Consider the following 144,179-nt stretch of genomic DNA (forward strand, 5'->3'; position numbering starts at 1 on the left):
CTCTGATGCCCTCTCGCAACACTTACCGTCTTACTTGGGTTTCTCTTACCTTGGGCCTTGGGTAATTCCTCTTGCTGCCGCCACCGCCGCCGCCAGCCCCAGCCCCCGACCCCGACCCGGCCTAGTCCCTGTCGGCCGCCGCCCCCGGCCCCTGGCCCCCGGCCCGGCCTAGCCCCTCTTGGCCGCCACCCCCGGCCCCCGGGCCCCGGCCTGGCCTAGCCCCTGTCGGCCGCCGCCCCCAGCCCCCGGCCCGGCCTAGCCCCTCTCGGCCGCCGCCCCCGGCTCCCGGCCGCTGGCCCGGCCTAGCCCCTGTCGGCCGCCGCCCCCGGCCCCCAGCCCCCGGCCCGGCCTAGCCCCTCTTGGCCGCCGCCCCCGGCTCTCGGCCCCCGGCCCGGCCTAGCCCCTCTCGGCCGCCCCCCCCGCCTAGCCCCTCTCGGTTGTCGCCCCCGGCTCCCGGCCCCCGGCCCCCGGCCCGGCCTAGCTCCTCTCGGCCACGCTTCTGCGCCGGGCCGTCGCAGCCGCCTCGCTTCTGCGCCGGGCCGTCGCAGCCGCCTCGCTTCTGCGCCGGGCCGTCGCAGCCGCCTCGCTTCTGCGCCGGGCCGTCGCAGCCGCCTCGCTTCTGCGCCGGGCCGTCGCAGCCGCCTCGCTTCTGCGCCGGGCCGTCGCAGCCGCCTCGCTTCTGCGCCGGGCCGTCGCAGCCGCCTCGCTTCTGCGCCGGGCCGTCGCAGCCGCCTCGCTTCTGCGCCGGGCCGTCGCAGCCGCCTCGCTTCTGCGCCGGGCCGTCGCAGCCGCCTCGCTTCTGCGCCGGGCCGTCGCAGCCGCCTCGCTTCTGCGCCGGGCCGTCGCAGCCGCCTCGCTTCTGCGCCGGGCCGTCGCAGCCGCCTCGCTTCTGCGCCGGGCCGTCGCAGCCGCCTCGCTTCTGCGCCGGGCCGTCGCAGCCGCCTCGCTTCTGCGCCGGGCCGTCGCAGCCGCCTCGCTTCTGCGCCGGGCCGTCGCAGCCGCCTCGCTTCTGGAATGCAAAAGTAGGAAGTCAAGAAACACCTGGCGTAACAGGCAAGTTTGGCCTTGGAGTACAGAATGAAGCAGGGCAAAGGCTAATTGCCACGAGAACGCACTGGTAATAGCAAACACCTTATTCCAACAACATAAGAGAAGACTCTACACGTGGACATCACCAGATGGTCAACACAGAAATCAGATTGATTATATTCTTTGCAGCCAAAGATGGAGAAGCTCTATACAGTCAGCAAAAACAAGACCAGGAGCAGACTGTGGCTCAGATCATGAACTGCTTATTGCCAAATTCAGACTTAAATTGAAGAAAGTAGGGAAAACCACTAGACCATTCAGGTATGACCTAGATCAGATCCCTTATGAGTATACAGTGGAAGTGACAAATAGATTTAAGGGACTAGATCTGATAGACAGAGTGCCTGATGAACTATGGACAGAGGTTCGTGACATTGTACAGGAGACAGGGATCAAGAAAATCCCCATGGAAAAGAAATGCAAAAAAGCAAAATGGCTGACTGAGGAGGCCTTACAGATAGCTGGGAAGAGAAGAGAAGCGAAAAGCAAAGGAGAAAAGGAAAGATATTCTCATCTGAATGCAGAGTTCCAAAGAATAGCAAGGAGAGATAAGAAAGCCTTCCTCAGTGATCAGTGCAAACAAATAGAGGAAAACAACAGATTGGGAAAGACTAGAGACCTCTTCAAGAAAATTAGAGATACCAAAGGAACATTTCATGCAAAGATAGGCTCGATAAAGGACAGAAATGGTATGGACCTAACAGAAGCAGAAGATATTAAGAAGAGGTGGCAAGAATACACGGAAGAACTGTACAAAAAAGATCTTCATGACCCAGATAATCACGATGGTGTGATCACTCACCTAGAGCCAGACATGCTGGAATGTGAAGTCAAGTGGGCCTTAGAAAGCATCACTACGAACAAAGCTAGTGGAGGTGATGGAATTCCAGTTGAGCTATTTCAAATCCTCAAAGGTGATGCTGTGAGAGTGCTGCACTCAATATGCCAGCAAATTTGGACAACTCAGCAGTGGCCACAGGACTGGAAAAGGTCAGTTTTCGTTCCAATCCCAAAGAAAGGCAATGCCAAAGAATGCTCAAACTACTGCACAATTGCACTCATCTCACATGCTAGTAAAGTAATGCTCAAAATTATCCAAGCCAGGCTTCAGCAATACATGAACCGTGAACTTCCAGATGTTCAAGCTGGTTTTAAAAAAGGCAGAGGAACCAGAGATCAAATTGCCAATATCCGCTGGATCATCGAAAAAGCAAGAGAGTTCCAGAAAAACATCTCTTTCTGCTTTATTGACTATGCCAAAGCCTTTGACTGTGTGGATCACAATAAACTGGGGAAAATTCTGAAAGAGATGGGAATACCAGACCATCTGACCTGTCTCTTGAGAAACCTGTATGCAGGTCAGGAAGCAACAGTCAGAACTGGACATGGAACAACAGACTGGTTCCAAATAGGAAAAGGAGTACGTCAAGGCTGTATATTGTCACCCTGCTTATTTAACTTACATGCAGAGTACATCATGAGAAATGCTGGTCTGGAAGAAACACAAGCTGGAATCAAGATTGCCCGGAGAAATATCAATAACCTCAGATATGCGGATGACACCACCCTTATGGCAGAAAGTGAAGAAGAACTAAAGAGCCTCTTGATGAAGGTGAAGGAGGAGAGTGAAAAAGTTGGCTTAAAGCTCAACATTCAGAAAACTAAGCTCATGGCATCTGGTCCCATCACTCCATGGGAAATAGATGGGGAAACAGTGGAAACAGTGTCAGACTTTACTTTTTTGGGCTCCAGAATCACTGCTGATGGTGACTGCAGCCATGAAATTAAAAGACGCTTACTCCTTGGAAGGAAGGTTATGGCCAACCTAGATAGCATGTTTAAAAGCAGAGACATTACTTTGCCAACAAAAGTCCGTCTAGTCAAGGCTATGGTTTTTCCAGTGGTCATGTATGGATGTGAGAGTTGGACGGTGAAGAAAGCTGAGCGCCGCAGAATTGATGCTTTTGAACTGTGGTGTTGGAGAAGACTCTTGAGAGTCCCTTGGACTGCAAGGAGATCCAATCAATCCATCCTAAAGGAGATCAATCCTGGGTGTTCATTGGAAGGTCTGATGTTGAAGCTGAAACTCCAATACTTTGGCCACCTCATGCAAAGAGTTGACTCATTGGAAAAGACCCTAATGTTGGGTAGGATTGGGGGCGGGAGGAGAAGGGGACGACAGAGGATGAGATGGTTGGATGGCATCACTGACTTGATGAACATGGGTTTGGGTAGACTCCGGGAGTTGGTGATGGACAGAGAGGCCTGGCGTGGTGCAATTCATGGGGTCGCAGAGAGTCGGACACGACTGAGCGACTGAACTGAACTGAACTGAACTGAATCTCTTAAATTCTTGTATGCTTTGGGCCCTGTTCTTGCTCATTTGTTAGGTAAGATATATATGCAAAACACAAAATATGGCTATTCTTCATGAGACTCATTTGCTTCACTTTTTTTTTTTTAGTTGTCTTATAGCATTTTTTTTCTGTTTTAGATAAACTAGTAAGACTGGTCTCATAGAAACAGTCTTAGGAAGTAATTTCTCCTCAATGTTTTGAGTTAATGTGGACTTGCTACTATTTCTTCCTTGAACAGTCTGGTAGAATTCAACATTATAGCCATGAGTATCTGGAGCTTTCTTTGTGGAAGGTATTTAACTATGAATTCATACTATTTAATAGACATGGTCCACCTAGGTTGTCTCTTCCTAAGTGAGCACTGGTACTTCATGTCTTTCGAGCAACCTGACCATGTCATATAAGTTGTTTGAACTTAGTGGCACAAAGTTGGACATAATATTTACTTATCTTTATCTGTAAAATCTGTAGCGCTGTCCCTTGGTACTTAGTGTCTTTTCCTTTTTCTTGATCAGTCAGTCTTAAGAGCAGTCAATTACACTGAGCTCCTCAAAGAAAAAGAATCAGCTTTCATTTTCACTCATTTTCTCATTTCTATTTTATTTATGCTCTTGTGAATATTACTTCCTTTTATCTACTTTTTTAAATTTTCTCTTTCTCTTTAGTTTCTTAAATTGGAAGCTGATCTTTAATTCAAGTCTATTCTTTTTTAATATGAGCATTTTAGTGCTACAAATTTACTGCTTAACTGCAACCTACACATCTTGATAAGCCGCACTTTGATTCAGTTTGAAATACCTCATTTCCATTTATATTTCTTCTTTCACCTAGAAATTATTTAGAAAATACTTAGCATCAAATATTTGATGATTTCTAAGATATATTTTTGTTAATGCTTTTCAACTTAAGCCCATCATAAAGAAACAACTTTGTAAGATTTAAATTAGTTTGAACGTGCTAAGTCATGTTATATGTCACAATATGATATGTCTATTAAAAATATCTGGGTATAGTTGGCAAAAACATATTGTGTCATTTTAGGAAGAGTATTCAAAATGTCATTTAGGTCAAGTTGGTTGATAGTGTTGTTCAAGTGTTCTATTTACTTACTGATATTCTGTCTACTTGTTCTATCAATTCCTTAAGGAGAGAGGTTGAAAATTTCAACCACAATTGTAGATTGTCTAGTTCTTCTTGCACTTTAAGCAGTATTTACTTTCTGTGCTCTGAGGCCTTGTTATTTGAAATGTAGGTACTCGGGACATGACACTCTCTGAAATTTACTTCATTTCATGTAAAGACACTGACTCCAAATTTATGGTATATCCTTCTATACCTGTTCACTTTAAACTTGTGTCTTCATAATAAAAGTAGGTTTCTTATAGCAGCAAATAACTGAATCTCAATTTTTATCCATCTGAAAATCTCTTTTTTAACCAAATGTCCAGTCTATTTATAAGCAATAAGGCTGCATTGAAAACTTTCATCTTGCTCTTTGTTTTCTATTTGTCCCATCTGTTCTTTCCTTCTTTTTCTCTCTACTTTTGAACTGAGAATTTGTCATGATTTCATTTTATTTCCTTTCTTGATTTATCAGATAAAACACGTTGTTGCCTATTTTTAGTGGCTACTTTGGGGGTTATGGTATACATTTTTAATTTATCACTATTTATCAAGTCACATTACACCACTTCATACATAACACAAGAACCATGCAAAGCATATGTCCTTGTTGCCCTCCTGGGCTTTGTGATATTATCATAAGATTTACTTCCACCTCTCTTATAGATCACAGTATATTATATATATTTAAAAATAATCTTTAAAGAGACTTTTAAGATAACTTTTGTCATATATACTCATATACTTACCATTTCCTATGCAATACTCCCTTTGTGTACACGCACATTTCTATCTGGTGTCACTTTCCTTCCACACATAGGAATTCCTTTAGCATTTCTTTTGATGCAGGCATATTGGTGCTTACTTCTTTTAGCTTTTTATATCTGAAAACATCTCTTTTGCCTTTGTTTTTGAAAGATATTTTTGTTCAGTATAGAATATTAAGCCAGTATTTTTTTTTCAGTTCATTAAAAGATGTAGCTTCATTGCATTCTGAAGTGCATTGGTTTTGATGAAAAATCTACTGTTACTTTTCTGTTTGTCTGCCTGTGTGTTATGTTTATTTTCTCTCTGGCTGCCTTTGAAACTTCCTCTTTATCAACTGTATTATGATATGAATGAGTCTTTCCAAAGTCCATATCTTGAACCCTTAACCCTCCAAAGTGATGGTACTCAGAGGTGTGGCCTTTGTGAAGTGATTAGGTTTAGACAAAATCTAGAGAGTGGAGCCCCTGTAATGAGATTCAGTTAAATTCAGTTCAGTCACTCAGTCCTGTCTGACTCTTTGCAACCCTTTGGACTGCAACACATCAGGCTTCCCTGTCCATCACCAACTCCCAGAGCTTACTCTAACTCATGTCCATTGAATCAGTGATACCATTCAACCATTTCATCCTCTGTCATCCTCTTCTCCTCCCACCTTCAATCTTTCCAGCATCAGGGTCTTTTCAAATGAGTCAGTTCTTCACATCAGGTGGCCAAAGTATTGGAGTTTCAGCTTCAGCATCGGTCCTTCAATGAATATTCAGAACTGATTTCCTTTAGGGTGCACTGGTTGGATCTGCTTGCAGTCCAAGGGACTCTCAAGAGCCTCCTCCAACACCACAGTTCAAAAGCATCAATTCTTAGACATTCAGCTTTCTTTATAGTCCAACTCTCACATCCATACATAACTACTGCAAAAACCATAGACTTGACTAGACGGACCTTTGTTGGTAAAGGAATGTCTCTGCTTTTAAATATGCTGTCTAGGTTGGTCATAGCTTTTCTTCTAAGGAGTAAGCGTCTTTTAATTTCATGGCTGCAGTCACCATCTGCAGTGATTTTGGAGCTCAGAAAAACAGTCTATCACTGTTTCCACTGTTTCCCCATCTATTTGCCATGAAGTGATGGGACCAGAGCCATGATCTTAGTTTTCTGAATGTTGAGCTTTAAGCCAACTATTCACTCTTCTCTTTCACTTTCATCAAGAGGCTCTTTAGTTCTTCACTTTCTGCCATTAGGGTGGTGTCAATCTGATTTCGGTATTGACCATCTGGTGATGTTCATGTGTACTGTCTTCTCTTGTGTTGTTGGGAGAGGGTGTTTGCTATGACCAGTGTGTTCTCTTAGCAAAACTCTATTAGACTTTGCCCTGTTTCATTCTGTACTCCAAGGACAAATTTGCCTGTTACTCCAGGTATTTCTTGACTTCCTACTTTTACATTCCAGTCTCCTAATGAAAAGGACATCTTTTTTTGGTGTTAGTTCTAGAAGGTCTTGTAGGTCTTCATAAAACAGTTCAACCCTCAACTTCTTAAGCATTACTGGTCTGGAGATAGGCATGGATTACTGTGATACTGAATGGTTTGCCATTCAATGAATGGTTTGTAATGAGATTAGTGTCCTTATAAGAAGAAAAAGAGAGAGATGAGAGCTCTTTCTCTCCACCATCTGAAGACACAGTGAGCAGGTAGCCTCCCTGGGCAGTAATTTACAGCAGTCATTGGGCTCAAGGGCTTATCTTGGTTATTTCCCCTCTCTCAGAGATAACAATGTATAAACAATGTGTTATTTAATCAGGAATGAATTGAAAGGCAAATGCAATTATCTGTAAAATGTTTCTTCAGAAAGAATTATGAGTTCCAGTTGCTTCTTCTTTCAAATAATCTTTAGAACTTTAGGGACGTATTATCACCCTGAAGGGCTACACATTTTAAACTCCTCCATACTCTTCTAAGTGATGTTTTATTTAAGTTTCACTCCATCTAAAGGCAAGGATAGTATGAAAGTGAAAACTGAAAGTGTTAGCTACTCAGTTGTGTCTGACTCTTTGCAACCCCGTGGACTGTAGCCTGCCAGGCTCCTCTGTCCATGGAATTCTGCAGGCAAGAATACTGGAGTGGGTTGCCATGCTTTTCTATAACATACATAATTTAATTCAGCAAGTGTATATTTGAACAACTGTTTAGCTGTTAAGTGATAACACTACAGAGTTTAATAAATCCAATCCCTATTCAGTTCAGCTCAGTTGCTCAGTCGTGTCCGACTCTTCGGGACCCCATGAACTGCAGCACGCCAGGCCTCCCTGTCCATCACCAACTCCTGGAGTCCACCCAAACTCATGTCCATTCAGTCGGTGATGCCATCCAACCATCTCATCCTCTGTCGTCCCCTTCTCCTCCTGCCCTCAATCTTTCCCAGCATCAGGGTCTTTTCAAATGAGTCAGCTCTTCACATCAAGTGGTCAAAGTATTGGACTTTCAGCTTCAACGTCGGTCCTTTCAATGAACACCCAGGACTGATCTCCTTTAGGATGGACTGGTTGGATCTCCTTGCAGTCCAAGGGACTCTCAAGAGTCTTCTCCAACACCACAGTTCAGAAGCATCAATTCTTTGGTGCTCAGCCTTCTTTATAGTCTATCTCTCACATCCATACACGACCACCGGAAAAACCATAGCCTTGACTAGACGGACCTTTATTGACAAAGTAATGTCTCTGCTTTCTAATATGCTATCTAGGTTGGTCATAACTTCCCTTCCAAGGAGTAAGTGTCTTTTAATTTCATGGCTGCAATCACCATCTGCAGTGATTTTGGAGCCCAGAAAAATAAAGTCAGCCGCTGTTTCCCCATCTATTTGCCATGAAATGATGGGACCGGATGCCATGACCTTTGTTTTCTGAATATTGAGCTTTAAGAAACTTTTTCACTCTCCTCTTTCACTTTCATCAAGAGGCTCTTAAGTTCTTCTCCACTTTCTGCCATAAGGGTGGTGTCATTTGCATATCTGAGGTTATTGATATTTCTCCTGGCAATCTTGATTCCAGCTTGTGCTTCCTCCAGCCCAGCATTTCTCATGATGTACTCTGCATATAAGTTAAATAAGAAGGGTGACAATATACAGCCTTGACGTACTCCTTTTCCTATTTGGAACCAGTCTGTTGTTCCATGTCTAGTTCTAACTGTTGTGTCCTGACCTGCATACAGGTTTCTCAACAGGCAGGTCACGTGGTCTGGTATTCCCATCTCTTTCAGAATTTTCCCCAGTTTATTGTGATCCACACAGTCAAAGGCTTTGGCATAGTCAATAAAGCAGAAAGAGATGTTTTTCTGGAACTCTCTTGCTTTTTTGATGATCCAGCGGATGTTGGCGATTTGATGTCTGGTTCCTCTACCTTTTCTCAAACCAGCTTGAACATCTGGAAATTCATGGTTCACGTATCTGAAGCCTGGTTTGGAGAATTTTCAGCATTACTTTCAAGAAATAGAGATATTTACAGAAACAGATAATTTCAGTGTAATAGTTCCTCCTATTATATAGGTAAACAAATAGTGCTATAGGACCACAGAGGTTAGGCTGTATCAAAGTTATGTTCTAAGTGATAAGAAGGTACATGGTGCTGGAAACCAAACATCTTGATGAGAATAATACAGGATAATCTAAAACATTACCCCATAAAACAACATAATATTAGAGCAGGTAGGTAGTATCAGCCCTGGGTTGGGAAGATCCCCTAGAGAAGAACATGGCAACCCACTCCAGTATTCTTGCCTAGAGAATCCCCATGGACAGAGGAGCCTGGCAGGCTATAGTTCATGGGGTAGCAAAGAGTCGGACATGATTGAGCAATTAAGCACAGCACAGGTAGTATCAGAGTGTACAGGACAAGTTAAGAGGCAGCATTCAGTTTCCTGGAGAAATCAGCAAGAGCTTAGCAATTCTCCTAAACCGTGGAAGGAAAAAACTCTAAAATGTTAGCATATATGGTTAAGAAATTGACCCTTTGAGAAAATTTTCAAGTTCACTGCAATATGTAGATTGGCACTAGTTGAACAAAACTGTATGGTTACGATGATTATCTGGAATGCACGGAGTAAGTGCTATTGATCTTTGGTTTATGGATAAGCAAGAAATTGTTTTAACAGAGTCTCATTTTCAACAGGATGTGCTGATTAGCAAAATGGTTTTGTTATGAGACACTGGGGACTTTTATGTTTGTTGGTTATTTTTTTAAGTTAAAGGATAAACATAAGGAAAAAGTAAAAATCTAATGTATTTACAACTATGAAGTCACAGCTTTTATTCTTCAAACATTATACAGTATCAATATGCAGAAAAAGAAAACACAGACTTCTAAGTGGGAATAAAATACAGTCATATGCTATTGTCCTAATTTTGTCTCAAACTTAAAAATATAAAAGCATATATATTGCCACTAACTGGGTCAAATACAGTAAAATATGAGTTAGAAAGGTTAAAATCTGTGATTAATAAAAATTGGAAGTAGATAAGTCAGATAGAAAGCTTATAGAAAAATGCACCATTCTCAAAGATACAAAGGAAACATACTAGTGAGAATAATTTTAATGAGAAGCTCATAGTCTTTGGATTGGTGACCAGAAATATGCACTATTGATATTCTAGGCTTTTATTTGTTCAGATGTTTGTGACATCAGTCTTAATTTGCAAATATAAGGTATATTTGAAAAATAAATCTGTCTCACTAAGCGCTATATATTACAAATCAACACAGGTAAATTCTTTGCTTTACATATACTTGATATAATTAGAGATAAAAATATCAACTGTTTTCTCTGAATATTTCTGCTCTGAAAAATGTGGGAAATACAATAGATATATTCAAAATAGTATCATAAAGGAGCTTAATACTTTTGAAAAACAAGAAATCTATATTTTAAAGAAGTATAACAATACATGAATGTCACATGAGAAAATGAATTTATTGTGGAAAATCATCAGAAGGGAGCAGATAAGGGTTTTATTCAAATGACTAGGAAGTCTGACAGAACCAGAACAAAATAAAGACCTTAGGAAGATTAGAGAATAATATTCTGGCACTCACGTTTCTAGAGATAGCCTAGGGAGCTAAGGCTGCAGCTATTCGCATGTGTCAGGGCAAAGGGATTTTTCTTACTTTTTTTTTTCTTTATTGGCATGAATACAGTTCCTCCTATTCTCATTGGTTTCTGCACAGATGACTTGTATCAGTCCAGGAAGTGGGGTTGAGTCTGGTCATTATAGATGATGGGCTTCAGGAAAGAGATAACACTGCACATTCCACTCTACCCTGATAACATTCTATAAGCTAAATCATCTTTTAATATTCTGCATAATCAATATTTACTATTTAAAGTAATTCTGAAAAAAGTACAAGTTAACACTCTACATGGTGATTAATGCTAATGAACTTCTGTTTATCGAGTTGGTAGAAGGAAAACATATTGTCATTCACAAGTAATATTGTTTCTATTTATGTCTCTATTTGTGATTGATCTGGAAGATAATATTAAAAAAGTATAGTGAGCTGTCAGTTGCTCAGTGGTAGTTCAACTCTTTGTGACCCCATCTACTGTAGCCTGCCAGGCTCCTCCGTCCACGGAATTCTCCAGGCAATAATCCTGGAGTGGGTAGTCATTCCCTTCTCCAGGGGATCTTCCCAACCCAGGGATCGAACCTAGGTCTCTTGCATTGCAGGTGGATTCTTTACCAGCTGAGCCACCGGGGAAGCCATTGTGAGCTATGCTTTATTCTAATTCTTACCTAAAAAATTCTGTTTCTGTACTCTCCTTTGTTAACACAGAAAATAGAATATTTTAGAAAAGAAATTGGGAGATAAAGAACTGAGCAACTCTAGTGAGAGTTCAACCTTTGATGAGCAGTATTTGAAATGGAAGGAGATGATACAAGATGCATATTATTGAAGTATTTATGACTATCCTTAACATGAGATTGTACACATAGACAAAACAATGCCAGCAGTGCCTAAGATAAGCCTATCAATAAAGAGGCGCATGATGAACCAGAATTCTGTCTACATAGTACATGGCTGCAGGCCAGGGAATTTGAAAGATGTTTAAGATTCCTTTATATTGAGTAGCCATCATGTTTCTCTCCAAATTAAAAATGTCTGAAATGCATATGACTGTATGTCATGTAACATCTTACAAAATGCATAAAGAAAAACACCTGCCAAATAGGAAAATGATCAGTTTCTTTGTAATTGGTTATCTTCAGTCACTGATAATTTCTTGTACTGCTCGTTTTGAAGTGTTCTTCCATTTGTGGAATTCGATATTCCTATAAAGCTGATCCATAGTCACACATTAATGCTTAATCTATTTTCTACAGTACACCAACAGAGTCTACTCTGGGACCAGAACATCACTATGGTGTATAATAATGGAGCAGGTCATTCAAGTGTGGAACTGAGGGATACTGACAATGGCAAACACAATCGGGTTTAAAATGAAAATGCTCACTTTGTGCTTTTCAGAATTTAATTGCTGCCAAGATAATACTATCAACTGTATTTTTGGGTACTATCCTCTAGCACGGTACAAGATATATGAGTTTTAATATCAGTAATACCTTGAAGTTAGGTAATGACCATCTCCTTTGCCCTCGCCCAAGGTGTTCACGGAATTCTAAAGCACAGTTTTGCAGTTAGCCTCACAGTGACCCTATAAGGGAGAGAGCTATGGCCATCCAGAAAAAAATCCATAAAACAGAGGGAGATGCAGGTTATCAAGAGTTGGTATTATATTTCTTTACTTTCAGAAGGTTTTAGAGTGAAATTTGGCTCAGACTGATGGTTACTATTATAAAATTTGTCAGGATTGAAACAGGAGTATATCCCTGCATTGAATCTTTATTAAATATTTTTCTTTGATAAATGAACAAAAATAATTTTAAATTCAAAATGAATATGCTTAGAGCATTGTGGAAAATATGTAGCCATGTTTCAACTTTTCCTCTACTCTCAAAAGGGAGATAAAATTAACAAAATGAATTTCAAAATGTACTTTTAGAAATTCCGCTGGTTAGGATAATTTTCCCTTCACACTCTCCTTCATGCACAATCTGCTGTTGCTATTTAGTTGCTAAGTCATGTCCAACTCTTTGCCACCCCATGGACTGCAGCACACCCCACTTGCCTGTCTTTCACTATTTCCCAGAGTTTGCACAAATTCATGTCCATTGAGTTGGTGATGCTATCTAACCATCTCATCCTCTGGTGCCCTCTTTTCCTTTTGTTTTCAATCTTTTCCAGCATCAGGGTCTTTTCCAGTGAGTTGGCTCTTTGTATCAGGTGGCCAAAGTATTGGAGCTTCAGCATCAGCAACAATCTTATCCAATGAATATTTCCAATGAATATTTGATTTACTATAGGGTTGACTGGTTTGATCTCCTTGCAGTCCAAGGGGCTCTCAAGAGTCTTCTCCAGCACCACAATTCAAAAATAACAGTTCTTCAGTATTCAGCCTACTTTATGGTCCAACTCTCACACCTGTACATGACTACTGGAAAAACCATAGCTTTGACTATATGGTCACTCTAGGGTGAGGGAACATGTGGCCATTTACTTTAGACAGTGCCAGGATTACACGCAGAATCATCTGTAAACCAGGCCCATATTACTTCTTCCTCAGTCACCTGATCCTAAAAAACTTCCTTTGGGACATAAGGTGCAGATTGAGAGGAAGGAATGGAGCAGAAGTAGGGGCTCTGAGTATGTGAGCCACTTACTGATAAAATTCACGTATGCTTTTAATACCTGACTGCATACTTTCCTGGTGGCTCAGACGGTAAAAGCGGAAGATCCCCTGGAGAAGGAAATGGCAACCCACTCCAGTACTCTTGCCTTGAAAATCCCATGGACGAAGGAGCCTGGTAGGCTACAGTACATGGGGTCACAGAGTTGGACACGACTGAGCGACTTCACTTTCACTTTCATACATACTACTTCCGTTTGAGGATGGGGTGTCCAAACAAGCATGATGTACATAATCAAATTGATAGCGATGGCTTAGGTTGCTTATAGTAGGTTCTTTGTATGACTTGCCTTTGCTCTGTAAAGTTCTTTTTTTTTTACAGCTAGGTCTCTCAATTGTCTGATTTTTAGCTCTCTTTATATTAGAAGTCATGAACACTATATAATCTATTTTATTTTGTGTTGTTTAGTTGCTAAGTTGTGTCCAACTCTTTTGCAACCCCATGGATTGTAGGCCGCCAGGCTACTCTGTCCATGGGATTCTCCAGGCAAAAACACTGGAATGGGTTGCCATTTTCTTCTCCTGGGAATCTTCCTGATCCAGGGCTTGAATTCGCATCTCCTGCTTGGCAGGCAGATTCTTTATCATTGAGCCCCAAAGAAGTCCTTATTTTGTGTTAACACACAACAAATATTAAGACTTGTTGATCCTTTTCTCTCTGCCCCCAAGCACATAAAACCCCCACTGTAAAATTCAAGGAAGACCTTATTATGGAGTGCCAGCAAACCAAGTAAAATGTCCAGAAAGACAATTTGATTTTAGATTATAATCATTCAGTTTTAATCTGAAGGTAAACACTCTGGTTGCATGCTGAGGGATGGAGACAAAGGGTTGATGAGGTTGAACCATTCTGTCATTCATTTAGAGTGCACTGACTAATAACATTGATTTCCAACACGCTCCTTTTTCCTGATGCTTGTTTTTTATAGCCAAGAACTTCAGGTTCACAGCCTCCCTATGGTTCCATCTCTTAGGAGAATGCTTCCTGCTTCGACTATAGATTTTCCTGTGTCTGTTCTAAGTCATGGTTTCATTTCTACGGTGTCTATTTCTTTGTATTTTTTCATCACTGCAGTCTGATGTGCCTCTGTTTTCCAGAAAGTTTTCAGGATAGCTGTTTCTCTGATATCTTTTTCTTCTTTCTTATCCATCTTTTAACCGTATCCTCATATAGACACTGTCTCTGCTATGGGAGCAGAGTTGGTTACAATGAAAGGAAGGAAAACACAGGGAGTTCTTAGTCAAACTTCTTAAATCAGTTGTGTCCCATGGAGCTGAAAAGCAATATAACATCCTCCTGTACCACTTGTAAATTATGTCTTCAGAATTATCTTGACACGTAAGAACTGATGTACTTGAATGAGGTACCAACTCAAGAATTCTAAAGTCTCTTCACGTATAACAGAAGTATATGAAATCCAGAATCTAGCCTTTGACACTTCTTCAAGCATATTCTAATTCCTCATCTTTTCTGAAACTCCCCTTTCCAGACTCGTGTGCTACACTAAAGTACTGAATTGTTTCCTTTTACAGATGAATGTGTTTTATAAATATGCATACATTTATTTCCACATCCCTGTCAAATGTAATCTGCTTATTTTCAAACCTGATGCTATGAAATCCACTGGCTCTTACAGGACACATCACCCACACTCATACCATCTACAACTTCTGAAATTTCCTACATTCCTTTAAAAGCTCACATATTTTCCATTCTTTGAGAAAACTTTTGGAAATAGGAGATGTATAACCAAGTATAAAAAGTTATATACAATTTTAGGGTTGGGAGGAAAGAAAATGTCAGTTTTGAGTAAAAATTCAGTGATAGGGATTAAGAATGTACTTGACTTATAGTTCAATTACGCCATGGGACCTAAGAAACACAGGCTCTCGTAAAAGCCCAATTATTTGTGTAAAAACGAACATATATTCACAGTGTTTTAAAGAGAATTGGGTGTTTTTTATGCCATTATTGCCTGGATTCCCTTTCACTCAACTTCCTCATTTAATCTACACTCCCAGAATGAACAAAATTTTCTCAGAAGCATCAATGTAAAACTTGACCAAACTTTTTCAGTCAGCTCTACCACGCCGTGATTCACACCACACCCCTAAGTGCATTGTAACGCTTAACCACTGTTTGTTGCTGCAATATTTACATTCAGTCATTAAAACAGAAGGCATACTTCTTTGTGCATGACTTGACTTTACAGAATCGTTAAGAACTGTTACCCTTTCGTGTGGGGGTTGCAGAACTCTGAATTCTTTATGTCTGAACATCAGCTTTCACTGAGGCATTGGATATGAGATTGTAAAAGAGCAAACATGTTGCCAGGCGGTAAGTTAGTCTATCTGAATAAACAACTATCTCAAATTTATCCTTTCCTCAGATGCCAACTTTTGCCTGAATGATCCATGATGTAGGCATTGTCCGAGGTTCAGAATAAGGAAGGACTAATCTTTGAGTCCTTTTCTCTCCTTCGCTGAGTTCTAGTTGAGTCCAATTCTCCAAGCTCCTTATCAGATAAGTTTAAAATGTAAAGGGACTTGATGAGGGGCCTTGGAGGAGGTGGGGAACCTTATAGGACACAGGCCAAATGTGTTTTTAAATTCAGGGGAAAAATTTATTTATATAAATTTATGGGCCTGCAAAGGCATGATGATATTCTCCTTTTTGTTTTCCTATATTGTTTCTCTCAACTCAGTTGGGAACACTGCCCAAAGTCTCTCAAAGAAGCTTACGGGAATGTGGAAAGTCTGAAAGGAGTGGGGGTGAATAGAATAGGAGACGCTAATGAGAAGGGACAGTTCTTAATTGTGCTTTGACTTTTCTCCCAAGCAACGTGTCTTATCAGAGAGCTGCTATGGGGACTGTGGTGTTTAATTTCCTGACGTTTCTGAGAATCAAACCTAACCGGTACAGTTCGATTAACATAGGATGTTGTTTTTCTGGTCTCCTCTGACATGTAAGAGAGGCCAAACTAATATGAAACTCTAAGCAGGCCTTTTGTTAAAACAAATATTCTAAGCGGATCTTCCCGTCAAGAGAACAAATCCCCTTACAGATCACCGCTTAGACTTCTTCCTGATTTCTTCGGTTGGACATCTGGCCTTGCCTTGACTGGGGCCTAAGCCAGTCTGAGGGGTAGGATGATATATTTTTTACTTTTTGACTGTCATGTCCCTAGTCCCTAACAGTGTCTGGCACACAGTATGTAGTAGCAGTGTTAGTCACTTCATTGAGTCTGCCTCTTTGCAACCCTATGGGCGGTAGCCCACCAGGCTCCTCTGTCCATGGAATTCTCCAGGCAAGAATACGAGGGTGGGTTGCCATTCCCTTCTCTGGGGGATCTTCCCGTCCCAGGGATCAAACCCGGGTCGCTCACACTGCAGGCAGATTCTTTACCATCTGAGACATAGGGAAGGCCAGCACACGATACACATGGACTATATTTTTGTAAAAGAGTGAATGAATAAATAGGAGGATGGCCCAAAGCCCCTCTCAATCAGAGTACATGAGATTAATATTTTGAGATGGATGTTGAGGACATGGTCATCTTTACCACATCCCTCCTGTCTGGCTGTAAGTCTCTGGAGGACTCAGAGAAACCCCAGCAGGAGGCAGGTGGCAGTTCTAGATGAGGTACTAGAACTCAGTCCACAAACCGCCCACTGTTAATGAATGTCTCTAGTTTCTTACAATCATGTGGCAACTGTTGCAAATTGTTTTGAAGAAGATACTTATCCCTGCATGGGAATGTCTGCACATTTCTTGACTCTCTACAAGGGGTAGAAAGAGAGAGACCTGGCTTTTGAAATTTTTTGTGACATTTGTGAAGTCGTTCAGTCATGTCTGACTCTTTGCAACCCTATGGACTGTAGCCTACCAGGCTCCTCTGTCCATGGGATTTTCCAGGCAGGAGTACTGGAGTGGGTTGCCATTTCCTTCTCCAGGTGATCTTCCTGACCCAGGGATTGAACCCGGGTCTCCTGCATTGTAGGCAGATGCTTTACCATCTAAGCCATGAGGGAAGACAGGCTTTTGAAATGAATAGACCTAAATTCCAGTCCCTCTGGTCCTTCCCAACTCAATCCTCCCTTATCCTTAGTTTGACTCACCTATAAAATGGACCTGGTAAAATGTACAGTGTGGTTAAGAAGACAAGAGATAAGTGATTTAGAGTACTTAGGTCAGAATCTAGCCAATTTAGAATTGAAACATGCCATATACATCTTAATCTTTCAAGTAGTTAGTTTGGGATTTGGGCGCCAAATGTACTCCTTGAGTGTAAGGAGTAAACATATGGCACGCCATTAATGCTTTGTACTCTGAAGCTGAGAATGATCATGACCTGATGACTCTATTTGGGTACAGAGAAATATGTAGTGACTCTGGCCAGGGAAAATGAGAAGAGAGAAAGCAAGCACATTCTCTGTTCCCTCCGTAGACAATCAGCCTGTGACTGTAAGCCTAGGATCTGATTGCCCTTCTTAATAGTTTCAGCAAGTATAACTATGAAATGCAAGCAGCCATATAACTACTGAATTTTTTAAAGTGAAAGTGAAAGTTGTTCAGTCATGTCTGACTCTTTGCAACCCCATGGACTTTACATTGCATGGAATTCTCCAGGCCACAATCCTGGAGTGGGTAGCCTTTTCCTTCTCCAGGGGATCTTCCCAACCCAGGGATCGAACCTAGGCCTCCTGAGTTTTTAAAAGTCTTTTCAATTAAAGTGGTCTCAAGGGTTTTAAAACCTCTGTGACTCTTGAGGTGTTTCTTTTGCCAGTTTTTCTTGTTTTCCAAACATGTATCCAAGAGAAGAATGGATGAGTTCTTAAACGTACTTTCATCATGCTTATTCTATCTACACAACACATGTATGAGCAACATTTAAAATATTTTTTCAAAAGTAGCTAAACATAAAGAATATTTAATCTGACTATATTTTGTTACTTCTTTGGGATAAGAATTAACTTTCTTAAAAATTTTGGAATGTGTTTAATAATTTTAGAGGTATCCGATAGTTTTTGTACCTTTTTGGATAATGCAAAGAGGGAGAGCCAAGAGTATGAAAGATGACAGAACTGCCATCTGTTAAACAACTTTCTGTTGTCCTGAGTCAATGGAGTATATTCCAGAATGTCTTGTGCTGATAGTTCCATATGGTTTCAAGCCAGTTAATTTAAGTACATATCAGCTTCACAATATAGATGGTGATCTAGAAAAACTGTCCAACAGAACTTTCTGTGATGATGTGAAGAGTCTGTATCTATGTTCTCCAATATGGTACCCACCAGCCACATATGTTATAAGAGCTATGTGTGGCTTGTGGTTTAATATTAGCAGAGTACTAGTTTAACGTTTATTTCAATATTTATTTCAATCTGGTATGAAGCCAAACGAGTATCCCAAGAGAGTCTTCCACTGAGCTTTACTTTCACTCAAGCACATAAAACTGGAAGAGGGATAATCATTGAGATAGAAATGCAATTCCTTTTGATAATACTGAGAAAAGAAACCCATTATTAGTAAAAACATACATAGAATGAGCATTTATTCCTTACCTACTTTGTGTCCAATACTATGTAAGAAACTGTGGAAACAAACATAAATATAAGGCATAAGCCTTGCCTAAGAACCATATAAACAAGTGAAGAAACAGGTAAATAAGCAACTACAATGCAGTAATAAGTAATGTAGCAAAACCACATGCTTGTGACTATGGGAAGGTAGAAATGAAATTATAAATTTGCCTATATTTGGTATAAAATGGTACTAGGTAGGAAATGCTTATAAGAAGAATATTCAGGACAGCATAAAATGCCAGTGTTTTAACCCATAGCTGGCTATATTATGCTCTAAAGCATGAGCATGTTATTTTTGCATTTTTCATTGAGTTTTGGCCATTGAATAACTATAATTATATATATATATTTCAATATTTATTTCAATCTGGTATGAAGCCAAATGAGTACCCCAAAACATGTCTTCCACTGAGCTTTACTTTCACTCAAGCACAGAAAACTATATATATATATATATACACATCAGTTCAGTTCAGTTCAGTTCAGTCGCTCAGTCGTGTCCAACTCTCTGCGACCCCATGAATTGCAGCACGCCAGGCCTCTCTGTCCATCACCAACTCCCGGAGTCTACCCAAACCCATGTTCATTGAGTCGGTGATGCCATCCAACCATCTCATCCTCTGTCGTCCCCTTCTCCTCCCGCCCCCAATCCTACCCAGCATTAGGGTCTTTTCCAATGAGTCAACCCTTCGCATGAGTGGCCAAAGTATTGGAGTTTCAGCTTCAACATCAGACCTTCCAATGAACACCCAGGATTGATCTCTTTTAGGATGGATTGATTGGATCTCCTTGCAGCCCAAGAAACTCTCAAGAGTCTTCTCCAACACCACAGTTCAAAAGCATCAATTCTGCGGTGCTCAGCTTTCTTCACCGTCCAACTCTCACATCCATACATGACCACTGGAAAAACCATAGCCTTGACTAGACAGACTTTTGTTGGCAAAGTAATGTCTCTGCTTTTAAACATGCTATCTAGGTTGGCCATAACCTTCCTTCCAAGGAGTAAGCGTCTTTTAATTTCATGGCTGCAGTCACCATCAGCAGTGATTCTGGAGCCCAAAAAAGTAAAGTCTGACACTGTTTCCACTGTTTCCCCATCTATTTCCCATGGAGTGATGGGACCAGATGCCATGATCTTAGTTTTCTGAACGTTGAGCTTTAAGCCAACTTTTTCACTCTCCTCCTTCACCTTCATCAAGAGGCTCTTTAGTTCTTCTTCACTTTCTGCCATAAGGGTGGTGTCATCCGCATATCTGAGGTTATTGATATTTCTCCCGGCAATCTTGATTCCAGCTTGTGTTTCTTCCAGACCAGCGTTTCTCATGATGTACTCTGCATATAAGTTAAATAAGCAGGGTGACAATATACAGCCTTGACGGACTCCTTTTCCTATTTGGAACCAGTCTGTTGTTCCATGTCCAGTTCTGACTGTTGCTTCCTGACCTGCATACAGGTTTCTCAAGAGACAGGTCAGATGGTCTGGTATTCCCATCTCTTTCAGAATTTTCCCCAGTTTATTGTGATCCACACAGTCAAAGGCTTTGGCATAGTCAATAAAGCAGAAAGAGATGTTTTTCTGGAACTCTCTTGCTTTTTCGATGATCCAGCGGATATTGGCAATTTGATCTCTGGTTCCTCTGCCTTTTCTAAAACCAGCTTGAACATCTGGAAGTTCACGGTTCACGTATTGCTGAAGCCTGGCTTGGATAATTTTGAGCATTACTTTACTAGCATGTGAGATGAGTGCAATTGTGCAGTAGTTTGAGCATTCTTTGGCATTGCCTTTCTTTGGGATTGGAACAAAGACTGACCTCTTCCAGTCCTGTGGCCACTGCTGAGTTTTCCAAATTTACTGGCATATCGAGTGCATATATACACATACACATGTATATATATATATACTTTCTGAATGAAGGAGATTAATACTATTTGGGAAAATATTTTTCATTCTAGGTTTTATATTAGTGCTACTTTTACCCACCAGTAAGAAAATGTTTTATCATAGAAAACAAACTTATCGTTACCAAAGGGGTCACGGGATAGGGAAGGGATAAAATAGGTGTTTGGAATTAACATACACAAACTACTATATATTAAATAGATAAACAACAAGGTCCTACCTTAGGGCACAGGGAATAGAATATCTTCAATATCCTATAACAAACCATAATGAAAAAGTATATGAAAAATAATACACATTTTAAAAAAACTGAATCACTTTGCTATATACCAGAAACTAATACTAACATTGTAAATCAACTGTATTTCAATAAAAAATGAAAATATCTTATCAAATACATAAGAAATATTTTTAAACAATTTGAAATGGTAAGCATTTAAATATACACAATTTTAACAAACTGAAGGGATCAACAACCATGCAAACACATATATATATATATTTTACATATTGAGCTGCACTATACATACCATAAACTGCCATCATTGCCAGGGAACAATGAAGTGATTTTTAGTAAATGTACAGAATTGTGAAACTTTATCACACTCACATTTAGAAATTTTCAATGAGAACAAACATTTTCCTTGAACTGGTATGCAGTCTACCCCTACCCTCACTATCCCAGTCTAGACAATCACTGATCTGGCTCTATACATTTAGAGCATAGTTGGCCTCATTTGGGAGTATTTTATATAATGTAACTTTAGGACTGTTTTGGAACTATCCCTTCCTATCTCACTGGTAACTCTGCCTTAGTTGATTCAGAAAAACGTGAAATCACTAACACCCTTACAAGGGCATGGGAGAAATGCAGTGACTAGAGGAGAGAGTCTTGAACTGGACACAAGGTTGGAGCATCCTGCCTTTCCTGATTGGGGGAGAGCAGTAAACTCAGTTTTGGAGCTTGTCTTTTCTAACCATCAGTGTGATGACTAATTGCTGCAGAAGAAGACTCCTATTCAGTGCCTGCTACCTTAGCCTCAAGCAAATGTCTGTGTATTTGAGATGCCATCCTCTTCTCTATTGGAAGACTTAGCAATCTCCCAATGCTAGATCAATAAGTAGGAACCATGAGAAAGGTGGGAAACAACAGTTTCCAGGAGGTTGTGCAGTTTCCTCAGAATGTACTTACTTCAGCTAGAGAGCACTTTCTTTGACAGAGTCTTTTCAAAAGCATTGATTACTCACACTCCCATACATGCGCACACAGACAAAACGTCAAGTGCCACTTATGTAAGAATAGGGGCTTAAAGTTCACTTGGGATTAATTTTTCTTCTTTTCTTCCCTTCCCTGCTAAATAAAAGCATGGAAGTTGTGTTAAACCAGTGTGCTCTACTGTGAGTTTCTTTGCATTCTTTTTCAAAACTCTTTTTGGGAATGAGGAGAAAGCCATGATTAGTGATTTGTGATTTACTTCCATTCTGATTAACGTGGATTTAAGCTGCAATTTCTGCCATTATGAATTAAATGTCACAGTTCATTAGAGTGGAGCCAATTCAGTCCATTCCAAGTTTATATTCGTGTTTCCGATATTAAATCCTTTCCTCAGGATTTATTAACTTGGCATCAAGATGCCCCAAGTGTATCTTTTTTCAATTAGAGAAGAAAATATTGGAGCATAACTTTTTCAGTTACATTAATGTTCAGGAGACAGGTGTGAGTTAGAGAGCAAAATGATCTCTTGGTCTAACTCTAATGATGTTAGAAATAAGTTGAAATATAAGACATTAAGAATTTGCAGACTGAAGCCAGCTTTTGCTTGGGTTGATGAATATAAGACACGGAAACTAATCTTCTACCCCCTCCAAACTGTTGCTAATTTTATGAGGTTCTCATACATCCCCACACGACTGAGCGACTTCACTTTCACTTTTCACTTTCATGCATCGGAGAAGGAAATGGCAACCCACTCCAGTATTCTTGGCTGGAGAATCCCAGGGACGGGGGAGCCTGGTGGGCTGCCGTCTATGGGGTCACACAGAGTCAGACACGACTGAAGCGACTTAGCAGCAGCAGCAGCAGCAGCAGCAGCGTACATCCCCAAATTAAAATACAAATTAAGTCCTATAAAATCATTTAAAAATATTTGATAATATGGCTAGTTGATTACTTAAAATTGCATTTTTTCCATGTACTTTTAAAATTTTATGTGTAGGGAGAAAACTTTCAACATTTTAATCCAGCTGACTCATATGAGGTGCTTAATATAGATTAGCTGAATAAATTTGAAATTGTTAAGGATATAACAAGATTCAGACCTATAATCTGAAGCTACTTCTTAAAGTTATGTACAGTAATTATTCTTCACATATTACAATTTATTATACCAAATTATCATAGCAGATAATACATTACTAACTTGAAATGTATCTTTCAGACAAATAGGAATTTGGGTGAATATATAGGAACATAAAATATTTAATGACCTAGAATAAAAAATAAAAATGAAATCATCTGATTTGGAGACATAATTAGTAGTCATGTTGTTGTGTTATTGTCATGTAGTTGCTCAGTTGTGTCCACCTCTTTTCGACCCTGTGGACTGTAAGCCTGCCAGGCTCCTCTGTCCATGGGATTTCCCAGGCAAGAATACTGGAGTGCCATTTCCTACTCCAGGGGACCTTCTCGACCCAGGGATCAAACTCACATCTCCTGCGTTGGCAGGTGGATTATTTACCACTGAGCCAGCAGGGAAGCCTTATAGGGCCATAGAGGTATTATTTACAAAGAACTGATAATCGACTGATTCCTTTAACTGTGCTCATCTCTTAAAAAAAACTCATCCAAAGAACTTTTCTATATTTACTTCTTTCAGCATCTCATCTCCTTTTCTCTCCCAAACTCTTTTTAATCAGACTTTCACCTCAAATGCTTTTATCTAGTTCATCAAAGCCCCCATTCCTGGTAAATCCAACAGGCAATTCTAAATCCCCAACCTATTTGTTTGAAATTTCTTACAATTGATCACTCCCTTGTACTGGAAATGCTCTATTCAGTTGGTTTCTAGACCAACACTCTCCTTTGTTTTCCTTCTAATTTTGTGGTGGTTTCTTTTAAATGAATTTCATGCTGGTTTGTCTATCTATTTCTGATTCCCCCACCTGAACTACATATCATGGTCCACCCAATGGCTTCATTCTCAAACCCATCTCTGCCATATTTTATACCATTATCTGGATAACTTATCAAGTTCCATTGCCTCAATGTAATCCACATTAGTGTCCTATATCGTTATGCGTTGAATTTTATCCCCCTAGATTTACATTTTGAAATATGTCATTTCAAGTCAAATCTATATTTTTCTCCTAGGTCTGCCACATACTGGCTGGGTTAGACCACAGAAATATACTGTCTTATAGTTCTGGAGGCCAGAATGTGACTTTATCTGGATATAATTTTTGCACCCCTCCCCCTACAAATGAGTTCATAATTTTATGGAGATACAAATTACTTTTAAATGTTACTTAACTTTGCAGGGTCATTACAGGTGTAATTAAGTTGCAATGGGATCATACCGCTGTAGGCTGAGCCCTTAATCCAAACACTGGTGTCCTTATAATGAGGGGAAATTTAGACACAGATATAAACACAAAGAGAAAATCAGGTGAAGGTGAAAGCAGAAATTTGGCAGTCGTTTCTACAAGTCAAGAGAGGGCAAAGATTGCCAGCAAAGCACCAGAAGTGAGTGAGGAAGCATAAATCAGGTTCTTTCCCACAACTCTCAGAAGGAATCAACCCTGCCTATAACATGCCGATTCTGGACTTCTATCTTCCAACTAGAAGACAACAAACTTCTGCTGTTCAAACCACTCAGTCCGTAGTACAGCTGACCCTTGAAAAACGTGGGGGTTGGGGCGACAACCCTCTCAGCTGAAAATTCATGTACTGCTATCTCTGCCTCAAAAATACAGGAACTGATAAATGACTCACCCAAGGTTCAGAGGCACATATAGTGATCTCTAAGCAAACGCAAACTTTTCCCTACACTTAAAGATCTGCAAAAATGAAAATACAGGTACTTTATTTATTGGGAAAAATCCACATATAAGTGGACTCATGCAGTTCAAACTCACATCGTTCAAGGATCAGCTGTATCCTGGCTGACCTAGAAAACAAACATAGATTTGATCTGAAAAGATCTACCAATGTTTCATATCTCCAGCTCCATTACTTCCTGGAAATATATATGCAGTTATATTCTGAGGTTTCTCACCAGCATCTTAAATTGATCTCTTGATTTCTCCTACCCCAACCTTGCCCCTCCCCAGTTATTTACATCTTGGAAAATGAGACTCAGCTCTTAAAGTTAAAAACCTCAGAGGCATGATGTCTGTCAGTACTCACATGCAAAGACGTCAGAAGCCTTGTTGGTCAGAACTTCAAAAGACCTGCTCACTTCAGTCGTTTCATTTCTCAAGGTTGCCCCCCTACCATCACCTCAGTGCCACTCAATACCATGCTGGTCCATGGGCCATTTCATCCATCTGGATTAGCAAAGCAAAAAGCAAAAAAACCCCAAAAAAACTCTCTTAAATGTTATACTTATTTCCACTGCTTACCTGTATGATTCATTTCCCACACAGCACTAGAGTTATCTTTTTAAAATGTACATCAGATTTTTTCTTTCTCTGTACAAAACCCATCAATGGTTTCCCATTAAACTCTATGGCATAGTTTATAACGCACTAAAGCATGGGTTCTCACCTTGAGAGGGTAGGCAATTTTGATCTCCCCACTTCCTTCCTAGGGGTATTTTACAATGTCTGGAGATACTGTCAGTTGGCACAACTAGAGGATAGAATGCTACTAGCATCTAGTGGCTAAACATCCTACAATGCACAGGACAGCTCCCAACGTCCACATGCTGAAATTGGGACATTCTGAACTACAGAACTTGACTCCTCTCTGACTCAGAGCCCATTACGGTGTCCATCCAGTGTCACCCACCCTAGCCACTTATCATTCATTTCATAGTCATGTTTTCAAACATGCAGCATATTCCTACATTTTGCACTATTCCTTCTGCTACAATGATCTTATCCTAGATTTCATATTGCAGTTTCTATTACAAAGTCACCTCTCCAGAAAGGCCTTCTCTCACGCTTTGTCTAAAATAGCACCTCCCTGATAGTCTATTACTTATCTTCTTTTAGTTTAATGCTTAGCCTTCTTTATCTGATATTTTCTTTTTATTTGAGTGTTTATCTTCACTATTATTAATACCATCACCACTATCCAGGCTAAAATGTAAATTTCTTAATTAATACCAGGAAATTTTTTAATTTGTTTACCACTCTACCCTTAGTGCACAAAAAAACAAGAAAAACAAAACAAAAACAACAATTTTTGTGAAATAAGTAAATGGATTTGTTAGTCTGGTTGATATTCCATGGATAGAAGTCAACAGGGAACCTGTGTTGGATTATGAGAGTTAGATTCCCTGGTGGCTCAGTGATAAAGAACCCGCCTGTCAATACAGAAGACTTAAGAGACATGGGTTTGCTCCCTGGGCTTGGAAGATCCCCCGGAGGAGGACATGACAATCCACTCTAGTATTCTTGCCTGGGAAATCCCATGGACAGAGGAGCCTGGTGGGCTACAGTCCATGGGGTCACAGAGAGTTGGACATGCATTATCAATATGGAAAACCCAGCAGAAGTCAGATGGGAGGGCCACAGCAGTGTGTGCAACTGACAAGACCTCCCACCTCCCATCCCTTTAAAACACACAGCCTCAGACAGTTATACACTAAGAGGGCATTCAAACTAATCTCAGTACAGTCACTCCAAGAAGCCACTGTCTACCAGAGCATTTCTCATCATTCTATGTTCAAAACTTACATTCAAGCTCCGTTGAGAATTCTGGTCTGTTATAGCAGGCAGATAGAACTTGCCCCCCCAGGAACAGCTTCAAACCTTTGCTGACATCATCCTCCAGAGCTTCTGATACTCCTCCACTGCACCCTCTGAACCTCATGGCCAGTGATTAGCAAAATGCAAACTACCCTAGCCTCTTCTCTGAAATCCCTTCACATTCTGAGGTAATTCACTTGCCTTAAGCACTTTCTCGCAGCCTTGCTGTGAGTATTTTCTCTTTAGGACACCCCTCCCACCTCAGACCTGAAGGGGACTGGATGTCCCCCCTCCATCATTTTGCCTCAGATCTCCCATCTTCCTTTCAATGATCCAGCTTTTAATTTTGTGTCTTCTTATTACATTACACATTGTGCCACCTTGTTGCAGTGGTCTTTGAGGCTTTAGGGAATTTCCTCTGCTTTAAAGAATTTAGCTCCTAGTGAACGGCCACTCTAACATTCAGTTCAGTTCAGTTCAGTCGCTCAATTATGTCTGACTCTTTGCGACCCCATGAATCACAGCATGCCAAGCCTCCTTGTCCATCACCAACTCCCGGAGTTTACCTAAACTCATGTCCATCGAGTCGGTGATACCATCCAGCCACTCATCCTCTGTCGTCCCCTTCTCCTCCTGCCCCCAATCCTTCCCAGCATTAGGGTCTTTTCCAATGAGTCAACTCTTCGCATGAGGTAGCCAAAGTATTGGAGTTTCAGCTTCAACATCAGTTCTTCCAATGAACACCCAGGGCTGATCTTCTTTAGGATGGACTGGTTGGATCTTCTTGCAGTCCAAGGGACTCTCAAGAGTCTTCTCCAACACCACAGTTCAAAAGCATCAATTCTGCGGCGCTCAGCTTTCTTCATCGTCCAACTCTCACATCCATACATGACCACTGGAAAAACCATAGTCTTGACTAGACAGACTTTTGTTGGCAAAGTAATGTCTCTGCTTTTAAACATGCTATCTAGGTTGGCCATAACCTTCCTTCCAAGGAGTAAGCGTCTTTTAATTTCATGGCTGCAATCACCATCTGCAGTGATTTTGGAGCCCCCCAAAATAAAGTCTGACACTGTTTCCACTGTTTCCCCATCTATTTCCCATGAAGTGATGGGACCAGATGCCATGATCTTAGTTTTCTGAATGTTGAGCTTTAAGCCAACTTTTTCACTCTCCTCTTTCACTTTCATCAAGAGGCTCTTTAGTTCTTCTTTGCTTTCTGTCATAAGGGTGGTGTCATCTGTATATCTGAGGTTATTGATATTTCTCCCGGCAATCTTGATTCCAGCTTGTGTTTCTTCCAGACCAGCGTTTCCCATGATATACTCTGCATAAAAGTTAAATAAGCAGGGTGACAATATACAGCCTTGACGGACTCCTTTTCCTATTTGGAACCAGTCTGTTGTTCCATGTCCAGTTCTAACTGTTGCTTCCTGACCTGTATACAGGTTTCTCAAGAGACAGGTCAGATGGTCTGGTGTTTCCATCTCTTTCAGAATTTTCCACAGTTTATTGTGATCCACACAGTCAAAGGCTTTGGCATAGTCAATAAAGCAGAAAGAGATGTTTTTCTGGAACTCTCTTGTTTTTTCAATGATCCAGCGAATGTTGACAATTTGATCTCTGGTTCCTCTGCTTTTTCTAAAACCAGCTTGAACATCTGGAAGTTCCCAGTTCACGTATTGCTGAAGCCTGGCTTGGAGAATTTTGAGCATTACTTTACTAGCGTGTGAGATGAGTGCAATTGTGCGGTAGTTTGAGCATTCTTTGGCATTGCCTTTCTTTGGGATTGGAATGAAAGCTGACGTTTTCCAGTACTAGTTTGTCATATTTTTCAGATTCTACATATATGCGATATCATACAGTGTGCCCTCCAAATCAATCCATGTTGCTGTAAGAGGCAAAATTTCATTCTTATTTATGGCTGAGTAATATTCCATGTGTATATATGTGTGTCTATACACTTCATCTTCTTTATCTATTCATCTGTTGATGGATAGTTAGGTTGCTTCCATATCTCAGCTGTGGTAAATAACCTTTCCTAATTCTTGACACTTTCAATCTTAATGTACATTTTCCTTCCAACAACCAATTCTTTAGCTCCTTAGCCTACTTTCCTTCAATAACATTGTTCACTATCCCAACTAGAAATTCCCAACTAGGAATAGAGAAATCATATGTAAACCCTATAAATGTTTTGTTGCTGTTATTGTCCAGTCCCTTAGTTGTGTCCAACTCTTTGGGACCCCATAGACTGCAGCATGCCAGGCTCCTCTGTCCTTCATTATCTCATGGAGTCTCCTCAAACTCATGTCCATTGAGTTGGCAATGCTATCTAACCATCTCCTCTGCTGACCTCTTCTCCTGTTACCTTCAATGTTTCTTAGCTTAAGGGTCTTTTCCAATGAGTCAGCTTTTTGCATTAAGTGACCAAAGTATTGGAGCTTCAGCATCAATCCTTCAAATAAGTATTTATGGTTGATTTCCTTTAGAATTGACTGGTTTGATCTCTTTGCAGTCCAAGGGTCTCTCAAGAGTCTTCTCCAAAACCACAGTTCAAAACATCAATTCTTCAGTGCTCAGCCCTTTTTATTGTCTAGCTCTCACATATGTACATGACTATTGGAAAAACCATAGCTTTGACTAGATGGACCTTTGTCAGCAAAGTAATGCCTCTGCTTTTAATGCACTATCTAGGTTTGTCATAGCTTTCCTTCTAAGGAGCAAGTGTTGTTGTTGTTGTTGATTTTTTTAATTTCATGCATTCACCATCCAAAGTGATTTTTGGAACCCAAGCAAATAAAATCTGTCACTGCTTCTACTCTTTCCCCTTCTATTTGCCATGAAATAATCGGACTGGATGTCATGAGCCTTGATTTTTTTAAATTGTGAAACTATACAATTTTTTGTAACCTCGATTTTCACGCATTCTACTCTCCAAACATCTATTTTTGTCTTCATTCCAACATAATACTTCTAATAATTGGCCAACAAACTTGGAGTTAATCTTGATTTTTTTTTTTAAAGTCAGTTATACTCAGGATTCAATCAAACCACTGTCCACCACCCTCTACTGTAATCAGCTAGTCATGTTTAAAATAGCTTTTATGAATATTATTAAAGATAAGATCATCATTTAATATGCAATGGGTAATCCAATTTTTAATATTAATGAGGGGAAATACTTTTCACAAGAATAATGTATATGTCCTTTTATATGATGCATACATAAAAGATACAGTAATAGGAACACATAGGGTGAATCTGTGGAGTAGGTCCATGAGTCCATTTTGAAACAAGTCTTATTTGATAAACAGAATATGCTGTTTAGTGTCACAAGCTCAAAAGAGAGATATTTGTTGTGTTCAGAGCTTGGGTTAGCTTTGAATGTAAGGGAAAGTGACAGGACTCATTTCTGAGCAGGGGGTTATCTATGAAGATGACTTTCATTCTGTAACAAAGCCTGACAAAGGTGTTATCAGAGTTTGTTCATTTTATTTTAGTGTACTGAAAAACATTTCTTTACAGTTAAATTAACAGAAACATGCTGACAATCCTACATGACAAAGTTTTTCATTAACTAATGGATATAAATGATCACATGATACAAATAATCTTCTGAGTTTTGCTGGGGGAAAACTGGTTGTTTGCAAAAAAATAATGCACATTATCGATTTCCTCTAGTCAACAGAGTAAAACAAATGGTGACCTTTTCTTCATTTAATAGCTCAAAATTATTGGTTGTAAACTAAAAGAAACTGACTGGGAGTGTGGCTCTGTATTAATCTTACTTATAGTCTCTATTTCAGAGTTTCAAAGCAATCATTAAAGGGTCAAAATATTTGAAAATCACTGATAATTTTAAAATCAGATGAGATGCTTGGCATCTCTTTCTTTCTGTATCTATAAATTAATGCTTGTGATTAACCTATATCTTTGGTCTTCTTTGTGTCAACAGGACTTATTACAATGATGAGGTATTAAAATATAGGAATCTAACATAATAACTTTACCTTCTGTGTCTATATAATCACTTTATCAAATTACTTTTAAATGCATTGCTTGACAAATCATCACTAAATAAAAACACTTAATACCAAGATTTACATCAAGAAATAGAATCCCAGAAATCACTTGCACACTTCTTCCCAGTTACTTAAGGTTCCCTGCCATTTAAAAATAACCACCAGGTGAAACACTTGTTAAATCTTCTTTATAGTCTTAACTATGTTGACATACAGGCAAAAACACTAAACTTTAGCTTTGTATATTTAAAACTTCACAAAAATTGAATTTTATAGAATATAATCTATAATATGGCTTGATATTATGCTTATGGAAATAATTTTCTTATCATTTCATGTCACTGTGTAGTATTCCAGTCTATAAAGATAACCCGATTCAGTTGTCTTTTTTATGTGTTTCAGGAATGCTTTGATCTCCTTCCTGGAGAAGGAAATGGCAACCCACTCCAGTATTCTTGCCTAGAGAATCCTGTGGACAGAGGAGCCTGGTGGGCTGCTGTCCGTAGGGTCGCACAGAGTTGGACACGACTGAAGCGACTTAGTATGCAGGCATGCATTGGAGAAGGAAATGGTAACCCACTTCAGTGTTCTTGCCTGGAGAATCCCAGGGACAGAGGAGTCTGGTGGGCTGCCATCTATGGGGTCACACAGAGTCGGACACGACTGAAGCGACTTAGCAGCAGCAGCAGCAGTTGTCATTTTTATCAATGACATACCTTTGGATTTGTGGCAAACAAGACTGACTGGATTATGCCAAGTAACAAAATTTCCCAAATCTCAGTTGGCTCAATGAACAAAGGATTATTTCTCACTCATTGCTTCATGTCCACTGTAGACTGGCTGGTGACTTAACAATCTGAGTTCTCATTCTTACTCCAAGATCCACTCTGACAGAGTAGCTACTAACTAGAGTGCGGCCTGGTGCAGCAGTGGTGAGGAGTGAAGAGGAAATTGGTAAAGCTCACATCAGCTCTAAAAGCTTCTATGCGGAAATGACATGCATCACCCTAATGTCATTTCACTGATCAAAAAATGGTACAAAGCCTTGTCTGACTTTCAAGAGTAAGGAAGATGAAATCTTCCAGAAAACAGTTGAACTGGATACTGGAGAAGAGTAACACAGTCTACCAGATGCTGTCCTTGATTTCTGCAAATACTCGTTTAATTCCAACCTTACATAATCAGAACACATTAATACTCACTGTGATGGAGACAGTTCAAAGGTTCCAAACAGTTCCTACTTTGAATTCAAAGGTCAGGATCTCTGTATATAATGTTAGCTAATTCCTATGTCAGGTCTGGATGTGGTGCTGCTTGATGCAGAGAACTAAAAGGAAGTGAGTCCATCAAACAGCAGCAAAATTCACATTTTTCCCCCAAGGGCATGAGGAAAATACTTCAGGACAGATCATGTAATAGGTCACAAAGTAAGTCTTAACAGATTTAAGGAGACTGAAATCATACCAAGTATCTTTCCCAATCACAGCGGTATAAAGTAGAAATGAGTAACAGGAAGAAACTGGAAAATTCATGAATAGGTGGAAATTAAGCAACACACTTCTGAACAACCAGTAAGTCAAAGAAGAAATCAAAAGGGAAATCAAAAAAGACTGAAACAAATGAAAAAGGAGACACAACATACAAAAAAGCTATGGGATGCAGCAAAAGCAATTCTAAGAGGGAAGTGGATAGCAAAAATGCCTACATTATAAGGTCTCAAACAACAACCTAACTTTGTATGGAAACTGTAAGAATAAATCAAGTCCAGAGTTAGTAGATGGAGGAAAAATAACAAAAGATGGGAGCAGAAATAAATTAAATGGAGATGAGGAAAATAATAGAAAAGATTTTTTTTTTTAAAAAAAGCTTTTTTTAAAAAGAAAATGAAACTGACATTTAAGTAGACTGAAGGAAAAAAAAGACACAAATAAAATGAGAAATGAAGGAGATATTACATCTGATACCACAGAAATATAAAGGATCATAAGACACTACTATGAACAAACTTATAAATTATTTATATATTATATTACTTATATTTATAAGTAATTTGCTTTATGTCTATTATTATGCCTTTCATTATCTTTGCTGGGAAGTCAACTGTTATAAGAAATTGTTACTCATTTTGAAAGCAATATATCCTTTTCTGGCTGCTTTTAATGTTTTTTCCTTGTCTTCATATTTGGACAATTTTGCTTAGTTGAAAAGTTTGATCTTTCTTCTTCCCTTTCTTCCTCCTTCTTTCCTACTTCCTTCCTTTTATAAACTTGGTGACCAAAGGAGATCTTAAATTTGCATTGTGGTGTCTCTCATCAGTTTTGGAAAGTTGATAGTCTTTATTCTCAGTTGTTATTTAATCACTAAATCATGTCCAACTCTGCGATCCCATGGTCTGCGGCATGCCAGGCTTTCCTGTCCTTCATAATCTCCCAGAATTTGTTCAAACTCATGTCCATTGAGTCAGTGATGCCATCCAACCAGCTCATTCTCTGTTGCCCCCTTCTCCACCTGATCAGGGTCTTTTCCAATGAGTTGAATCTTTGCATCAGGTGGCTAAAGTATTGGAGCTTCAGCTTCAGCATCAGTCTTTCCATGAATATTCAGGGTTAATTTCCTTTAGAGTTGAGTGCTTTGATTTCCTTGTTGTCTAAGGGACTCTCAAAAGCCTTCTACAGCACCCTAGTTCAAAAACATCAATTCTTCGGTGCTCAGCCTTCTTTATAGTTCAACTCTCACATGCATACGTAAGTACAGGAAAAACCAAACTATGACTATACGGACCTTTGTTGGCAAAATTATGTCTCTGCTGTTTAATATGCTCTATGTTTATGCCAATTTTCCTTATCTTTTTCTAGTTATTTTTAAGCATTTTTACTTTTCCTGTGAAAAAAACCTGTCATGTCTTTTAACATTTTAAACATTATAACAATTTTAAGCCTAAGACTATAATTTCATTATCTAGAACCCAGAAAGTTCTATTTTGTATTGTTTTTGCTATTTTCTTTTGTTCACATTGTCTTCTTGGATGCTTGGTTATATTATAAAAGTATCACATGTTATATTTTAAAACTGTACTTAGCAATAACTTGAAAATTGGGATGATTTTTATCTTACCCCAGAATGAATAAATTGGGAAATTCCTAGTTGTTGGGAGCTAAAGAAATATTAGGTAACTTCAGTTGCAGTTTAAAGCCTGAAATGATTCACAGCAGAACTGCACTATCTCCAATGTGTTGCCTTTTTAAATGTAAACTGTAATCAGTGGTGCAGGTATTCTTAAACCCTCCTGAGGGAGTGAGTGGTAGAGACTATCTGATAATTCACCTTCATCCCCAATAGAAGCAGGATTAATGACTGCGCATCCTAGTTCTTCACTCTGGTTCTAGTTTCCATTTCTCTTAAAAATATGGTTCTTTAAACAAAACATAACAAAGCAACACATAACAAAAGCATAAGAAAATTCACTGTGGGAGTCCAGCAAGGATGCTTTGTGAGATTGCATTCTCCCTGCCAGAAAGATATTTGCTGTACCATTGGTTCCCTGTGAGGTTCATTTAACACTGTGTAGCAAATCTCTTTATATCCAGAAAAAAATATGCACAGCCCTAGGCATAGTCCTTCAATAGAAAGATTTATAACAGTTTAAGATTTGCAACTTAATGGAGTAAGACTTCTCCCACAATACCCTTAACTGAGAACCAAGTCTACACCAAAACGGTTTTCTTAAGGGGTTCTTCATATGTTAACAAGCTTCATTACTTCTGAGATTTGATTTAGGAAATTCAGAGAAGAAAACAAAAGACCACAAGCTACACTTGGCACTCCACTACTCAGAAAAATAAGGAGCATTGTCTGACTGAGGAATGTCCTTAGGACCAAATACCAATTCATTACTGAGTATCCATTTCAGAGCACCATAAGCATTTCAGGACCTAGGACAGCAACCGTCATTTCTTTTTTTTTCCATTTGGTGTCTCCAAGAGCTGGCACATAGCAGATTCTCCACAAATTTCACTGACTGGCAAGAATGCCTCATCACTATCTTCTACCCATCAGGCAGAAGGGTAGCCTTCTCAACGCAGACAGAAGGGTATCCATCTGATTCATAAAGGTCTTTAGGAAAGGCATGCCACCGCCACCCTCAGAACACTTTTCCATATCTCCCAGTAAACCTGGGCCCCTGAATGTGATCTGTTCACCAGCTGCTACTGCTTCCCACTGATCTGGCCAGAAATGCATTGGCTATTTTCCATTTCAGCAAACTCACTCCTTAATCAACTTCTACAATGGCAAAGGAGGTGTTAGAAATAATCATAGCTCTGTGGCAATATTTAAATATATCTAATTCTGAAGCACTGAAAAGGTTAAAAAAGAAAAAATCCATCCATAAAATGAGCCTTAAATAAATTTCATCTCATGTATTTGGATAAATCTTTTCACAATGAATATAAGGAGGTGAAAACATGATTCTCATTTAATGTTAACCAGGACATCAGGTTTCACATGAAGATGAGCTTATTTCTGGCTTCAGATTTACTTAGCATGATTATGTTCCTCAACATTTTCTTTCTTCTACTAAGGCAAAAGAAGTTTGGGGCTTGTATTATAAGGCTGAAATACAACAATATTTATTACTTTAAGTTGATATAGGTTCTTAAAACTACTATTTTGCTGTGGAAAATATGAGATCTTCCATCCATAAAATTCTTGAAGAACAACTCCACGGAATTCCAGGGAAATAAATAATGCATGTCAGATCTCAAAAGGAGAATGAATGTTAAAACTCTAGGTTACAGATTTCACATCTATGAAATTTTAGTTTTTACTAGTAATATAACTTCATTTTTTACCCAAAAGAGGGTGAGAGATGAGGTTCTACTAGGGAACAAAATGATTCACTTTAACAACATCCTTTTAAATTCATTTTCCATTTATTACATTATAGGCTCTATGATATAGGGTTTTATTTTGTTCAGTGATGTATCTCAACTCCTAAGACAATTCTGAGGACACAGGCAGCACTTCATAATACAGAATTCTGATTGTGTTTATCCATGTGTTTCTCACAAAAGTGGTTAACTGGTAGTAGACCTTCAGAAGACAGTTATCATGCTCAGGAAGCTATTTCCCTCAAATAAGGATCTGAGACATATACCTAAGTTTTGCTGTTGTTGTTCAGTTGCTAAATCATGTCTGACTTTTTGTGACCCCCATGGACTGCAGCCAGGCTCCCCTGTCCTTCACTATCTCCTGGAGTTTGCTCAGATTCACATCTATTGAATCGGTGATGCTATGTAACCATCTCATTCTCTGCTACCCTCTTCTCCTTTTGCTTTCAGGCTTTCCCAGCATCAGGGTCTAGATCATAAATCTTGAAATATTCTTAAACATTATTCTGCCAGTTGCATAAGGATGTTTTGGGCGTGGGAACGCTGCTAAGCCCCATAAAGCACTGTGCTTTCAATGCAATGAGCCTTTGAATTGGTGATTCATCCATCAGTAAATGCCCTCTTGTCTTAGATAATAAACTCTTAATGGGAAAACACTATGTCTTTATAACTGGTATGTTGAGTATATAACATGTGGAATATAATGAACCACCATTTTAATACCTATTCCTCCCACTACTCCTTTTACATTTAGACTTTGGCAACAACTTCTTTTACCTTGGAATGCAAAAGAGGGCAAAATCCTTAGTTTTTCTGTTTACTATTAAATAGATATCATATGGAAATTCTATGTCACAAAATATAACTTGATCTATTAACTAGAATAAGATCAATCAAGCCATGAACAAACACTTCAACCTTCATTCAAAGTTAGGACTTCTTTCCTAGCACTATCTTTAGATCCAGGCCCCTGAGAGGTCTGGGACCCCTGCCCAGTATCCCATGCTTTACTTATCACAAAAAATACTAACTAAAACATTCATTAAAGAAATTACAAGTGCCTCTGTCACTTTGGAGCCTGATGTTCAGGGCTGGCAAAGCAGGATCCATAACTCTCAACATCCACTCTGGTATATCATCCAGGATACAATAAAACACGTATCCAAATCTCTTGTCCCATGTTCTTGAAACAAAAGAACACTGTCTCTCAATGCCAGAAAGATGCAAGAGCTGTGTCACTGCTGATGTCAGAGGCAAATAGTGGGTGAGATTCCTGGAATATTTAAACAGTAGAAATGCTTGAATAAATGAACTAACCACAGATTAGGATCATCCTGCTGAAAGCATTTCATAGATAAGGGATCCCCTACTAGAAAATACTAGTAGTATTAGTTTGTTTGCCAGAATGCTGTTATTATCATGTTGATTGGAGGTTTTATTTGGGTCACTTGCCTTCTCTACCTCTCAGTCCACTGCAACGCTGAAAATGGGAGAGAAATAAACTGGTTAACCACCTAACCCTTTCCTCATCAGTAAGAGGAAAACAAAAATCAATTTGTCAAATCCTTCTGAAGAAATCATTAACACAACAGACTTTTACATAATGAGGTCTTACTTTCTAGTAATGATAAATGTCCATTTTCTTGCCTTATATCCCAACTGATGGTTCCAGAAGTATTCATAGATCAAAGTTGCATTTGCAATAGTTGGTTATATATGGTGACTGAGAACTATTTTGCAATTATAAGCAGTTCAGAAATAATCTAAAATAGAAACATGGATACAGATACCTAAATAAATGATGATTTGATGTTTTTGAACTGTAGTGCTGAAGACTCTAGAGAGTCCCTTAGACAGCAAGGAGATCAAACTAGTCAATCCTAAAGAATATCAATCTTGAATATTCATTGGAAGGACTGATGATGAAGCTCCAATATTTTGGCCACGTGAAACAAAGAGCCGACACACTGAAAAAGACCCTGATGCTGGGAAAGACTGAAGGCAAAAGGAGAGGGGGTGATAGAGGATGAGATGGTCAGATAGCATCAACAACTCAGGGACATGAATTTGTGCAAACTCTGGGAGATAGTGGAGGACAGAGAAGCCTGGCAGGCTGCAGTCCATAGGATCGCAAAGAGCCAGACACAACTGAATGACTGAAAAACAACAACAAATAAATGATAAACACAGATGCAACACCTTTCACAGTATTATACACATCTAGATATTACTTTGAAAGAAAACTGATCGTTTATAGGCCATTTTATATTATTTAAATATTTTGTAATATTTCCCATAATAAGCAGCCAAGACATGGAAGCAACATCAATGTCCATAAGAGCAGAATGGATAAGGAAGATGTGGTATGTATACACAATGGAATGTCAACTATAAAAAAAGAATGAAATAATGCCATTTGCAGCAACATGAATGGACCTAGAGATTATCATACTAAGTGAATTCAGACAGAGAAAAATAAATAACGTATGTGATCACTTATATGCGGAATTTAAGATATGATACAAATTAACTTATTTATAAAACAGAAAAAGAATCACAGACATAGAAAACAAACTTAACATTGCCCTGGTGAAACAAGTAGAGGGATAAATTAGGAGTTTGGGATTAACAGATACACACTTCTATATTAAAAAAAAAAACAACAACAAAAAAAAGGTCCGTACTGCACAGCACAGGAAATTGTATTCAATATCTTGTAATAACCTGTCAGTTCAGTTCAGTCACCCAGTCATGCCCAACTCTTTGCGACCCAAAGGACTGCAGCACTTCAGGCTTCCCTGTCCATCATCAACTCCTGAAGCTTGCTCAAACTCATTTCCCATTGAGTCGGTGATGCCATCCAACCATTTCATCCTCTGTTGTCTCCTTCTCCTCCTGCCTTTGATCTTTCCCAGCATCAAGGTCTTTTGCAATGAGTCAGTTCTTCGCATCAGGTGGCCAAAGGATTAGAGTTTCAGCATCAGTCCTTCCAGTGAATATTCAGGATGGATTTCCTTTAGGATGGACTGGTTTGATCTCCTTGCTGTCCAAGGGATTCTCAAGAGTCTTCTCCAACACCACAATTCAAATGCATCAGTTTTTCAGGGCTCAGCTTTACGGCCCAACACTCATATCCATACATGACTACTGGAAAAACCATAGCTTTGACTAGATGGACCTATATAGGTAAAGTAATGTCTCTGCTTTTTAATATGCTGTCTAGGTTGGTCAGAGCTTTTCTTCTAAGGAGCAAGCATCTTTTAATTTAATGGCTGCAGTCACCATCTGCAGTGATTTTGGAACCCAAGAAAATAAATTCTGTCACTGTTTCCATTGTTTCCCCATCTATTCGCCATGAAGTGATAGGACTGGATGCCATGATCTTAGTTTTATGAATACTGCGCTTAACCTAGTAATAGCTTATAATGGAAAATTATATTTATATATATACATATATATAAAGGAACATAATATATATAATGGGAAATATATATTTATATGTATAAATATATATAATGGAAAATATATATATATAAACTGAGTCACTTTACTGTACACCAGAATCTAACAACATTTTAAATCAGCTACACTTCAATGAAAAAGAAGTCTGCACAATTTTTCTCCCCTTTCCACACTTCAATTCCCTTTTGTATTTTTCACCTGGCTGAAGGATCTATGCTACATTTGTTCTGGTAACTGATATTTATTGTATTGCTGAAAACATATTATTGAGACACAACTAGCTTTTAAAATCCTGGTACATCTGTTATAGCTCATTGTTATAGTCACTGGACACCTTCTTTATTATTCTAATGCTAATGTGCAATATATAGGATCATAAAATATTAATGGTGGAAAAATCCTTTGAAAATAATAAGATTTCTTAGCTACCAGCATATATTGGCAAAAAATTGACACTTTATAAAATAAAATGACTGGCTCCCACCACTTAAGAATCTGACCCTAAAGCTGAGGCTTCCTACTCATCCAGTTTCTGAAAGCTGCACAGCTGATTTTGATGCTATCTCAGTTTAAAATGGAAAATTTAGTTTCATTTCACTTTACATGTGAACAAACAGAAACCTAAAGAGACAAAGAAAGTGAACCAATTCAATAAAGAGGAAAAGTTGGGGCTAGAAATAGGCTCCAACTCCTCATCTCATGGTCTTTCCACTTTACCAAATGTTGATCTGTTATTATCTAAGTCTTTTTGATGGTAGTTTTTCTGTTCACCAGTGTCATTATTCCCTATCAGGAAATGGTTCCACAAGCAGGAAATTACTCCCCAAAGGGTTTTAGAGGAAATCATGGGAGCAGGATAGAAATTTACTGCGCTGTTTGAAGGTAGAAAACCAGGCATGTCCCAAAGATATATAGGTAATTCTTCAGTCTACAATGAAGTCATTTAGTTCTACTGGCTGTCAACATTTGCAGTATCACCAGATGAGGAATGCTCCTAGCTCATGGCTCACAAAACAAATCAATTGTTACACTCTACTAGTGAAGTAGTACCTGAATGCTACTCTGGAGGATTTGACTTACAACTAGGTCTCATAATAATAACATTACAGGTGCAAGCAAAGTTTTCAGACTGATGAATTTGCACAAGACTGTTTTATTGGAAGGACTTAAAATGTAATCACTAACATCCTTCAAATAAATAGATTCTTAAAGTTGAAGTATGCTCTTTCTGTTCCCATCACATTCCCTCAATAAACTCACCAGTTTGCTTTTTTCTTTCCCCCCAGAGAATTATCAGAACTATTCTTAATGTCTTATAGGGCAATCAAAATATTTGAGAACATTTCTAGAAGGGCTAATAGCTGTCGGTCAGCCTAAAATCATAGAGGTGAGTCTAGATTGTTTGGTAGCTTTTTGTTCTTTGTTTTTTTAAGGAAGCTGACACATTCTTTCATAAATGGGCTCAATAATAAAATTTATCAAGTTTCAAATTAGTTTATGCTTAAATATTAAAATTAACTTTCAGTTATTAGGAAATGAAAAACAATTAAGATCAATCATTCTGATTTCTTCGATCTTCATGACTTCATTGTTATTCAATCTGGTTAGGTGGGCACCTCTTCAATCATGGAACCACCAAATTCAAGAGAACTCTAGGGTCCATCTCTTCAACCTCCTTCCAAATGCTACAACTGATAGATGTGTTCCTCGAAGAAACCTGATGTTCTGCAAAAGCATGCTTTAAAATAGTGTTAGGGGAAAATGGGTTAGAGGCAGTCTGCTCCAACCCTAAGGAAGGCTGAGTCTGCTGCGTTATGGAAACCAGGGGAAAATGTACAAAGTGCTGTGCAGTGATCTCTTCAAAGGCCAAATTCAAAACCAAAGGTTGCAGAGAAGGAAATGAGCAACTTTTCAACGTTGTATTCTTCCGTGCTCTATGTGTTTACTGCCTCAGTTTACTTTGTTTTACTTGGTTAACAGTAGAAACTATTAACATCCTTAGGACAATCAAACTAATGCAACTTTCATGTTACAATGACACCATTCCCCTCCCAGGTGAAGGGGAATTTTGCACTTACCATCCTATTTTGCATTACAGAAATGAGTTATACTGAAAGAGACTGCATAGACTCTTCTGGCCATTCAAAGTAATAGTCAGGCTCTGTTTAAACATGCCATAACTGATGATTAGCTCTAGTTATTAGAATATTCTTTCTTTTTTGAGAAAAGTGTTCCACCTATCTGCTGGTTTGAAACATATCCTCTTTAGCAGGATAAGCGGCTTTTTGCTAGAGGAGGACTTTGAGTTATTTGAGGAGAGCTTTTTTCCTTCACATATCTGAACTTCTCCATGCATGTGTGAGCATGCGTAGTTTTTAAATGTGTTTAATAGCTTTAGTTCAGTCACGCAGTCATGTCTGACTCTTTGCGACCCCATGGACTGCAGCATGCAAAGCTTCCCTGTCCATCACCAACTCCTGGAGCTTGCTCAAACTCATGTCCATCAAGTCGGTGATGCCATCCAACCATCTCATCCTCTGTTGTCCCCTTCTCCTCATGCCTTCAATTTTTCCAAGCATCAAGGTCTTTTCCAATGAGTCAGTTCTTCACATCAGGTAGCCAAAGTGTTAGAGCTTCAGCTTTAGCATCAGTCCTTCAACTGAATCTTCAGGATTGATTTCCTTTAGGATTGACTGGTTTGATCTCCTTGCAGTCCAAGGGACTCTCAAGAGTCTTCTACAACACCACAGTTCAAAAGCATCAATTCTTCAGCACTCAGCTTTCTTTATAGTCCAACTCTCACATCCATACATGACTACTGGAAAAACCATAGCTTTGACTAGACAGACCTTTGTCGGCAAAGTAACGTCTCTGCTTTTTAATGTGCTGTCTAGGTTGGCCATAGCTTTTCTTCCAAGGAGCAAGTGTCTTTTAATTTCATGGCTGCAGCCACCATCTGCAGTGATTTTGGAGCCCAAGAAGTCTAGGTCCAAAGAAGAATTTGGAGACCAAAATCTGTCACTGTTTCCATTTTTTCCCCATCTATTTGCCATGAAGTGATAGGACCAGATGCCATGATCTTAGTTTTCTGAATGTTGAGTTTTAAGCCAACTTTTTCACTTTCATCTTTCACTTTCACCAAGAAGTGCTTTAGTTCTTTGCTTTCTGCCATAAGGGTGGTGTCATCTGCGTATCTGAGGTTATTGATATTTCTCCTGGCAATCTTGATTCTAGCTTGTGCTTCATTCAGCCCAGCATTTCACATGATGTACTGTGCACATATGTTAAATAATCAGAGTGACAATATACAGCCTTGACATACTCCTTTCCCAATTTGGAACCAGTCTGTTGTTCCATATCCAGTTCTAACTGTTGCTTCTTGACCTGCATACAGATTTCTCAGGAGGCAGGCAATAACTTAATAGCTTTAGCTTGGGTATAAAGCAGCATTAAATGAAATTACTATCTATCTGGTTATAATTTCTACAAATCTGCAATTAGGATAACTTCTTTTAAATCTTGGCTAAAATGTGTCCCATACGTGTCTCTTGAACAAGGCAAAAACCATCCAGAAACTGTTGTTTAGGGTTTCTAATAGGAATGCTAAATGACTGAGGTATGTTATATTTTAATACCATCCTCCTGAGCTGGGTACCCACCCCTTCATGTTACTTTCCTGAGAAGTCTTCCCCTCCTGCTTTCCCTTCAGACCTTCCCTACAGAGGCACCTCTTCAGTCTTCCTCATTCCAGAACTCTCCAAAGCTACCAGCATCTAGTTTTTTCCATTTTCATACATATGTCTTATCTTCCTTCAAAAATACCCACTTTATCAGTTTCAACTAGTGGCAATTGTCTCAGTCATTTATTTATTCAAAAGATAGTTACTGATCACCTACGATGTCCCAGATACTGTTCAAGAATAAACAGAAGGCTTATCATACAGTTTAGTCCTCCAGAAGAAAGTGCTTTGTTATTTCTGGTTAAATTTTAAGGTTGTCAGGGGGTGACAGTCTACCCATCTATGAATAATATGCTAACATGCACTCTACGTATTAGTAAGTGATTATGCTTGAATGCTAAGAATGAAACTCCCAAATAATAGTACCATGAACAAATCAGAGTTGTGTGCATTGTTACAGACTAAACTGTGCCACTCTCAATATATACCTGTTCAAGCCCTAACGCTTACTATTTCAGAATGTGACTGAATTTGGAAACATGGCCTTTAAAGAGGTGATTAAGTTAATTGAAGCTGTTAGGATGGGCCCTAGTTCAATGTGACCCGTGTCCTTACAAGAAGAGATGAGGAAATACAGAGAGACACCAAGAATGCATGGAGACAGAGGAAAGACTCCATGAAGAGAGAGCAAGAAGATGGTCATCTGCAAGCCAGGAAGAGAGGCTTCAGGAGGAGAAAAATCTGCTGACACCATGACCACAGTCATCCAGCCTCCAAAACCATTAGAAAATAAATGTCCGTTGTTTAAGCCCCCCACTCTGTGGTATTTTTATGGTAGCTATCTTAGTTTCTACTACCAATATACAAATACCCATAGGCAGAATGAATTAAGTAACAGACATTCATTTCTCACAGTTATGGAGACTGAAAGTCCAAGATCAAACTTGGCACTGATTCAGCCCCTGGTGAGGAGCCTCTCCCTGATTTGAAGAACATCTTGTTGTAGCCTCACATGGTGGGCAGAGGGGGAGAAATCAAGTTCTCTGCAAGCTTTCTCAGGTCTCTTCTTATAAGGGTACTAATCTCACCATAAGGGCACCTGCCTCACGGTTTAATCACCTCCCCAAGGACCCACCTCCTAATGCCATCACACTGGGGGTTAGGATTCCACATATGAATTTTAGTGGGACACAAACATTCAGTCCCTAGTAGGAATCCTAGAAAACTAATACACACACACACACACACACACATTCTCCCCTACCCCCCTGCCAAACTTGAGGTCTAGAAGGTGACAGGGTAGTTTGGGGCTGGTATGGCTTTTCTGAGACCAGGTTCTTTCAACTTTCCTGCTCCACCTTCATACTCAAGGTGGCTACTTGAACTGCAACCAGCAAGCCACATCCCAGGCAAGAAAAAATAAAAGAAGAAGAAGAAAGCTTAATGACGCGAAAGTTTACGAAACAGTTTGGAAAGAGGAACAGTTTAGTATAGGCTTCCCTGGTGGCTCAGATGGTAAAGAATCTGCCTTCAATGCAGGAGACTCGGGTTCAATCCCTGGGTAGGGAAGATCCTCTGGAGAAGGGAATGGCAACCCACTCCAGTATTCTTGCCTGGGAAATCCCATGGACAGAGGAGCTTGACTGGCTACAGTCCATGGGGTTGCAAAAGACTTGGCACAACTTAGCAACTAAACAACAGTAACAATACTCAGGACCTTTTGCAAGACTCTTTAATTAGACATTTCTTTTTTTTCAGACCTACCAAAGTTCCTGCACTGCCCCAGTTCAATTTTTCTTCTTCTCTATGGGATTCATTTTTCACCAGGTCATCCAAGAGCTATTCTGGTGCAAATATTTCAAAAAACTTGGACTATTTCTAATCTTATTCATGAATTACAAAGTCTGGTTGGCCCACGTTACTATGTAAATCTCTAAGCTATACAGTTGCCTCTTTTCATAATATCTGAAATGTTATAAGGATAATAGAGAAATGAATGGATAAAGAGAAAAAAAGTCAAATATTTCCTGCAAAAAGATATAAAATAGTACCTGTGTCTGATTTACTATGCACCACATGGGGAAGACTATTAAAACATATATTCCCTTAGCTTTCAGAAAATAGGTTTAAATATTCCATATCACAATAGAATTGCAAAATAACATTAAAAAATAAATATCTCACTAAAAGTATTACTATACCATGTCTCAATATTTTCTCCAAATGGCACTATATGTTATTTAAATTCTAAGACAAACTCTTAGAAATACTAATTTTTTTTATTTCCAAGTAGTTTTAAGCCATAGTGAGGTTGTCTGAGATTTTTTACTATTTAATGCTTACCAATCTGAAAAATATATTTTTGTCCCTCTCTCTCTCACACTTTAAAGATTGAAAGGGGACTATAAATAGGCATGTTTTGAAACTTGCCTGTAGGGCATAAAACTAATGATCCAGTATCTTTTTAATTCTTTGTGAATTCTGTGTATGTGATATTTCATGAAAAATAATATTACTAACAGCTTTGTTTCTTGCCTCTTTTTATCTATGAGATGCATTTGGTCTTTTCTGCTACTAAAAAAGAAAGTATTTCTAACACTGTAGATCATCATTAAAATATAAGACAAATTCAATTATTCACTAAATTTGAATTCAAACTTCAAGATACTGGCCAACAGGATAGCATGTATTATATTTGTATATGCTCATAAATATATATATATAGATATAAACTTCATGACAGTTCAGATAATGAAAATAAGAAAAAGAAAATGATGAAATACAATTTGTATTCAAATATTTGCTTCCAATATGAAAAAATTCTGGACTATCTTTGAAACTGTATCTCCCTTATTAACTCAGAGATACATTCTTGACTTTTTAATCTAATAGACATTAATATTTCACCCAGAAGACAAATAAACAGATGTGGCTTAATAACCATGGTGGGATTTTAGAATGATGGGACATTTGGTCTCATTTTCCCATCTGTAAATGACATGTCAAGATGTAAGCAAGATGTTCAGGTACAGAGGTAGTTGTGTAATACATTTCTTATTAACTAGACATCGAGTTTTTACATCCACATTTTTCTCATAGAATCTCTAAACAATTGACCATCTACTCTAATTTTACAAATAAAAATATATATATACTAACAGTATACTATCTGAAAATAAACCACTCATTAAAAATATTACTTATTAGAATCTCAAAGAGAAAAACTGATTTTCAAATTAGAAAATGCATCCACAAAAATAAAATAAACAAGGTCAACTTGGACCATGATAGGGATCAACAATATCTGCTTCTTGCCTCAAATGTGCAAATTTCCATCTGTGAGGTATATCTGCTTTCACAGTATACATATTCATAAATTCACATATTCTTTTATTTAAGAAATATTACTATCTGATATAAACCTATCACTTTGCAGCCACGGTGCCTGGTGCTGTTAGTGTAATGATTATCAGTGCTGTGTTTTCATGGCGCTTACAATCTATTGCTTGAGACAGACAAGAATCCATTCATCAGAGATCATATTAGTTTGTGAGTTATGTGCCACCAGAGAAGGCAATCTGATGCTTTGAGATTATACAACAAAACAAACTGGACTAGGGTCAAGCAAGGGAAGAAAAAATCCAAACTGAGCTCTGAATTATGTGCAATTGTTAATAGGAAAAAGGAGGTTGCATTTCAGACAGAAGTGGAACAAGATTAAAGAGACTAGGTGGGGAGAGACCATAGTGAATTTGAGAAAAGTCAGAAAGAAATCCCCCATAGTTGGGCACAGAGAACCATGGGAAGAAAGGGGGCAGAGGAGGGAAGGGAGGAACAGAGCCACGCAGCGTCCTGTACTCATCTGGGGGATTTTGTGCCATTTTCAGAGCAAAGAGAAGCCACTGAACAGGTTAAGTCAGATATGGGCTTCAAAGGGATCAGAAAGTAGTAAGCAAACTACTGTTGCAGTCCAGTGAAAAATGATGATAGCTTCAGATATAGAGGTAGCAGGAGAGATGGCAAAGAGGGGTAAATTCAAAAGCATAGATAGAAACACTGGAAGGACTTGATGGGCTGTATGTAAGGATGCGATGAGGGAAAGGGAGAACGTCAGGGGTGAATCCTACATCCACGCTTGCACAACTGAATTATCAGTGAAACTGTTCTTAAGAACACCGAAAGAGAGTCAGGCTTTTGAAGACAGATCATGCATTAGACAGATTGGGATTGAAAGGCTTTAAGTATTGTAGCAAAGTCCATTCAGGAGACAGAAACCTTACCAGTAGTTTTAACAGAGAGAATTTAAAATTAAACTAGGTATAAAATTATTAACTGATAAAAGCATAAAGAGAAAAAAAGATGCCACAGATGTGTAAACTGCAGGAACAATTAGCATCCTTCTAGTTGAGGGCATAAGGGGAACACCAAGACAAATGTAGGATCTTAGAGGAGAGTCTTAACAAATCTGAAAGATCTTTGAGGAGGTAATACCTTGACTGAACTGGATTGAGTGTCTAGGAACTCAAAAATGGCCCCCCACTCCTGTGGGTCCAGGACACACAGCTCAGAGATGCAGGAACTGGCAACTGGGTCTGATATCTGAGTTAAAGCTCTTTCTGCAAGTGTTGGAAAATAAGTAAACTGGATTCAGCTGCCGTTTCAGGAAAGAATGGCTGTTGCAGGAGGGAGGAAGCCACAGCACTGAGAGAAACCTCAAGCAAGAAGTTGCCCATCGAAGCAAGAACATCCCCAACCCCTCACACACACACACAACAAGAAAGATAAAAAGACTGATTCTTCCTTTCAGTCTTCCCCTGATGCTCCCACTGGCAGAGGCTAAGAGGAATGCCTAGGAAGAAATGTCATTTTCAGGCTCCTAGTCAGAGCATCACAAAGTGAGAAAGAATGAATTTAGAGCTAAGAGGCAATAACATAATGCTTGACATGACATCCAAGTGGAAATGACAACCAGGGCAGTGATTTTATGATTCTGGGACTCAAGAGAGGTCTGATGTGTATAGAGGAGGGTCTTCAGCACATTTAAACCATGATGCTGCCTGTGAGGAAGGAGAGAGTGACTGGGCAGGGTCTTAAGGAAATGGATTCTTGAAAGCTGAGGCAAAGAGTCCAATGAAAACTGTGAAAGAGAAACCACAGTGTTAAGAGAAAACAGAGCAGGAGACTTGGTGTCAAATTTTAAAATGATGGAAAATACCATTTGAAAATACAGTGTTCAACATTGTTAAATGCTGCTGAAAAGTCAAGTTACATGATGAGTGAAAAACAAACAGCCTTTAGGCTTTTTAAATACATATATATATAAAACCTCCACTTTGCAGGGAGGAACTGGTCCCAGGATGTGTGTGAATGCCTGGGGTTTTCTGGTTTATGCATTTCTGAGTGAGTGGGTGTGTTTGCATGTTTTTATGTGTGCGCATGTTTTTATGTGTGCGCATGTTTATATGTATGTGTTTGCATGTTTTTTCATGTCTTTTTAAAAATTCCTCCTACTGCATGAAGTGCACTAATCATAGTCTCCTGCTTATTCTGGAGAGCAGTGTCCAGCTTAGGGTGCCCAGGGTGCCTTAGGGCCAGCCATAGACTGTGAACTCTTTAGGATACCTTGGTTTCTGGAGTAAGGGTCGTTCCCCGCCCCTCATCCCCCGCCCAGCACCTTGGCTTAACGTGCACAGAGAAGGCCGTTTCATTCAATGTAACACTTACCCCTGTCTAGTTATGGGATCATTCACTCCGCCATGGTTCAGGGCATCAGGTCCTTGTTTTGGAAGGTTGCTGTTTCCCAGTGAAAGGCAGGTGCCCTAAGCACTGTACAGGTCAGATTTGGGAGCTCTTCTCTAGGCTATCCCTGTCTGCCCTGACCTTCGCGTCCCCAGGCAGTGGCAGAACTGGGGTGTCCCGCCCCGTTGGCTATCCAAGGTCCTAGACAACTACGGGGGACACTCTGTGGTTTGTGTGGATGTAGAAGCAAGAGGGCATCAGAGGGCACTGTACTCACGTCTGCAGGAAGAGGAGGCGGAGGGTGGCTGCGGACCCGAGGGTTGAAGAAGACAGCCAACGAAGACAGCGCCTGCTGACATCAGGCCAGCTCCCGCTCAGGCCCTCTGCAGGCACGACATAGCTTATTTTCTGATTTCAGAATGGACCGGGTCGTTGTGGTTCACTGAGGGCTTGTACAGCAGCAGACGCCTGCTTGGGCAGCAGGAGCCACGTGGCCGTGGCAATCTTTGGGGGGGTGGGGGGCGCCGGGGGAGGGGTGCTGCCCTTCCGGCGTATGCGCACTTTACTCCTGAACGTGCCTTAGGGGTGGTTCCTCCCGGGCTCAGTGAGTGAAAAAGCAACAACAGGTCATCTGCAGGAGCCTTGGGGGCTCTGATTAGGGCGACAAGGAGTTCACGAGCTCCAGGCATTGCAGGACAGGTGATGCAAGTGAAACCCCTTGGGAGGAGCCTGGAGGGAGGGGGCCTTCGCACAAGGGTACCCACCTGTTTTTCATCCTAGGACTCCACTGCCAGGCGCCTGCATCTCTCGAGATCCCGCGAGATCCTGCTTACTGGGACCTGTAGTCTTGCCACAGTGCCTGGGGGTGATTCTGTGTTTCTCCGAAGGCTCCCTGGTGCTCTGTGCATGCCAGCCTATCCTTGGCAACTTTAAAAAAGAGCTCTCTTGGTGGTGATGTGAGCCAAACTTTCAGTAGTAAAGAATCCACCTGCTAACGCAGAGATGCAGGTTAGATTCCCTCGGTGGGAAAGATGCCCCGGAGAAGGAAATGGCAGCCCACTCCAGTATTCTTGCCTGGAGAATCCAATGAACAGAGGAGCCTGGCAGGCTACAGTCCAAAGGGTGGCAAATACTAAGACAGGACTGAGGAGCCACGCAGGCTCGTGGACCAAAGATGACCAAAGTGGATTGAGAGGTGAGTGGGGCTGAGAAAGCGAGAAGAGACAAAACTTTGTACTAACGACAGCCTCCGCAAAGAAGTCCGAGGAGAAATAAGTAGTAGAAATATGAAATCACGAGAGGTTTCCTGGTTTGATTTTAAAAAGAGGATAAACTTGACTGAGTTAATCTGTCCCATGAAATTATTGGAATGAGAGGGAGTTACACATAGAAGAGAAAGAAGAGATCATTGGTGAAAGTCACCCGAGAAGGCAGGTGACCCTAGACATGTAGGACACATTAGGAAAGAGGGATTTTAAAAAATAACTGTGGTGTTCTGTTTTATTAAACAATTGTTTTATTCAGTTAAGATAAGAAAGGTGAATACGCATTAATACTATAATTTGTAATCACATAATTACTGTTACCTGTGCTCTGGTTTTTCATGTGGGTTAGAGTTACCATCTGAGGCCACAGCTTAGGCTGTTTTCAGCCTAAGAACTGTCTTAAGAATTTTCTTAAAGGGATATCTGCTAGCAACATATTATTTCAGTTTTATTTATCTAAGAATGTATTTATTTTGTCTTTACTTTTGAAAGATAGCTTTGATGGATATAAGATTCTTAGTTGACAGCTGTTTCCTCTGAACAATTTAAATATGCTTTTCAACTGCCTTCCAGGCTGTATGGTGTTTGATGAGAGAAGTCAGCTGTTGAAATCAAATATTTTGAACCTTATTGAAAGACACCACATCAACTTTCATGTTAATTTTAATATTGATGCTGAAAATACAAAGTCCTGTTTTTCTTTTTAAAATTTATACAAACTGGAAGTAATGGCTACAGATTGAACAAAAAAGATATGAGTTGCTTAAGAACTATATATTTACTAAAATTTTTCAAACAGCCGAAAGTGATAATTCCTCTTTCTAGACCCTAGACAAGTCATGATTTTCCTTGAAAAACAAACAGGTCCTCATAAAGCAATTGAAAATGATGTATGAAATTGCTGAAAATAGTTCAGCAATGTGGGCCCATAAACATATGTCAGTACTATGTTTCCTAAAATGTGTTTCATGGATGATCAGTCCTGTAAGAAGCTCATGGAGTAACTTTCTGGTCAAATAAATTTGGGAAATTCTGCTTACTTCCTCAATCTCTCTGAAATAGTTCCCTATTTAAGATTCTGCAGTGTATTACACTACTAATCCTACTCTGTCTCTCCTAGAAATTTTAAAACCTATTTGGGCAGAAGACCCTTTATTCGTGGGTATATTAACATCCTGTGAGCTAGTGTTTTGTGGACCACACTTTAGAAACCGTGACCTCAGGAAAGAGTCTGTTAACAAGCTGTAGATTGGATAGCCTACCAGCCATATTGTCTTAAAAATAAGATTCTTTCATTGTGCCTGCTTTCACAAGTTTTTCTCTAGGTTTTATACAAACTTTCACATAACTTATCACCTTATTATGCAAATCTGCTCAAATGTAGATTATTTGTTCTTTTAATATGAGTCCCAGTTTTTATACTTCTTGTCATCCACCATCATTTTTCTCCCCACTCATTTGCCTTGATGATTTTTTAGTAAAGTAAGATAAATGAAGGAAATTTCATTCAAAAATAAAGCTAGTGTCTTCTGTATTTTACCTTGTCCTGGGTACTTATGTATTCTACAAGCAGTAAATATTATTTCATGTAAAAGATCCTCCCTTTTTCCTTGCAACCAAGGCAATAGATTTTACTTAAACAGAGTCACAAGATTATCTTTCCCCTAATATCCTAACATGCCATTGATTGAAGACAGTTCTTTACTATTGTATTTGGTCCACTTGTACCAAAACTAATCATAATAGTTTGTTCTACCTCTTTAAGTGGTCTTCTAAAGTCATCAATTAATAAAACTAATGACAAAAGGTGATATTTTCACCTTTACCTCAAATTGAAATATACTGTAGAGATGCATGGAATTTGCAGTATTTCAAATACAGGGTTGCCTTCTGATTAGCAAAATGCAGTTACACAACTAACTGGCTGTTATATTGAGTGTAGTCCGGGTTTGGCCCACACTTCTTCTCCTGCTGGCAATGCAGGAGTTTGTCTACTTTTGTGCCCCTTTTCAATATGTTTTATTATTTAAGCCAAGAGAATGGTCACTCAGTAGGTGTTCTTGGCAACACCAAGGCACAGATTCTGGGCTCTTGCGTTTATCTTTTTCCCAATAGGAGCAATATGGAAATAAGTGCCTAATTTCTTGGCTAGTAGCCAGTGAAGTTTTTACTAGGCCTACTTGCTAGATTTTGGTACAGCCACACATTTTCCTTTGTGCCAGTTACATGTCAAATGGCTGATTATCACTTCTGATTATTTGTGTTGATGGGCTTCTTGCAGAGTGATTTTAATTAAAATGATTTATTTCATTGACTAATCCTGACTCTTCATTGATTTTATACTCTGGCCTATAATTTATGATACTTACTCCCCTAAATTTCTGCCACCCTTTTGTTGTTCTTCAGTTGCTCAGTCCTGTCCAACTCTTTGTGACCCCATGGACTGCAGCACGCCAGGGTTCCCTGTTCTCCACTGTTTCCCAGAGTTTGTTCAAACTCATGTCCATCAAGTTGGTGATGCCGTCCAACTGTCTCATCCTCTGTTATCTCTTCTCCTCCTGCCCTCAATCCTTCCCAGCATCAGGGTCTTTTCCAACAAGTCAGCTCTTCTCATCAGGTGGCCAAAGTATTGGACCTTCAGCTTCAGCCCTTCTAATGAATATTCAGGGTTGATGTCCTTGCAGTCAAGGGACTATCAAAAGTCTTCTCCAGCACCAGAACCACTCTTAAGAAGTAATAAATTAAACTAGAGAGCTAAAATTGGAAAATTTTAGGAAAATTTATGTGTAACATGATATAATCAATATTTGTAACTAATTTATTTTAAGTTCATTCATGTATCTAAATCCTCGTATTCTTTTTGGTATAAAGAATAGACATGATCTTTAACATTAAAGATCATCCAGGCCAGTTTTTAAATAATGTAGTAAACATTATCCAAAATATCTAATTGTCATAACTGATCCTAGAATTGGAATGTAGTGGTTTAGTCACTAAGTCATGTCCAACTCTTGGGACCCCATGGACTATAGCCCACCAGGTTCCTCTGTTCATGGGATTTCCCAGGCAAAAATACTGGATTGGGTTTCCATTTCCTTCTCCAAGGGATCTTTCTGACCCGGGGATCAAACCCAGGTCTCCTCCACTACAAGCAGATTCTTTACTGACTGAGCTACCAAGGAAGCAGAATTGGAGTAGTGTTAAAAGTAGAAGAACCTGCCTGCCAATGCAGGAGACATAAAAGAAAATGGTTCAGTCTCTGGGTGGGGAAAATCTCCTAGAGAAGGAAATAAGAACTCATTCCAGTATTCTTGCCTGGAAAATCCCATGGACAGAGGACCCTGGCAGACTATGGTCCATAGGGTCACAAAGAGTCGGACATGTCTGAAGTGACTTAGCACGCTCACGAAAGCGTTAGTTGCTTAGTTGTGTCCCACCCTTTGTGACTCCATGGACTGTAGCCCACCAGGCTCCTCTGTCCATGGAATTCTCTGGCAAGAATACCAGACTGGGTTGCCATTTCCTTCTCCAGGGGATCTTCCCGACCTAGGGATAGAACCCAGGTCTCATGCATTGCAAGCAGATTCTTTACCATCTGAGCCACCAGGAAAACCCCAGAACTGGAATAAATATATAGATAAAGTCTGAAATGATGACAGCTTGGTTTTAGGTGGATACAACCAGGAGACACTCTGCTGAGAAATAATTGCAGCAGTTCAAGATGGAACTCGTAAGGTTTCCAGTTAAAACAACAATAGTGGAAGGGGTGATAATTAGCAGGGTTTCTGAAAATATTTCAGTAAGAAAATCTATATTACTGCAGAAAGCACACTGAATGTATCTCATGACAGCTTTCCCCTCTCAACTCCATGCTAGAACAATGTGAGGAATAAAATAAACCTAATTTAGACCCAGACATAAATCAGAGGATTTCTGAGGACTTAAATTACCTACAGAGAAAAGGAAAAATATTTTTTGGCTTTTATTTTCTTTTATTTTGGTCTTAGAAGCCTGTTAGATAACAGGGAGGCTGCTTGAGAAGGCTGGCACTAGTGTTCTCAGAGCAAGGATGTACTGACAGCCCTCTGAAAGAAATCTGTCCCCACCCCTGTATACCAGGAAGCCCTGACATTTGGGAGCCAAAATTGGAGGGGTGACTTCAATTTTGACAGCATGTTTTAGAGGGCTTACTAAAACAAGTCTTAAAGAAATAGTAACTTTGGTGGCTTTAGCACAATCTGAAAACAACCATCAGCTTTGCCTCCTAAATAATTCTTGTCTCAAAATGAAAATAAAAATGAAAAAATCATTCAAAAGTTTACTAAAAACATAAACAGTATCAAAATACATTAGAAAAGAAGTAAAGCCGTGTTAAAAGGAACATCAGTGACACATTATTGTTAAAAATAAAGACAATAGATATAAAAGAACAGTGTTATTATGTAAAGATAAACAAAAGAAGACAGGGAAAATTAGTAAAGCATTATCAGATAAAATAAAGATGGATAAAGAAAAAGTAGTAAAAGACCAAATAAAAATAAAATTTAGCTTTTTTAAAATAAAATGTTAATACACTTAGACAACCTGATAAAGCCAAAATAAGCCAAAATAAACAGGTTGAGTAATGTAAACTGATACATTATCACAGATATAGAAAGGGTTAAACATACCATAAAATTGTAAATATGTAGTAAAGAATATTATATGCAGTTTTATGGCAGTAAGTATGAAAATATAGAGGAGATGCAAGTTTTTTGGTTAAAATATAACTAGCAAAATTGACCCAAAAAGTGAGAAAACCTGACCAATTATAGTAGAAATTGAGAAGATTGATAAAAACCTAATAAAAATAGTAAGGTAGAAGAGTCAGAGTTGTGAGTTGATTTCTGTTTTAACTTTAGCAACTATACGTGTTTTAAACTATTGGAAGACATCCAAAAAAATATGAATTCCCAACTCATTTTTTAAGTTTTTTTTAAATTGAAGTATATTTGATTTACAATGTTCTGTTAATTTTTTCTGTATGGCAAAGTGATTCAATTATACATATAGATATATTCTTTTTTATACTCTTTTCCATTATAGTTTATCATAGGATACTGAATATAGTTCTCTGCACTATAAAGTAGAACTTGATTGTTTACTCATTCTATATATAATAGCTTACATCTTCTGGCCCCATCCTCTCCCCCAGTCCTCTCCCCCTTGGCAACCACTGGTTCATTCTCTATATCTGTAATATTATTTCTGTTTCATAGATAGGTTCATTTGTGTCATATTGTAGATTCCACATATTAGTGATATCATATGGTATTTGTCTTTCTCTCTCGGACTGACTTCCCTTAGTTAGATAACCTCTAGTTGCATCCACATTCCTGCGGTTGGCATTATTTCATTCTTTTTGATGGCTGAGTAGTACTCCATTGTATATATGTACCACTTCTTTTTTATCCATTCATATGTCAATAGACAGAGAAGGCAATGGCACCCCACTCCAGTACTCTTGCCTGGAAAATCCCATGGATGGAGGAGCCTGGTAGGCTACAGTCCATGGGGTCGCTAAGAGTCTGACACGACTGAGCGACTTCACTTTCACTTTTCCCTTTCATGCACTGGAGAAGGAAATGGCAACCCACTCCAGTGTTCTTGCCTGGAGAATCCCAGGGACGGCGGAGCCTGGTGGGCTGCTGTCTATGGGGTCGCACAGAGTCGGACACGACTGAAGCGACTTAGTAGTAGTAGTAGTAGTAGTAGTAGTAGTAGTATGTCAATAGATATTTAGATTGTTTCCGTGTCTTGGCTATTGTGAATAGTGCTGCTGTGAACATAGAGGTGCATGTATCTTTTTGGATTAGAGCTTTGTCTGGGTATATGCCTATAATAGGGAAGAACCTTTGATATTCTATTACAAGTTAATCACTAAAGGGATGTTTCTTATAAGCTTAAATTATATATAATGGCCCATCTTTGGCAACCCCTGCCTACCAGGTAATGAGCATTAAGCTAAAATGCCTTTGTTTAGCTCACAAGAAACATCCTGACTGAGCTCACCTGTGAATGGCTATGAGGGGAAGAAATTAACACATCTCCTCCAAAGGGTGATGAGAAGCAGGAAGTGTTTGACTTTACTCTGCATCCCCCTTTTAGTATGAAAGGAGCCTGAACTTTAACTCAGGCAAGATGGTTCTTGACACATGAGCCTACATCTTCTCAGTTTTCTGGCTTTCCAAATAAATTTCTTTGTTACTCTTTGCCCCATCAACTCATCTTTAGGTTATTGACCTGTCATGTGATGAGCATTACAAGCTTAGATTTGGTAACATGCCTAGGAATGAGATTGCTGGATTGTATAGTAATCTTATTTTTAGTTATCTGAGTAACCTCCACACTTATCTACAGTGGCTGCACCAATTTACATTCCCACCAACGATGAAGGAGGGTTCCCTTTTCTCAACATCCACTCCATCATTTCTTATGTGTAGACTTTCTGATGATGACCATTTTAACCATGTGAGGTGGTACCTCATTGAAGTTTTGAGTTGCATTTTTCTAGTAGTTAGTGACTTTGAGCATTTTTTAATGTGACTATTGGCATTTGTATTTCTTCTTTGGAGAACTGTCTGTTTAGGTCTTCTACCCATTTTTGATTGGGTTGTTTGGTTTTTTATTGTTAAGTTTATATGAGCTGTTTGTGTATTTTTTAAATTAAGCCCTCATCAGTCATATTATTTGCAAATATTTCCCCCCATTCTGTAGGTTATCTTTTCATTTTTCATGGTTTCCTTTGCTATGCAAAAGCTTAGAGGATCGATTAGGTTCTGATTCTTTCTTTTTGTTTATTTCTACTGCCTTGCAAGACTGACCTAAGAAAACATTGGTACAATTTATGTCAGAAAATGTTTTGCCTATAATCACTTCTAGGAGTTTTATAGTAGCATGTCTTATGTTAAATCTTTAAGCTAGTTTGAACTTATTTTTGTACATGGTGAGAGGGTATGTTCTAAATTCACCAATTTACATGTGACTGTCCAGCTTTCCTAAAATCACTTGCTAAAGAGACTGTCTTTTTCCCATTGTATATTTTTCCTTCCTTTGTCAAAGATTAATTGACCATAGGTGTGTGGTTCATTTCTGGGCTCTCTGTTCTGTTGATGCACATGTTTGCTTTTATGTCAATACCATACTGTCTTGACTACTGTAGTTTGGGAGGGTTATACATCCTCTTTGTTCTTTTCCTTTGGGATTGCTTTGTAAATTCTAGGTCTTAATGATTACATATAAATTTTAGGATTATTCTAGTTCTGTGAAAAAATATCATGGATTTCCCAATTTACCTTTAAACCCATAATCTCTAAATTCTAGCCAAGTTAAAGATATACAAAAGTATTTAATGTCATTAGTATTATAAAGATGAAACTTATAAATAAAATTAGAACAAGCCAAGTTCAATAAATATAGTAATATGCTATGATCAAGTAGAGTATTAGAGATATGGAATAATGTTTAAACATTAAGAAGCATAGATTTTTATGTTAACATTTAATAATTTATTAACTTATTATATTAAGAAGTTAAAACATAAAACATGTAAGTTCAAAATACTAGATATTTCCTATAATACAGTTGTCTTTCTTAATATGTTTTTTAAGTAAATTAGGAAGAGATAACCTATCTAATTATAAGGATATGTTCTCAAAATGTCTGAAATACCATATGAAATTTCAAATACTCCACTATTTCTGTTCCAGTTAGTAATGAGAAAGAGAAACCTACATATGATTATAGACACAGAAAATTCAAGACACATAATTAAAAAATAACAAACAGTCACTGTTTAGAATTACTAACACTTTGATAAAACACCTATATAGACATAATAAATATGTAAAAGTGTATAGACGGTGTTAACAATAAACACTTTGAAATGGAAATGGGATTAAAGGAGACCTTCACTCAATAACATCAAAACCAAAAAATCATAATAAATAGAAGAAAAGAATGGTGTGGAATATAATATGAATATAATCACTAGACTTTATTGAAGAGTAAAACATAGCTGAGTGATTAGAGAGAAATATTTATACCATCTTTCTGGAAAGAACCAGTATCATTAAAAATGCTAATCATACACAAATTAACAATTTCAGTCAGAATCCTAAATTGTGGTTTAATTGAATGGAATGACTTTCAAGTCCACATGGGAGAATATGAGTGAGAATTTATTTCACAGAGTAAATTTGTGAAAATGAATGGTAGTGAATGGAGATTCTCCTTAAGAGATGATTATATGTTTTGATTTCAATCAGGTTTTGTGGTTACAGCCATAATAGTCACTTCTGGCAAATATAAGTTGGGAAATAATTCTTTAATGATACGGGGTAGCATGTATGATCTTAGACAAGAGAACGCGTTTAAAAGACTATGCAACCAGGATCATCTCCCATGACCATATAAATAGAAGTCCCATGAAGAAATCACTGCTGCTGTAACAGGAGCAGACACACTATAGTCTACATAGAAATAGAAGAACAAAAATATGAGTTCAGAACCTGCTGAGACCTGGACTGGGATAGCAAAAGGCTATATAATAAGAATAAAACTGATCCAGAAATATACACACCCTGAGAGATACTGAAGCCTTTGAATCATGTTAGTCCCTATGTTGAATGAAGTTGGTATTCCTCAAATGCCTGTTATAAATATGCATTTCCCTTCAGAAAAATGTATCTGCCTCAGACCTGGAATATTTTTTTCAGTTACTTGTCTGTTATGTCTAATGCCTAATCAAAACTAATAATGTATATGAAAATACAACATGGCTGAAAACTAAGAGAAACTAACAATAATAACAGTTCCAAAGGGGATAATACTTTGAAATCACTATGTGATACATCTTCAAAAAAGTGAGGCATACAATTAAACTTTTGGCAGAGAACTGGAAAATAGGAAAAAATAACAGAATATAAATTTTGAAACATGTGAAATATAAAAGAGCCAAACTCTTCAAGAGTAGAATGGTGGTTACTGGGGAATGAGGGAAATAGGGCCATGTTGGTCAAAGCCCCTTGATGAAAGTGAAAGAGAAGAGTAAAAAAGTTGGCTTAAAGCTCAACGTTCAGAAAACTAAGATCATGGCATCTGGTCCCATCATTTCATGGCAAATAGATGAGGAAACAGTGGAAACAGTGGCTGACTTTATTTTTCTGGGCTCCAAAATCACTGTAGATGGTGATTGCAGCCATGAAATTAAAAGACGCTTACTCCTTGGAAGGAAAGTTATGACCAACCTGCTGCTGCTGCTGCTGCTAAGTCTCTTCAGTCGTGTCCAACTCTGTGCGACCCCATAGACGGCAGCCCTCCAGGCTCCCCTGTCCCAGGGATTCTCCAGGCAAGAATACTGGGGTGGGTTGCCTTTTCCTTCTCCAATGCATGCATGCATGCTAAGTCGCTTCAGTCGTGTCCGACTCTGTGAGACCCTATGGACAGCAGCCCACCAGGCTCCTCCGTCCACAGGATTCTCTAGGCAAGAATACTGGAGTGGGTTGCCATTTCCTTCTCCAATGACCAACCTAGACAGCATATTAAAAAGCAGAGACATTACTTTGCCAACAAAGGCCTGTCTAGTTAAGGCTATGGTTTTTCCAATAGTCATGTATGGATGTGAGAATTGAACTACAAAGACAGCTGAGCACCAAAGAATTGATGCTTTTGAACTGTGATGTTGGAGAAGACTCTTGAGAGTCCCTTGGACTGCAAGGAGATCCAATCAATCCATCCTAAAGGAGATCAGTCCTGGGTGTTCATTGGAAGGACTGATGTTGAAGCTGAAATTCCAATACTTTGGCCACCTGATGCGAAGAGCTGATTCATTTGAAAAGACCCTGATGCTGGGAAAGATTGAGGGCAGGAGGAGAAGGGGACGACAGAGAATGAGATGGTTAGATGGCATCACCAACTCGATGGACATGGGTTTGGGTAGACTCCAGGAGTTGGTGATGGACAGGGAGGCCTGGCATGCTGTGGTTCATGGGGTCTCAAAGAGATGGACATGACTGAGCAACTGAACTGAACTGAATCATTTTGCAATACACATAAGTGTATCAAGTCAACATATTGTACACCTTAAACTTACACAGTGTTATATGTCAATTACATCACAACAAAGCTGGAAAAATGCAATAGCCAAAATCAAGGATTTAAGGAATGGATTTAGTAGCATTTAGAAACAATTAAATAGACAATAATGAAAGAAAAGTCAGAATAAAACATCTAAAAGCAATTTATAGAGAAAGTTATGATTGAAAACAAAGACATAAAAATCAAAGACACAGGGGCAGAGAATATCTGAGAATTGTATACTTGTAATTCCCAAAGCAAGAGGAATAATGAGGCAAAAGTAGTATGCAAATAAGTAAGGTTTTTGTTTTCTCCAAAATGATGAAAGATATCAAGTCACAGACTCAAGACATAACTACAAATAGCAATTAAGATTTTAAAAATCCTATAGGTGCTACTTAACCACTGAAAATGAGATTAAAGGATAATCTTAGCACAGTCAGAAATATGAAAATATATTACCTTCAAAGAGCACAATAAACACTGATGACTAATATTTCAGAGTAGAAAGAGGAATCAAAGGACATGTATATGTATGGCTGAGTCCCTTTGCTGTCCACCTGAAATTAGCACACAATGATAATCAGCTCTACTCCAATACTAAATAAAAAGTTTTATAAAAGCACCAAGCCTGAAACACAATTATAAATGTTTAAATAAAAGTTTTTTAAAAAGACAGCAGGATAATAACTCTGAAAGGGAATAACTGCCTAAGAAGAATTTTATGTAACTTTAAGGTATCCAAACGTAAATAAAAATAAATATTTAGACAAACAACCAGCCAACATATACTAACAGAAATATCAAAGAGAAAGAACTGATTCCAGATAGAAGTTTAAATATTTTAGAAGAAATAAAGAGCAACAATAACAAAATGGATATGTTAGTACATCTAAATGAATATTAACTCTATAAAGCAATAATAGAGATGTTTTGGGATATACTATAACATGGAATTAAAACAGAAAAACAGTTAATAGCACATAATTTGTCGGTGTTGGAATATGTAGTTATATTGTTCTATTTGTGTATTACTTGACAAGAGACAAAATAACTAGTTTATATCAGACTTTGATAAGTCAATGATGAATACTTATTCCTTTAGTTTAGCTGCTAAACTAAAAGTAAAATATAAACCTGCCAACCTAATATTGTATATTAAAAAAGTAATATTCAGTTGATGAGTGGGAAGGAAAGAAAGAAGAGAGAAAAGAATATAGAATAGATGGGACAAATAGAAATCAAGTAGTGAGATGATTGATTTAAATCCAAATATATTATTAAATATATTATATAAATGAAATTTTGTCCTAAAATACAAGCCAAAAGTTGTCAGGCTGAATAAAAAACATCAAAATCCATGTGTTTCCTGGAAGAAAGGCATCTAAAACTAAAATCCCAGAAATAATGTGAAGGTATAGAAAATTATACTTTGTAAACATTAACTAAGGGCATTTGTTTAACTCTGTTGTTACCAGATGAAGAAGAGTCAAGGCACAAATGTCATACTTAAAATACACATGGACTTTCATAAGCATGAAAGTTTCATTTTGCCAACAATGTATAAAAATTTCAACTTTTTTACATGACTAAAAATATAGCATAAAACTCATAAGAAACATATATACAATGGAATACTTCTCAGCCATAAAAAGGAACACATTTGAGTCAGTTCTAATGAGGTGGATGAACCTAGAGCCTTTTATACAGAGTGCAGTAAGTCAGAAAGAGTAATACAAATATCGTGTACTGATGCATATATATGGAATCTAAAATGATGGTACTGATGAATTAATTTTCAGGGCAGCAATAGAGAAAAAGACATAGAGAACAGACCTATGGATATGGGGGGAGGAGTTGAGGGAGGGGTGAGATATATGGAGAGAGTAAGATGGAAATTACTCTTATGGCTGCACTGCACTGGAGCGACTGTGAGGAGATACCCCGCGTTGAAGGGCAAAGGAGAAGCCCCAGCAAGATGGTAGGAGGGGCAAAATCGCATTTGGAATCAAACCCCATACCCGCCAGAGACGCTCAGAGGGCTCAAACAAACCTTGTGCGCACCAAGACCCAGAGACCCCCACAGAGACTGAAACAGACCTGTGTTTGAGTGTCTCCTGTGGAGGTACAGGTCAGCAGTGGATTGCCACAGGGGCAGGGGCTCTGGGTGCAGAAGACTTGGCTATGGCATAAGCCCTCTTGGAAGAGGTCGCCATTAACTTACCATAGAGCCCCAGACCTTACACAGGACTGAGAAATAGACTCTTGGAGAGCACAAACAGAACCTTGTGCACACCAGGACCCAGGAGAAAGGAGCAGTGACCCCACAAGAGTCTGACCCAGACTTGCCTGTGAGTGTTCTGAGTCTCCAGCAGAGGCATGGGTTGGTGGTGGCCTGCTGCAGGGTTGGGGGCACGGAGTATAGTAAGGCCTGCATGGGACCTTTTGAAGTAGGTGGACATTATCCTCATTACCTCCAGGTAGTTTGGTAAATAACAGAGAGGGAACCCAGCCCCACCCATCAACAGAAAATTGGATTAAAGATATACTGAGCATGGCCCAGCCCATCAGAACAAGACCCAGTTTCCCCCTCAGTCAGTCTCTCCCATCAGGAAGCTTCCATAAACCTCTCATCCTTCTCAATCAGAGGGCAGACAGACTGAAAACCAGTCACAGAAAACTAAGCAATCTGATCACATGGACCACACACAACTTTGGCTAGCTCAATGAAACTATGAGCTACGCCATGTAGGGCCACTCAAGATGGACAGGGCATGATGGAGAGTTCTGACAAAACATGTTCCACTGGAGAAGGGAATGGCAAACCACTTCAGTATTCTTTCCTTGAGAACCCCATGAAAAGGCAAAAAGAGGACACTGAAAGATGAGGAGCTCCCCAGGTCCGTAGATGCCCAGTATACTACTTGAGATCAGTGGAGAAATTTCTACAGAAAGACTGTAGAGATGGAGCCACAGAAAAACAACACCCAGTTGTGAATATGATTGGTGATGGAAGTAAAGTCTGATGCTGTAAAGAGAAATATTGCATAGGAACCTGAAATGTTAGATCCATGAATCAAGGCAAATTGGAAGTGATCAAACAGATGATGGCAAGAGTGAATATTGACATTATAGGAATCAGAGAACTAAAATGGAAAGAATGGCTGAATTTAACTCAGATGACCATTTTATCTACTACTGTGAGCAAGGATCCTTAGAAAGAAAGGAATAGCCATCATAGTCAACAAAAGAGTCCAAAATACAGTACTTGGATACAATCTCAAAAATGACAGAATGATCTCTGTTTGTTTCCAAGGCAAACCATTCAATATCACAGTAATCCAAGTCTATGCCATGACCAGTAATGCTAAAGAAGTTGAATTTGAACGATTTGATGAAGACAGACAAGACCGAGAACTAACACTCAAAAAAGATGTCCTTTTCATTATAGGGGACTGGAATGCAAAAGTAGGAAGTCAAGAAACACCCAGAATAACAGGCAAATTTGGCCTTGGAGTACAGAATGAAGCAGGGCAAAGACTAAAAGAGCTTTGCCAAGAGAATGAACTGGTCATAGCACACACCCTCTTCTATCAACACAAGAGAAGACTCTACAAATGGACCTCACCAGATGGTCAATACCAAAATCAGATTGATTGTATTCTTTGCAGCCAAAGATGGAGAAGCTCTCTACAGTCAACAAAAACAAGACCGGGAGCGGACTGTGGCTCAGATCATGAACTGCTTATTGCCAAACTCAGACTTAAATTGAAGAAAGTAGGGAAACGAGTAGACCATCCAGGTGTGACCTAAATCAATCCCTTATAATTATAATTATACAGTGAAAGTGAGAAGTAGATTCAAGGGATTAGATCTGATAGACAGAGTGCCTGAAGAGCTATGGACCCAGGTTTGTGACATGTACAGGAGACAGGGATCAAGACAATCCCCAAGAAAAACAAGTGCAAAAAGGCAAAATGGCTGTCTCAGGAGGCCTTACAAATAGCTGAGAAAAGAGAAGCAAAAAGCAAAGAAGAAAAGGAAAGATATACCCATTTGAATAAAGAGTTTCAAAGAAGATCGAGGAGAGATAAGAAAGCCTTCCTCAGTGATCAGTGCAAAGAAATAGAGCAAAACAATAGAATGGGAAGGACTAGATATCTCTTCAAGAAAATTAGAGATATCAAGGGAACATTTCATGCAAAGATGGGCTCAAAAAAGGATAGAAATGGTATGAACCTAACAGAATCAGAAGATATTAAGAAGAAGTAGCAAGAATACCAGAAGAACTGTACAAAAAAGATCTTCATGACCCAGATAATCACGATGGTATGATCACTCACCTAGAGCCAGATATCCTGGAATGTGATGTCAAGTGGGCCTTAGGAAGCAACACTATGAACAAAGCTAATGGAGGTGATGGAATTCCAGTTGAAATATTTCAAATCCTGAAAGATAATGCTGTGAAAGTGCTGCACTCAATATGCCAGCAAATCTGGAAAACTCAGCAGTGGCCACAGGACTGGAAAATGTGTTTTCATTCCAATCCCAAAAAGGCAATCCCAAAGAATGCTCAAACTACCACACAATTGCACTCAACTCACATGCTAGCAAAGTAATGCTCAAAATTCTCCAAGCCAGGCTTCAACAGTATGTGAAGCATAAACTTCCAGATGTTCAAGCTGGATTTAGAAAAGGCAGAGGAACCAGACATCAAATTGCCAACATCCGCTGGATCATCAAAAATATCTACTTCGACTTTATTGACTATGCCAAAGCCTTTGACTGTGTGGATCACAATAAACTGTGGAAAATTCTGAAAGAGATGGGAATAGCAGACCACCTGACCTGCCTCTTGAGAAATCTGTATGCAGGTCAGGAAGCAACAGTGAGAACTGGACATGGAAAAACAGACTGGTTCCAAATAGGGAAAGGAGGATGTCAAGGCTGTATATTGTCACCCTGCTTATTTAACCTATATGCAGAGTACATCATGAGAAACGCTGGGCTGGATGAAGCACAAGCTGGAATCAGGATTGCTGGGAGAAATATCAATAACCTCAGATATGCAGATAACACCACTCTTTTGGCAGAAAGTGAAGAAGAACAAAAGAGCCTCTTTATAAAATAAGAGGAGAGTGAAAAAGTTGGCTTAAAGCTCAGCATTCAGAAAACTAAGTTCATGGCATCTGTTCCCATCACTTCATGGCAAATAGATGTGAGAACAGTGGAAACAGTGACAGACTTTATTTTGGGGGACTCCAAAACCACTGCAGATGGTGACTGCAGCCATGAAATTGAAAGACGCTTACTCCTTGGAAGAAAAGTTATGACCAACCTAGACAGCACATTAAAAAGCAGAGACATTACTTTGCCCACAAATGTCTATCAGTCAAAGCCATGGTTTTTCCAAGAGTCATGAATGGATGTGAGAATTGGACTACAAAGAAAGCTGAGCACCAAAGAATTGATGCTTTTGAACTGTGATGTTGGAGAAGACTCTTGAGAGTCCCTTGGACTGCAAGGAGATCCAGTCAGTCAATCTTAAAGGAAATCAGTCCTGAATATTCATTGGAAGGACTGATGCAGAAGTTGAAGCTCCAATACTTTGGCCACCTGATGCAAAGAACTGACTCATTTGAAAAGACCCTGATGCTGGAAAGATTGAAGGCGGGAGGAGTAGGAGTAGGGGACGACAGAGGATGAAATAGTTGGATGGCATCACCGATTCAATGGACATGAGTTTGAGTAAACCTCGGGAGTTGATGATGGACAGGGAAGCCTGGCATGCTGCAGTCCATGGGGTGGCAAAGAATCGAACACGCCTAAGCGACTGAACGGAACTGACTGAAGATGGAAATTTACAATACCATATGTAAAATAAGTAGCCAATGGGAATGCTGTTTAAAAAAAACCTCAAAGATTAGTAACTAGGGAAAACAGGCTAACCTACAATAATAATGAGAGGTTTTAATACAACTACTCTCCACATAAACAGAGGAACAAACAGACAAAATAGTAATGATACAGAAGCTTTAAACAATGGAAGCTTTATCTATTGGAAATATATAAACCTCTTAATCCAATAACCATAATATATACATTATATTCAAGTGCACATAAGGATTTTTAGATAATTGATGATATGCTTAGTCACAAAGTGAAATTTACAAATTTTAAATGAATTAAAACATTCACAGTATGCTTCTAACCGTCGCATAGTTAGGCTGGAATTTAAATGCAAAAAGATAGCTTTTAAAAATCTCCATATATTTGGAAATTCAAAAATAAAATTACATTTCTAAGTTATTCATGGTTCAATGAAAAAACAAAATAGAGCTAATCAAATATTTCTAAAATTAATGGTAATATAAGTGATATTTAAAGTTCCTTAGTGCAGCTAAAGCTTTCCTGTGAGGAAAATTTGTAGCTTTAAATGTATACATTAAGAAAATAAGGAAGGCTGAACTTTATTTAAAAATGTAATTCAAAAGGTAGAAATAAAGTCAAATTGTACATGTAATAATATAAAAAGCAGAAATGAATGAAATTTAAATAAAATAAAATTAGCAAATTTAAAATTGGTTTATATAAAAGTTTGATAAAATTATCTCTATGATACATATATTTTTATATATAAATATGAGAGATTATAGCAAGAGGATAAAAAGTGTTACCCACTAGATTACAGAGAAATTAAAACAATATGAAAGGATATGATGTAAAAATTTTGCCCATAAACTTAAAAGCTAAATGTAATGGTAAGATTCCTAGAAAATACAATTTATTAAAATTGCTAAAGAAGGAATAGAAAATCTGGGCACTGCTGTAAATACTGAATAAGTTTGATTTGTGATAAAACCTTCATAGAAGAAAGCTTGAACTTAGTTGGCTTAGTAAATTCTTAAGGAAAAATATATAGTCTTCTTTAATATAAATAATAGAAAAAAACTACACTGGTGAACAAAAAGGAAAAAGAGTGTTTGTATATGTTGGCTTTAGCTGCTGTAACATGACATAGACTTGGCAGCTTGAACAAGAGTAATTTATTTCTCACGGTTCTAGAAGCTAGAAATCCAAGATCAAGGTGCCAGTCAGTTAGGTTTTGGTAAGAACTCTCCAGCTTGCATATGGCTGCCTTCTAGCTGTGTTCTCACATGTGGTGAGAGAGCAGAAGAGAAGGCCACCACTCCCATCCTGAAGACCCTACTCTCATGACCTCATCCAACCCTAATTATATCTCAAAGGCCCTCTCTCCAAATGTCATTACAGTGGGGGTTAGAATTCCATCATATGAATTGGGGAGGTACACAAATGTTCCGTTCATGACAGTGTTTAAATAACGTTTGATAAAGAACTCTAGACTTATTTAAATATTGGTTAGAGGCAGAGATTTGTAGACAGTTTTGCCTAATGTGCTCTGGTTTGGCCTTTTAGACCTTCATGAGATAATTTTTCAAATCACTGTAGGTATTTGAGTGATTCTGGCACTTATGAGAATGAAATGGTTGCCTTTGGAGCCTGTGCCTGGGCTGTTGTATTTACACTGTTCAAATTCCTTTTAGCTTATTTTTGCTTTCTAATCCATTGCATTCCAGAGAGTGTATCTGGCTAGCAGCCCAATTTTCAAAGTATCTTCGGCTACGCAAGTGATAAGCTCCAAGCATAGATAAGGAAAGTGGGACGATCATTTTTTCCCCAAACCTTTCAAATATTTATCCCGTGATTGTCTCTCATAATTATTCATCAATAACTTCAAAAAACATAAATTTAAGGGGAATGATACCCTTATATTTCTTTTAGACATTCTTTGCATTTTGATTCCTGAGCTGTTTGAAGTCTGGGATGAGAGGACATTTTAGGATTTTATCAGCTTTTAAAATATGCTCTTTCTCTCTTCCTCTCTCTCTAAAAAAAATGCAAATGCTTTATGATCTAACTCATCTTGATCCCTTAAACGACCAACTTGAACAGTGTTGCTTCACAGAGCAAGTTAAGAGCAGGTTGGAATCCGTAAGGTCAATGACAGGAATGGGAAAAAGGGAAACTGCTCTCATTATATTATTCTTTACCTCATGCTTTTTTCCTCTTTAACTCCGTAAAACTTAAAGTAACTTATCATTTGCTAACATGTGCTAACATATAGTAGCTAATTGTTAATAGAATGCAATAGGAAGAAGAAAAACACATGCAATATTACTCTCTCTCTCTCTCTCTCTCTCCCCCCTAGTAGCAGCAGTAAAAGGTCTGAAGATAAAATTTACTTTTATCTGGGCACTATACTAAAACCTTTAACTTATGCTCCAGCAGGGATTAAAAGAGTATACCTGTCCTTTCTAGATATTTTGGCCTTAAAAGGTGTTAAGTGACACAAAGTATGTTTTTTTTCCTGTTTTTAAAAAGTACAGTGTTCAGAAAGTATATTTCTTAATCAACATATGGGCTACATTTTTTTCTGATTAAGACTAATAGAATTTCTCAGGCTTAAAGCATGCCTATTGAATCAAGAGTGGTAGAAAAACCTTGAGAAATTCAGGTTTCAAAAGATTGTTTCTGCCTCGTGTAGTCTTTCATTGCAAAATAAAACTTTATAAAAATTGCTTTAATGCTGAAAATTTGACTGGACTTTCATGCAACAAGTTAAAGAGGAAAAGGTAAATAGGATGTTTTGAAAGAAGAATGACAAGATTTGGTATGTATTTAGGGAGATATATTGAATCATCACATTTATATAAAAATATACTTTTAAGTTTATCATTCTCACATTTGTTATCAGGTCATAGAAGTATTTTAAATTGGGCTTAAAGTAAAATTTACTCTAAAATACAGAAATTAATATCATATGGAATTATGTTGTATCTAAAGACCCTCCACAAATATCTCATTTGGAGCTCTATGTTTAGGCTGGTTTCAGAAATTTCAACATAATATAGTTTTATAATCATTGACTTTTTAATCAAAGAGTAGATAGTCATCAACAAGCCATTAGATAGAATTTACTGAAAATGTCATGACTAGCCTGAAATCTATCAATGCTCAAGGCAAATGCATTGAAACATTCTTAAAGTCATTTGATAAATGGGGTAAATTTCTGTTTGGTTGAACATAAATGTCATTCTTATTGTAAGGTAGGTTTTAGTCCTTGGTAACATCCTTTTAAAAGATTATTCATAAAAGATTGAACTCTTATAGTACCAATGGATACCAGTCATAAACTGAAAAATAAATATATTCAATGAATTACAACCTACCAGAACAAAACCCAGGCTTTTTTAATATAGTAGAATATAATATCTACCTTTCTTAATGTAAGTAATTGTGCCAATGATAAATGTCATGCTATACTCTCTAACACATATATAGAGATGTTTTCTTGTCTATCAGTGAGAATTTTTATCAAAATAGTAAAAAGATAAATCATACTGTCTTTAATGTACTCTTAGCATATCTGTGTGAGAAGGTCAGTTAGGCTTTTGAAATGTAGGTTGCTGGTTAAACAAGTGTGTGTATGTGTATGTATATGGGTGCACATCTGTATACTATAATCATATACGTAAACATAGGTAAATGCATATGTGTGTGTTAATACATGTGTTTGTGTTACAGTGGAGTCTGGAATCCTTCGCTTCTTTATTGTGTGTTTCATTTTTAACTGTAGACATCTGTGTTGTTCAGACTTCCTTTGAAGGGCACATGTGATAAGAAAGCAGTTTGGTGGAGACTGGGCTTGGACGATGGCTGTGTAGCTTATTCACTGGACTGATAACATTTCAAATATAATACATGGATTGTTACTTATTGGCAACCTTGGATCTGTTCAGCTGTTTAGCCCATGAAGAAAATGTAAGGCAGAAAGAATGTTTGCATGTTTTGAACAGATAGCCTCTAAATGTAGTGCCACCGACACAAACCAGCTCAACCCCAGAGACCCCAATCCCTGCTGGCTGAGGAGCTGTTTCAGAAAGGCAAACCAGCCCACCTGTATGTGCAGGTTGAATTTCAGTCTTATACCAGGGCTTCACTGGTGGCTCATACAGTAAAGAATCTGCCTGCAACATGGGAGACCTGGCTTCAATCCCTGGGTTGGGAAAATCCCCTGGAGAAGGGAATGGCAACCCACTCCAATATTCTTGCTTGGAGAATCCCATGGACAGAGAAGCCTGGTAGGCTTCAGTCCATGGGGTCACAAAGAGTTGGACACGACTGTGTGACTACCACTTTTGTATCCACATGTTGATATATGTGTGTAAATACACTCAGTTATTGCATTAAATCTAGTCCTCTGGGAAACCTATGTCACAATGGAATCAATACTGTGAGAAATTCTCTGGAGTAAACATTTGTGAACCATAAAGAAGAGAAGGACCTGGAGTGGACCAGGGAGAATCTTCAAGAGCCAGTGTTGGTCTGAGGTCTGTGAGGAAAGAGAGGAAGGATGGAGGAAGGAGAAAGAGGAGCCTTGGACTCTATCACAACTCAGAGAAATTCTTAGCCAGGCTGATGGTAGCTCCAGAGAAAAGATTGCCCATTGGAAGCTTTCTGCATGGCTAACCCCAAGATTCCTACCAAGCCTGGTCATTAGCTAGGAAAACAGCCTGGGGAGATGGAGACCTTGGCCTTGACTCTGATGGGTCCTGAAGATGTCAGCCAACTCCTCCCCTTACAGCAGACTCTTGTTTGGAGGAGATGTGAGTAGGGCAAGCCCAATGCCACCATACACATATATACACTAATTTCTATTAGATTAGTCATTCTTTGGTTTTTCTGAACCTAACATTGATTATTTATGACCTTCCCAACTTTTTATCCCTTCCCCAGGATTCTATAATTGTTAAATGGATTTTCAAACAGAGATATGCATTTTGAAGGAAGAAGTTATGTATTGCCCCAAATATTTCACATACTTGAGCCATTCATATAGGATAGAGATGATTATATTTAAAACATTGTTATGTTACCAAGTTGGCTGATAATTCCATCATTATCTTTGCCAGGGGAATGGATTATCCTTGGAATCTTTTTTATATTGTTGAGTATCACTAATAGTCCCTTAACTATTAAAAACACAGAGTAATGTGTTTGATACCTGTTCTCAGACCAGAGTTAGGTTTAAGAACTCCAAGAGGTTTACTTGTGATTTAAAGCCCCTTCAATTCCCTAGGTCCAAACAAAGAGAAAGGGTAGAGTTTTGATCCAGCAGATAAATGTGACTAATGTCGGGACTAAAATATGCCAATTCTCTTGAGATAACTTTAGATGAGGCGTCAGAAGGAAGCCGACCAAAAACAGCCCCTGTTACAGATGGATTGTTAATGCCCCCAATTCATATGTTGAAGCACTGATTTCTAGTATGAAGGAATTTGGAAGTGGGGCCTTTGGGAGGTGATTAGGTTTGGATGAAGTCATGAGGGTGGGACCCGCAAGATGAGAATAGAGTCCTTATGTGAAGAGGAAGAAAGAGGAGTTGGCTTTCTCTCTCCTACATGAGGACACACCAAGAAAGCAGCTGTTTGTGTGCTCAGAAGAGAGTTCTCATCAGAAGCCAACCATGCTGTCACCTTGTTTTTTAAACCATTCCATCTGTGGTATTTTGTGGTGGCAGCTGAGCTAAAACAGCTCTTTATCAGAGAAGTGAAGGAGAGAAAGATGAATCAGCCAGTTCTCTTTTGGGGTGACTCACATCATTGCTTACAACACAGAGATGCATAAGCTTCCTGAGTGATAGGATGCCAGGACATGTAAGAAGCCCAGAGCAGAACAATGAACTGAACGCCAGCCCTCTCTTGACCAAGAACTCTGCCACCAACTTCAGCAATGGAAGGGGAACAAACAATATAGACAGTAAGTGCGGATCATTGACATTTACTGCAGCCCGGGAACTTCTGGATAGCATTGATCCATGTGCCGAGAGCCTGGGCAATGTTGAGAATAGCTTCCTTTTTCCACCCACTCTCCTAGCAAATAGAAGAACCTGAGAAAGAAGCATGGTTCCAGGAAGCATACTGGAGGGAGGAAATCCTTAGCTGATGTTTTCCTTGCCCAGTTTGTTTTTCACATTCTCTCTGTTCTTCCCCTGGCTGGTGCCGCCTGTGTTTAAAACTCAAACTTCCCAGAGCATGGTGATTCTTTATCCTGCCAAAGTGAACTGCTTAGGTTTCCCCTTCAATATTATCAGAATCCCTTAAAGTGAAAGACAAAATAATCATATTAGATATTCTTAAAGGCAGAGGGAGGCTTTCAGCATATAGTATTTTCAGTTTGCACACCCTTCATGGATGTGAAAGGCTTCACGGGTGGCTCAGATTGTAAAGAATCTGCCTGCAATACAGGAAACCTGCATTCAATGCCTGGGTTGAGAATATCCCCTGGAGGAGGGCATGGCAGCCCACTCCAGTATTCTTGCCTGGAAAATCCCATAGAGGAGCCTGGCGGGCTATATTCCATGGGGTTGCCGAGAGTCAGACATGACTGAGCGACTAACACACGAGTTTAAAGCTAAATACAGTCTTAGAAAAAAATGAAAAATGGTGATGTTAGGGACTCTGAAGCACCTATTTGCTTTTGAATGGCAAGTTTGCAAAATAAAATAGTAAGATATTATTATTTATTAAATATACATGTCTGACAATTGTTAAGATTTTTTTTTTTTATAAATTTATTTATTTTAGTTGGGGGCTAATTACTTTACAATATTGTAATAGTTTTTGCCATACATTGACATGAATCAGCCATGGGTTTACATGTGTTCCCCTTCCTGGACCCCCCACCCACCTCCCTCCCCATCCCATCCCTCTGGGTCATCCCATTGCCCCGGCCCTGAGCCCTTGTCTCACGCATCGAGCATGGAATGGTGTTCTGTTTCACATATGATAATATACATGTTTCAATGCTACTCTCCCAGAACGTCCCACCCTCACCTTCTCCCTCAGATTGTTAAGATTTTTAAATGTATTCATCTGTAGAACAATATGTTGATTGATATCATTTCAGTCTAAAACCTTGTACAGCAGTGCTTCAGCATCTTCAGAGAAGAGTCCCTAGCCTTGTATTGAAGAACCAAGAAATCTGGATTGTTCAGATAAAGTTTAGATAACAATCTGAATGTCAAGTGCTTATTCCACTGAACCTGTTGCAATTTACTGATCTCTTCTGCATGTGTGATGCACTGTGATGTGTGCCAAGGGTGAATTTCTTTGTGCAACTGAATAATTTCTTTGCACTCTGGTCTTCAGTGCTGATCAATTCTTTCTTCTTTGGCTTGTTCATACAAAGGCTGCCTTGACATAAAGAAAGCCTAGAAACATCTAGAAACAACTAGAATTATACAGCTAGAAAAAACCCAGAGATTTTCATTAGCACACTCTGTCTATACATAAATCCATATATAGTCTCTAGGAACGGATGATATATCTAACTATGTGAGTTAGTTCATTTTAATTAAAGCAAATGTAGCCTTTTGATCTACGGAATAAACAATCTAACAATAGGAAAAATGCAATCTGTCGAGACATATTTGAGGTATTTTGCTGTAATTGGCTTGGCAGCAGCTTCAGTCACAGATTTCTGTTTCACAGATTGTCCCCAAATGAAAAAAAAAAAAAAGGTTTGCTTTGAAATGTAATTAATATTACGTTCAGCTGCAAGACATTCTCAGGTTGTCAAAGGAATTTGAAGGAGGTAGCTACAGAAAATGAACAAAATAAAAGTGAAACTGAAAAGTAAATTAAGTCAAATTAATGCACACAAAGGAAACTGGACCAGTAAAAAGTGTCAGTGTCATGAGCTAGGTTTCTACTTTCAGCTCAATCTCCCGTAAACATTAAAATTATGAATATGGCGAAATAATTCACAGGATATATATTTATCGACAGTGATGGCCTCATTTTATCATTGAAACATGAACAAAGAGTTTAGGAAGTGTAAACGCTATTCTCTTCTCTAATGAGCTGAAATAGATCAGAAGCTGTGGGGCCATGCTTCGGGAATCAGGTCCCCTGAGTTCTACGTGCACTGATCAGTACTATCCTTACTGTAATCATTAATCATCTCCTTGCTACAGGTGTTTAAAAAAGTATTGAGTTCTATTCAGTTCAGTTCAGTTCAATCAGTCACATTTGACTGTGCCACCATTGACTGCAGGACGCCAGGCCTCCCTGTCCATCACCAACTCCCGGAGTTTACTCAAACTGATGTCAATTAAGTCGGTGATGCCATTCAACCATCTCATCCTCTGTCGTCCCCTTCTCCTCCCACCTTCAATCTTTCCCAGCATCACCAGCATCAGGGTCTTTTCAAATGAGTCAGCTCTTCCCATCAGGTGGCCAAAGTATTGGAGTTTCAGCTTCAGCATCAGTCCTTCCAATGAATATTCAGGACTGATTTCCTTTAAGATTGACTGACTGGATCTCCTTGCAATCCAAGGGACTCTCAAGAGTCTTCTCCAACACCACAGTTCAAAAGCATCAATTCTTCTGCACTCAGGTGTCTTTAGAGTCCAACTCTCACATCCATATGTGACTACTGGAAAAATCATAGCTTTGACTTTTGTCAACAAAGTTCAGTTCAGTTCAGTCACTCAGTCGTGTCCGACTCTTTGAGACCCCATGAATTGCAGCACCCCAGGCCTCCCTGTCCATCACCAACTCCCAGAGTCCACCCAAACCCATGTCCATCGAGTCAGTGATGCCATCCAACCATCTCATCCTCTGTCGTCCCCTTCTCCTCTTGCCCCCAATCCTTCCCAGCATTAGGGTCTTTTCCAATGAGTCAACCCTTTGCATGAGGTGGCCCAAGTATTGGAATTTCAGCTTCAACATCAGACCTTCCAATGAACACCCAGGATTGATCTCTTTTAGGATGGATTGATTGCATCTCCTTGCAGTCCAAGGGACTCTCAAGAGTCTTCTCCAACACCACAGTTCAAAAGCATCAATTCTTCGGCACTCAGCTTTCTTCACCGTCCAACTCTCACATCCATACTGACCACTGGAAAAACCATAGCCTTGACTAGGCAGACCTTTGTTGGCAAAGTAATGTCTCTGGTTTTAAATATGCTATCTAGGTTGGCCATAACCTTCCTTCCAAGGAGTAAGCGTCTTTTAATTTCATGGCTGCAGTCACCATCAGCAGTGATTTTGGAGCTCCCAAAAATAAAGTCTGACACTGTTTCCACTGTTTCCCCATCCATTTCCCATGAAGTGATGGGACCAGATGCCATGATTTTAGTTTTCTGAACGTTGAGTTTTAAGCCAACTTTTTCACTCTCCTCTTTCACCTTCATCAAGAGGCTCTTTAGTTCTTCTTCACTTTCTGCCATAAGGGTGGTGTCAGCAAAGTAATGTCTGCTTCTTAATATGCTGTCTAAGTTTGTCATAGCTTTTCTTCCAAGGAGCGAGCATCTTTTAATTTCATGGCTGCAGTCACCATCTGCAGTGATTTTTGGGGCCCAAGAAAATAAAATCTGTCACTGTTTCCATTGTTTCCAAAGTAATGAACCTGGAATTTTATTTGTATATTTTGACTGTGCTGGGTCTTCATTGCTTGGGGGCTTTTCCGTCATTGTGGCAAGTGGGGGTTACTCTCTCGTTGGGAGTACATGGACTTCTCATTCAAGTGACATCTCTTGTTGCAGAGCACCGGCTGTAGGAGCTCAGTAGTGGGATCTTCAGTAGTTGCAGCTCCTGGCTCGAGAGCACAGGCTCAGCGGTTGTGGCAAACAGCCTTAGTTGCTCTGCAGCACATGGGATCTTCCCAGACCAGGGATTGAACCCATGTTCAATCCACCAAGCCACCATGGAAGCCCCTACCCAGTATATTTTAAACACCAAAGCCCATCATATACCAGCAATTAAATATAAGTGATATTAATTGCAGACACTAGTGGAATCTTAAATATCTTTTCTCCCCCTTTTGACTGGGAAATTTGTAATACATTTGTATTTATTAGCTTTAAGAGTTGACTGTGGTAGTTAATGTAAAGTTAGAAAAAAAGTTGCAATTTGCAAGTAAGAACATATGGTTTATGAAAGGATAAGCACAATGATTTTTTTTTTTCAGTCTGCTGGCATTAGGGAGTTGCCTTACAATATCTCTTAAAAAGGTACGATTGCTTCACAAATCAGCAGCAACATCGTGTTTTTGCAGAGCAGAATTTGTATCGGAAAATTATTTTATTCTGTGTTCAAAATCTGGATTGCTTCCTACACACAATTAACCCAGTTTTCTGGTGACATATTTATCACTATCGTTACATGACCTAAATTAGCTTCAACCTGTGATATGTGGAAAATTTGATAACACAAATAATTTGGGGAAGGCTATTTTAAAAGGACAGGAAAGGGGAAAGATTGGAAATGTGCCTTACCATATATCCTGACTCTGGCTGGAAGACCAGCTTTTGAGCAAGCTGTTATTTTCCACATGGGAGTAGCATTGCTACAGTAAATTGCCAGATTTCATCCATCATAATGTCATGGCTCATATTAAAATGTCTTCAGGGACCGAAGGGAGGGATGGGCAAAAGACATCAAATCAATTTTCAGGCAATTGCTATGGTTTTTAGAAACTAAGCCCTATGTGATAGTGTTATGGCTGCACAAAGGGAGGTTATAAATAAGGTCCATACATCAAGGGAGGAAGTAATTTAGAAAAAGAAAGCTGATTTGACTTTTGTGTGAATCTGAACATATGGTCAGGATACAGCTTGGTTATCATGCTATACGTTCTTATGAGAGAAAAGAACTACATTAACACCTCAGAGAAATTAGCCCATCCACAGAGTCTTGTAACTGACAGCTCTGAAACCATACATTCTTCTTGATCAGTTTATAAGGACTTCGGGTTATTTTGCATTTTTTACTATTTGATCACAAGGAACTCTAGTTAAGCATTATTATTTGGTGACCTGGAGATATCTTTTCCTTGGAGTGTTGGAAAGAAGGATTGGCCCAATTAAGAGAACTGCAAGGCAGATAGCCTTTCGTACATAAAATTCCTTTTTCTTCCTAGTTTATTGTTAAACTAGAATTCAGCCTATATTTGTCAATACTACCTCTACTCTGTAAGCAGCCTGTCTTTCAAAAACTTAACCATCACTAAATAAGACTTGTGTGGATGGGGGAGAACCTTGTGGTATTTCCATGCATTAATATCACTGAAAAAAAAGAAAAAGATGTGAATAATGTGACATGATTTGCCCAGGAGGATAAAAATTAAAATCTAAGTGTTTGTGATATCCTAATCTCCTACTGATACTTTAATTATAACAATATAATTGATACCATCCTTTTAAGCCGTAGCATCGCAGTAAGTCAGCATATACAGCAAAAGTACTTCCATCAGTGTTGCTAGTATATAATTTTTGCCATCTGGTTTGAGGAAATTTAGCTCTGTAAAAGTACTAATCTTCAAATGCTCTGTTTCCCAAAATTATTACATTCTGAAAGAAGTTGTGTTTCAATTTCCTGATCATCAAAGTAAGTTAGTACACCTCCCTGCCCTCAGGAAGGAGATGTGGTTTGACATACGTTTGACATCTTAGAGGGCACACAACCCCACATACTATTATGGAAGATAGAATGTTAAAGAATACTTTTTAAAACTATAGTATGTGCAGAGATGATTAATAAGGGGCCTAATTTAGGGGAGTGACAAGCTACAAAGTTTGAGAAAATGCTGCCTCAAAATTTTGCAATAAGCAACTCAGTTGGAAATAGTTCTAATATGTACTAGGAAAAAAAATAAAAAAAGATGTTCCTTTTGACTATTCATTTATGCTTTATTCACATCCAAATCAGGGATTTTGTAGACTCTGAGAGGTCAAAATTAGTTCAAGAAAGTCCGGTTTTAAGTTAATATAGATGTCTTGTATAACTGGATATAAACAAGATACCCTCCCTGGTGGCTCAGATGGTAGAGCATCTGCCTACAATGCGGGAGACCTGGGTTCAATCCCTGAGTTGGGAAGATCCCCTGGAGAAGGAAATGACAACCCACTCCAGTATTCTTGCCTGGAAAATCCCATGGATGGAGAAGCCTAGCAGGCTACAGTCCACGGGGTCACAAAGAGTCGGACACGACTGAGTGACTTCACTTCACAAAGAAGATTCTATTATTTACAAAAAAATAAATGATGCACCATAAACGTTAAAGTAATTTTGCTGTGCTTAATTATGTTTTCATTGTAATTTGATTTGCAATTCTAGTAGAGTGATGTAATATAATTTTAGCCTTGGATTCATTCAAAATGCATTTACTCTATATGTTTATTAATAAGAAACACAGTGAGTAAGCTAAGTTTAAGCTAGTCATTGATTTATGAAAAACAGGGATAGAAAAGAAATGAGCTAGTTTGTGGAAGGTCTCAATAGAAATCTATGACCAGAATGAAAATAAATCAACCAAGGACCTGGTTACTGATGTATAATTTTATTAAAATACTCATCCTAAGTTTTTCATAGGTAACAGGAAACCTGTAGGTTACTAAAACTGCCACCATTTCATTCATTTTCTGCCTCAGTTTTAAAACAATGAAGGAAGCATTAAATGAAGACTCATTAGAAATCAATATTTTGTAGGTGCTTTCTTTCCAAAAATGTGAAACTTCCTGTAAATTGAAACATTGTTTTAATATTTTATCATTATTTTGTTTTTAATTAATAAACTGGGTTACATATAATAATATAATGCTTAGTCTCAAATCAAATGATTCGTTTATTTAACAGTTATTGAGAGATTGCTATATTATGTAAGATATTGATACAAGTACTGGGACTATCAGTAGGAATAATGAGTATTATTAGTGTTATTGTTGATATTATCTCTAAAACCTATTGAGTACTTTACATGCCAAATTCAGTTAATGCTCATAACAACATGATAGGTTAGTAGCTACTATTATCCCCATTTTCCAAATGGGAAAAGTGAGCCTTTGAGAGTTTGAAAAACCTTGCCTATGGGTACAAAGATAGTAACTGGGAAGTAAATCCAAGACTTCCTGGCTGAATCTTTTGGCTGGCCCTGCTCTCAAGGAGCCATATGTAATGAGATAAGGGTTATAAAAATAATGTGTAACACAAATTGGAGCATCTTGTGAGACAGAGAAAACACATTGATGGTGGGTTATGAACTTTTGAGGAAATTTTCCGAACTCTGCAATTGACATATCTTTGAAAAAGCTCCACAAAAAATTCTTTCTCTTTTCTTCACCTGATGTATGGAAATATTTTTCCCATCAGTTCTTTGTTGAGAAGAATGTTGAACAGTTGGCTTGAATTTCTTAAGTGCCTTTCTTTATGATAAGCAAAGAACAGCTGCAATTGCTGAATTGAGATTTCCTGTCCTGCCAGAGTCGCACTTCAGCTTTGGGACTGCAATCTTTTCACTCGTCAAATAGCACGAAAGAGGTACCCACCTGTGTGGAGACATTCTGAGTCTGGTACAAATTTAAACACAGGACTTCTCTCTGGGAGTGTGAAGTATCAATATTACCTCCTGATCCCAAACACAGTTTGCTGACCATGATTTGCTTTAATAAGCATGTGTTCCATTGACTGGCAATATAAACAATCATTAGAATAGGGCTTCCCAGGTAAGGAATCCACCTGCAAATACAGGAGACATAAAAGACACTAGTTTGATACCTGGCTTGGGAAGATCCCCTGGAGGAGGAAATGGCAACTCACTCCTGTATTCTTGCCTGGAAAATCCTATGGATGGAGGAGCCTGGTGGCTACAGTCCATGGAGTTGCAAAGAGTCAGGCATGACTGAGCACACATATATGTAACCGTTAGAATAATGAATTTTGGATTGGTAATCAAAACCTAAAGAAACTATAGCAATTGCCCAAACCAAGAACTGAATCAAATATTATATTTCTTTTTGATATAGTAAAAGGTAGGCGGGCAGGCTATTTATATTAGTGGTATAGGTACATGAGCGAAGGTAGATGAGCAGCTAAGAAGGCAGAGAATGTGGAGTTAAAAGGAATGAGATAGTGTATTTAGGTCCTCTTTTTAGATCAGTATCTGGAACTCAATTAACATTACAAATAGGGGGAAGTAGTTAGTATCATGGAGCAGCAATTTAAAAGTTGTAGTGTCTGGACTTACCCAGCTGTGTACACTTAAGAAGGACCTAACTGCAAAGATGAGAAGCAGGAAACACATTGTGGAGATGAAGGAATGGGAAGAATGGACTCACTCAGTAAATATTAGCTCATCAGAATAGTTAGTATAAACATATAATTGACTGTTTTCCAGACTGAGAAACATAAGTCATAATTTAATTTCTTCTGTAAAAATTTATAATTCTCCCAAAGCTTAGCGCTGTTTAGTTTGAGTGATCACATAATTTTTCATGCAACTCTGCTATTTGAGAAAGGGGAAGAAATTAATAATTACAGCAGGACTGGCCCATTCCAGACTCAAGAGGATTTGTCTCATCTTATATTTTGGAAACATTTACACCATGGAAAATGTATAGTGATAGTTCAGATACATAAAGAATGAGTTCTTGGCATCAAGGAATAAAAATAAAACATCTGATAGAAAATTTTAAAATCTCTGTTATTTGTATTAAATACAAAAACATTATTTTTTTCTGTATTTGGCTTTTTTGATTATTTTAAGCTTGTTATCAGTTCAGTTCAGTCGCTCAATCATGTCCGACTCTTTACGACCCCATGGACTGCAGCACACCCTGTCCATCACCAACTCCCGGAGTTTACTCAAACTCATGTCCATTGGGCCTGTTATACTTTAAAATACTTTAAAAAGTAGTAAGATAGGGGAGGTGGGCCTAAGATGGCGGAGGAATAGGACAGGGAGACCACTCTCTCCCCCAAAAATTTATCAAAAGAACACCTGAACGCTGAGCAAACTTCACAAAACAACATCTGAATGCTGGCAGAGGACATCAGGCATCCAAAAATACAGCCCATTATCTTCGAAAGGAGGTAGGACAAAATATAAAAGATAAAAAGAGAGACAAAAGAGTTAGGGATGGAGACCCGTCCTGGGGAGGGAGTGGTAAAAGAGGAGACGTTTCCAAACACCAGAAAATCTTCTCAACGGTGGGTTTGGGGGAAGATTTTGAATCTCGGAGGGCAACATAACCAGGAGGAAAAATAAATAAATAAAACCCACAGATTACGTGCCTAAAGGCAACTCCCAGCAAAGAACCCCAGATGCTCGCATCCTCCACCAGCAAGTGGGGGCTGAACAGAGAGGAGCGGGCAGCACTGCTTAGGGTAACGACAGGGCCCAAATGCCCTGAGGGCAATCTGAGGGAGCTAACGTGAGATAGCAACCTAAACTGTGGGACAGCCAGAGAGAGAAATATCCAACGAGGCCCAAATCTAAGGCACTGCCAGCCCGCTAACAGAACAAAGGACTGAGCAATACCAGAGGAGAGCTAGCCGGCTGCGGACCGCCCCATCCCCTGCTGGACACAGCGGGCAGGCAGGGCCAGCCAGAGCCAGAAAGGGGCAAACTCGGCCCCAGAAAGGGCACCCCCTACCAAACTGCAAACAGGATTCCAGTTTCTAAGCAAAGACTGCCTGAGATTCCGGAGGGACTTCTGACACAATATGAAACGCCCCAACATTCGAATCATAGGAGTCCCAGAAGAAGAAGATAAAAGGAAAGGCCATGAAAAAATACTCGAGGAGATAATAGTTGAAAATTTCCCTAAAATGGGGAGGGAAATAGTCACAGATTCCAAGAAACTCAGAGTCCCAAACAGGATAAACCCAAGGTGAAACACCCCAGGACACATATTAATCAAATTAATAAAGATCAAACACAAAGAACAAATATTAAAAACAGCAAGGGAAAACAACAAATAACACACAAGGGGATCCCCATAAGGAAAACAGCTGATCTTTCAATAGAAACTCTTCAGGCTAGAAGAGAATGGCAGGACATACTTAAAGTAATGAAAGAGAATAATCTACAACCCAGATTACTGTACCCAGCAAGGATCTCATTCAGATATGAAGGAGAATTCAAAAGTTTTACAGACAAGCAAGAGCTGAGGGAATTCAGCACCACCAAACCAGCTCTCCAACAAATGCTAAAGGATATTCTCTAGACAGGAAACACAGAAAGGGTGTTTAAACACGAACTCAAAACAAAAAGTAAATGGCAACGGGACCATACTTATCAATAATTATCTTAAATGTAAATGGGTTGAATGCCCCAACCAAAAGACAAAGACTGGCTGAATGGATACAAAAACAAGACCCCTATATATGCTGTCTACAAGAGACCCACCTCAAAACAAGGGACACATACGGACTGAAAGTGAAGGGCTGGAAAAAGATATTTCATGCAAACGGAGACCAAAAGAAAGCAGGAGTAGCAATACTCATTTCAGATAAGATAGACTTTAAAATAAAGGCTGTGAAAGAGACAAAGAAGGACACTACATAATGATCAAAGGATCAATCCAAGAAGAAGATATAACAATTATAAATATATATGAACCCCACATAGGAGCACCACAATATGTAAAGGCAAATACTAACAAGTATGAAAGGGGAAATTAACAATAACACAATAATAGTGGGAGACTTTAATACCCCACTCACACATATGGATAGATCAACTAAACAGAAAATTAACAAGGAAACACAAACTTTAAATGATACAATAGGCAAGTTAGATTTAATTGGTATTTACAGGACATTCCACCCCAAAACAATCAATTTCACCTTTTTCTCAAGTGCACACGGAACTTTCTCCAGGATAGATTACATCCTAGGCCATAAATCTAGCCTTGGTAAATTCAAAAAAATTGAAATCATCCCAATCATCTTCTCTGACCACAATGCAGTAAGATTAGACCTCAATTACAGGAAAAAAAAACTATTAAAAATTCCATCATATGGAGGCTAAACAACACACTTCTGAATAACGAACAAATCACAGAAGAAATCAAAAAAGAAATCAAAATATACATAGAAATGAATGAAAATGAAAAAACAACAACCCAAAACCTATGGGACACCGTAAAAGCAATGCTAAGGGGAAGGTTCATAGCAATACAGGCGTACCTCAAGAAACAAGAAAAAAATCAAATAAATCAACTAACTCTACACCTAAAGCAACTAGAGAAGGAAAATGAAGAACCCCAGGGTTAGTAGAAGGAAAGAAATCTTAAAAATTAGGGCAGAAATAAATGCAAAAGAAACAAAAGAGAGCGTAGCAATAATCAACAAAACTAAAAGCTGATTTTTTGAGAAGATAAACTAAATCGACAAACCTTTAGCCAGACGTATCAAGCAACAAAGGGAGAAGAATCAAATCAACAAAATTATAAATGAAAATGGAGAGATCACAACAGACTACACAGAAATACAAAGGATCATAAGAGACTACTACCAACAGCTATATGCCAATAAAATGGACAAATTGGAAGAAATGGACAAATTCTAAGAAAAGTATAACTTTCCAAAACTGAACCAGGAAGAAATAGAAGATCTTAACAGACCCATCACAAGCACGGAAATTGAAACTGTAATCAGAAATCTTCCAGCAAACAAAAGCCCAGGAGCAGAAGCCTTCACAGCTGAATTCTGCCAAAAATTTAGAGAAGAGCTAACACCTATCCTACGCAAACTCTTCCAGAAAATTGCAGAAGAAGGTAAACTTCCAAACTCATTCTGTGAGGCCACCATCACCCTAATTCCAAAACCAGACAAAGATGCCACAAAAAAAGAAAACTACAGGCCAATATCACTGATGAACATAGATGCAAAAATCCTTAAGAAAATTCTAGCAAACAGAATCCAACAATATATTATAAAGATCATACATCATGACCAAGTGGCTTTATCCCAGGAATGCAAGGTTTCTTTAATATCCGCAAATCAATTAATGTAATACACCACATTAACAAATTGAAACACAAAAAACATATGATTACCTCAATAGTTGCAGAAAAAGCCTTTGACAAAATTCAACATCCATTTATGATTAAAACCCTCCAGAAAGCAGGAATAGAAGGAACATACCTCAACATAATAAAAGCTATATATGACAAACCCACAGCAAACATTATCCTCAATGGCAAAAAATTGAAAGTATTTCCCCTAAAGTCAGGAACAAGGCAAGGGTGCTCACTTTCACCACTACTCTTCAACATAGTTTTGGAAGTTTTGGCCACAGCAATCAGAGCTGAAAAAGAAATAAAAGGAATCCAGATAGAAAAAAAGAAGTAAACTCTCACTGTTTGAAGATGGCATGATCCTCTACATAGAAAACCCTAAAGATTCTACCAGAAAATTACTAGAGCTAATCAATGAATATAGTAAAGTTGCAGGATGTAAAATTAACACACAGAAATCCCTTGCATTCCTATACACCAATAATGAGAAAACAGAAAGAGAAATTAAGGAAACAATCCCATTCACCATTGCAACGAAAAGAATAAAATACTTAGGAATATATCTACCTAAAGAAACGAAAGACTTATATATAGAAAACTATAAAACACTGATGAAAGAAATCAAAGAGGACACAAACAGTTGGAGAAATATACCGTGTTGATGGATCGGAAGAATTAATATAGTGAAAATGAGTATACTACCCAAAGCAATCTATAGATTCAATGGAATCGCTATCAAGCTACCAACGGTATTTTTCACAGAACTAGAACAAATCATTTCACAATTCGTATGGAAATAAAAAAAACCTCGAATATCCAAAGCAATCTTGAGAAAGAAAAATGGAACTGGAGGAATCAACCTGCCTGACTTCAGGCTCTACTACAAAGCCACAGTCAACAAGACAGTATGGTACTGGCACAAAGATAGAAATATAGATCAATGGAACAAAGTAGAAAGCCCAGAGGTAAATCCACACACCTATGGACACCTTATCTTTGACAAAGGAGGCAAGAATATGCAATGGAGAAAAGACAATCTCTTTACCAAGTGGTGCTGGGAAAACTGGTCAACCACTTGTAAAAGAATGAAACTAGAACACTTTCTAACACCATACACCAAAATAAACTCAAAATGGATTAAAGATCTAAAGGTAAGACCAGAAACTATAAAACTCCTAGAGAAAAACATAGGCAAAACACTCTCCGACATAAATCACAGCAGGATTCTCCATGACCCACCTCCCAGAATATTGGAAATACAAGCAAAAATAAGCAAATGGGACCTAATTAAACTTAAAAGCTTTTGCACAACAAAGGAAACTATAAGCAAGGTGAAAAGACAGCCTTCAGAATGGGAGAAAACAACAGCAAACGAAGCAATGGACAAACAGTTAATCTCAAAAATATACAAGCAACTCCTGCAGCTCAATTCCATAAAAATAAACGACCCAATCAAAAAATGGGCCAAAGAACTAAACAGACATTTCTCCAAAGAAGACATAGAGATGGCTAACAAACACATGAAAAGATGCTCAACATCACTCATTATTAGAGAAATGCAAATCAAAACCACAAGGAGGTACTATTTCATGCCAGTCAGAATGGCTGCTATCCAAAAGTCTACAAGCAATAAATGCTGGAGAGGGTGTGGAGAAAAGGGAACCCTCTTACACTGTTGGTAGGAATGCAAACTAGTACAGCCACTATGGAGAACAGTGTGGAGATTCCTTAAAAAACTGGAAATAGAACTGCCATACGACCTAGCAATTCCACTGCTGGGCATACACACTGAGGAAACCATAATTGAAAGAGACACATGTACCCCAATGTTCATCACAGCACTGTTTATAATAGCCAGGACATGGAAGCAACCTAGATGTGCATCAGCAGACGAATGGATAAGGAAGCTGTGGTACATATACACAATGGAATATTACTCAGCCATTAAAAAGAATACATTTGAATCAGTTCTATTGAGATGGATGAAACTAGAGCCCATTATACAGAGGGAAGTAAGCCAGAAAGAAAAACACCAATACAGTATACTAATGCATATATATGGAATTTGAAAGATGGTAATGGTGACCCTATATGCGAGACAGAATAAGAGACCCAGATGCATAGAACAGTCTTATGGACTCTGAGGGAGGTGAGGGTGGGACGTTCTGAGAGAAGAGCATTGAAACATGTATATTATCCTATGTGAAACAGAACACCATTCCAGGTTCGATGCATGAGACAAATGTTCAGGGCTGGGGCAATGGGATGACCCAGAGGGACGGGATGGGGAGGGAGGTGGGAGGGGGGTTCAGAATGGGGAACACATGTAAACCCGTGGCTGATGCATGTCAATGTATGACAAAAACCACTACAATATTGTAAAGTAATTAGCCCCCATCTAAAATAAATAAATTTATTAAATAAATAAATAAACATAGTAAGATAAATCTTATAATGGATTGTACTAAGGGAGACCTACTGTAGAATAAAACAATGCTAATAAAAATACCTTTATTAATATAGAAACATACTTATTTAATTGTCCAAAATAGCAAGTGGGTTTTTTTTCCCCTATATTTTATTTGTTCTGTGTAATTTGTTTTAGTTTTAAATGAGGTTTTGTATTTTTTTTCTATTAGAGGTCTTTGAAATTCATTACACTGTTTAAGGTTTTGAACCTTAATTTTTTAAGAGAAAACTTTATTGCAGCTTTAAATCAATTAATAGGTGAAACTATTGGAATAATAAAGCATTTAAATCTCTGTTGAATAGAGTTTTCCTCTACACATTATAAAAATATCTATAAGACTTGACATATATAATTCCCATTCATGTCTATAAGACTTGACATATATAATTCTCATTCATGTCTATGTTCCAATCATAGAAAAGATTGATTTATGTAGTGTCTGAATGCATGTTTCCTCATTATTAGCAAGATATTTGTTGCTGTAATAATATGCATTTAAGAAAAAGGTGTTTGTTGCTAAGAATGTGAACGGTTTTTCTCACTGTACTGAACATCCCACTTACAAGCACACAAATATTTAGACTAAAACCTGCCTGATCTACAGAGAAACAAGAAAATGCATTTATCACTTCCATTCTCCCCAGGAAACTCAAGAGTCTATTTTATATAGAAAATTTACAGATGGCCTTCTCCAGGCAATGTGTTAACATAAGGAGTGGTAAATCAGAAATGGCTTCCAAAGAAAGGGTGGGGTTTTCTCTTGACCTGTTGGTTATTTTCTTAAAAGCTGATATTTGTAGGTGGGAGAAAATTTAAAGTACTGAAATAGGATCACATTGGAAACTCTCATTAGGATTTGCATTTAGCGGTCACAGCCTTCCTCCCTTCCTCCCTCAGAATCGCACAAGTCCATAGTGTTCTCTTCAGCTTGATGGCTCTGGCATTTTCTGTCCTGCCCAGCATCACCGGCATCTTGGCCTTCCCCTTTCCAGCAGTTTGCTCTTAGCCTTCTTGTTATTAGTCAGTTTTTTTTTTTTTTTTCAGTTAGCCTCTGATTGTACTCTTTTCTCTCTGCATGCTCCTTCTCACCTAATTTTCCATTTATTTACCCTTCAAAGACTTCTTTATCCTACCTGTTAAAGGCTATACTTGGCTGTCAATTTTGGGAAGAGGTATTTCCCCCACCCTATTATCATGATCATGACTTAGTGAGCAAGGCACAGTGTAGTGCTGTGGCTTCTGCTATAGACCTCTTCAAAGCGCGTATGTGGATCAACACTGAGTAAATGCACTTAAAAAAAAAAATAGGTGGTCTTTCACTATTCTTAGTTTTGAGCAGTCAACTCTGATCCTGTAACTCTTGGGATTAGAAAATTTCATAGAGTAAGAATGATTTCTTAGCTCATTGATTTTCTATCCCCTCTAACCTCCCAATCCTATGAAATTCTCTATTTTCATTAACTGAATCATTTATTCTGTGACTTATTCTTTCCAATATTTAAAGAAGAAAGCAGACACATTGAATTTGGTTGAATATTGTAGTTTAGTTTAAGAAACAAACTTTGGACCTAGTTTTCCAAGAGCATCATTATATATTTCAAGATTGTAAATTCCCACTAGAATGTGAGTTCCATGAAGGCAAAAATTTTGACTCATGGTTTCCTGGTCTGTCCTTGGTGCCTAGAATCTTGCCTGCTACATAGTAGTTGTTCAGTAGAAAGCTTTCAACAAAAACATCATTCTTCTTCCTAATCTGACTTTGTTGTTGTTCAGTCGCTAATTCGTGTCCACTGTCTGCAACCCCATGGACTACTACAGCACACCAGGCTTCCCTGTCCCTCACTATCTCCCCAAGTTTGCTCCAAACTCATGTCCACTGAGTCAGTGATGCCATCCAACCGTCTCATCCTCTGTTGCCCCCTTCTCCTTCTACCTTCAGTCTTTCCCAGCATGGGGTCTTTTCCAATGAGTTGGCTCTTTGCATCAGGTAGCCACATGTTAGAGCTGAAACCAAATAAATTTCACCCAAAATACATACATTTCACCTTACTATGTTTTTCAAAATAGCACCAACTGCACAAAGCAACATGTATAACTTACAGTCCCATTAAGAATGAACTCAAAATAAGGAGCACTGAACAAATGGAAGTATTTTATGGGAACCTGGTTAAAATGCAATTTGCAAATGTAAAGGTAAATTTCATAATGACATATGAACTGGGCATGCATGCCTATATCCACACAGGAAGAGTGAGTGTGTTCACTCATTCCTAACACTTTGCCTGAGACCCCTGAACATGACTCATTCACATCTGATGTATGTAAATAAATCTGATAGAGTAGCCTCACTTCTCTTTAGCATTCACAGTTTATCTCAGAGCTTTAAAAAAACTTGCATACATACTTTGCAATTACTGAATGGAAGTCAATGGCAAGGGATAGGGTTCTATACAGGGAATTTTTTAAAGTAAAATTTCCAGAAGATATACAAATCCTTTTGTTAGGTAGGTAAGGGGAAAGTGAGCTATACAGGAAACCAGAGGAAGATTGCTAGACAATAGAATGAGAGTAAGGAGGTTCATGGACAGAACAGCACCTCCCACACGCCTGAGAAGTGTCTCCAATAGAACTCAGACACCTTGATCCTGACAGAAACAGTATTTGGGGGAGACTACTGGGCTTGCTTGAATTGCCTGAATGTCACCAATGGAGGTAAAATTATAAACTCTGTCTTATGTAAAGGCTGACACGTAATTAGCCTTTCATCTGGAACTTTGAGTAGTTTGTAGGCTTAACACATCTTATCTCTGTAACCCTGATCCCTGCTGGAGCAGCAAAACCTTGCTCAAAGGACCTTTAGGAAGCAATTCATGGCTCAATATTATCCTCAAATGTTGCCAGCATCCTGATGGAGGAGACTGAGAAGGAGTGAAATCTATTAATCTCATTACATTTTTCCATTGCCAGTATGTTGGGTTTTGTTACTTCCTTTTTAATCACACATACAGATGTGAGAGTTGGACCATAAAGGTTGAGTGCCAAAGAACTGATGCTTTCAAACTATAGTGCTGAAGAATACTCTCGAGAGTCCCTTGGACAGCAAGGAGATCAAACCAGTCATTTGATCTTTCCTTTGTCATTTACTTTAGAATGTACCAATTCTAAAGGAAATCAATCCTAAATATTCATTGGAAGGACTGATGCTGAAGCTCCAATACTTTGGCCATCTGATGTGAAGGGTCGACTCACTGGAAATGACTGTGATCCTGGGAAAGACTGAAGACAGGAGGAGAAGGAGACAACAGAGGATGAGATGGTTGGATGGCATCACTGACTCAATGATCATGAGTTTGAGCAACCTGGGGAGATAGTGAAGGACAGGGAAGCCTGGTGTGCTGCAGTTCATGGGGTCACAGAGTTGGACATGACATAACGACTGAACAACAACCATGCATTTTTAAAAACTCGGTGATGACTGTTTGGTAAAGAGGTGTATTGATTTTTATACTACAGGTGCGTGTCTTTTTAGAAAAGGCAACACTAAAGAGATTTCTCTTAAGTTGAGCATCAGTTGAAAAATAAAGCTGGAGGTGAATCCTATTGTGACGAAAAGACACTTCTGTAATGAAAACCAACCCTCCCAAGCCATTTACTCAAATATAGCTCCAAGAAGCATTTACTAGCCCAGTGGTTCTCAGCGCAGCTGCAAGAAGCTTTTTAAAATATATTTATTTCCATGCTTCACCCCAGGCCAATTAAATTAGAATCTCTTGGTGTGGTGCCCTGGAAATAGTTTGAATTTAAAAGCTCTCTGATAATTCAAAACAGGCAGCCTGAGTCAAGAGAAATTGATCACACCCTTTTTTAATCTATCACTTTCAAAGGAATTGTATTCCAGAAGCTTGGTGAGCATTTGTTTGCATTTGGGAATACATTTTCTCAAATGAACAATGTTATACATTGTGGTTAATTCCCCGGGCCTTTCCATAAAAGTCTAATTAAGTCCAATGTATCCGAAGCTTAGTACTCTGCTAATGGAATTATAGAACTTAATCACCATGTATAACAATGTTCCTGCTAAAATAGGCTCCAGATTGTAATGGGGAGGGAGGAGAATAGAAAACAAGATCACTGCCTGCAGCCCAGACAAGGAGTCTCACGCTGCTCATCCTCCAACCTCTCCCCGCCAGCACCTTCCTGCCTTCCAGTTGTTAGGAAGCTTGAGGACCCCGAACAGTACCTCTCATGTTCCTGATTCATTCTCCTCCATCAGGTAGAATTTAACCAGCCAGCAGCTTCCCCTCTTCTGCCACATGGGTGGTTCTGATCAGGAGTTCGTTCCTTCTCTGGATGCACACACAGGACCTAGCTCCCTGTATTGCTTATGTGAGTGTGTGTGTGGTGCAGTGTTACTATTGTTGTGGTGGTTGATCAGTTGCTTAGTTCAGTCTTTTCCTCCTCTATTCTTAATTACTGTCTTTTTAAATGATGAAGTTGTTTCTCTGCCATCAAAGTGAAATAGACAAGAGGTAAAATGATTTTTTTTTTAATGGTCATCCCTCCTCATCCTCTTTTTACATTTAGACACTATAAGCACAGTGTCCATTTAACTTGTCTTCAAATACAGGGCATTTTTGGTTAGTAAAAATGAGACACTAAGTAATTGTGCTGGACAGCCCTAGGTAAAAAGGAATGTTTGTTCCCACTAAATGTGGCTGTTTGGCAAATCAAAAGAGTGATATCAGATTCATTTGCATTACACTGCATGTTGGCAAAGGATTAGGAATCAGGATGAATAGGAAATGTTACTGTGATCAAGGGAGAGATAATATTAGGTATTAATTTCATTGGTATTGATTTTTCCCTTTGCCACCCAAATTGCCTCACTGGTCTAGTCACTGTGGTTTGGGATAATGAGATGGGTTTGGGATAATGAGATAGGGAAATAGGGCAAAATCTCTACCTAACAGTGGTCCCAGTGAAAGGAAAGGAAAAAGAAAATGTCCCAAAAAATTGAGACAGAAGAAAATTGTTGTCAGGGAGTCACTGAGAAATATGTTGGTTATTTTAGAGAAGGGATATTCACTTGTAAAAGGATAAAAATATAGTCGAGTGAGAACCATTCACAAATCTGAATGTTAAAAAGTGAATAAATAAAACAATACTAGGGATGTGAGAATATTTTATACCCCATTCTTTGTTCAAAGAGACTGAATTGTACTGAGTTATTTCTGCTGCTTCTTCTCCAAATGTCTTTCCATGACACCCTTTCCAATTGTATGCATATGGTTGGCATCTACTTAGTCAAACCAAGATGGCAGAATCTGGTGCTCCCAACTCAACTGGGAGAGAGTCCATCTCTACTTATGTGGACATCTGTCAGAGGACATTTCTGCTCCTTTCTATACAGCAAGGATGGGGAAAAGGAGCTAGAGAAATCAGTATGTGAAATGTCAACCTCATGGCACATTGCTTTTTGGATTTACTTCTTTGTCCCTCTGGGAATCTCATTCATGTGACACTTGGCACAACTCCTCATCCTCATCCAACCTTATGTACTGGTATTTTGAATGCCTTCAGTTTTTGAGCAGGCTGGCAATATGACTGATCTTGTCATTATTTTCTTTCAGTCTGAATTTATGATCTAATAATCAGCTTGATCTTTAGGGAACATTTGTACTTGAACTAGTTTAGCTTTTTAGGGGTGTCCCACTTTCTTCACAACACTCCTACTATTTCGAAGACATCTGACAACCAAATCAAGTCTCTCGGCCCACATAAAATTAATAGTACAAGGATGACCAGATACTGTTATTTCATATTATTAGAAATGATCTGTCTTAAAAACCAAAAGCTTTCACTAATATCATATCAAGTTTTTTTAGATTTCTAATAAAAGTATGTCAAATAAATACATATATCCACATTGATAGGGTTCATAACAATCATTTCAAAAGAATATTTGATTATTTAAAAATAATTATTAAATGTGTACTATTTGCTAGGCACTTTCAACTTGATAGATGTTTTATTTGATCTTCATAGTTAATCCCTAATGTAGCATTGTTTTGAGGAAAAGGAAATGGAAATTCAAAAATAATTGAATATACAGAGATTATATAGCTTTAGCTGTCTGGATCAAGATTTTAACAAACCTTATTTATTTTTCCTGACTTCAAAGCTTTGGTCTTCACCACTGTTCTCCTTAATCAGCTGCTAACACATTTTGCACAATCTCTCTATATGAAAGTGAAAGTTGCTCAGTTGTGTCCAACTCTTTGCAACCCTTGGACTATACAGTCCATGGAATTCTCCAGGCCAGAATACTGAAGTAGGGAGCCTGTCCCTTCTCCAGGGGATCTTTACAACCCAGGGATCGAACCCAGGTCTCCCACATTGCAGGCAGATTCTTTACCAGCTGAGCCACAAGGGAAGCCCAAGAATATTGGAGTGGGTAGCCTATCTCTTTTCCAGGGGAATCTTCCCGACCCAGGAATCGAACTGGGGTCTCCTGCATTGCAGGAAGATTCTTTTCCAGCTGAGGTGAGCTATCAGGGAAGCTCCTCTCTCTATATATATTTATCCTTTATATTAATTCTGAGGAGTCCTGAACAAGTGCTTTAATTTTCATATAGCTCCTGACAGAAAGTTTGCTATGACTTTTGAAATTATTCAATCCCTGTTTGTGGTATAGAGGAGATATTTCTAGAGCATATTAGTGATCATGTTGTTTGATTCTCCTTCATCACTACAAGATGGTCAAATTTCTTAGCAAGACTTCAAGGATGCCAAAAAATGTACCCTCTTATCTATTCAGTTTCACCTCCTATACATGGAAATATTCCCATACATAGAGATATCCCCATATATGGTCTTTTCTCTGCTTAGATTCCATCCTTTATCAGCAGCCCTTTCTCCTTTTGCCTGAGTACCTCCTATATATCCTTCATGTCTATCTTACAATTTATCTATCTACTGAGCATGCCTGTTTCCAGTCTTTATATTACAAGGTTATACTGTTTTCTTGCTTTTCTACATTTTGACGTAGGTTCAGGAACTATGCTCTACCCACTCTTTAATTTCTGCACCCAGCAGTGTTCCTGGTGTTTCTCCCATGGCTAATAAAGATGGAATGACTAAAACAAAAATAAATTTATTAATAAGTTACATGTGTAATATACTGCTCTCAATAAAAAAAAAATTGTTAATCTGGGTGGAATTAGAAACTTCAGTGTGCAATAGTAATCTTTTTCTTTGCCTTGATGCCTTAGAAGAGTGAAATGAAACATTTCTGCATGAACTTTTGGGAGTGCCTAAAGTTTAAGCTCTTCATTCAATCTTTTTGACACTACTGATACTGCTTTGGATGTATCGATAATATTAGGTAAGCACCGAATATCATGAAAAAGAAATAGTAGGAAGGGTTTGTAGTACAAGAACAAAAGAGAGTAAGCATGGCTTCTGAAGCAATAAGCACAGATTTGGGGAATTAGCTGGTGGGGTTCACAAAACTCAGGGCTGGTCCTGGGATAGCTTCTGAAAAGAGCACTCACATAGAAGAACTCTATTCTAGTATCTGCATCCCTGGTGACTCAGATGGTAAAGAATCCACCTTCAATGCAGGAGACCTGGGGTCGACCCCCAGATCGAGAAGATCCCCTGGAGGAGGGCGTGGCAACCCACTCCAGTATTCTTGCCTGAAGAATCCCCATGGACAGAGGATCCTGGCGGGCTACAGTCCATGGGGTCACAAAGAGTAGGACACGACGGAGCAACTAAGCACACAGCACAGCACATTAGTGGTCACAGTGCTGGTTCTCTGTGCTCCAATAGACCATGCTCTTTGGAAGTAATGAAATACAGATATTTTTATTGCTAAAGTGTCATCATCTCAGACATGAGTAAGCAGTTCTTTCTCCATTATCAGCTGTCTTTCCCACCCTTCTCCTAATCGCTTCTACTTTTCCCTGCTCTGCTTCCCAGATCCCCCTTTCCAAGCTTAAAAACTGATTACTATATTCTGAACTATTATATTTATATGCCAATTTTTTTCTGGTCATTTCATGGGAAGCCAGTAAAAAATTCAACATAATCTGGCATCAGTGTACACATCAGCCCTTGAAAACATGGCTCCAAGCCCTTAGCTCAGTTTTCTGTTCAAAAATATTCTTATATAAATAGCTATTGATCTATTTTAAACCTCAAATGTCTAAAAAAAGGATGATTTTTATTTTTCCCCAAATTCAATGCATTCTAGTCCTAATGTTAATTTAAATGTGTTCCTTAATAGAAAATTAAGAAAATAGACTGCTTACCACATTCTCCATTTATAAGTTATTATTAATATCTCCCTTTGACAAGTCATCTGTTTTCATTAGATCTGGAGAGCACTTAAAAACAGATTTCCAGGACTGGCATTACCTGGAGGAAACCTTGGAGGAAATTTCTTATCAGAAAAACTGAAGTTGATCCTTGGGATGTGGGAGAGTCCACATTTCTTACGTCTAACAATTGAGAGCTCATGGAAAATTAGCCCAGTGGAATAGAATGATGTTTGAGTAGTGTGTGCATGCAGTGGGTAATACATAGTACCTGCAGGATCACTTCCTCCCAGGGTCTCTGCAGTAATTGGGGTGTGGTACGGACGACAGAGTCAAGCAGGTCTAGACTAGAATGGTAGCTATTCCATTTACTGCTGTCTATGGTGATCCCATCTGAATGCAGAGTTCCAAAGAATAGCAAGGAGAGATAAGAAAGCCTTCCTCAGCGATCAGTGCAAAGAAATAGAGGAAAACAACAGATTGGGAAAGACTAGAGATCTCTTCAAGAAAATTAGAGATACCAAAGGAACATTTCATGCAATGATACGCTCGATAAAGGACAGAAATGGTATGGACCTAACAGAAGCAGAAGATATTAAGAAGAGGTGGCAAGAATACACAGAAGAACTGTACAAAAAAGATCTTCACGACCCAGATAATCACGATGGTGTGATCACTCACCTAGAGCCAGACGTCCTGGAATGTGAAGTCAAGTGGGCCTTAGAAAGCATCACTACGAACAAAGCTAGTGGAGGTGATGGAATTCCAGTTGAGCTATTTCAAATCCTTAAAGGTGATGCTGTGAAAGTGCTGCACTCATTATGCCAGCAAATTTGGAAAACTCAGCAGTGGCCACAGGACTGGAAAAGGTCAGTTTTCATTCCAATCCCAAAGAAAGGCAATGCCAAAAAATGCTCAAACTACCACACGATTGCACTCATCTCACATGCTAGTAAAGTAATGCTCAAAATTCTCCAGGCCAGGCTTCAGCAATACGTGAACCATGAACTTCCAGATGTACAAGCTGGTTTTAGAAAAGGCAGGGGAACCAGAGATCAAATTGCCAATATCCGCTGGATCATCGAAAAAGCAAGAGAGTTCCAGAAAAACATCTATTTCTGCTTTATTGACTATGCCAAGGCCTTTGACTGTGTGGATCCCTATAAACTGTGGAAAATTCTGAAAGAGATGGGAATACCAGACCATCTACCTGTCTCTTGAGAAAGCTCTATGCAGGTCAGGAAGCAACAGTTAGAACTGGACATGGAACAACAGACTGGTTCCAAATAGGAAAAGGAGTCCGTCAAGGCTGTATATTGTCACCCTGCTTATTTAACTTATATGCAGAGTACATCATGAGAAATGCTGGGCTGGATGAAACACAAGCTGGAATCAAGATTGCCGGGAGAAATATCAATAACCTCAGATATGCAGATGACACCACCCTTATGGCAGAAAGTGAAGAAGAACTAAAGAGCCTCTTGATGAAGATGAAAGAGGAGAGTGAAAAAGTTGGCCTAAAGCTCAATGTTCAGAAAACTAAGATCATGGCATCTGGTCCCATCACTTCATGGGAAATAGATGGGGAAACAGTGGCTGACTTTATTTTTTTGGGTTCCAGAATCACTGCTGATGGTGACTGCAGCCATGAAATTAAAAGACGCTTACTCCTTGGAAGGAAGGTTATGGCCAACCTAGATAGCATATTTAAAAGCAGAGACATTACTTTGCCAACAAAAGTCCGTCTAGTCAAGGCTATGGTTTTTCCAGTGGTCATGTATGGATGTGAGAGTTGGATGGTGAAGAAAGCTGAGTGCCGAAGAATTGATGCTTTTGTACTGTGGTGTTGGAGAAGACTCTTGAGAGTCCCTTGGACTGCAAGGAGATCCAATCAATCCATCCTAAAAGAGATCAATCCTGGGTGTTCATTGGAAGGACTAATGTTGAAGCTGAAACTCCAATACTTTGGCCACCTCATGCAAAGGGTTGACTCATTGGAAAAGACCCTGATGCTGGGAAGGATTGGGGGCAAGAGGAGAAGGGGACGACAGAGGATGGGATGGTTGGATGGCATCACTGACTTGACGGACATGGGTTTGGGTGGACTCCGGGAGTTGGTGATGGACAGGGAGGCCTGGCGTGCTGCAGTTCATGGGGTCGCAAAGAGTCAGACACGACTGAGCGACTGAAGTGAATTGTGATCTTGGACCATAAGGAAAGCTGAGTGCCAAAGAATTGATGCTTTTGAACTGTGGTGTTGGAGAAGACTCCTGAGGGTCCCTTGGACTTCAAGGAGATCAATCCAGTCAATCCTAAAGGAAATCAGTCCTGAATATTCACTGAAATGAATATTCAGCCAATGCTGAAGCTGAAGCTCCAATATGTTGGCCACCTGATGCAAAGAACTGACTCATTGGAAAAGATCCTGATGCTGGGAAAGATTGAAGGCAGGAGATGAAGGTGATAACAGAGGATGAGATGGTTGGATGGCATCACCGACTTGATGGATATGAGTTTGAGCAGGTTCTGGGAGTTGATGATGGACAGGGAAGCCTGGCATGCTGCAGTCCGTGGGGTCACAAATAGTCAGACACGATTGAGTTACTGAACTGATTTTGACCTTGGACAGTTAATGTCTCTGCTCTCATGAGTACAATTATACCTAAAACCTCAAAGGATTGCTGGAGTGCTTATGAAAGCAATCAAACAAATTAGTTATTATAGTGACTACTGTATAAAATTTCATTTTCTGAGACTCATCTTTGCCTTACTCTGGAGGGATTAGTTGGCTCCTATGACACTACTTGCTGTATAAATCTGTTTAGTTCAGGATCATTTAAGACACTGATTGAACCCCTTCTATAGCATAGGAACTTGAACTATAAATTACTTTGGTCTATGGCCAAAAAGAAAGCCACATATTATTGATAGCTGCTTATCAAGGAGACCTAAAGACATACTGGTAAAAGTATAAGGGCTTCACTAAAGACATACTAATAATTCTACAGAGTCTGTGGTTGGTTGAGTTGGTAGGTGTGGAACCCTGGATAAGGAGGGCTGCCTGGATTTTTGACTAAGTGGAAGTTGGATCCTCAAACCCCAGAGTCAACTGTATTTGTTACTGGGGGTAAATGTGCTATCAATAGCATTAATTATTGTCTGCTGCCTTATTAAATGGATAGTAGTTTCTTTCAGATATAGGGATCTCTGAAAGAGAATTGGTTGTGACCAGTTTGAAGTGGCTGATTCAGGGAGTAATAATGTCTCTTATTTTAGATATGTTGAATCTGAAGTGCTTTTTAAGTAATCAAGAGTACTAAAACTGCATTGTTGGGCAGATAGTCTAAACTTAGATGAAGATTATAAATATGTGAGATACCTGTGAGCAGACAGTAATTAAAACCATGAGTGTAAAAGACAGAGATGGAAAATAAAAATAGATGAGAAGGCCCAGTACTGTGGCTGGAGGAAGGCAAATATTTCATATTAAGGGGTAAGGATAAGATTTGACAAAGACATGGAGAATGAGTGGTCAAAACCTTTTGTTGTTTTCAGTTGCTCAGTTGTGTCCGACTATTTGCAACCCAGTGGACTGCAGCATGCCAAGTTTTCCTGTCATCCACTCTCCACTGGAGTTTGCTCAAATTCATGTCCATTGAGTCATGATGATATCTATCTCATCCTCTGCCATCCCCTTCTCTTTTTGCCTTCAATGCTTTCCAACATCAGGGTCTTTTCCAGTGAGTTAGCTCTTTGTATCTGGTGGCCAATGTATTGGAGCTTCAGCTTCAACATCAGTCATTCCAATGAATATTCAGGGTTGATTTCCTTTAGGATTGACTGGCTTGATCTCCTTGCAGTCCAAGGGACTCGCAAGAGTCTTCTGCAACACCGCACTTCAAAAGCATCTGTTTTTTGGTGCTCAAAACCTTAGGAGAGACAGAGAGTGAACCATAACATAAGCAATGGATTTCAGGTGGTGGTGATGTGTCAGTATGGATTCATCAGTGGTAACAGGTGTACCACTCTGGTGGGGATGCTGACAGAAAGAAGGCAGTGTGTGGGGAGAGTAGCGGGTATAGGAGCTATCTCTGTATCTTCCCCTCAGTTTTGCTGTGAACTTTAAAATTCTCTAAAAAATAAAGCCTTAATAATAGTAATTTTAGAAATTATTGGAGACTAAAAAGGAAAGTGTTGGGTTATATGGCCAACATAAAAGAGTGTTTTTTAGGAAAGTTCATAGTGTCACTACTGCAAAATCAGGTCAGCTGAGGATGAAGGATTGCCTGATGAATGGAGTGATATTACTATGTGGAAGGAACATTGGGAAAGGTGAAGAAGGTAGGATTAGATATATGTTTATTCAATATCATGTGTTCTTAATGTTTTATAGTATCTTTTTCCATTTCATAATAAGCTTGTGAAGATATTTCCACGGTGTTAATCTTCTTCTAGCAGAGTTCTACCATAGTTTATTCAATGCATTTCATGTTGTTGGCCATTTAGTTTGATTCTAACTTTTTGCCACTATAAACAACCCTGTAATGAGCACCCTTGTAGCTGTGTCTTTATGAATATAATTATGTCCTTGGGCTACATTTCCAGAAGTGTAATTGCTAGGTTAAAAGTTGTTCTATTTTTTAAATACAGGATTACATAATCACTAGAATGTTATTACCAAACCACTCAGAGGCTAAGGCTGCATAATCTCCTGATGTCTTTTCTCTGGGGATATGAAGTAAAGTCAAAGTGATATTTTTCATTGATTATCCACATTTTGATATGTCTATACATGTCTCTGAGACTAGTTTAAGTTGAAACACAGTATAAAACTTTACTTCCAAAAAACAATCATTAACATTTTGTTACCACTTACTATATGGCAGGAAGGAAGTCTTTTTTAAGTTGATGGATAAATAGATGATGGATACAGAAAAAAGACAGATATATGTATGGATGGATGAATAGAGATAGAGAAATCAAGGTAGAGATAGGTAAGTGGGTAGTTAGATAGTTCACACATGGATATATATGTACAGACAAACATCATATTAGAAAGTCATGAGCACTCTGGAGACTGCTGTATCTTTTTATTATCATCCTCAATCAATCAATTGTGTCATGTTTCCATGTTGGTTACTTGGTTTGATTAAGTGTACTTCCTTGCTTTCCTCTATTGGAAATTACACTTGACACTTAGGAGCCATAGTCAGTATGGGGACCTACTATTTGGGACCTTTATTTATTTATTTATTTTTTTTACTTTTATGTGATGAAGATTTGGTTAGATATTTTCTAAGATCCCTTCCAGCTTGAAAATATGATTCTTATTTTCATCTCTTGACACTCTTTATTTTTTTAAGTACCACTTTTACACAATTAGGATTTTTATTTATTTTTTTTATTTTTATTTTTTTTCAATTAGGATTTTTAAAGTGTGGTATATATTTCTGAAGGTAGAATGTCTGTTTCTCCATGTCTCATTTCGAGCTATTAAGGTTTGCCTGACTTGCAATGGCATGGTATTCCAGAGGTTACTCAGACAGTAACAGAAACTGGAATGTAGTTTCTGAATCTTATGCATCTCTCATATACTGATACTAACATGATGATGACACGTGTCATTACTAGTCCCATAGCTCAAAATCAGCTTACTGTTCATATTACTTATTCATATACTGATAAAGTTATAAAGGTGTCTGACCTATATTTAACATTTCCTTCAAAGGACAGATTTACTGTACTTTAAATTGTCATTCTCAGTATGAAATAAAGATAAATTACTTGTCTTTCATCTGTACATTTGTCTTGTAAACATTTACCAGCAGAGATTTCCTTACTTAGCGAATGGGCTTGGTTTTCTTCCAAACAATATTCTGTGAAGCTGAATTTGGTTTCAGAATTTCAAACAGAGCAGAAATACTATGAGTCTTATTTTCCCTCTTCTGAGAAAACTAAATTTGTTAATCCTCTGCATAACAAGAGTTGAATTGAAAGATTCAGACTTAGAGAAATTATAATTCAGTGTCTGGGAACATATTCCTTCTGATTTCCTTCTCTGCTGTGTTACTGACATTTTAAGTGACCTGAAGTAAGAATATAAATGCATGATTTCCCTTTAGTAAATGAGTATTCTACAGAGTCTCACAGGGGTTTGTGTAAGTTAATTTGTTGAGAGCCTTGTGTGTGAAGAGTAGTTTAAAATTACATTTCTTTTACATATAGTTTTGAAAAACTCAAGAATTAGAATCATAGGCTCTTTCATAGTATGTTTTATACATGCCATAAACTTTTTGCTTCCTCTCCTCTCTTCTGCCAGCTTATCCCCCCCACCCCCACCCCAAACCATCCTGGAGGAACATATCAGTGTGAAAGTGCTGTGAAAAATATAAAATGCCCCACAAGTGAAGAACTTTCTTAATATTACTAACTCTTGAGTTGGTATAATTCCTAAATAAAAGCTAATAATCACTTTTGGAAATAAAATTAGTCATCTTGGGAGAGGTTTTCCATTTAGAGAAGTGTCTTCCATGTAGTAGGTTTTTAAACAGTACTTTTTTTTTTTTAAGTCAGTTGGTTGAATTCATTTAAGTTACTGTGTTCTGAATATGAAGTCACACTTTTTGTGTCTGCAGAAATTCAAAGTATATAGACTAATGTAATGACACAGTTCCAATGGCCTACAAGATCAAATGTCTAAAAATGGAATTTTACATATTTTGTAAGTATGCTCTAGACTGTCTTATTGCAGGCAACTCATTCTAGATGTTTTCAGGAAATTCAGATCAATTCAAGGATTTCTTGGCCAAATTTAAATTCTATATTTCTTTTGTTAAATTTATTCCTATGTCTTTTATTCTTTCTGATGCTGTTGTAAATAGAATTCTCTTCCTAATTGTTATTTTTATTATTCTGGGAGTTGCTCTTGGAGGTCTAACTTAGAGCCGACTCTTTCAGTTCTTTGATTATTATTTTAATTCTTTACATTAACCTCTTCCTGCTTAAAAACTAAGTGTTTTGCCACGATATTTCTTCAGAAAATCATCCTTTTAGATTGGATAGGGGATATCATTTTTATAAATATCTAGCCTTAGTGATCAAGTTTATTAATTCTCAAGAGGCTTGTACTTCCAAGTGATAAGTAACAGAGAACAGGACATTAGGAGTTACAGGAGTCATTAGATGGCTCAGCAGCGCCCTCTTCTCTGCATCATATGATCTGTTGTTGGTGTTGTCGAGTTTCTCAGTCATGTCCAACTCCTTGGGACCCCATGGACTGTAGCACGTGAGGCTACGCTGTCCTTCACTATCTCCTGGAGATTACTCAAATCATGTCCATTGAGTCCATGATGCCATCCAACCATCTCATCCTCTGCTGTCCCCTTCTCCTCCTGCCGTCAATCTTTCCCAGCATCAGGGTCTTTTCTAATGAGTCAGCTCTTCACATCAGGTAACCAAAGTATTGGAGCTTCAGCTTCAACATCAGTTCTTCCAATGAATATTCAGGGGTTGATTTCCTTTAAAATTGACTGGTTTTATCTCCTTGCAGTCAAAGGGACTCTCAAGAGTCTTCTCCAGCACCATAGTTTGAAACCATCAATTCTTCAGTACTCAGCCTTCTTTATGGTCTAACTATCACATCCATACATGAATACTATGTAATTGTGTCATCTGAAGGGCAGTATCAGTTAAGGCCCCTTGTGGTCACTATGCTGTGTGCCCACCATGTCCTGCATCATCAGGAAAAAGCCCTCCTATTACAAAATCAGAGGGTTCCTTTGTCTTTCCATATTGCAGTAACCTCTCCGGAGTGTTTGATGCTTTTAGTCATGGATGCCTGTTGACAGAGCGTCACTTTCTTTGGACCGTCTCCTGATTTTCATCTTAATTCTACAGAACAGCTCCTTCTCAGGCTCCTTAACCCTCTAACTCCACACACTCTTCCTCCACAACCCCATGACCACAGAGAATGCTGCTAATAACTTTAAAACTCATGTATCCAGTCTGAGTCCCTTTTACCTGATGGACCCACCCTTCCATTTTAATAACTTGCAGGCACCTCACACTCAAGATGCTCACTACTCGAGTACCATCTGCCCTCCCACCCTTCACCAACCATGAAACTCTTTGAGAATTCAGCATCCAAGTGAACTACCTCCCTCGCCACCTGAAAGCACATGTGCTCACCTGTGACCTTCTTCTCCCTGTCCTCTTACCCACCTCTGCCAGTCTGTCACTGAGCACTGCCAGTTTTTCCTCCTAAATTCATCTGGAAGGCAAATGAAAGACAGAACTGTGAAGCCAGGCTTTCTGGCTTCAAACCAGCTTTAGTCTTTGGGGAAGTTTGAACCGATTTTCTTTTTGGACTTAAATTTCCTCATCTTCGAATAGAAAAATGGTACCTATGCTATACTGGTGGGTCAGATGGTAAAGAATCTACCTGCGAGTGCAGGAGACCCTAGTTTGATCCCTGGGTCAGGAAGATCCTCTGGAGAAGGGAATGGTTACCCACTGGAGAATTCCATGGACAGAGGAGCCTGGCAGGCTATAGTCCATGAGGTCTCAAAGAGTCGGACATGACTAAGTAAATATCACCTATATTATAAGATGTGTGTGTGTGTGTGTGTGTGTAACAATTTGATGAAACTATATGGAAAAAACACTGGGTAATAAATACTCAGGTGCTGCGATAAATACTCACTACTTTGAGCTCTTCTTATCATTGGTCCCTCTCTCCCCACCTGGCCCACCCCTGGTCTCCATCCACAGGCATTTCTCATGTGGATCACTTCAGTAGCTTCTCCAATGACCTCTTGTCCCGTGACTCCTCCAAAATCCCTTCTGTTCTCCACGCTGCAGTCAGAGAGATCTTACAGGGATGTCTGCACAGTTCGCCACATCCTTAATCGCTTCATTGACTTCATTTACTTCCCATTGCTTTTCAGTTGCAATCCAGCTGCTTCACCCCATCTCACCTGACACTCTGACCTCATTTTGGGCCCCTTCCGCTGAGCTCCGTCTGCTTCAAGTGCTCCAGAATATCAGCTCCTAGAATACACCATGCTCTTTCTTTCTTTCTGACCTCACATATACTCTTCTCAGTGTCAGGAACATCTCTTCACTTTCTTCCTCACCTGGGCCAGTCTCTTGCATCCTTCTTCTTAGTCCTTTGCCCTAGGTTTAATTCAGTGCCTATGTGGCAGCTTCTAATCACAGGCATTCATCAGGGTCCTTATCTTGCGGTTCTGGGGGTTTTAAAAACAATGTCTCTCCTAAGACTTCTGTTGGCTTCTCTTCCCTGCAGGTAACCATTGTCTGATACCAAGCCCCATTATCTCATGCAGAATAAATGGCCTCCAGGGTAACAGAACAGGTTTGCAGTCTTGATTCCTTCTCTGGAACCTCCCAGATAGAATTGCTCAGGATGAGTCTTGTGATGTCCCCAGGGGGCATAGGTGAACCAGCTCCCAGGGATATAGATCATTTGTGCTCCTTAAATTTAAATATTTTTGGTTATACATGTCAAGTCTGTTATTTATTTATTTGTTTGTTTATTTATTTATTGCTGTTTTTCTCTCTTGCAAATGAGGCAACTAAGGACCAAAAAAATTAACTGCCTTCAAATCATTTATCTAAGTGGAAGAAATTTCTCTAGATCACATCATTAGCAAGAAGAGGAAAAAGAGCATTAGTTAATAGAGCAGGCTTGCAAAATTTGAGGAACCAAGAACATCTCTGTCCTGATGAGCAGATTCAGACCTGAGTGACTTGCTTTGAGTTTAAAAGTCTGGTAAATGAAAAAGGCAGAAACAGCAGCACATTGCACTGATAATAAAAACAATGGTGCCAAATGCAGCAGCCTTTGCCGGAAGAAAACAGATCAGTCTTTTCAGCATTAACAACACATGTAGAGAACAGCACTGACATGAATATGTCAAAAGCACCAGTGTTTAAAAGGTGTTTTCCTCAAGAGAGTACTTCATATGCTTTAAATAATTCTTAAGTGTAAAATAAAAGTGATGCTTGAACTTGCACATGAGGTATTTTGCTTAAAAACCCTCAAACCAGATTTGAAGACAAACTCTGCATTTTTTATTGCTTAACTAGAAGAGAATATTTTAGATATTTTTCAGCTTCGTTAAACATCAGCTCTGACTAAAAAAGTGTATGCCTAGGTGGGTGTTGATTAATGCTGCTAAGAACACTTTGTGTAGGATTTTATGCTAATTACCCTTTATACCCTAACCCGTGTCAATTTTAACAATCTAAATTAGCATTTTCTCCCAGGACTCAGGAATGTGAGAATTGTGAAATTGGCTCAGTAAGCTGAGTTAGCAGTGAGAAAATTGAGATGTTCTGTATTTCTGTATTAACATCTGCTGCTTGTTCAAAGCGTGATCCTTTCAAAATGATTAAGATCTTGAAAAAAAAAATAAGGAGAGATGGGAGAGGTGCTGCATGCTTTATATATATTTTTAAATTGTGATATTTGACATTGTCATCAACAGTTCCCAGTAATCATGGCTAGAATAATAGATTTTTGATCTGCAGTGTTTGAGAAATTGATTGCACTATTATAGATACAAATATTTTAGCTTTGTTGTCATTTTGGCACCTGTATAATAGGACACACTCTAAAAGATGCTTGGTTATGGAAAAACATCAGGTTAAGCCCCAGTAAAAATTAACTTTCATTTTGCTTATTTTTGAGGCAGCTCTGATAGGAAACACAGGCATTTCCAGATGGTTTCTTTTTGAAAATAGAATACCAGACCTCTTCTAGGAGGCAGATTTATAATAGACTTCTATTTCATCAAGTGGGGTATATAGACTTGAGATATTTGAAAAGCAATGTAGTAGTTGTAAACTGCATGAAGAAGAAGCTCTTCCAGGTTTGTGAGGATATCCAGTTCAGTGTCATTATCATAACCTGTAAGACCTAAGAGATAATACAGTAGTGTTAAGGTTACATGAATAGAACTTTTCAGATACTCTCAGGTCAGGCAGAGCCAAGTACTTGATTTTTAACACACACAATGTTGAGGAAATTTGAATCATAGACTAATTCTCAGTTCACATTTGAATGTGTCCAAACTTTCTTGACTTGTTCCTGTCAACTTAAAAATATTCACAACCTGAAATTTGAGTCTGTTGTTGTTGAGAGCAATGTTTTATTCAGTGGGAAATTTTAGGACTTCAAGCTCAGGAGACAGCATTTCAAGTGACCTGAAGAGAACTGTTCTGAAGAGGTGAGGGGAAAAGCCAGGTTAATAGAAGTTTTGCAACAAAGGGCAGGTAATCTTAAGATCAAAACACTTTGTTTTTATTGTTGTTGTTCAGTTGCTAAGTCATGTCTGACTCTTTGCAATTCCATGGACTGCATCATACCAGGCTTTCCTGTCCTTCACTATCTCCTGGAGTTTGCTCAAACTCATGTCCATTGATAGGTGATGCCATCCAACCATCTCATCCTCTGTCGTCCCCCTCTCCTGCCCTCAGACTTTCCCAGCATTAGGGTCTTTTCCAGTGAGTTGACTTTTCGCATCAGGTGGCCAAAGTATTGGAGCTTCAATTTCAGCCCTTCCGATGAATATTCAGGGTTGATTTCCTTTAGAATTGCCTGGTTTGATCTCCTTGCAGTTTAAGGGACTCTCGAGAGTCTTCTCCAACACCACAGTTTGAAAGCATCAATCCTTTGGCACTCAGCCTTCTTTATGGTCCAAATATCACATCTGTACATGACTACTTGAGAACTAAGCTTTGACTATCTGGATATTTGTCAGCAAAGTGATGTCTGTGCTTTATTTTTTTTAATATTTATGTGAGGTGTTTTTTTTTTTTTAATTTTTATTGGAGGATAATTGCTTCACAGTATTGTGCTGGTTTCTGCCATATATCATCATGAATCAATCACAGGTATACATATGTCTCCTCCCTCTCAAACCTCCCCTCCATTTCCCACCCATCCTGTCCCTCTAGGTTGTCACAAGCACCGGGGGGAGCTCCCTGCGTCACACAACAAATTCTCACTGGCTATCTATTTTGCATATGGTAATGTATATGTTTCCATACTACTCACTTGATTAGTCCCACCACAGATGGAAAGATATACCATGTTCTTGGACTGAAAGAATCAATACTGTGAAAATGACTGTCTCTGCTTTTTAATACACTGTCTAGGTTGGTCATAGTTTTCCTTCCAAGGAGCAAGCATCTTTTAATTTCATGGCTGCAGTCACCACCCACACTGATTTTGAAGCCCAAGAAAATAAAATCTGTCATTGTTTCTGCTTTTTCCCCCTCTATTTGCCATGAAGTAATGGGACCGGATGCCATGATCTTAGTTTTTTAAATGTTGAGTTTTAAGCTAGTTTTTTCATTCTCCTCTTTCGCCCTCATCAAGGGGCTCTTTAGTTCCTCTTCACTTTCTGCCTTTAGAGTGATATCATCTGCGTATCTGAGGTTGTTGATATTTCTCCTGGCAATCCTGACTCCAGCTTGTGATTCATCTAGCTCAGCATTTCACATGATGTACTCTGCATATAAGTTAAATAAGTTAAATCAAATGACAGCTGTTAGTTAAAGAAGACTAGATATCTGAAGTTAAGGGATTTAGCGCGTTTTTATGTATGGGAAGATTCAAGAGTCTGGGCTCACTGAAATCATTCCTTTCATATGCATCTCAGATATCCTGGGCCAGGGTCCTGTGGTTTTTTTTCCACATCCTGAGCTTCCTTGGGGTTTACCATGGAGAGTGCCTGCAGTCTGATGGCTGCTAGATAATAGGTATTCTTCTCCTTCCTGAGAACCCTTAGGTCTCACTAGCTTCTCATTGGAGGACTGCAATTGCTGATGACTATGACATCTTTGTGTACTGATAATGGCAGGAGATATTTCATTTCTTATTTGCCAAATCCAAAATCAGTGACTGTTGACAGTTAAGAGTTTACACCTGGATGCAGGTGGGTTTGGATTATTAAACAGTGGTTTTAGTTTCCCCAGCACTTGGGGGAAAGTTTGAGTGGGGATCAAGACTTCTCTCTAACCCTTCAAGTTCCAACATTAGAAACAAACCTTTTAGAGGGAATGGCTTCCTCCCAAGACACTAATGTAAGGACCAGGCAGGGAGGCTACAGAGAAGCAGCTGCAGACCACTGCTCCTTGAAATTTCCTAGAGAATCTGTGGCCCCATGAGGATGTGGCAGGCATGTTGCCCGAAGTGGGGGGCACAGGTGAGCAATGCTCAGGTGTACTGCCTTCTGGCACCCCTCATTTGCCTTCACTTCTCAACAAAACTGCTTGCTCTCCTCTTGCAATATCCCTTTTGGTTAGAACTTCCTTTCCAAATATAAAACTTTAAAGTCATCTTCATCTGGCTCAGGAACGTTGTGTTCTTAGCCCCATGGATTGTAGTATAGGACAATCATAATACAAACATAAAACACAATATAAGCATTTTAGGTCACGCAAAATCACTTAATTTACTGCCAATTTTAGAGAGTAAATGTGAGTTTATGAAGAGGGGGAATGTAGCTAAAGTGTTTTAGAAGCATATTAATCTAGCAATTCTAACACTTTAGGATCACATTTCTGTTGTGTTATACTTGCCAAGATTTATCTTTTTACCATTTTCATTATCTCTGCTGGTTATGTGATCATTTTTGCAAATGTAAAGCTTTACATGCTCTAATATTGCCAACTTTCTCAAATTTCTAATGTTTCATGGAAGCTGTTTAACCATTTCTTTAGTGTTTTTACTGCATCTAATTTATGTTCCAGCCTTGCTGATTTTCAGCTTGTCTTTCAGCACAAGGTTCACCATTTAACCCATGTTTGGGAGACATTTTTATAGGACATCAAAAATATTCTAAATTATAATGAGAGAAATTCATATAACAGCACAGAAATCACTCAGAATTTTTAACAATGGGATTTTTCACAAGCTACTAACAGTATATGTTACTAAATTTCAGTTTACTGACTGAAGTGGAACCCCCAAAATACAAGCATTGCTGACAATTAAGCTTGAAATTATGGAGGTCTTGATTTTTAAATATTGTGGAATTTACTTTTCAAATGAATCCATAAAACGATAATATCGATACTTTACATAATATCATTCTGAATTCCGGAAATACTCATGAGAAGCTGTGTATGCCCAGCATAAGAGAGGTGTCCCAATGTTTGTTCTCTTATTTTAGTTTCTTCTTCCACTGGCACACCAGCCTTCCCTTTTACCCACACTTACCTGCCCCTCCAACCAATTGTTTATATTTTCCCTTATTTCATCTTTATCTTTCTTTTCCTACCTTGTGTCCACTGTTTGGGCCATCTCATCTACTATTAGGTTTTTTCAAAGAGTCTGTTGTGTCAGTCATTTCTAAAATGATGTCTCTGGACCAAATATTTCTGAGTCAGTCTTTTGTTTCTACAACCTCCTGGACATTTTACTGGATTTCCTTCAGACTTCCCAAACCCAAATGTTTTAATATAAATTGTGTTTAATTTTGTCTTGATTTTCCATCTGTCTAATGAGGCAGGAATCCCATTAATCACACCTCCTCAATGTCATTTGACTCCGTCTTCCCCTCCTTCACTAGCATCACCTCTGCTAATGCAGATCCCCTCATCCCTTCCTGGTCATCACCAGTAGCCTTCACTCTTGCTCATCTCCATCCCATCCTCAGAATTACCTTGCAGTCAGAGAGATCTTTCCACAGTGAAAATGTAGTCATATAACTTCTCTGAATTAATTCATTTTTTAAACTATTTTCTACTGTTACGATAGAATTTAGTTTCCATTGCATAACATCCAAGACCCTTCATACTCACTCTAGATTCTGTGCTTTTGCCTGGAACTCTTTTTCCTTCACCTGGAACATGTATTCTCACCTCCCTAGCCTTATGAATTCCTGTCTGTATTCAGAGACTTAGGTCAGGTCCATTGAAAAGAGCTACTTTTGATACTTCACAGACAGAATTGGACTCTTACATGTTACGTAATTGCAGCATTAGCCATTTGAAAGAGGGGTGTTGCAAGTAACTGGTAGCAATCGACTGGAGAGAGTACTTTGAAAGCAGTAGCTGTTTCTTAAACATTTTACTTTCCCAAAGTCTGTACATAGTAGGGATCACTTTATGAATGAATGATAGAGTAAGTGAATCAACTTGGTTCCTTTCTATCTTGGCCTTGGCATGCCAAAATGCATGTGGTAACTTCCTACTTTTACTTATATGCTTGGGAGCCATTATATATTCCAATAATAATGAGTTTGGACTTTGTCCATTCTTCTATTTAAATAAAGGAGATGTCCTGCCAAACCTGACTTTAATCTTTAAAATCTGTCTTCAGAATAAACTTTTGCTCTCTTTCCTAGCCAGAGAAACTTCAATAATTTTGTTTTTCCTTTGAGAAAGATTTATGCTATCATTTTTCATATATAAAGATTGCAAAACCTCTAGGATCTTATTAAAAATTAGATCACAGACTTTAAAAGGGATTTGACAGCAGAATCATTACCAAATAAATACCAAAGTACTCCTTACTGCAGTTATCCTAGTTAGGCATCAGAAATTAAATTTTTGCTACATACACAAGAGATTGATACCTGTACTGTGCCTAATGGCCTGAAAAATGCAGTGAGATGACTGAATTACTCAGTATGCCACATACATCTAATGAGGAAAAGTTACACATCTCCAAACCACATTTTTCATCACTTATGGGCTAATTTAAACTATTTTCATAACTGAACAAAATGTTGCCTTCGTTTCTTTCATTGAAGCATTTACACGTCTGAAGTCAAAGCTATTTCTTGCAAACTTGATCTTTATTAAATATATCTGATTTACGTTCTGCGGGCTTGAGAAAGGTCAAATTAATTTCATCATAGTTTCCCTTTGCAGTGGCATCTGTTAGGAGCATGGTACTGCTGTTATGAATAAGGCTTCCCCCTAAGCAACAACATGGTGTCTTAAATTATACTCAGCACCATAAAAAGATTCCAAGTCCCATTCTAATCAGGCTCCACGTCTCTGGCATGTCACATATGGCTGCTTTTGAAATAAGCAGCTTTTGTTCCAGTAAGTCTTTATATTTCAAAGAAGTGTGTATCCAAAGTTAATTTACAAGAAAGAAACTCAAAGAACTACACAGAAAAGTGTATATTCACTAAGGAGATGTAAGAAATTGTAAGGGTGACATGGCTTTCAATACATGCAAGCCTATATGTATAAAATGGGTGGTCTTGTAGAAATCTATCTTTTTCAACTACCTGTGCTTGTCTATTGTAACCCATTAACTTTGCCTAAAATCATTAAGAGCTGGTGAAACCAAATAAAATGTCAAACACTGTGTGGGTGAGCTATGAATGATGCAGGTGCAAAGAGCCTATACTTTGAGTATAATTAACAAAATCTGAAATGGTGTCAAACTAAGAAAAGTTGCTTATGAATGAATAGTGAAAAAGGAAGGAGAATTGGCTCCCACTGAATTCTGGAACTTTTAAAATTCCAAACAAGGTTTTCTTCTGTAAATATGTTGTCGGGAGCCGTGTTAGGCATTACTGACAAAATGGAGGCAGGCCCCAACCCCCTCTCCTCATCCCGCAGGCACGGTCCTGGGATGAAGGAGTTAGGTCTTGTGATTCTGACTCGTCCTTTCCTTCCTTTGGTTGAGTTGGCTGGAAAGAATGTTAAGGTGCTTATTGTTCTTGCAAGGAGCATGAGAAAGCACAAAGCCTTCTGCAGTTATGCCTAGGAAATAATCCATAAAGTTAACTATTGACATTTGTTCAAGGATCTTTACAAAGAATGTTCCAGGATGAGCACATAGGCCGCAGCTTGAGGCCATGGGAAAGATTGTTATGTGAGACCTGCTTGTGAGGGAAATGTTGATGGCAAAAGAAGTTTGCTGAGTTTAGGGTTTAGGAATAATTAAGAATAGTTAGAAGCTAAAAGTTTAAGGAATGTTGTAGTGTTGGCATATTTTACTATAGCTTATAGAGACTAGGAATTTTAGAGATACTAATAGCTAAAAGCCTTTTTAGGAGATAATGAGCTTAGGATACTAAGGACTAGCAGGATTTAGAAAGATAAGAAATAAACTGAGGAATGTGGTATGTAGCCCAGAGACAAACATGAGTTACAATGTAATCACAAGGACACTTAAGAGGGAACTCTGAAGGGCAATGATGATTTATGGAGACAGTAAATCTGGGTAAGGGGGAACTGAAGATGTCAAACCTCTGACCTAACGCTTTTGTAAAAGTATAAAAGAAAACCTGATGCTTAAAATAAACATTCAGTCCCACACTTTGAGTCAGAGGCTGCATCATTCTCCGTCGACACAGCTCATCCCTTCAGGCCGATTCCCTGGCTGCTGGAGCTGGACTCTGGCAATATGTTATCTTTGCTTTACATTTTACTACTAGTTGTTGTGTTAACATCTACAAATTATTAATCTTTCCTTATTTATCTTATGATCGATTTCATCATCCTTCAAAACTTTATGCTTTCTTAGTGTTTTTGGGGAGATTTCTTACATGTTCCTAGTATCAGGTTACATCATTTGAAAATAATGGCAAATTTGCCCTTTTCCCTTCCAGTCTTTAAAAATCCAATGCTTAAAACAACCAGAAAAGTAATTGGTAGCATTAAGTACATCTAAATGTCTTGTTCCTGACTGTGAATAAAATGATTATATCAGTAAATATATTCTATACTGATTGCTTTTGATAATCTTTTAAGGAATAATTTTAAGGTCGCTTCAATTCTATTCCTATTTGCTAAGTCTTCTTAAAATTAAGAATTACTGTGAATTTTAAAAAGTGCCTTTCAACAACTGTTGTGACAGTAATTCTTGTTCCTTTGAATGAAGATAATAGCAAACTATAGATGTGTAAGGTTACAAAAGCAAAAATGGAGATGAGACAGAAACATGTGTTGGATAGAGAAGACCACAAAATGGTGATGTTGTCTCCCTGGGGAGAAATGGTGGTGATCAAAGGCTTCATATCAGAGACTGAATGGATAATAATTTCTTGATCAGCAGTCTAATTCCTCAGTTTATAAGTGCCATAATGTTGATAGTAAAATATTCAAAAATGTTGATGGGATGGTTCATTTTGCAAGATATGTTTGCTTAACAGAGGAAAATCAGAAGTAAACAAAGCAGTGGAAAACTCCAATGAGCAAGTTACATGTACTTTTGGGGGCCCAAGTAAAACATAAAAAGAGCTTTTGACAACCACTCCAGTACCACCACCACCCATAACCCCTCCCCAAATGAGCAGCAACACTGTTTAAAAAAGACTCACAAGGAGAATGTGAATCAATTCAACCTGAACCAAGAAGAAAGTTGTTGACTTTAGAATTGAACGTTAATTGCAGTGTGAGCTAATTTTCCTGCATGTGCTCCATGCTACTCTGATTATTTCTGAAGTGAAATAGTGGGGGACAAAAATAAAGGGGAAAAGACATGAAAGCTTTATATAATAAAATTTGCATTGATGTGTGGAAGTCAGATAGAAAATAGAACATGTCAGTGACACCAGAAATTATCCAGAATACCAAAATACACCACTTTCCTAACATCATAGCATCATAAATGTGCTACTAGCAGAAATGAGGCTAATGAAATGGATTCCCAGAGCAATGTGTCCATTTGTGAGGATAAGACTGATTGTAACTTAACAAAAAAGAGGCTCTTTGAGAATACGATGTAGATTGAGAGTTGAATTAGTTTCCTAGAAAGAAATTTTGCCCTGCTACTGGATACTTTTAGCCATTCCCAATTATTTTCATGCCCAACACACACTATAAGCGGAGAAGGTAATTTTCACTGCCACTTGGCCAAAGCCTCAAATAATTTGCTGCAACTGCCTAAGCTTTCATTTCCTCATAATAATGGGACCTTGATCCTCTCCTTCACGAGGACAGTGAAAGTTATTTGTGATACCTAAAGCATCACTTCAAAGAAGATTCTAGAAAAAAAGCATTGAACTAGCACTTGCAGGCCACTTACCTGATTCTGTGTAGATCTTCTTTACCAAATTTCTCCGGATTCTGAAATTTTTGACTTACAGTATTTTTCAAACATCTTTTGTTGTTGTTGTTGTTTAGCAATGTCCTTCTACTGGTATACATGCTTAAACTGTCCGTTATGTATCTGAAACAATGACAAAAATATAGACACAAAGTTGGGAGGTAGATGAAGAATGATAGCATGGATGCAGTTTTGGAATCCCAAAGCTAATAATGTGAAATAATAGAACCAAAAATCCACTATTAAATGACTGAAGTCTCAGTGTATATACTCATCTTTTTAAAAAAAGAAATAAATTACTCTTTTCATTTACTTTAACATAAAGTTTATTTGGCTCTGACATCCAATCCCCCCAGATTTCAAGGACATTCATTCTTAGTTATTGTTGTGGCTTCCTCTTCCTACAAAAGGTTAGGTTCTAGGAAACCAATATGGAACCCAGAAATGAGGAATGGGTAACATTTCCAGTTCTCCATGCTTTTGCTGACATTCATTTTTCCACCTTTTCAACAAATAATTTCAGAAAACATTAGCATAGAGGTTAAAAGTACAAATTATTCTAGACTTTGAATCTGAAGTGCAAAATAACTGGATACCAATAGGAGAGTTATTTAATCTACCATCTTCTCAACTTTAGTTCAAATAACCCAAATGGCACATGGTGGAACTTAATAAAAGTTACTCCTGTGGGCAGGTGCACACATGCCTTGTCAAGAGAAGTGGGACTAGACTTCATGGGAAGGTCAGGAAAAGCTTCATTGAAGATGTTGAATGAGACTGGAAACTGAATGAGGAGAAGTTCCCTTGGATAGAAGATCTCAAGGAAATTGTGTGAGTCGTAGAGAAGAGAACACAGCAAACCTGAGGGCCACATCGTGCAGGGACTTTAGGTAATAACTATGTTTTCATTGTAAGTAAGAGGAAGATCTTAGAGGTTTTGGAAGGAGAATGACATAATCTAATTTCATTAATTGATAAAATCAGTGTTGTACGGTGAGGGAAGGCCAGCATGTCGAAAGTTAGGAAGCTATAGCAGAGAATATTGGAGAAGGCAATGGCACCCCACTCCAGTACTCTTTCCTGGAAAATCCCGTGGAAGGAGGAGCCTGGTAGACTGCAGTCCATGGGGTCGCAAAGAGTCGGACATGACTGAGCGACTTCACTTTCACTTTTCATTTTCATGTATTGGAGAAGGAAATGGCAACCCACTCCAGTGTTCTTGCCTGGAGAATCCCAGGGATGGCGGAGCCTGGTGGGCTGCTGTTTATGGGGTCGCACAGAGTCGGACACGACTGAAGTGACTTAGCAGCAGCAGCAGCAGAGAATATAGAGAGTGGTTAGTGTAGGGAGTAGTCACTGAAGATGATAAAAATAGGAAGATGATGAATTTGAGAGGTAGAAATATCAGAACTCTCTTTGTGGTTGATTGGGGACAGGATTGGCAGGATGGAGAAAAGGAGAAATTAAGGACAACTCCTAGAGTTTCATAATTGTTACTGAACTAATGGCAAGGTTGAGAGTAGCAGGGAAATGTTTTTGGGGGGATCAGGAAGAAGATATTGAAAAGTCAAGTGATTCATTGACAAAGCATCTTCACAGTCTAAGCCTAGGATGGACTCTTAAAGCTAGACATATTACTTCAACTGCTATGCTCTTCTAGGACATAAAACTCTAGTGAGTCTGGGACCCCTAAGGCTCCATGTCTTTAGAGGTGTTTCACAGTGACTCTTTTTGACAGCCTTGCCAAAGAGCTAGACCAGGTTGCTGGACCCTCAAGGGCCAAGAGCCAAAGACTTTTCCTTATTTCACCAGGAGGCAGTTTCTCTCTCCTAACTTTGCTCCATCAGTTTTTTAAAATTTATTTTTTTGAAGTATAATTGATTTATAATGTGTTAAATTATGCTTTACTGCAGAGTAATTCATTTATGCATGTATATATACAGTCTCTTTCACATTCTTTTCTATTATGGTTTATCACAGGTGTATTATTATGGTATTCTATTAGGGTATTTTCTATGCTACAGAGTAGGACCTTGTTGCCATCAATTCTATAGATAAAAGTTTGCATCCGGTAACCCCAATCTCCCACTCCATCCCTCTCCCTTGGTAACCACAGGTCTGTTTTTATGTCTGTGAGTCTGTTTCTGTTTCATAGATAGGTTCGTTTGTGTCACATTTTAGATTCCACCTATAAGTGATATCATACGATATTTGTCTCTTCTCTTTCAGACTTACTTTACTTAGTATGATGATTTCTAGAGTCCATCCATGTTACTGAAAATGGCATTATTTCATTATCTTTAGATGGCTGGGTAGTACTTCATTATATATATGTACCACCTCTTCTTTATCCATTCATCTGTTGATGGACAGTTAGACTGTTTCCATGCCTTACCTGTTGTGAATAGTGCTGCTGTGAACATAAGAGTGCATGTATATTTTCAAGTTCTAGTTATTTCTGGATATTTGCCCATGAGCAGGGTTGCAGGATTGTATGGCAACTCCATTTTTAGTTTTCAGAGGAACCTTCATGCTATTTCCCCACAGTGGCTGTACCAGTTTACATTCCCACCAGCAGTGGAAAGTTCCTTTCTCTCCACACCCTCTCCAGCATTTGTTATTCGTAGACTTTTTAATGATGGCCATTCTGAGTAGTATGAGGTAATACCTCATTGTAGTTTTGATCTGCATTTCTCCAATAATTAACAGTGTTGAGCATAGCTATGAATTACAGTTTTGCTCTTCAGTTATGTGCCTTTGGACAGTTGACTAGAGTCTTCTGAGTGTCCTTCATTCATTTCTAGAAAGAGCTAAGGTAGGGTTGAGTATGAAATGAGCTGATATGTAGAAAACTTAGCACAGAGCACAGGAATTGTGGATGAACCATAAATAGAAGTTCTTGTCCACCTTCCCCTCTTTGTACACCTGAAAGTTTTTCACTGATTTTTTCAACAGATATTTCAGAACTCCTACAATGTGCTAATCTCCATAAAGGCAGGGGTCAGTGTTTTCATTTTAGATTTCTCAGCAGAGAGTTGTTCCTTGGTTCTGCTCATGTCTGCCTACTAAATAGGCTCACTTATTTATTTGCTTTAGTAGAACAGAGACAGGACCATTACTGAGAGTGGCATCTTAAAATGCTTAGGAGGAAAAAATAAAACACTAATTAAAACACTAATTACTTATTTATGAGAAAAAGGACAAAGCAGCAATGGAATAATGACACTTTAACAGGCATGGAGTATACAAAACCTTTACAGGTATTGTGACCCACAGCATAATTGCCATACTTCTGTTATCTCAGAATATTTTATTTTTAGCTTGATTTGAAATGTTCCTTCGTATAGTTATTGGTTCTGGATCAGCTGGCAGAACACCTCTGGGCTTGTTATTTTGCTACATTTTCCATATTTATTGATTTTTAAATATTCTCAGAAAATGATACCCTTTTCATAATAGTCCTATAAATACCTCCAGTGACATTATACTGTGCCTGCTTCATTGTATAGTGGAACTTTTTTCTAGTCTTTTAAGTCAGATTGTATAAAAACATATTGATGGAGAGGGACAGGGCATTCCAACCAATGTTTGTCATAAAGATCAATTTCTAAGAACAGTTCACAATAAAAGAATATAAGGCTAGAAGTTATACAGCACCAATTTTTTTAAATGATGGTAGGTAAAATTCTTAAGGATTAAAGGTAGCATTTTCACAGGCTGGCTTTCACCTTCTATTTGTAGTTTTACAATATGGATTTTGTGTATCTTAAATTTGCTTGCTTTCATAGATGCATGGTTATACCCTTATAGATTATTGAAGTGTTCCCTATAACCTAATCAAGCCTCTTTTATTTCATCTCTTAAGAAATGGAGAAGTTGCATGCACTCTCCTTACAGTGCTTTTCCAAATTGACATAAAACCTCAGCTTCTTTGGTTGAAAACACTTTGGAGCTTCCTCATATTGTCATATCGGGAAGTAAAAATAAGTTGGGGTATTTGAATATCATCTGGCTAGTATGTAGTCACAGAAAAGCAGATGTCCAGCCCTTGAGATCTAAGTTCCAAAACATCTCCAAGTACCATATCATGTTACTGCTCCACTCCCAAGGTATCCAAGTAGAGCGTGGGCTTCCCAGGAAGTGAACTAGATGATTCATATGGGTGTGGGAAAAAGATTTCAAAGTTCTTTTTAAAGAGCACATTAAAATTGAGGTATAATTTGCAGCAATAGAAATGCACTCATATTAAGTGTACAATTTGATTAGTTTTGACAAATGCATATACTTGTAAAACCCACACACCTTCCAAGGTGTTGAATATTTCCATCACCCTGCAGAGCTCTCTCCTGCCCATTTCCAAATAGGCCTCCCCCCAGGCCACCATTTTCTGACTTCTGTTACCATAATTAGCTTTATTTGGAGTCAAGCCTCAAACAAATAGAACTGTAGACTCTGTATTTTTGTCTTGCTTTTTTTTTCCCCACACAATATCATTCGTTTGCGATTCATCGCTGCTGTTGTGTATATCAAAATTTGTTCCTTCTATTGCCTAATAAATACCATAGTATGTTGCAATGGTAAAATATTTGTATTTTAACCTATCATTTTTTAATTTGTTTTTGGTTAGTCCCATGGCTTTTTGTACCTGTGTTTTCTCTTCTCTGTCTTCCCATGGATGAATTAATGTTTTGTATTCTATTTTATGTTCTCTTTTGACTTTTTAAAAATTTGAAACTGAAAAATAGATCCACAGGAAGTTGAAAAATGGATAGTTCTCATGTAACCATAACGTGATTTTTCCCAGTGAGGACCTCTCATACAACAGGAGTACAATATCAAAACCAGACAATGGCTATCAGTGCACTCCATAGACTGCCAGTGCTTTATAGTGACACCCCCCACCCACCGTGTCCCTAACTCCTGGCAACCACTACTGTGTTCTTCATCTCTCTTGTACATAAATATATTTTGTCTTAACAACTCACTGATTCCTCTGTTATCTTCATTTTGCCAAAATAATGAGCTTTCTTTTTGTACTTTTCAGTTTCTAACATTCCATTTGGTCCTTCTTTATATCTTCTATTTCTTTGTTAAGAGTTCTTTTTTTTTTTTTTTCCATTTTTTAAAGCATCCTTGTAAGGGCCCATTCATGCATATGCTTCGTGGCTTCTTGAAAGTTCTTCACAAATAACTCCAACCAGTGAGTTTTCTGTGTTGTTTCTGTTGATGGACTTTTCTAATACATGTTTGGATTTTCCTGGTTCTTGGGATGATGAGTGATTTTCAGTTCTTTACCAGATATTTTAGGAATTATGGTGCAAGACTCCAGATCATATTTACTCCTCTTTTTTTGGAGTCAGTCATCCTGTTTAGATGAGGTGTGCATGGCTAGATTGGGGTCAGAGTTTAGGTGCCCCCTGGTCCATGCTGAAACCAGCCCAGCAAATGCAGAGCACTCAGTGGACAACCTCATTCTGCCACATGGGGGTAGGAATTCTCCAAACTGTGCCTCCAGAGGTGGGACTAGAAGGAAATTTTCACCAGTTTTGCCTTGCCTCCCCTCATTCTGCTTCCCCATTGTTTTGTAAGAGTGAAATTTCTGCTCCATTCTGGGTCCTGCTGATACCAACAGGAACAAAGCAGGACACTGACTGCATAACTTCCTTCTGTCTTGTTCTTATTCTTTTGCCTTCAAATGTGAGAAGAAGCTCAGTCCACTGTTTCCCAAAGTGACACCAGTCGGGATGAACAGAAGCGAAAATGCCAGCCAACAGAGGCTTACTCGGAGCCTTCCTAGTAGTCGCTGCTGGGTGAGGGTGAAGCCCCAGCACTCCACTGCCTCCCTGGTGTTGAAGGCAACAGTGCCTTCAGTATCACCTAGCACCGCCTCATCCACTCATTGCTGCCATATGTGGCCAAGTTCAGTTACCTGTGGGGCCATGTCCTCATTTAGGAGGGGTGGTGGAGCAGTGACTATATCACCTCAGTGCTCCTGGGATGGAGGAGAAGTTCCTCTTCTCAGTGGCCCCCAGTGATATCACCCCAGGAAAGGAGGAGTGCTGAGTCTACCACTTGCTACAACCAGGTGCAGCTGTAAGCCCAGCATCCCATCCAGTCACAGAGACACTGCAAAGCCAGGCAGGTCTCACTTTCATGTTTAGTTAGAGCACGAAAGTTAGGATGGGTGTCACCAGCATGGTTTTCTATTCTGCTCAACGACCCTGGTGGCTCAGTAGTAAAGAATCCTCCTGCAATGCAAGAGACGTGTTTGCAAGGTTGAGATCTCCTGGTGAAGGGCGTGGCTTCCCACTCCAGTATTCTTGCCTGGAGAATCCCATGGACAGAGGAGCCTGGTGGGTTATGGTCCATAGAGTCGCAAAGAGTCCGACATGACTGAAGCAACTGAGCATGCATGCGTGCAAACTACCCACATCCCAGTTCTTTGGCCCCAAGGAACAAGCTTCCCTTGGGGCTTTGTTGGTGGTGGTTGCAGGTCACAAGTTTTCTCTAGTGCCCTGTCTGGGATATATTGTGTTGCTCCTGAGACCCCAAGATTCCTAACTGGTATGCCTTCTTGTTTCCATGTTCACTTCAGTGTCTGCCAGTGTTTCCCATTTATGGCTCCAGTGTTTTAGTTGTAAGAGAGAGTAGCCTGGAATAAACCTGTGGAAGGGGGCTGTATCAACTTCACCAGAACTGGAAATCACTCTATTAACTTTTTAGTTATGACTTTCTTGTTATTTTTAGTTGTTACTCTGAAGACTATAATATACATCTTTATCACAGTCATGCTTCAAAGAATATTCTGCTGCTTAGCTAAAAATATAAAAATCTTACAACAGTATGCTTCCAGTTACCAATTTTCCAATATTTATACTCTTGTTATCATATACCTCACTTCTACATATAAGTCACACAATATATTTTATTATTTTAACAACTTAAGCAAATAGCTTTTTAAAGATATACAAAGATTCTGTATAAAAACAAAGAAATGTTTGAGTCCCTTATATTTTCCAACATATTAACTCTTTATTGTAGTTCCATTCTTTCCTACAAAGCCTGTTTGCTATTATTTCTCTGCAGCTTAAAGAAGTTCCATTAGCTTTTCTGTAATTAAAGTCTGCAGGAGATAAATTTCTTCAGTTTTTGGCTGTTTGAAGATGTCTATATCTTGCCTTCATTTTTGTAGGATTTTTTTTCTAGTTTTAGAATTCCAAATCAGCTTACTTTTTTTCTTTATGTATGTGGTTTCATTATCCTTCTGACCTGTGTTGATTCTGATGAGAAGACAGCCATCATTTTTTTGCTGCTCCTCAAGAACAATATGCCCTGCACCCACCTATCTCTGGTTTTCAACAGCTACCAGCTGGCTGCAGCTTTCTTGCTTTTGTATTTGCTGAAATTCTTGTGGGGTTTTTTTTGTTAATATGTTTTATCAATTTAAAAAATGTGTATTGGCTGGTCTGTCTTCAAATATTTTTTGTTTTGCCCCACTTTCCACCTTTTTTCCTGCAAGTGTTAGTTGCTCAGTCATGTCTAACTCTTTGTGACCCCCTGGACTATAGCCCATCAGGTTCCTCTGTCCGTGGGATTCTCCAGGCAAGCCTACTAGAGTGGGTTGCCATTGCCTTCTCCAGGAATCAAACCCAGGGATCAAACCCAGGCCTCCGCATTGCAGGTGGATTCTTTACTTACTGAGCTACTAGGGAAGCCCAAGAATACTGGAGTGGGTAGCCTACCCCTTTTCCAGGGGATCTTCCTGACCCAGGAATAAAACTGGAGTCTCCTATATTGCAGGCAGATTCTTTACCAGCTGAGATACCAGGAAAGCCACTAAGAAATACAGTAGACCTTTTGATACTGTATGGTATATCTTGTATGATCATTTCTGTGTTTAATGCTTCTCCTCTCTTCTGTGTCTAAGTTTGGACCACCTCTCTCTCCTATGCAGTTTAAAAACCAGAATGTCTAAAGTGTTTCTCTGATTTCTTCTTCCCACCCTCAGAATTCAGTGGGCACCATGGCCCTGAACTTCAGGTTGGGAGGGATGGGGGTTGGATGTTCCTCAGCTTTTCTGCCTTCTCCCATTGTCCCCAAGCATAATTGGAAGTATTTGGTGAAGGCCTATGGAGAATATTTGGCATTTTACTTCTAATTCTCTTTGTCTGTGAGGGTCCAAAAAACCATAAACTATCAAGTTCATCCTTGACCTTTAAACTTCATTAAAAGTCTAGCTGTTTTATCCTCACCCACATCTATGGTGGCTGCTTCTTGTTTCCAGCGTTTCACCAGGGGTGATGACAGCCATGGGCACCTTCTCTCCTACAAAGGACCTTTTGTTTTCTAAATTTTAGATCATTGGTATCTTCACATGCTTAGATCTCTGATGTGTTAAAAATATAGTTTTGTCATGTATATGTCTATCATTGCTATATTGGCAGTGATATTCTCTTGAGGTTTTCAAAAGCCTATGTAGGAGGAAAGTCTATTTTTTTAAAACTCTTAATTTGTCTTTTATATTTTGTGAATTTTATAATACAAATAATATTTATTATACAACAAATATTTATTTAAGTCTTCTGTTGATTGACAAGTTGTATATTAGCAAAGTTTGGATACTGTGTTAGTCAAAATGGACTAGACTAACCAGTCCATTAGGTAACCAAAAAAAAACTTTAAAATCTCAGTGACTTCAATAAATAGACAATTATTTCTGGGTTACAGAGATTGCTTCAAAGTTGGGGATAGTTTTCTCAGTGACTCAGAATTCTGAGCTCCTTCTATCATATATTGCCAAAAGGCAACATTTAACTATTTTTAAATAACCAGCTCTCAAAACCATTTACATCACTTCCACCTACACTGGTTTGGTCAAAACTCAACTGCATGGTCTTGAATCTGAATAAACACTCTTAAAAGAGCTTCAGGGGTAGGCTATTAGAAGTCAAGGAACAGAGGCACCAAACAGAAGCTTGCAGAATATGTAAGATTCCAAAAATATTTGTGTATGGTATAGATTTTATCTGATACTATTACAATATTTCTTCTTTCTCTTTTGTTTTAATAGGTTTATTGAGGTATAATTTACATACCATATAATTCATCCATTTAAAATGTGCTAACCACAGTCTAATTTCAGAACATTTTTCACCCCAACAAGAAACCCAGTACTCATTTGCAGTCACCCAACCCTGAACTCAAGGCAACCGCTAACTGCTTTCTGTCTCAATGGATTTGACTATTCTGGATATTTCAAATCAATGTAATCATGTGATACATGGTCTTTTGTGGCTGGCTAGTTTCACTTAGCATTATGTTTTTGAGACTCATATATGTTGTAGCATATATCACTCTTTCTTTTCTTTTGATTGCCTGATGATATTCCATTGCATGGATAGACCAGATTTTTTTATCCACTTAACAGCTGGTGGACATTTGGGTTATATTCACTTTGGGGAATGACAATGGTTTTCTGATTACCTTAAAAGAAACATTTTAGATACAGTGGGTACCCACTGTGGACAACAGAGAGGACAGGAAAGAGTTTTAACAGAGTAAAGGTGGAGAAAGAGAGGTCTTTGCAGTGGAGTAAGTGTCTACTGATAGAGAGTTATCGTCTATGACTTTCAAAAGTGACCCATCAGTGGAAAATGAATGCGTATCTTGTTTTCTTTCAAAAAATAGTTTTATGTTCTTATTCTTTGTGAAAATAACTGAAGCATAGAAATGTATCTCATTGACTTAAGAAAATAAAATTGCCTTTGCCAAACTGGTAAACAAAGTTTTTTCTCTTCATATATACAAGGCTTTTAAGGGAGGAAGGCACACCCTAGGGTAGCTTCAATTCCAGTCAGTCCCCAGTCAGATAAGATGGGTACTTCTGGTGTCTTACTGGTGATGGGCTAATGCAGTTAGGTGCCTGAAGCTTGTCATTTCCTTCTTAATAGGCTTCTGGGTTTGCCTGCAGCTTCCTTAGCTGGAGAAGGCTGTAATTCACTTGACATCAGTGGGTTATTTATAGAACATTGGCTCAGGAACTGCAACCTATATAAAACTAGGCTCTTTTATTTCCTGTATGAAGACATATTCGCTGAAAATCTGTGTGTTTGAATTGTAAAGTGCAAGTTGACGTGCTGCTTCCCTTTATATCAGGTTAATATTCCATGTTCATAAAATTGTAAGACAAGTTTTAACTCTCTAAGTGAGCTCTCCCACAAGAGGACATAATTACTGTTTTTTACTTTGCCCTTGTCACCTTTCTCCTTGCTCTATATCCTGTTTCATGTCATTTTTTTCCTTTTGAAAGATAATTTTTAATCTCACTTTTTTTGAAGTACAGAATTAGATTTGGCTCTTAGTTGAATGATTTTCTAAGTTTGGTTGATACATACCTGACAAATTTGCTCTTGAGTTGCCTTGGCTAAACTGCTATAGTTTATTAAGAATTTGTATCACTGGGCATTATCTTATGTCTTTGTATTATCTAAAGTTGTACTTTAAATTGTATATCTCAAAACTTAAAAAGTTAGCAAATATTGTAAGCAAATATTGTAAAATAAAGAGATTCTTTGAAATCATAGGTTGAAATTTCTGTGTTGCTTTTCTTATTTTAAGGTTGATCACAGTTATTAAAATGAAGCATTTTTACTATTACTTTTGAAACATCCATTATCCTAAAGATAGATAATTTTCTCTCACTTTCCTTATCTTAACATTAAATGAGTCTAACATCCATAGAAAATGCCTTCCATTTTCCTTCAGATTCTTATTAGCATGTTCCCGATATTGAGGCTTCAAATCTACTCTAGACTGTTTAACAGGTTTGGAGTCATTGCACTATCAATTATAGACCCTAAAAGCATGCACATCTGAACACCCTCTCTCAGCCTAAATGTCCTCATCACTAATTGAAGAAAATGAAAGCACCTACCCACGAGTTTGTGGAGATTAATGAGATAATACCTGAAAAAATGCTTGCCTAGATCAGAAGGACTTATAAATGATCGCTATCATTATTTTAAGTCAAATTAATCTTCAAATGAAAACAAAATTTAAATTCCACTCTTGCCACCATGATCCAGAAAAATAATATTTATTATTAGATATTCATGGTAAATATCTGTTCCTATCTTCCCAACTCACAGTGCATTTGACATTCTTTATTCAGTAACAACTCACAGTTTCTAGTCCCCATGTCTGAGCCTCCAGCTGCTCTGCAGATATCTCCTGGTCTGCCTCACTGTCTGCAATCAGATTATCTCCCCTGAGGAGTGACAGCAATACAGTTGGGGTATTCTTCTGAATAGGGAATATGCAACCTTTTAATTGTTGGACAGACATGAATATGAAGCACTGAGAAATCTTGAGTTGCAAAGAGAGATAAAGAAAGCATGAGAGGAAGCAAAATCATGAAATGGAGAAAGTACAAGCAGTGTTGCTAACAGCTTTGTTAATTTCCAGTTCTCCATCTCTGCCTGTCTCCTGGGTGCCCAGAAAAAGGAGACACTATGCTTCCTACGAATACCCTTCTCTCCACTCTCAGCCTGTTTGTCCCTTCTTTTTCTTCTTCTTCCTCCTCTACCTCCTCCTCTTTCTCTTTTTCTTTTTACTAACACTAATTTATATCTGTTTGTGTTACTTGCAACTGTGCAACTGCAAAAAAGTAACATAGGTATTTCTTGATTTAATCAAGATGTAGCCTGAAAAACTGCATGTAAATTTTTGTTTTTACTCATACTTGTGAAATGCCTTATATGTTATAAAAGGTATATAATATTAACCATCCCTATTTTACAGTGAGGAAATAGAAACTCAGGAAGTTTAAGTTCTTTTTCCAAGATTACCTATGTGATATATGTGATTCACATTCTGGTGTCTAGATTTTTTTCCTACTTAGGTCTCTCTTTGAGGGCTCAGTTTGTAAAGTCCAAAGCAAAGATTTTATAAACATTTAATTTTTGTCTGGATAATACTTAGAAATGCTTGTCATTCAAAGCAAATGATAAGTATGCCATTTATATTCACAGAATCATTGGAAAAATAACCAGGTATTTAACATTAAATCAGTGTCAGATGTTATTATTAAGCCACCAAATCTCTCCTTCATTCTTGTCTTGCTCTCAAAGCTCTCATGATGAAGGCTGCCTTCCTTGGGGAAGCTTCAGTGGTCTTTCTTCTACTCAGTTTCATGTGATCCACATGAAACTCTAGTCACATCACACTGTGATGCAGTGTGATCCACTCGGGTTCATATGCTTGTTTAATTATTGCAGTTTGATAGCAGTATTAGGATAATCAGGCTGTCTGTTTTCGTTCCCATTGACCATTTATTTGTTTTGTAAGTGTTGACAGTTAATAAGTAAGCAGTGTTTACAGCTTTTTGCTAAATCTTCAACCTCATTATATTTTCTGGTCAGTCCTACTGAGGAAATCAAAGTCCGCTCAGCTAGTAGTCAGGCTGCAGTGTTCCTAACAAAACAGTGTGTCCGACAAGACTGGTAGGAGATAGAACAGGCCAGAGTGTAATCCTCCAAATGATTAGCACACCTGTTGTAAAATACCACCACGGAGCTCAGCTCAGTGCTCAGTAACCACACAGAGGGGTGGGATGGGGGTGGGTGGAAGGCAGGTTCAAGAAGGAGGGGACACGTGTATACATATGGCTGATTCACGTTGTTGTATGGCAGAAACCAACACGATATAAAGCAATTATCCTCCAATTAAAAATAAATTTAAAATATCACCACTTTCTTATCATTTATAACTCTGGCCCCTGATGCGAAGAACTGACTCATTGGAAAAGACCCTGATGCTGGGAAAGATTGAAGGCAGGAGGAGAAAGGGCTGACAGAGGATGAGATGGCTGAATGGCATTATTGACTCAATGGACATGAGTTTAAACAAACTCCAGGAGATGGTAAAGGACAGGGAAGCATGGTGTGCTGCAGTCCATGGAATTGCAAAGAGTCAGATATGGCTTAACAACTGAACAACAACAACACTTTAATATTTGCACCTCAAGGACAAAAATTATCACAGTATTACATTACTAAATTGTTCCTGCTTCTGGCCTGCATCCTATCCTGACTAGGACCCTGTTTCCCCAGTCCTCCAGAATCATCTAGCATGAGTCCAGGCCCCCACACCCTAGAAGGACCCCTTTCCATCTCTCTCCTAATGAAACCCTCCTCTGGATCCGCTTGAGTGTGTTCTCCTTGTTGTAGCAAACAAATAGCTCTAACTTTGACTTTTATGAGACTGCTAAGGTATTCCTTGTGGCCTTTGGTTGGGAAGCTTTAATACCATCAATAAATAAGTGACATTCTTTATTCCTTTGAGCCTGATCTCTATGTTTACATCTGGAGTTCTTATTTTCTTCACAGTAATTTTCTAGATCTCTTTCGGTGAGTGAGACACTCAACTTCTTAAATTGTGAACCTCTGCTCACATTGGTGAATACCAATAGCTATGCCCTGTCACCACCTCGCTGAGAGCAGATGGCTCCTTCTGTTTCTTGTGACCTTTCATGGTGGAAGCCAATCAGCCTGTGAGCAAATGGGAAAGGCAGGAAGCAGGGGCTGAATGGAAGAATCCATCAACCACAGACTGGTCCTTCAGCAGTTTTCTTTCTCTTGTTACAGAAAGGCATACATTCTATGCAGACAACCTCCAGTTTCACTAAGGAGATGGTTTCTAACCCAACCACATATCTTTATATCGCTAAATTCCAACAGTAAAAAAAAATTATCTCTAACATCCAGTATGGTAATGGAAATACTGTTGCTGCCTTGACATGTGTGTATCCAATTAGAGTATATGTTAACTAAATTCTACTAGGTTATAATTTAAAAACAAATTGCATGCTATTGATGTGGAAGAATTGTAAAGAAAATTACAGACAGTACAGAAGATGTATAATTTGATCCATTTCTTTTCTTTAGCAAAATGGAGATGTGTGACTGGTAAATATGTCACACTCAGTAGCCTTGTTCTCTAAATGTTGAACAAAATGCTTAAAAACATTTCTCATTGACTTTTTCTTAAAGCTGCAGTCAATACTTTAGGAGAATAACTTGACTCTCTCTTGTATAAGTGTTATTTTTAGCATATGTGTATATATATATAATATACATATATATAGCACATATGTGTATATATATACACACATATATATTACAAAATACATATTTAATATTAATACCTAGAATGTAAAACATATGAACAAATATATTTAGCATAAATAAATACCAAATAAAGGACCTAATATCACAGATGGCTTAGTGAGATCTTAAGAATTGAGGTCACCAAAGCAGAACACAGGATTTCTAAGATGATTTTTATCATTCTTGTACTTCTTCAAAGTCATGTCATTTTATTAACATCAACCACTGGGCTCTTGAACCATGAGTCACATAAAATAAACCATACAAAGTACTGAGAGGCACTGCGGTTTGTGACAGGAGCTAAAGACTTCAATAGCTTCCCATGCTTTCAGCAGAGATGACAGTGCCTGGTGGAGCCCTGCTCTGCCCTCCAGATCTGTACAGCACACTTCTCTTCCTTGTGGTTCAGAAACTGGAACTTCAAACCCTAGAAATCATGAACACAAGATTCTTCCCCAAATAACTTCATGTCATATATATTAGAATGTTCTTAGGACACAACCATTTTTGATAACTATAGGTTATATATATACACACACACACACACACACACACGTATGTTATATAAATATAATATTTTTTCCTGGAATGCATAAAACCAGCATAGTAACCCAGGTAAACCAGACCTGGAGAATCTTTGGCTCAAATTTAAAGATGGCATAACTTTACAGATTTTCCGGAAGAAACATCTCATAAGTCACTGCCTCTAGACATTTACTTCCAAGAAAGAAGCAAGTACCCTAATTCATTGGTCAAACGGGTATATGCTTGTTGTTGTTCAGTCACTAAGTTGTTTCCAACTCTGTGAGATTCCATGGACTTCAGCACATCAGGTTCTTCTGTCCACTCTCTCCTAGAGTTTGCTCAAATTCATGCCCGTTGAGTCAGTAATGCTATCTAACCATCTCATCCTCTACCATCTTCTCTTTTTTTGCCCTCGATCTTTCCCAGTATATTCTACTTTGCTACAATTACTTGGTCAATTATTCTACGTATGGTTTGCCTCCAACTGGGCTAGTCTCTCATTATTTTTGGCCCTGGTTTCTAATAGCATTCCAATACTTACATCTGTTTTTTTCTCAAAAAATGATTGTCCAAATCTATATTCCTGGACCCCTTTTTATAAGCAAATGAAATCTGAATTGCCATTAACTTAGACTTTATAACAGTTCCCCCTAATGATACTTTTTCCCACTAGAGTTTGAAACTGTTTTACAATCCACTTTCAATCCGTCAAGTACTATATATGCTACCACCAAAATGCACCTTTAACATTCCTTCTTCTGTTCATTTCTCATCTGGGTGACTAAAATAGCCATTTAATCTAGTTTCATTTCCTACATTCATTTTTGAGCCTACTCATTCCCATCCATTTCTTACACTGTGGTCCTGCACCAGGAATGACTTATCCCCTAGGAGACATTTGATGATGTCTGGAGATATTTTTTTGCTATCACAATTGGGAACATAGAGCTACTACTGGCATTTAGAGGGTAGAAGCCAGGAAAACTGCTAATAATCCTATACTGCACAGGAGAACACAAAAAGAATTATCCAGGCCAAAATGTCAGTGGTGCTGAGAGACCAAGGTTGAGGAATCTTTGCTCTGAACTGACACATTTCCACTCTTTCCCTGTTCAAATCCATTATCAGTTTCTTTAATGGATCTGTCATAGTGTCCTGATTACCTTTGTATAATTAGCTTTATACAATTGTGTGTGTAATATTATTTTAAAAAGTATGTTTCATGCTCTGCCTTTCTTTCAAGAATATAAACATTTGATGCCTAGTGTCTAGCATAATAATTTATACATTATAGCTGCTTATTAAATTTTAATTAGATTAAGTAGGCCATGCTTGTTTGTATATTGTGTGTGTTTGTGTATATGGGTAATTCAAAAGCAGCAATATATGTAAAAGTGACTCAAACATTAAATCAGTAGCTATACAAATATTCTATGACCCCCTAGAGGACTTCTCAAAATGCCAGGGAAATCCGCAAAAAACAATTTTTGTATTCCACTGAATGAGCCACTATGGATCATAAAAATGTAATAAATCTATTACTTTGTATGTTTGGGCAGAGTTCACCTGCACTGTAGATTAAAAACAGTATTTCAAACTATTTTAGATCATTTCCAGTTCAGTGAATCAGACATACCATAGGTCTGGCATGGGAATCAGAATTACAGAAAAGTAGGTAATAGAAAGTGCCCACCCATCCTAGACCCTTGAATGTAGGGAAATCAGGTATCATTATTCCCATTTTTTAAACAATGTGTCTGAGTCCATGAACGTTTACATGCCTTGGTCTAGATTCACAGTGGTGATACATTTCTGAGACAGAATATATATCCAAAACCCTCACTTTATAGATCATCAAGGCTAATAGTTTAAAAAAAAATCAGTAATTATTCCTTCTACCCCTTTGCCCCTCTGCCTTTAACTTTTTTTTCGCCTGTGGCATGAATCATAATATAGGTGAAAAAGCACTGGCAATGGCATCAGAAAACCCTGGATTTCAAAGGCCATTCTCACTGAGTGACATAGAGCAAGGATCAGCATTTTTTTCTATAAAGGCCTAGATAATAAATATCTGTGGTTTTTCACTGCTATGGTCTCTATTGAGTGAGCTCAGCCAGGTGTGATTCTTTGTGACCGTATGGACTGTAGCCCACCAGGCTCCTCTGTCCTTGGGATTTTCCAGACAGGAATACTGAAGTTGGTTGCTGTTTCCTCCTCTGCAGGATCTTCCTGACCCAGGAATTGAACCTGCATCTCCTGCATTGGCAAGCAGATTCTTTAGCACTGAGCCACCTGGGAAGCCTTTGGTCTCTACTGCAAATACTCAATCCTTACGTTGTTGAGAGAGAGCAGCCACAGACAGTAAGTAAATGATGCTTATGACTATATCCCAATGCAACTCCAATTACAAAAACAGGCATGTTTGGACCACAGGCCATAGCTTATCAACCTCCAGTGAAGGGCAAATTCCCTCTTCTCATCTACACGTGGAAGCACCAAAGCTTAGATCATATGTTTGATGTAACTCAGGGCAACTGAGAGAATGTAGCCTGTTATAGACATTAAATGTGGCTATTGCTATGATGGAGGCAAGCAAATTAATGTTTAAGCTCACTCATGCAATATGCTCTAGGCAAGTCCATGAGAGAGAGTGAATTATTTAAGTAACAAAAGACTGAGATTATAAGGTTACTTCAGCTTTAATGATACTCATGTCAAAAGTTCTTTATTCAAAGCTCTATATCTTGAAATTTTAGTACAATATTTTTTTCCTACAAGGACAGAAAGTTTAAAATTATTCTTTGAAGAAAATACTACAAGAAGCGATTATATTCTCTAAGTAAGTACTACATTATTACAAGATAGAAAAAAAGTGTAAGTTTATTTTATAAATTGTTCTCACCGCTAGTAATTACTGAATGCCTCTTTAATGGCTCATAATGAATTCCATGCATTTTCTAAGAATTATTTTGCTCCAAGAGTTATGTGGATTAATTTATGTATATTTAATTTAAAAATTAGCATCACTTTGGGGATTTATCTGTGTCCCCTTAAACTTCATAAATAAACTTGCTAGCTGAAGCTTTTTGAAAATGCATAAAGATGTGCTCTTTAGCACATTTGCTTTGGAAAATAAACAATATTTACAGATAATTGAACTTTTATTAACTTCAGTTAGCCAAACTTTTTTTATTTAAATTTATTTATTTTAATTGGAGGCTAATTACTTTACAATATTGTAGTGGTTTTGCCATACATTGACATGAATCCACCATGGGTGTACATGTGTTCCCCATCCTGAACCCCCCTCCCACCTCTCTCCCCATCCCATCCCTCTGGGTCATCCCAGAGCGCCAGCCCTGAGCACCCTGTCTCATGCATCGAACCTGGATTGGCGATCCGTTTCACATATGATAATATACATGTTTCAATGCTATTCTCTCAAATCATCCCACCCTTGCCTTCTCCCACAGAGTCCAAAAGACTGTTCTTTACATCTGTGTCTCTTTTGCTGTCTCTCATATAGGGTTATTGTTACCATCTTTCTAAATTCCATATATATTCGTTAGTATACTGTATTGGTGTTTTCCTTTCTGGTTTACTTCACTCTGTATAATAGGCTCCAGTTTCATCCATCTCAATAGAACTGATTCAAATGTATTCTTTTTAATGGCTGAGTAATATTCCATTTGTATATGTACCAGAGCTTTCTTATCCATTCGTCTACTGATGGACATCTAGGTTGCTTCCATGTCCTGGCTATTGTAAACAGTGCTGCGATGAACATTGGGGTACACGTGTCTCTTTCAATTCTGGTTTCCTTGGTGTGTATGCCCAGCAGTGGGATTGCTGGGTCATATTAGCAAACTTTGAAAAGAAAAAGAAATGCAATCGTGAGCAGACTATATGTCTAATACTTTGTTCTATGTGTTGTTCATATCTTGTTTTGTGTGAATATGCATTTATCTCAAAAATTAAAATTTTTGTATTGCTTCTCTTACACTAAACCAGTGGATAACTTTCAAGGTAGATATCTCCTGAAATTAAGAAAAAAAGAAGGAATACATCTATTTTAAATCATCTTACTCTATGGATTAAATTATATGTTCCATATGTAAATGCTATATAGTTTACTAATTCTTTACCAACATCCTTTTCCAAAATGCCTTAGCTCACTCAAATTGCATTAATTGGGGAGATGTGCCAGCATATTAATTCTTATTTGAAGGATGTGGAATTGCTTTTTAAGAAAGGTAATTTTTCATCACTTTCTCTTCATTAGCATGGAGAAAATATAGATAATAAACAGCTGAATAGGTAGATTTAGATATTTATTGTTTTTGTTCAGTTGCTCAGTCAAATCCGACTCTTTGCAGCCCCATGGACTATAGCACACCAGGCTTCCCTGTCCTTCACCATCTCCTGGAGCTTACTCAAACTCATGTCCATTGAGTCAGTGATGCCATCTAACCATCCCCTCTGTCGTCCCCTTCTCCTCCTGCCTCAATCTTTCTCAGCATCAGGGTCCTTTCCAATGAGTCAATTCTTTGTGTCAGGTGGCCTCAGTACTGGAGCTTCAGCATCAGTCCTTCCCATAATATTCAGGATTGATTAACTTTAGGATTGACTGGTTTGATCTCCTTTCAGTCCAAGAGACTCTCAAGAGTCTTCTCCAACACCAGAGTTTAAAAGAATCAATTCTTTGATGCTCAACCTTCCTTGTGGTCCAGCTCACATCCATACATGACTACTGGAAACATCATAGCTTTGACTAGACAGACCTTTGTCAGCAAAGTAATGTCTGTGCTTTTCAATACACAGTCTAGGATAGTCATAACTTTTCTACCAAGGAGCAAGTGTCTTTTAATTTCATGGCTGCAGTCACCATCTGCAGTGATATTGGAGCTCAAGAAAACAAAGTCTGTCACTGTTTCCACTGTTTTCCCATCTATTTGCCATGAAGTGATAGGACCAGATGCCATGATCTTCATTTTTTGAATGTTGAATTTTAAGCCAGCTTTTTCACTCTCTTCTTTCACCTTCTTCAAGAGGTTCTTTAATTCCTCTTTGATTTCTGCTAAAAGGGTGGCACATCTGCATGTGTGTTAGTTGCTTAGTTGTGCCCAACTCTTTGTGACCCCTTGGATTGTAGCCATCAGGCTCCTCTGTCCATGGAATTCCCCAGGAAAGAACACTGAAGTGGGTTGCCATTTGCTTCTGCAGGTCATCTGCATATCTGAGTTTATTGATATTTCTCCCAGCAATCTTGATTCCAGTTTGTGCGTCGTCAAACCCAGCATTTCACATGATGTACTCTGCATAGGTTTTAGAAAAGGCAGAGGAACCAGAGGTCAAATTGCCAATATCATCTGGATCATCGAAAAATCAAGAGAGTTCCAGAAAAACATCTATTTCTGCTTTATTGACTATGCCAAAGCCTTTAACTGTGTGGATCACAATAAACTGTGGAAAATTCTGAAAGAGATGGGAATACCAGACCATCTGACCTGTCTCTTGAGAAAGCTGTATGCAGGTCAGGAAGCAACAGTTAGAACTGGACATGGAACAACCGACTGGTTTCAAATAGGAAAAGGAGTACATCAAGGCTGTATATTGTCCCCCTGCTAATTTAACTTATATGCAGAGTACATCATGAGAAATGCTGGGCTGGAAGAAACACAAGCTGGAATCAAGATTGCTGGGAGAAATATCAATAACCTCAGATATGCAGATGACACCACCCTTATGGCAGAAAGCGAAGAAGAACTAAAGGGCCCCTTGATGAAAGTGAAAGAGGAGAGTGAAAAAGTTGGCTTAAAGCTCAGCATTCAGAAAACTAAGATCATGGCATCTGGTCCCATCACTTCATGGGAAATGGATGGGGAAACAGTGGAAACAGTGTCAGACTTTTTTGGGGGGGCTCCAAAATCACTGCAGATGGTGATTGCAGCCATGAAATTAAAAGACGCTTACTCCTTGGAAGGAAGGTTATGGCCAACCTAGATAGCATGTTTAAAAGCAGAGACATTACTTTGCCAACAAAAGTCTGTCTAGTCAAGGCTATGGTTTTTCCAGTGGTCATGTATGGATGTGAGAGTTGGATGGTGAAGAAAGCTGAGCACTGCAGAATTGATGCTTTTGAACTGTGGTGTTGGAGAAGACTCTTGAGAGTCCCTTGGACTGCAAGGAGATCCAATCAATCCATCTAACGGAGATCAGTTCTGGGTGCTCATTGGAAGGACTGATGTTGAAGCTGAAACTCCAATACTTTGGCCATCTCATGCGAAGAGTTGACTCATTGGAAAAGACCCTGATGCTGGGTAGGATTGGGGGCAGGAGAAGGGGACGACAGAGGATGAGATGGTTGGATGGCATCACTGACTCGATGGACATGGGTTTGGGTAGACTCCGGGAATTGGTGATGGACAGAGAGGTCTGGCGTGCTGCAATTCATGGGGTTGCAAAGAGTCGGACACAACTGAGCGACTGAACTGAACTGAACTGACTCTGCATAGAAGTTAAATAAGTAGGGTGACAATATACAGCCTTGACATACTATAATTTTTTATAAAGTATTATAATACTTTATAATAAAATAATGTATTGTACCATGGATTTGACTCTATTGGGGATCCTTCCAAAATCCTATGTATATATAGTTTGCAAAAATTCCATGCTAATTTTTTTATTTTGATTTTAATTTTTTTAATTTAATTAAAATTTGATTTTGATTTTGAGACTAAGAGCTTGCACCCATGAAGACCAATTTTACTCATTCTGTGGTATGGAAGTAGACTGTGCCACCAAAATCACTCATGTCATAACATTACATGGCCAGAAAAACAAGGATGAAGTAGTCTAAATCCACGATGGTCACAATTATGCAAACCTAACCGAACCTAAATAAAACAAAACACCTTCATAGTGTAAGCAGCAGGACACTGATTTTGTGCCTGTGTAATCGATCTACTAATAGGAACCCACTCCAGTATTCTTGCCTGGAGAGTTCCATGGACAGAGGAGCCTGGTGGGCTACAATCCATGGGGTCACAAAGAGTCAGACACAACTCAGTGACTAACTTTTATCCTGTACTCACATTCCTTTATTTCTCAAATCTTTTACATTTGAAACTACCTATAAGTAGAACAACTCCATTTTATCCTTGATGTATTATCCTGACTTGAATCAGGTAGAACAGAAGGTCCTCCAGGTATCCCTTAACTATTCAGCATCATCTTTCCTGTTATTCCTCTGAGTTACTGGTCCACACTCGAAGAGTGGGGTGAGCCACAGAAGGAGATTTCAGTCTTCAGAGTTGCATCAATATAAGCAAAGAAACTTTTAGGGAGGTGTACTTACAAGAGGCAACTTAGAACCCATAGAATCCAAAAGGCTCTATGAAAGCAAACAAATAAATAGTGTATGCTGTGAGATATTATAAAGTGCTTTTAAAAAAGAATATTATACATTTTTTTAACATTCAGGGATTATATCCTCTACAGATTTTACCTTCAGTGTGTATGTGCCTAAGTGGTCAACAGTGTTAAAACTCATTCTAGACTCAATAATCTACTTTTAAGGAAGTAAATTTTACTCAAGTAGAGAGTCTCACTTGAGTTCCATTCACATGGAACTTTTTAATCTAAACACTCTAAATTACTATGTGTGTAGAATAAGACCTTTGTCAAAATAATAATTTACACATTATGTTTCAGCAGTTCCACAATTTCAACCCTCCAAAAGTTAAGAGGAATTTATTATGGCCCCTATAACTATTGACATCTTCCTTGCCAAGAAGTTCTAGAAGACTTGATCTGCACTGATGATCCCGACTTCAAAGGAGGACTTAGGATAGCAATTCATCCAAAGAAGCTCCATTAAAGCATGAATGAAATAATCTAATTATTTTCTCAATTACTTTTTTTTAATTCAAAGCTTACTTTGAATAATCTCTTTGAATGGTCCCCCAGAATGTTTTCTTTGAAGAACTTCAACTTTGATTGTAAAGTTCCTTCAAAACCCATCAAATGTTTTTCTTTTCTTTCTCTCTCTCTCTCTCTCTTTTTTCTGAGCACAATTTTTTATTGGCTCCTATCCAGCCATTAGTTGTCTACTTTTGTTCCAGTTATATATTGCTGCCCAATAAACCGACCCAAAATTGAGTAAAGTAACAACAGTTACTTATTTTGCCCCCGAATTTTCAAAGTGGGCAGATTTGGTAGGAGAGACTCAGCTTCTCTAAGGCAGCTTCAGCTGAGGGCTGGAGGGTCTACTTCCAATTTGGCTCACTCAGCCACAGGTTGCTACTTACTGGCTGTTGTCTGGGAGTCAGATAGTGCTGAGGACCGGGTCCTCCATTCTCCTTGATGTGAGACTTCATGTGGCTTGGGCTTCTTGGGTTCCAAAGGTGAGCGTCCCCAGACAGAGCCAAGTGGGAAGTTGTGTTACCTTTTGTGATCCAGCCTCTAGAGCCACCTAGTGACACTTTCCCTATATCTTTAGTGGAGGCAGTCACAATCATCTCTGCAGTCAAGGGGGAGGAAACTTAGATTCCACCTCTTGATGGAAAAGTAGCAAGATCAGGAAGAGCATGTGGGGTAGTAGATACTATTATGGATTTCAGGGGAAAAACAATCTGCCACACATTCTCTGTTATCATTGAGGTGATTGTTACCATGAAGCCAATTTAGATGTTTGGTAAAAGTGGTTTCCAGTGCCTACCCTCTGAACAGTCTAGTCTATCCTCTCCCCCAACCCCAGCCACCAAAAATGCCTTTTAAATGTCTTTTACTCACTTAAACAGGGAGATAGTTCTCAGAATGCTACTGCTAAGTCACCTCAGTCGTGTCCGACTCTGTGCGACCCCATAGACGGCAACCCACCAGGCTCCCCCGTCCCTGGGATTCTCCAGGCAAGAACACTGGAGTGGGTTGCCATTTCCTTCTCCAATGCATGAAAGTGAAAAGTGAAAGTGAAGTCGCTTAGTCACATCCGACTCTTAGCGACCCCATGGACTGCAGCCTACCAGGCTCCTCCATCCATGGGATTTTCCAGGCAAGAGTACTGGAGTGGGGTGCCATTGCCTTCTCCAAGTTCTCAGAATATTTGTGTGATATTATCCTGAATTCTAAAGAAATTTGGGATTTATACCTGATGATGCTCCTGGTGCTAATGGTGATGGGGAAGTTACATGTAGGTAAAACCTCTGTTAGGAAGAGAAAAAATATACTGTTTCTGACTCTCTTTTCTCCCTATGCCAACATCTTGAATATTAAACTTAATTCATGGGGTTAAATACAGTTGTAACAATTTCCAAGCTACTACAGGAACTTAAAAATCTTGAGTTTAAGCCTTTTTGTGGCATTTCACCTCCTGGCTTCCGATACCAGTGGAGGCAAGCTGGGGAAAACAACAATCCTTATCAGGACATAAGCATTCTTCTATCAGGATACAAATTTACCATGACATTAGACAAAGCCGCTTTCAAATTTCTAATCCATTCACGCAAACTGACTAATACCAAGAAAATAGCAAAGCATATTTACAAAATGAGCACACCATGCCCAGCTGTGCAAGCAGTGAAATATCTATCCAAAGTGATTAGCTGTGTTTTGTCTCTTGATTCACAGTGTATTTGATTTCTCCTCTGGATTGGTTTGCTTCTTTAGGGCAAAACAACTTTATGATTCAGTGTAGGAATTGCTAACCTGATGACTAAGTAACTTCAGTAGATCACTGTGTTTGAAGCTGGGGTCTTCATAAAATAAAGGTATTATCAGCAGTATTAAACAGTAACTACATAGGGGTTTTAGAAGGGAATTATTATAAGGGTTGGCAGATTCTTGACATAGAATGAGGGCAGAAACCTCCTAAAGGCACAAAAATGTAAAGGTCCTCTATCAAAAAAATCTACTCACTTCCCTTTAAGATACTATTTCAGCTTATTCAAAACATCTATCTTGTGGTAATTTAAACAAACTCTCCAAAATGATTCATTCTGAGCAAAAAAGGGAGGCGGCAATGGCACCCCACTCCAGTACTCTTGCCTGGAAAATCCCATGGACGGAGGAGCCTGGTAGGCTACAGTCCATGGGGTCACTAAGAGTCGGACAAGACTGAGCGACTTCACTTTCACTTTTCCCTTTCATGCACTGGAGAAGGAAATGGCAACCCACTCCAGTTTCTTGCCTGGAGAATCCCAGGGATGGCAGAGCCTGGTGGGCTGCCGTCTATAGGGTCGCACAGAGTCGGACACGACTGAAGCGGCTTAGCAGCAGCAGCAGCAGAGCAAAAAAAGAAAGCAATAAGTATATTACTTTATGAGAATATACATTTATATTTTCTTTGTAAAGAAAGGGCATACCTCATTTAAAAAATTGATTATCATTATTTTATTCTGGCCTATAGATATGACATTTGTGCAGTGTGAAGAATACTAATCAAGAAATACATGTGTATGCATTGTGTCTAGCTCAATAAATAGAATACTGTCAATAGTGTTGGAAATTCCCCATAGGCATCTTTTGGACTGGATCCCAGTCTTTCCTTTCTGCAAGTAATTAACATCTCGATTTTGTGTTAGTAATTCTCTACAAAAATTAATTTGATAAATTTTTGTTTAGTTTTGCTCATTTGTCACCCAGATAAGAATGGAATTACTATATATGGAATTACTATACAGACCTGTACATATATATATACACACATATATATTTCTTCTGTGACTGCATTTTTCCTTTTTCATTGTAAAATGTGTAACTATAGTATATTTTTACTGTTGTAACATATTCCCTTGTATGATTGCCAGCTATGCTACTGCTATCATTTGAATTGTTGTCAGCTTTTGGTCTTTTAAATGCTGTGCTGTATACAATGTTCAGTATGTACCTTGAAGGAAATGAACATTGGTTTCTTTTAAGTAGTCATCAAACCATGAGGAATACCAGTTTGTCACTTACAGAATGGGAAAAGATATTTTCAAATCATGTATTTTACAACCGACTTGTATCTAGAATATATAAAGAATATTTAAAACTCATTAATGAATAGACAAATAGTTCAATCAAAAACTGGGCAAAGGATCTGTATTGATGCTTTATTAATATAAAAATATATTTGACAAAAATCATGAGAAAAGATGGTTAACATTAGGAGCCATGAGGAGAATGCAAATTAAAATCACATGCCTTTGAACCCACTAGCATGGGTTAAAAAAAAAAAAAGGCCACAAGAATGAGGGTAAATTAGAACCCTCAGCTGTTGCTATTAGGAATGAAAAAATCGCATAATGCCTCTAGTAAAGTCTGGAAGTTCCTCAAAGATTAAACTGTAGAACTATCATATGTCCCACCAATATAACTCCAGGCTGATGTGGTAAAGAATAGGAGACCTGGGTTCAATCCCTGGGTCGGGAAGATCCTCTGGAGAAGGGAATGGCAACCCACTTCAGTATTCTTGCTTGGAGAATCCCATGGACAGAGGAGCCTGGTGAGCTATAGTTCATGGGGTCACAAAGAGCTGGATACAACTGAGTGAATAACGCTTTCACTTTCATACACCCAGGAGAAGTGTGAAAGTGTCCACAGAAAAACTTGCACATGAATACTCAATGAAGCATTATTCATAATAACAAAAAAAGTGGAAAACAATTAAATGTCCATTATATTATGACTAAATAAAAATATGTTACAGCAATACAATGAAATATCTCTCAACTGTAAAAGGAAACTAAGTACTGATACGTAGTATAATAGAAATAAACCTTAAAAACCCATACTAAGTGAAAGAAATCAGACACAAAGGATCACATATTGTGTGGTTCCATTTAAATGAACTTCCATTAATAAGAAAGTCTCTAGAGATGAAAAGTAGAGCTGGATGGTCAGGGAATTATGGCTAAGAGTTGCAAGGTTTCTTTGGAAATGATGAAATATTCTTTAATTGATCATGGCAATGTTTGCATCACCTGTTTATATACAAAAAGTCATTGTTTTTTGCACATTTTAAATGTGTTTGATATGTGAATTATCTGTCAATAAAGCTATTAAAATTGTATTCCTAATCATATTTTTTAAACAGAAGTTATTGGAAAGTATGTCAGGCATAACTCTAAAATATTGTGTGTGTGCACTGACTCATTGCTTTTTTTAAATTTACTTTATTTTTAATTGGAGGATAATTGCTTTACAATGCTGTGTTAGTTTCTACCAACAACAATATGAATCAGCCATAGGCATATATATGACTGACTTGTTCTCTTAAAAAAACCTTGTGGAATTAGTGTTACTATTATGTTCCTTTAGAGGTGGAGAAACATGGGCACACACAAAAAAATCAACTTACATGTGCAAGTGATTTTGGTAGTCATGTCATTACATCATGCTTGTCACTCCTTTCAAAACTCTGTAAAGAAACATTAATTCCAAATATAAAAATTATTTGTAATACTAACACCAGCCAGTTTGTATATAAAGACCTCTTACATTGAAATAAAAGTAAAATAATATTCCAAATTTCAGTTATATCTTAAGAATCAATAATACTTCAAAGAAAAAGCAACTCAGGAAAAAAAACAGTGACTAAAACATGTGACTGGACATTTACATGCCAATATAATCAAAGTAACTCTAGTTTAATATACTATTTCACATAAAAATTGATAAATACTAGACAAAAATATTATCAGACATTAAAATAGACTATTGGTTAAAATGCAATTACCACAAGCCTTCTAAAAATTATTTTATAAATATGCATCTGAGGATTTAAGTAAAGAATAACGTTTTAGCAGGTATTTATAATTCTGATAAGGAATCATTCAGAATTACAGTCAAAGCTGAAGCTCCCAGGTGGCGCTGGTGATAATGAACCTGCCTGCCAATGCAGAAGTAAGAGATTCAGGTTTGCTCTCTGTGTCAGGAAGATCCCCTGGAGAAGGGAATGGCAACCCACTTCAGTATTCTTGCCTGAGGAATCCCATGGACAGAGGAGCCTGGCAGGCTATGGTCCATAGATCTGCAAGAGTTGGACATGACCGAACTGACTTAGCATGCATGCATCATACATAATCATAGCTACATATTCAAAAATTATGTAGGTAATATTTATGTTTATTAAAGATCACTACACAGCTTATTTGGCCCCATGTATCCAAATAATAAAATGGAAACATGCTCACAATATACTTTCATGTGAAAAATATTAAAACATTTATGTAAATGTTTGTCTTAATATGGCATATCCAGAGGAGAAATTGGTCAATTATTTCACATGGATTAGAGTGGAAGAATAGATTTATAAGTGTTTTATTTTTTTCTTATATTTTTATTTATTCAAAATTTTTCTCAAATCAGGGTATATCATGATTTCCTTGAGCAACATGATAGAATTACTAAAAAGGCAGTGGTAGTTTAAGTGCATTACTATTTAATTTGTGCCTATCACGTTTGTAAATATAAGTGAAAGTTGCTCAGTCGTGTCCGACTCTTTGGGATCCCATCGGCCCTATAGTCCATGGAATTCTCCAGGCCAGAATACTGGAGTGGGTAGCCTTTCCCTTCTCCAGGGGATCTTCCCAACCCAAGGATCGAACCCAGGTCTCCTGAATTGCAGGTGGATTCTTTAGCAGCTGAGCCACAAGGAATCGCAAAGCAAATATAACTCCTAACTACCTGCTCTAATTTTTTTTTTTTTTTTTTATTTCAAAAGAAGTGAAAAGGTAGCTCATTCTTTGAGAATTTGGGAGGGTTGACATTTTGCTGTGTGTGGTGTTGTGTCAAAAGTCAAAGTGATCTTATAAACTAGTTGTACTTAAAGTAAGATTCCACAGAGAGAGCAACTAAAAATCAGTGGTGACAGATTTAAATGTCAATGCAGGTGGTTGATAATAGAAGTACAGTAATCACTCAGAGCTGAAGAGAGTTATTAGAGGCTGGATTTTAGGAACTTTTTACAGAAGTGTGTCATTGGGGTGGGGTAATTATGCAAATACTGGAGTATGTAGGCTGTACTAAAGTGGAAGCATAATGATTAAAATGTTAAAAGTTATAAAAATGGGAGCAGTATAATATGTGGAGAACAAAAAGAAACTAGAGCAGATGCTGAATTTATTCTAGGCATATTCATTTTTTTTCATTTAAAGTTATAGAGAATTAAGTGTCAGAATTGAGACTTCTTTCAAAAAGTTTGGTTCCTTGGAAATAACCAATGTGATGGGGTTAAACTGATTGTTAAATATGCTGGGAATGCTTCTACATTCTGGTTTCTGGATGAACTTGAATAAATTTGAGAAATAAAATTTTTCCATAAATAATGAAATATAATCTCAAGATGGAAAATATTTTGTACCCATTATCTGAACTACTATCAAAACAACCTGTAAAACTTAGGAAAGACTTAGTTATAAAGAGTTCAAATCCAATAGAAAGGATTTGAAATGTAGGCAATACTATTTGTAGCCCAAACTATGAAAACAAATGTCTTCATTTTTCATTTCTGCTTTACCTAGAGACCAACCCAAGAGCATATATGCTGATTGTCTCTAGAGTTAGAATTGCCAGATAAAATAAAGGATGCTCAGGTTATTTTTAATGTCATATAAAAAATATCTGTATTCTAAGTATTTTCCAAATATTATGAGACATACGAAGTGTATACATATTTTAATTTATCCCAAATCAACAATTAACTAGGAATTCTGTGTTCTCTGAATCTGGCAACCTAAACCTAGAGGCTGATACTTCTAATATGAAGACATTCTAATGACCCTAGTTGGGAGAGAAAAGGGTCCACCTTCCTCTTAGAAGGCAGGACAAGGTAACTCTCATATCTCATCCATTATCTGACCAATGAATACACTGTGACATCTGAGCCAAGCAACTGCCCTAATACATTTGGTTGCAAAAAAATTGAATTTAATGTGCTTATAGGACAAGCAAGGGGAGTGGTCCAGTGAATTTAAACAAGTAGTATTTAGATTTCATGATAAATATCTAATTAGGAAATGTTGGAGGCATTTTCAGTCAAAATGGTGAATAAGATTGACCAGAAAGAACACGCATAAAAAGAAGAGAACACAGATCCTTGAGACATTGATATCATAGGTCAGATAAATAAGAGAAGAAGTTCTCCTTAACAGGCAAAAGTGGCCAGTTATTGGCCAAAAATAAATTACCTATTTGATAGATAAATATGCAATAAAAGTTTGACTGGAGGCAAACTGTAGAAGTTCCTTATTTGTATCTCCTAACAATTTTTAATAAGGTTAAACATAATATATGTCCAACGTTTAGTAGGGTTATTGCAGTAGCTGTCTATAGTAATTTTAATAAGATGTCAATTTTCCTTCTCACATATATATTTTAACATACCAATACCTTTGAACCATAGAAAGATAGAAGGAGAATTTCTGTATTCTTTAAAGATCCTAGATAACATTTTAATGGTACGTTATTGAATTGTTTTAGTACAATCAGTGTAGTGTGGCAGGTTGTAATAAATGCCATTAAGTTCTCTGTAGAATAAAAAGACATCAACCAAACACTTCAGAAAACACATCCTGTAATTTCCAATAGTATAAAGATATCCAGGCGATAGTTAAATTATACCTGATTGACCATTTGAAAATGTCTCCAAGAATAATTCCATTTCCTGTCTTCTCATTAAATGGAGTGAAATAAGTTTTTATGGAGATTTTACTTTATAGAGATTATATCAATAAACTTCAATATGGCTTTCACTGGAGTTTTTCATTTCTGAAAGCCTTCAAACAAGACATGTCAAAAGCAATAAAATAAATGCTAGCTTCAATATTTAGCCTTAGGTTCACCATATTAAAAATGCTATAATGTAACAGTTTAAACTTCAATAAAATATAGTAATGATTTCTTTTAATGTCTTATCCTGCAAAGGTAGAAGAAACCAAAATATCTCTAAACTGTACTTGTATAGCCCTAAACATCACTGCAGAAAAGCATTATTCACATTTGCAATACAGCTTTATGGCACCAATTTAACTGAGAGAATGTATATGTATATATCTTTTACGGCACTTTCACTTCAGAGAATTA

Source organism: Giraffa tippelskirchi, chromosome 13 (genome assembly GCF_054371585.1).
Source record: "Giraffa tippelskirchi isolate mGirTip1 chromosome 13, T2T-mGirTip1v1.2.pri, whole genome shotgun sequence".
In the NCBI taxonomy this organism is placed as follows: domain Eukaryota; kingdom Metazoa; phylum Chordata; class Mammalia; order Artiodactyla; family Giraffidae; genus Giraffa; species Giraffa tippelskirchi.